Source organism: Petromyzon marinus, chromosome 3, assembly GCF_048934315.1.
Source record: "Petromyzon marinus isolate PM22_M1 ecotype Great Lakes invasive population chromosome 3, UKy_Petmar_22M1.pri1.0, whole genome shotgun sequence".
NCBI lineage: Eukaryota > Metazoa > Chordata > Hyperoartia > Petromyzontiformes > Petromyzontidae > Petromyzon > Petromyzon marinus.
The window spans coordinates 11432784-11576962 of record NC_133669.1 but is presented as its reverse complement, the minus strand read 5'-3'; the positions used below and the strand labels follow the sequence as shown (position 1 = coordinate 11576962).

The following is a 144179-nucleotide window of genomic DNA, read 5'->3' as shown; positions in this document are numbered from 1 at the left end:
CCTTTACAAAGGGGTTTACATATCAAATAGCTGAGGGATTAGCTTGTGACTGGTCACAGAAATGGCTATGTTAGAGTCAACCTACACATCCACAGAGGCAACTAGTAATTTAGCATTGAAATAGCTAAGGGATTAGCTTGTGACTGGTCACAGAAATAGATGTTAAAGTAAAGGCCTACACATCCACAGAGCTTCAATGGACGCTGTTAAGATTCGTATCGACTTTAAGCTGGTTGGAAGAAGTGAGGTACCTTGACAAAGGGGGTTTACATATCAAATAGCTGAGGGATTAGGTTGTGACTGGTCACGGAAATGGCTATGTTAAAGTCAAAACCTACACATCCACAGAGGCAACTAGTAATTTAGCATTGAAATAGCTAAGGGATTAGCTTGTGACTGGTCACAGAAATAGATGTTAAAGTAAAGGCCTACACATCCACAGAGCTTCAATGAACGCTGTTAAGTAGCGACTTTAAGCTGGTTGGGAGAAGTGAGGCCCTTGACAAAAGGGGGTTTGCATATCAAATAGCTGAGGCAGTAGCTTGTGACTGGTCACGGAAATGGCTATGTTAAAGTTAAAACCTACACATCCACAGAGGCAACTAGTAATTTAGCATTGAAATAGCTAAGGGATTAGCTTGTGACTGGTCACAGAAATAGATGTTAAAGTCAAAGCCTCTCATCCACAGAGGCACCTCGTACATGGACGCCAAAGGGGGCTGCAACAACTCAACTGTTATACAGTAAACCGATGTGAAAAATCTAATTCTAAATTACGTCAATATAATAAATGTACTCAATATATTCTTCAATAAGCTGAGCTATTAACATTAACTGGGTATACACTACACTATATAATGAATACCATATAGTAAACCAATAAAAACTAAAATATAAACTACCTCAATGTTATATCACAATGTTATATGGTGAAAAACGGGTGTATTCTTACCTTCCACTTCAGCACCACGGACAGTTACGAGCCCCGTTCAGACGGACGAGTCCATCCATGGTCGGAGCGGAGGAGGAAGGAGGGGAGAAACAGCTGCAAGGCGCTGTTATACTCCATGTTATAAACCATACCATTAACGGTGGTGTGAGAGGTATTGAGAGTCAGTGCCAGCGAAAGAGCTGCGGTCTGAAGGTCCTCGTAAAATACAATTAATTAAGAACCAAAATGGTTTAAAACATCTTTCCAATGGTTACTAAGCCAGAATCCATCTTCTCGGTTCAAATTGTCTTTGTGTTTGTATATGTGGATGGCCTCATGAACGAATCTCTCATGGTAGCCGGTTGGTTTGCAAAGAACCTGTCTTGGAGAAGTCAATGTCATGTGAGCCCACTGAATTATAACAGTGATCTGCCACGGCAGAGGAGTTCGTTCTGCCGTGTTTCAAGTCTGCTTTATGTTCGCGGATGCGGTCCGAGATGTGTCGTTTGGTTTCTCCAATGTAGCTACTACCACAGAGGCACTTTAGTTTGTAAACGCCAAGCTAATCCCTCAGCTATTTGATATGTAAACCCCTTTGTCAAGGTGCCTCACTTCTCCCAACCAGCTTAAAAGTCGCTACGATTCTTAACATCGTTCATTGAAGCTCTGTCGTCCCGACAGGTCTGTTCCTTTCACCTGAAGACGGCCGCTTGCGTTGTGGCCGAAACGTCGTGAGAATTTTATTGTGTTATTTTATTATTTTATTCTCATTCTACGTGACTTTACCGAAAGAACCAAAGAAGAGGTATGTACATATTTACATCGGGTATATTTGTTCACAGTTGCATGAGGAAGCGATGTGTTAGTCGAGGTGAGTGGTGGCGTTTTGCATTGGTAAATGACAACAAATGGTACCACTACGCTGCTCAAAGTACTCCATCCGCCATGCAATACATCTATTGTTGCAGCACAACAATAAGATGAACTATTCTGTATGTTTCTAGATTTAAAGCTTTCGTGACTGCTAGGATCCATATACTCTGGTTCTTTTGGGTAAAGTCACGTAGGTAAAAAATAAAATAACAAAAATCACGACGTTTCGGCCACAACACAAGCGGCCTTCCTTTGTCAAGGCGCTTTGTTTCTTCTCACACAGCTTAAAGGTCGTGATCTGAGCGTGGCTTTTTTCACTCCAGCGCTGTCCTCCAGACAGTCTCGTCCCTTCACCTGATGAAGGCCGCTTGTGTTGTGGCCGAAACGTCGTAATTTTTGTTATTTTATTTTTTACCCACGTGACTTTACCCAATAGAACCAAAGAGTATTCTGTATGTTTAACTTCTTTCGCATCGTACGTGGCCAACCGTGCTAATCGGAAAGGCTGATCATTTTAATGTCCCCTATTTGCAAACGACGTTAGAATTACACAACGTAAACTGATACGACTTGAACTGATCATTGATGTAAACAACTACGTATCAATGTTCTACAAGGACTATAGAGCTAAAAAAATTGGCAGCCGTGTATTGCTTGCTGGTGGAAGGGCCTGCTCGTCCGTGCTGAACAGTTTCAGTTTTCAGATTCATTTATTTGGTATAGCCCTGTGAGCCATTCGGCTCTTGAATCGGGTGCAACCGCAGCAAACAAAACCATGAACAAGAAAAACATCTTAAAGTGACTACGCGCAAACAGAAAAATCCAGGAAAAAACTGCAAAATCTTCAATAAAAAGCACCGTACACCAACGCTGTGTGCAAAAATCCCAGTGGGATGCAAGTCAAACAACAACAACAACCACAAGACAACTTAGATTAAAGCCATCAGTCTAACTCCGTACTACAACAAACAAACATGGCCAAACAAAAAAAAACGTTTTCGAAATCACCAAAATAAAGTCATAAAAGCAACGCAACAGCGATCATAGGAATTGTGACCGAAATTTAACAATAAACAACATATACCACCAAACCCTGTTGGCTGCATGAGTCGCTCCACAACAGCAGGAGCATCAGGAGGAGGCATCTTGGAAGAAGAAGAGGTGGCAATATTCCCACCCACAATGCCCAATAAAAGCTAAAAAAAAAACAGGCGAACTGCCACGTGCAGCGCCGATCTGGATGTGGATGCTGTAGTCGGAGTTCCAGCTCGCCTACTCGCCTCGCCCGTGGAGTTTGGTCTAGCAGGGAGCCGTCGCTACGCCTAAACCCGCGACCTCGACGAAGAAGCCGTTGCCGGTCCCTCGGGGGTCGGAGTCCGCTGCCACCGAGCGCAGAGCATCGGGAGGGACGAACACGGATGAGCGCCGATGAGGGGACACCGATCTATGCAGCCAGATCAGCCGAACTTGCCCTAGCGATCAATGGATGGTGAGAAGGTGTCGCTGCCAAATCGCCCGGCACATCCAGAAACTGTTAGTGCGCCCTCCGTTATATATACCACCGCGAACGCCTGTGCGGCTACGCTATGGGTAAACTACGTTTCGCGCAACTTTGTTTCCGCGTAACTATTTTGCGTGGAAAGCTAATTAAATATAACGTTTACCGACGACGTCGTGGCGTTTTTATCGCTCGGAGTCTACAACTTTCAGGCGAAATGTTGCATTTGTGAGATTCTTAAATGGCACGATAGCGTTCCGCGACGTCACCGCGCATAATGAAGGGGAGCGGCGACGTCACGAGCGACACCATTGGCTCGTTGCGAGCGCGCTCGGCGAACGTCAAGCGCGACGTCACCGCGTTGGTCAGTACCCGCACGCGCCGCCTCCGTGCGTCGTGACGTCGTAACCGCCGGCCCACGCGTCACGCACGTCGCGCGTCGCGCGCGCACGTAACCCAACCCTCCGTGCGTTTGCGTCATGACGTCATCCGCACGCTGCGGCGGGCGATGACGTCATTGTCGGGGCGCCTATTTCAATGTCCGCGGGCCGGGTCGCGGTATTTTGTTGCGCTGCCTTCACCACCACCACCAACCACCGCACTACTGCCGCGTCTGCCCCGCGCGAGCGATTCTCTCGCCACTGAACGTCTCGTGGAGAGCGCCGGCGGCCAGCCATGAACAGCCTTTGGATCGGGAACGTAAGTGCGCGGGCCCACCGCTTGGGATATGGGTGCACTGTTCACACAAGTACAACGCGTACAGTGCACGGCGTGGTCCCCTTAGCGGTGTGGCGGGTGGAAATTTTTTTTTTGGTCAGCGAGCGGCGTTGTGCGATGGGTTGAGGAGCCCTGGGTCTGCGGTCTCTCCGTGTGAGTCTTGGCCAGGATTTGCGAGTCTCGGGCGTTGATGGGTTTTTATGTGTCATGGTCCGGCTTCTGTGAGCCTCGGGCAGTTGAACACTGAAACACTTGGACATCGCAAGTCTGCCTTCTGGCGGTGTGAGCCGCGATCGTTAATAATGAAACCTTCACGATTAATAGAGGTCCCTTAGCGTGGCTCGGATGTGCCTCGGGCATTGTCTCTTAAGGCACATCGACAAGAATTTGTAATCGAAAGTAAATTGTTTAAATGAAACCGTGGATGCTGCAGTGATATTGAATGGATCATCATTGATGTGTCGAAACGAAAACATCGATGTTTTTGTTTCTTCTGCTATCCCTGCTGGAGCTCGCGATCCTGCCATGTGGCTTCAAGGTCGCGTTGCTAAGTAGCGATCCTGCATCATTTGAGGCCTGCTTGCTCGTTTCTGCAGACTAGGTGGCATTTCATAATAAAGGTTTTTGGCGTTAGATCGTGTTATTTATAAATGTGTCGTAACCCTCCACCACCCGACACGGCCAATCAGCAAAAAAGTCACGTTGACAAAAGACAAATAATTCACTACTTTAGCCCACCGGTGTGTTAAAGAGTGAATCCACAACATTTACAGTTTGAGTACGACGTTTCGCTGGTAAATACATCCAGCATCATCGGGCAATTCGCCAGAATGGTAAAGCCCTCGCTTGCTCCCGGTTTTATATAGAGCAGCAGCAGGGTGACGTCATAATTTAACTCATCAGGTGCAGTGACTACGTGTTAAACTAGGGGGCATTTGTTAACCGGTTGCAGCTGGATTGTGTGTAGCTCACCTTTGTGTAATCGTGTACCTGCACAACAGCCGCCTGTGACCATCTGGCGTGCTTCCTGCTTAGTTCAGTTGGCTGACCCAAGTTGGCGAACGTGTCTGAGAGGACGCGTCCCCTCTGGAGATGGAGCTATGCGATCCTGCGGCGTGCGAGTGCTTGATGTGCCGCACAGATGCAGCCATCATCACGGGGTCCACTCGGCTACAATAAAGAACTGCAGCTGGGCATTGGAATAATTGCGATGTTGATGTAAGGTGGTTTGAGATGCTGGGGAATTCGTGTCCAATAAATACAAATTGGAGAACCGTGAAAGATGATTTCAACCAGCAGTGGATTGATCATGGTTGTGGTTAATTAATTTTCGTACTTACTCTTGGAAATTGTTCCGCTCGCTGAAATGTGTACCTCCACTGCTGTTGATTCGCTTGTCTTTGAGAAATTCTGCATTTATGTCTCAAAGCTCAGTCCAACCTTAATACTGCACTGCAATCACTATGGACTTCCCACTGGGTGATGGAAATTCCATCATACTTTTTACGGGTCTGATTTGTATCGAGAAATCCCGAAGAGGTGCAGTGTAACCAGGTCCTGCTCTCTTTACTGACCCTGAAGTGATGATGGACTGCCTTCCATGACTGGAATGTAAAATTGTGAACTTGTAATCACGAGTACATTGCACTTCTAACCAAAATACCATTGGCCATCTTGAGCTGTGTTGCTCCCGAATATATTGATCTTGTGCAATATCCTGGTCAGGTGGCCCTGGCAGCTCGTCAACCTAAGCTTGGTCCCTGCAGCGTGTGCGAGGTGAGAGGCAGATGAAATCCAAAACTCTGCAATTGTTTCCTCCCTTGTAACAGTTGGCGCCGTACATGGATGAGTATTTTCTAATGCGTGCCTTTGCCGAAGCGGCACATCCTCTTGCTGGAGTGAAAATCATCAAGGACAAAGTGTCTAAGTAAGTTGTCGAAAAGCATGCTGCAGACACCGCTATCGAGATCAGTTTTCAGAAACTGATTCCGTAATGTGTAGCTTGCTAAAATTATATACTTGCAATAAAATCAATAGTTTCATGCATAATGAGACTGAAACTCTGGTGTGTAAATATATATTTTTCCCACGAGTGTGCATTGCAATGTTTGCATCAACTCATTGCTTCAAAGGTAGTGGTGTGCTAACTTTGGCCACTGTCACTGGTGAACTCTTATACCTATTTTCCACCACGGTTGTACTGTACGGAGCCAGTCGGATATGACTCAGGAGTCACCACTGACGTCAAACCCATTGAACAAGTGGAGACTCATGTAAATTATGCAGTACGCTGCATTTCTGTTGTACTGATGTCACATGCAGTGAAAGCTCAATTGGTCCTGCCGCTGGCCCTGCTGGACCCCAAGCTAGACTCGGATGTCTTGAGGCCAGCATGTCACAGTTAGGTTCCTGTTTGACAGTGCTAATACCCTGTAGGGAAAAAAATCACTGATGCCATGAGGCCCCCACACTGGCTCGGCTTGGTTATACCAGTGGAAAAGGTGAATTATATAAAACTAGTGGAAGGACCCAAACGACGGTTCCCCAACCCCCAGGTGCCCCCCTCTCGCACACATTTCTATAGGCCCCCCCCCAATCACACACCCCTCCCCATGTTCCCACCCCTATGGCAGGCCAGCGCTTGGTCTACAGCCAATCAAAATAATTCCAAGAGCTTGTCCACTTCATTATTATAGATAAATAATGTCCACGTAGTTTGTTGCTGTTTGTTATCCTATTTTGTCTGGATGGTAAAAGTGCAGTGGCTTTGCTCTACAATCAGGTTGAGTTAAAATCCAGCTTGGAAGTCCACACAGCCGATTTGGCTATAAGATTTAAAAAGAAAATGAGCATCGCTTATCGGGAGGTCAAAAGTGGTTATGTTTTGGTTAGATTTTTCCCTGTCATTGAAATGTGAAATTGTTCACTAAACAATTTTTCATGACACTATTTTGAAGCTTTTTTAAATTTCAACAGCCATAACAATTGTAAATTTAAAAAGCCCGTTGTCAATCCACTGCTGGTTGAAGGCCTACCCACACTTATCAGTCACAGATATTTTTTACTATAATGCACCACGCTGGTGGGATGATGGAAGTGTTGGGGTTATCCAGGACTAATAATAGGGTTTTCCCCTTTTTTCTGGCAAGAAAACTGAAACCTTTTTACAGTGGCCAAAGTTAGCACACCACTACCTTTTTACAAGGTTTCATGTCTGCATTAACCACAATACCTGCAGTCAAAATGCAAACAAAAAACATACTATGATAATATATGCATTTCAGTTTTGTTGCCAGAAAAAGGGGAAAAACCCTATTATTACATTTTGGTACTAGCAAAGGAGGTCTAATGATGTAGATGCTCACCCGAGACCCCTCATTACTTTGATAGTGCATTGTCTTTGAGCTGTACGCCTTTTGGCGTCATCTGGTCGAGCACCAATTGGGTCGAGGCTCAAAAGAAAGCCGTCCCTTGGTGTGGACCAATCAGTTTCAAAGACAATGCATATATTATCATAGTATGTTTTTTTGTTTGCATTTTGACTGCAGGTATTGTGGTTAATGCAGACATGAATCCTTGTAAAAAGGTTTCAGTTTTGTTGCCAAAAAAAAAGGGGAAAACCCTATTATTACATTTTGGGACTGGCAAAGGAGGTCTAATGATGTTATCCAGGACTAGTTCAGTTATCAGCCATGGTTAGCAATCTGTTTAAGGTTTTGTCAGGTTCCTAGTGCATTCATATCTGCACCACCGCTACCCGCAAACCTGTTATATCCATACTGTACATAATATTAAGAGACATTTTAATCCGAGCTTACGTTCTCTTTCCAGAAATCCCCTGGGGTATGGATTTGTAGAGTTCCCAAGCAAAGAAAAGGCTATGGAATGTCTGCACAAGTTAAATGGCAAACCAGTGCCCAATTCCTATCCAGTAGGTTGCACACAAATGTATTCACTTGCCGTTTTTTCGAATTATGGTACTACAGTAATTGTAACCATATGTTTAGCATACTTATATAATCGAATACTGAATAGCGGTTTTATGGCTAAGGACTGTACTTGTATTGGAAACACAGTCTTTCATAACTCTTAATTCAATTTGTGTAATAGAATCTGCACCCATTGCAATGATGTGACGCAATGTTGTCTGTGTAGTCACACTGAAGTTGAATGTCATGGTTGTATAAATGAAATAAGAATCGTGTACTTACCTTTTAGGATGTATAATAAGTTTGTTTGTAGATATGTTTATGTCTGCTTCCCTTTTTAGACATTTCGGAATATGGTTTGAAAAATGAATAAAGTAAACGTCAACTGTATTCAGCGGAGCGTGACATAAAGCAATGTATGATGGAATCAATGAGACAATTCTGCTTTATAATGCCTTCGTATATTTTCTTACCAGGTGTTGATGTTCAAATTAAATTATTCTACTTATGGAAACAGTATGAATCATAGGTATGACGTCTGCAACTGTGTTTACTTTCACCACATAGACCATGTCATTAATATTCTGATTTTCTATCTGCTTTCCAGATAAATCGCCCTTTGACATGTGCCTCTATGCTCGTTATCCACAGTGCACATGAAGACTGATGTGTTAATTCCAGGTTCCAAGTTAAATGAAAACTTGTAGTGCTTATTAACACAACGTTGTATACATTTTAAAAAGACAATTCCATGCACATGATGGACCATGTTATCCATTGTTTTGTGACTAAAAAAAAGTTCCCTTGTCATCGCAGCCATGGTTACACGCTCTTCCTGGGAGACCTCAGCCCGGAGGTGGACGACGGAATGCTCTTTGATTATTTTTCACCACGCTACCCGTCGTTTAGTGCAGCCAAGGTCTCGACAGATGCCTCTGGTCAATCCAGGCAAGTGTGGATTTCGAGTTTACACACGTGAGCGGGTATTGCGTGGTCCGTGAGCTGGCAATGGAAGGGTGCCAACAGTTAAGTGCCATTTCTAAAGTAAAACAGATACAGGAATCCCTCGATTTCCAAACGTTCGGTTTGAGAAAGTTTGCGTTCACACAATTGACAAATTATGGACACATGAACGAAATCGAATTTTGCCTAATAACGAAATTTCACACGGCACGGTGCCATGGGTTCAGACTCGTGACACCGCGTCATCGATCCATGACAATGTCACGGTATCCGTGGAATATATGCATAAACGTCTGAAAGGTTACTAACAAGGGGGGGTGGCGGCATTCGGTCCATTTAACTCGTTACGGCAGGAAACCACACAAGCTGGAGGGCAGACTGAAGCCGCTGCCAATGATTGCCCAAGCTGCGTTGTCTTCCGTGACTACCAAATTAGAGCTAATTAAATGTTTCAAATTAATTGACAAGTACGTTTTAGCTCTCTGCGTTCAACTTCATCCATTACTGGAATAAATGATGTCATTTAAAGCATGTAGAGAAAAATACACGTTCATGGACCTTTTTTACAAAAACTAACGATTTGAAGACAAATCTGGAAGTATTTTAAGACTTGCGGCCATTATTTCCTATGTTGATTAATGAGCATCAAATCATGCCCTTGCAGGCTTGTGTGTAACCACCCCTAGATTATCAACTGCATCTCTATATATAATTATGAATGTGAAAAAACTGTTTATTATATTGTAGATATGGTGACACATGCCTTTCCCAGCGCAGGCTAAAGGAGAAGCAAAGTGTTTGTTTAATCTTGCATTGGGATAAGTGCAACAATACGGGGATAAGGTATTTTCTTTACAGCAAAAGGCACAATTTGTATCATTGGCTCAGTCTTCCCATCATGCCTTGTGTGTCACATGACATCACCATACCGCATGTTTCCAGCATGTGTCGACTTTTGCATCAAATTAGTTTCTCATCATTTACAGAAAGTGTTTTAGAATTGGCTTCTTGCATTTGGATGTCTATTTAATTTCTCCCTCGTAAAAGGAGTTATACTAGTTTCAAGCTTATCTTTCCAAAGTGGGTAGCCAAGTGGGTAAATTACTTATTCTTCAATTTGTCAAATAGTAGTCATGAGGATCATTTACATGTGTGTGTGTGAGTGCAAGTGCATGCAAATTAACTGATTGTGTTGTCATAACCGTAAGTGGGCACTGAATTGTGCGCCAACTGTCTGGATGTCTTGCCAGCATTGTTATTGAAACAAGTACATGAAAGTACAACAGCAAGATTTTAACTCGATTACCTTTCCTATACGTTTCGCTCCTATCGCTTTTTGTATTGTTGTGACTTTCTAACCTGCCCCTACTGGACATCTGTGAAGAAAAAAGAGCTTCATAGCTCATCGGATTCCTCCAGTCAAAATAAAGATTCTGATTCTTAAAACATTTCCAATCTTGCCTGTGCATTCTTGTTACTACACATACCTTTCCAGGTCAAATGAAGGCTAAGTAATGATTAAACAGTGTTTGTTAAACACTTGTTTTTCTGAACGAAAAGCATTAGTAATTATACCAAACTATATAACCCTTCGGAATGCATCGGTATCTTTATTCACCCCCGTCTTTCAGTAACCCAAGGCATTCCCCTTTAACTTGTTTTACAGCCCAGTGATGAATGATGATTAAAATACAATTTGCATATTAATGCAGTGAGTTGTTAAGTAACTTGTGGTCGTGTGGTATTCCTTTGCCCACTAAAAGGGGCTTTGGCTTCCTCAAGTTTGGGGACGAGGCGGACATGACGAAAGCCTTGCAAGAGCAACAGGGAGCATGGGGACTGGGACAAAATCCGATTCGCATAAGCCTCTCCATCCCACGCAGGTAACCACTCGAGTTGGGGAGATGCTGATATCTATTGTATCATATAAGGTGCATGATAATTGTTTAATCGCTTTTGCGAAATATCTTGATTATTATTGCTCCTTTGTTTTTTTTTATATTGTATTTATTGATTTAGTTATTCCTGAAATTCCAAATGCAATTAAAATGATAACTAAATAGTTCTTATTTTTTTGTGCTTTGCTCATGTTATTCAAAGCACATGGCAGGAACACGCCAATATGACTTTTGCAACCCATTTTAATGTAGTTATTTCTTGCTTAACAGACTGCACGTGTGCGTTACGAGTATTATAAATTGTAAAGTTGTAAGGAAGATAATATTTGTGGCAGCCTTAAGTTGAGTAACCTTCAGTTGAAAGTTTAAGTAATCGTTTGCATATTGGCAGTACAGCAAAGCACAACAATCGGTACAATAAAAATGTGAATACAATTACTCGCTCAAGATAAAATGATAGTGTGATAATAATCATCTTGTGACATTTCATAATGTGTTATGAAAATAGATGTGGCAACACTCTAACAACAGCACGACTCATTGTTCACCTCGGGCTTTGCTGCAACTATGGGTCATGCTATAACAATTAGCGAATGTTTGTTGCTGTACATACAACGTACGGTATATGCAGATATGGGAATAGACAATGTGCTTCAATTTGTTAAGATGGTAATACCAATTACAGTGTACGAAGTGGTTTCTATGTAAAAAGCAGCAGAGGGCAGTGCAGCAGAATCCATTGTACAATACAACTATCCCTCTGTGTCCGCGGGGGTTACATTCTTTAAAGCTGACTGCCGTGGTTGGCAAAACCACGTTTGGCCATTCTAAAACCTTATGGGAAATAGGGGGTTAGGGCAACCACGGCCGTGGTCACACCTGTCAAAGCCTAACTAAGTTGCCCGTTGCATCACGAAACAAATTTATAAAAAAAAACAGTAAACGTTCAAGTACCATAATAAAAAACAATGAAATAATGTTATTTAGGGCAAAATTGGCAACATTTCTGCAAATAAACAATAATTAAGAGTCTAGAAACGTGGAATAATGGATCGCAACATGACAACGGTCACTATGCGAGAGAGAGCTTTGGTGGTGGCAAGAGCAGTGTTGGGAGCTGGGAGATGAGATGATGCACGGAGGGAATGCAGATGCGGTTGATTTGAAATTACACGTGCCAGTGGCCGTACTAAACCACAGATACACAACTCCATACCGCGATTAGCAAATTGGTATGCCGCAGGAAAACTGGATGCATAAATACCGCAGATGTGAAAAACGCGGTTGGTAAGGGATTGCTGTACTCTAATGAGCTCACATCTATGCTCCTCACCTTTAACCGACATTGACGAGCGTGGTGAAGTATTGTCAAATAACCCCCATGACACGAAAGGCATGTGGAGACCCTCATCAGGCCATGGATTGGCAAAAGGGCTGTTCCAGGATTATGTTTAAAGGATTGTGAACATTTTGTTCCTGATAATGCACAGACATTGAAGTTTGCACGTGGGACCCATATATTCTTGTAACGCTTCTAGAATCTTAACTAAATGTGTGTAACATATAAGGCAGTCTTTGACTTGCGAACACCCGACTTATGAAGATCCTCACTTATGAGCCAGCTTCCATGAGATATATTTAACACAGACTTGTGAACGCAAACCTGCACTTGGGTACTGAATCACGGAAACTATTTTGTTCAGCGGAGTATTCCTCTGCGAGATGTATCCCACTGGGACTGAGTGTGTGTGCGAATGCGCGTGTGTGTGCTCCCGTGTGTGTGTGGGGAGCGGTAGTGCAATGCTTAGCATGCTGCGCTACCAACCTGGCAACCCGAGTTCGGTTTTCGCTCATGACCAACACCAGTAACGATTATCAGACGTGTCCTGGGCCTCCCTTAGGTCAACTCGGCCTTAAATGAGTACCTGGTGCGGTATGTTAACATTCCCACTGGGGAGACAAAGGTGGCCGGCCGTGGTGCTGGCTACCCACCCCCTCCGTGTGCTTTTCCGGCCTTCGTAGGCACTACTTGCTAACAGCACTTGACCTAACAGTCTGTTACTGGACATCTGTCAAGAAGATCTTTATAGGTCATCGGGTTCCTCCAGTATAAATAAAGATTCTTATTCAGAAGGCTATACGGGGGATCGTTGTCATTGGTGTGTGTGTCTGTGTGCGTGCACGTGCTTGCCCCTGTGTGTGTGTGTATGTGCGCAATTGTGGGGACTCATTAATGCCCCTTCCAACAAGCAAGCCAGTATCAGGACTCAAGGTAATTGAAAATAGAAGTATTTGTTACTTTAATTTGTTTGATTACTATACAGTATTTATTATAGTATTACATGCAAATGTACAATAATTCTTACGAGTTTAACAATGCTTCCCTTTGAACCGTTAAACACATTTTATTACAAAGACTGTGCATTTAAATACAGTACATTACTGTGTTCTGACTTAGGAACTGTTTGACATGCAAACAGGTCGAGGACTGTAAGTCGAGGACTGATCGCAGTTATTTAATAATTATCAATTTCAAATGGATGCTTTGTTTTACTCTTCAATATTGTATTTGAGATGAATGTGACATGAACATAAATGCACGACAAAATAATGCAATTCTTAAAATTGAAGACATTTAGAAAATGCTAAAGGGAATTTTGGCCAAACTATTGTTGCAGAATTTGAATGTTTTGTGATTAAATGGACCAATGTTTTGTATCTCTTGTCCATCCTGAAAAGCATGGGGAAATCCCCAAGGTCTTATGCAGGTTTGGAAAGCAACAGCCAATTTCAAGTGCCCTTTGAGACAACAGATGGCCACCCGTCATCCGGAAACAACAAAATAAGCAGCAAGGGGGACCGTCCGACAAACATCAGCCAGCTGAACTACACATACACTCAATCTACATTACAGGTGCGTACCTTTTTGATTGAGCATTGTACCAAGCTGTGGGCTGTGTGAAGGATTACTTCAGTGGCATAAATAACGGCTTGCCAAACTACGGCTCCCAGGAAATTTCAATACACTATGTTTTGAAACGGGTAAATATTCTGAAGTGGGAGCAGCCCAGGGCACTTGGCCATTGCAGTTCATACCCAGACCACAAGGGTGCTGCTCCTAGATGTCTAAATTCAAAATTGCACAGCCAACCAGTGCCAGCGTGCACATGACCACGCTACAGTAGGTGCCTTGTGGCCCTCGGCCATATGAAGATTTTGGTATGGAGCTCATAGGGTCAGGAAGTTTTGACCTCTGGTATATCACGTGGAAATGTGTTATTCTTTTAAATTGGCAATTGTGAACTGCTTTTCTACACAAACATTTTGAGTACAAACACGTCTAGATAACTGTTTGTACATATCTATCATTACCACTGTCGCACAAATATTGACACGTATAGAAATATTAATGTAACTAACTGGTACATTTTTTTCCATTGTCAGGAGTATGATGCAGATGATTGTACACTTGAAGGTAAGTTTTAGTCATTTTCTGTTTAAAGCTTTACATCTTCATAATTTCAACCGCTTTGCCTGGAAGACAGGAAAATCTCTGGATTGCAAGTCCATTGCACGTGTGCATACAGTATGCGTATTTGCTGTATCTACAGCAAACGCGGAAATCTAATGTTCACGTTCGCGTGGCTTTTATCTTTCCATTATCCAGACCACAACGCAATTCTCGATGTGGAAGCAGCGAATCGAGAACTAATGGAGCACAGTGAGGAGCTGTTTGACTCCCTCATGAGCTGTCACTGGCAGCCACTGGATTTTGCTCCCAGCAAGCGAACGGCACCTGGATTGGATACTTGACCGTACATTGGCTGGGCTCAACACCAATCCAAATGCAACACAACACGGCACAGGAAAAGCAGTCTATCCTTGTACCTAACCGTACGGCGTTGTGTTATCGGTTGCAGCGGGAGTGTTTTATTTTTTTAGTAACATGATGAACGAATGTTTTTGTGATCACCCCCTCCCCTTCTGACAATGCTCATTGTTACTGAGTCTTTGTTCCAGTCTGGGTGTTGACTGACGATCAAGCGCAGGTTTTTTTTTTGCGTGTGAAAATTGTGGGTAGAACAATTCACTGCCGAAGCATTTTGTTGAATTGTAATGATTTGAGGTCGCGATTCATAAAGTTTTTTTTTTTTACGTGTTGGTGAATGGTGGTGCCTCCTTATGGCTACAGGAGCAATCTGAGCCCATTTTATATCCAACATAAGGCAGTAGCTTTAATCTATATACTGCTGAATGAAGGCCTACCCCAATAAGTGTCCTCCATTTTCGCTTCACGAAACCACAATCCATAAAGCTTTTGCACGCAAAGTGATTTAACTGCTCTTTCCCCTAGATGGTTGCATACTCGTACATGTTGCAGTCTTTGGCTGCCACACAGTCAATAGTCATGACCACCTGCCACCATCCTTTATGGCAACATGTCCTGCCTGAGCACATTTTATGGTCAATATGATGCCTCTAACTTCGATAATGTTTTCTGATCCTCATGTTCCTCTTGCTTTCTTAATGCAAGTCCAATCATTAACCTCTCCATGCATTTTTGCACTCTCTTCAGATGTTCATTTTTTTTGTCCACGTTTCTGATCATTTCAGAAGATGTATACACTATCTAAAAGCTGTCTTTTGGAAAGATTGAGATGTTGCTTTTCATTAGCATGATCTATCCACCCCTTGTGCCACACAGAATGACATCTTGCAAAATTGCGACTAAACATTCAGAACTCTGAAAGCTCATTATTACTCTTTTTGTTTTTGCCCAGGAAAGCCTCACCGAATGTCAACACTCTTCAGGAGGGTCCTGTTAAATTTTCAGAATAGGGGGTGATTATTCAAAAAGGGTAATCCCAGTGAAGTAATTTTTCATCATTGTGTTTGATCAATACCAAAGTGATTATTTTTTTTACTGAAAAGTTTTCATGGGTTTTGGGTTGCAGCTGTGATTTGCAAGTCAGTTGTAAGTGATGCAGAAAGATGACAACCTATAAAGGTTAAATTTAAATAGTTAAATGTTTAAAACAAATTTTGTTGTTTTTTTTACGTAGAGTTTTGTTTCTTAATTTTTTTCTGAAATGTATTTTCAGGATAAAAATTCCTTGCAGAAGATTTCCGGTTCGCAAATTGTGTTTGTAAATTTCACTGCCTTTTTACAAAAAAAAGCTTTAAAATTTTCAAAAAGTACTTTTTCTGTTGGTTTATTTTATAGGTGTTTATATGATTGCATACATTTTCAGTTTATTTTGATGGGGTGTTGTGTAGTAACTGGCCCTTTTTTTACTTGAAGGGAAATTAATTGTAAACATGACCTCTACTTTTCACAACACAAACCACCTCTTCGAAGCAGGTTGTGGTAGTGTTTTCAGATCATTTAATTATCATTCATGTGACGTGTAGTCAAACTGTTTAATTGAAATTGGTTTTACTTGAAGGGAAAAAGCTAGCATATTAAATTCTTTGTCTTTGATTTTCACCCTTGGGTGTGGCCAGGGGAAAGAGGACTGCACTCGTACTGACATTGTTCACCCAAATCATCGACACGGCCTTGTTTATGAAGTAAAACATTTCATTGTAAATGAATATGCATTGATAAACGCATACACTATATGCTTCGTCTGCCGATCCTCCTGCAGATATATATGTGTAGGCACTTTGACCTTCATACTTGGTATTTTTAGGTCTACCACTTTCACATTTGCAAATCAAGCAATGGTGTATATGGGAACGTGGAGTGTTATCTGGAGATTTGCCTTGTAGTAAAAAGAGCCATAGAAAGCTTTAGCCTCGCCCACATTACGCCGTAAGCGAAGCTTTCGCAGTCATGGCCGTCGAGTCATTGTCGGTGCGTATGCCACTTTGTCGGAGGTTCCTGAATCGACGTTGCTTGAACTCCATCCATACGTAAATACGCGGCCCGTAAAGCTGCTCGTGTCAAAAAAGTACCGTTCCATTATCTTTGTCCCCTTGCAAATGTGATCATGTATACGACGGGGAAACTTAGCTTTGTTACAAAATAAGAGTGCATTGTTACTCTTTCACGATGCACAGTTGAATGTGTGCGTGTTGCGGCGAGTACACGGAATTACTGCTGCCTGGTCGACTGTGCACAAGTTGGTGACAAATAAAAAAAAGATTGTAATTTTGAAGCGAGTACCGAGCCAAGAAGCTTGTAGAGAAAAGTTTAAAAATGTGAAGTGTATTCATTGGCATCGCTGTACTGTTTTGGCTTTTAACAATTTTTGCGTTTACTCCATAAATAATGGATGAAAGGTTAACTAGCATTGCGCTATTTAAAAAAAATGTATACTTCTCCATCAAAAACATGATTTACACCAACCTCATTCCTGTTTGTGGTACGAAACGATCTTTTAAAATATTCTAGCTATAATTTACTATTTTGATTGTCACTTAAGAACCATCACTTAATTGATCATGCACAACAATGAAATGACGCGCAGAGATTACTTTCCTGAGCAAAGGAATGTAAGATAACTGGTACATCAGTATTCGTATTCATGTTTTCGCAATGTTTTGGCGTGCATGCGTGAGGTTGAAAACCACACCGAATTTAAAACGGCAGGGTAAAATTGTTAATTTTGTTGCTGTCGATATGAATATGCTTTGCAACTGACAATTTTTTTTCTCGAATTAAATTATTCCATGGTTGACGAATCATAAACATGTAGCACTTTGGGGGTAAGTTTGGAGAACACAATCATCACTTGATGATTGGAAGGGGGGGGGGGGGTAGAGATGGGCAGGAGATATGAACCGGACGTTGATAAATACGCGTTCGAATCCACGTCTCGGATTACACTGCACGTCAAACCACCCAGCGGCCACATCAACCGTAACAACCGTTGGCATATTTTAATGGATTTGAACATTCACAACGTATTTTTTCTCACGATACAATCCATTTAGCTCTTGCACATTAGCTGGTATCTTCTCGGGCGAGGAGACCTCCATCCACCAGTGGCTAGATCATGGCTGATTGTGACTCCGCTCGCATTCTGATTTCTGACAGCTGGTTAAGACGATGCATCCCCGTGTCCTTCAACCGACGTCTCGTTAATTATCGGCCAGCTAAAATAAATGATCGCCATTGTCGCTTCATTGTTGGCTCGGATAAATGCACCGCCTGTTTGTCAATCCACTCCCCTTACCATGCGAGTCGTAGCAGGCATTGCATAACGTCGTTCATCACGCTGCTCTGTGGGTTGGTGGAGCTGTAGGGAGATCTTGGACGTGGTGGGGGGGGGGGCATAGCATGTACAATGCAGTGATGAATATCCTTGCACCATTCCCTGCGCAGCCGCCGAATGACCACTCGGAAGGTCGTTGGTATGTCGCCCATCCAAGCGCTATCCAGGCTCAACCTGCAGAGCCTCGGAGGTGTGACGAGATCGGGCGCATTCCGAGTGATTTGTCCACAGACTGGCTAATAATTAGGCGCCAGTAAACTTTCACGTTGTATAAACGGTATGTGCGCCGGGTTAATGTGTAACGAGCGCTCGTCGTAGGGTTTACATAAGCATTCTCTGTTGTGTCTGGAACCTCAATTCCACCCCTTTGAAGCGAGCACTTTTATAGCTGTGCAGACAAAGTCACAAATGTCGCTGTCTTATGTGCATTGCACAATCACCACCGAGATTGCGTATCATACGAATTGTGACTTTCTTAAAGGGTGTTGTTTACCCTTTTGAAAAAGTACATAGGTCTCGCATACCACTAATTGTCACTTTCCATCATAATTGTCAGGTCCACTGCTCGCTTACTAATTAGATGATTTTCAATGGACACAATTTTGGTTAAAGTCGACTGATTTCCATATCGGTTATGATAACAGGAATCGCAGTCTGGTACACTGCGGTGTGGAGGAGGTATTATCCGTCACTATAAAATAAGCAACGACAAAGTAGCCCTTTAGGCTATTGCTACGCTGCACAAAATAAACCGCACTAACCAGTTCTCGGTGTGTCTTTCTCTACTGCCGGATAAGTTTCGCTCGGCGACCCACCCAATTGTGCGATCGACTAAAATATATGCGCGCGTGTGTGCGCATTAAACGCAGAGCAGACTTCTGCTTCTAATTGCCTTCTACAGCCAGTTGAGTGCGCTGATAATCAGACGTTGCCCACCGTGCATGTATAGTATCGGCGTACCGCTGTCGCGTATTTGCGGCACGACTGTTGGCTTGTGGATTACCACCAAGGCTATCCTGTAATCTCCGCTCGTTGGGCCCACAACTTTGGCAACCGCCCCATCGCCAACCACATTCGACCGCGAGTTCCTTCGTCTCCACGCGTGCCCGCACGCCCCGCACCCCGCCTGCCACTCGCCACGTGTTTGACGATGGCAGCCGGAGCGGGGCAAGGTGCTGGCAGTGGCCAGATGTGCACGCTCTCAGCGGAGCTCCCTCTGGGAGCCGACACCATCAGGAGCCCATCGGGGATCATCATCATCCCAGAGCTGGTGAGTCTGCTCGGCTTGCTCCTCCGCGTGTAAACGGGTGCTCGCTGACACCACAGACATACGGGGTGGGTGGGGGGGGTCTTTGCGTGTACCAGCGGTAGGTAACACGGGTGGCCCAGCGGGAGTGTTGCATTGGTCAAGGAAGCGCGCTGCGAACGCGGCTCGCGGCCAACAGCGATTAAAATTTGAACCGGTCCGTCTGGGCATACCCCTAGGTTGACTCATGCTTAACTGGGTGCGGTGCGTGAACATCGCCGCTTAGGAGAGACGGGCGGGGGGTCGCGCGCGTGCGCGTTTACCAGCCAGCCATTCACGTTTGTACGTTGAACTTCTTTCGCGCCGTACGTAGCCAACCGCGCTGATCGGAGGTGCCATTCGGGCCTCATGATCGGCGCTCGCTAACGACCAAGCCGCACTTGCCCCCAAAACAACCTTTGCGGACTATAATTGGGAGGGGAGGGAGGGGGGGTCCCCATGTCCTGTGTTTAGCGGTGGCATCATGGTTCGCGCGCAGCCACACGGGTGCCCTTGCTGCGCTCGGATCGAATTCTCTGTCCGTGGCCATGGCTTGGAGCACAGCAGCATAGCACGGAGTGGAACAGCGGCCCGCCAAGCTTCAAGCCGCAGACCACGTAGGAGCCCAGCTAGATCTACTCAGCCTTGCAGTCGTTCTTTACACAAGGCGAATGCCCCGGGCTGGTGAGATCAAGGTGGCCAGGCGTGTTGATTTGCGCTGTGCGTTTTGTGCACTCGCAATTCAGCGGGTACTCGCTGACAGCAGCGATTTTGGAAATCTTAAGGGCTTGCTTGCACAGCAAATCACTTTGACACGAGCCCGCGACTCTATGGGATCTTTAAACGGCAGATCGTACGGAAGACGGTCATGAGACTCAATTGACTCTTTCCCAGGTAATGTTGTTGCAACGCGTAATCCGAATTGAGTCACCACATTCGGCGAGGCTTTCCAGGGTATGTATGTATACGTTCACAATACAGTCGAGTGAATTCCGTCATTCAGATTCATCTTCCCCGTGTGCATTTGTGGAAAGGGCGGAATTCTACAGTGCAGTCATCCATCCCTCGTGGCACGGCCAACTCAATGCCGTCCGTGGAATTTCGCTTAATGGACAACTTTTCGGCAGCTTATCTGTCCTCTACATCGAGGGACGTCCGTGTATACTTCACCTCCATGTGGTGCATTTCACACATCGCCTCCATGCCACATCGCCCGTCAGGACACTTTTTTGCACTTTGACCAGCACAAGCAAACAACCTAATTACATTTCGTCAATAAAACGTCTTTAAAGGGAGCAAAAACACACGTATATAGCAGGTGTTGTTTCGCAGAATGACACTGAGGGTGTTTTAGAGCCCATTTGTCGGGCCACTGCTGGATGAATGCGGCGTGTACTAAGTTCAGTCCGGAATTGGGGCTGTTCCAATTCTGTTTTATTTTGCCAGGCCCCATCTCTCCTCTTGGTGTCCGCACGATACCGTGGTGTCATTGTGTCCTAGGAATACAGGGTACGATAATAAAAGGTATAGTCCAATAATCGAGGATTGTTATTGATGGACATACTTTGTAGTCCAGTGCCTTCCAAGCCAGCCGAGCAGCGTTACGGAACCATCAAATTAGAAATCAAGACTTTATTTAAATGCTATATAATACTGCTCTGTTTGTTTGACCACATTTCACCAGGCTGGTCAGTGCGTGTTGGTGAATGGGGGAGGGATGACTCGCCACCGACGTGAGCCATGGTCGGAAATTGAACTCGGTGCGCTAACCACTGCGCCACTGCTCCACCGGACACTCCGTATTTAAACTAAATTTACTCGCAATTGTAAAACGCTTGCTGACAATGATTAACTGGGTGGTAAATCTAACTAAAATACTCGATTCGCCCCAATGGGAGTTGACCAAGCCTATAATAAACCCTAGGTCAATAAAATAGATGCCACTTAGTGGGAAGTGAACTGTATTCGTCCGATACATACACATCCGATTCGCCTGGTTGGCTACGTATGGTGCGACAAAACTTCAACGTACATGCGTATTCAACATAGCAATGTGGAACTTTTTTCTGTGGTCTGACATTTTCTTAAATTGGTTGATACTAAGCTCATTCCGTATTCTCGGGTCACTGTATCATCTAATTCAGCAGGTGCGGTATAACATGTATTTACAACTAATCTATGAATGTGTGTGCTAGTGCCGGGTGTTATCTATTTATCGAGACTCTACGAATCTTTAATGACCATCTTATTAACAGGTCGTTAAATATTGTCAAAGCGATGGTTTCATATATTGCAGAGAAGAGAGGTCATTCGGTGTATTAGTTGTAAACTTACAGATGCTTTAAAAGAAATTAAAACAATCTGTCTTCTCCCTGTTAGTTTTGCTCTCTGCTGGACTGAATATATCCTCGCTCACAGTACCTGCTAAGGCCATCTGTATTGTCATTGTGTGTGAAATAAATACAATTTTACACGCCGTTTACTTTTATGAGGGTTAAATGTCTGTTACGGTCTATATTATTTGTAGCTATATTAAAAGCGTACTGTTAGTGCAAATGTTTACCTTAAAAGCCATTGCAAAGACCTTAAGCCCAATGCGTTCATGAAGGTCTTACATTTAGGGAAAATGTATAAATAAAGCATTTTTTGTGATGGGAATTTAGAATCATGTTTAATTACATTACCCTAATAATAGCTGCTGATATGACGCACAGCGTCAAAATTGGTCCAGAGTTTGCTCATGCTAGATGCTGCTAAAATAATGTGCTCCCAAAATGCCGTGGGGCCAATGGGTTGTGTAAGAATGATTTTGACGTAGAATATTGTGTAGGAGACATTGCCTGCTTATCTATGTCCTTATTTACATTGGATACTTTCCAATTAATTCGACTCGAATCACTTCCTTTATTTGCCATGGAAGATGTGAGTGGCAAGACAAAAAACAAGGTCGCATGGAGAAATGGGTTATTGAAATGAAAGAAAAAAACAATAATAAAAAATGCCTCCTTGCAACACAAAAAACAGGTAATTTCTGCTAATAAAAAAAATTACTTTGTGGAGCATTGGCACAATGAATAATACTCTGTCCAATGAACCCGGCAACATGGGTTTGACACCAGTCCACTGCTAAAATAAGCAGCGAGTTATATCCGAACGAGTTCTGTGTCCACCGTCACCGACTGCACTTGTAAAATATGACCTTGGACCAAGAGGCAACCTTTGGCCTTTTCGTGTCCATATTGTGCAACCCATGTACCCCACTGTACGAAAATGGAATGTTTTATTATTTAGCAATGCATATCACTTGGAACAGATCTTGACCCATTTCCAATTGCCACGAATTTGTTTTAATGTGTTCCCCCTTTCTGTTCCAGTATAATGCCACCACATACTTCTGTCCGTGCCTCTTCATGCACTTGGAATATATTGCTCCATTGCAATTGTCACTGTTTTTGTTTGTTTCCGATTCGTATTCACTGCACGAATTACAGAGTGATTGAACTTTTACATGTTGCTTTTCATAATCAAGATGAGTTTTCCCAAAGCGCTTTATTACGCTCTCACTTACATGTTCATTTGCGTGTTTATTTCCTCACTATAATTCTAGTCTATCTTCAATAATTGTCATAAGTGAAGATACTCTGGCATGTTTTCAGTTGTTATTCCGACAAGTAGCATCTTTGGATTAGCAAAGTTTCTCCATGACTTTTAATTTGAGTTCATTTATCTTCAGGCCCAACTTTACTCCCTTCTTTGTTACATATTTCAGTAAGTTACCATAACTCATTACCATTGATTGTTCAAATGGCTGTGTCATGAGGAAATGTGAGATGGTTTATATTTCGCTCCATTCAGGGCATGCCTCTTAATTATCCCGTAAAAATGTTGTGAAAACATCGTCTAATGTGGCTGTGAATAACATCGTCTAAAGCGCCGTCTCTCTTGTGCGCCATCCCCTTGCGATGTGTATTTTGTTACTTCATGTTGTCTCAGTGTAACTGTTCCACTGATTAATCTACTTGTGAAATATGTCTCCATATCTAATAGAGGTTTTTTTGGGTTAGATCGCGTAAATATATACATGCGTCGTTAAAACCTGCCACCACCCGACACAGCCAACTCGTAAGGGTTGTGTCACGTAAACAGAACGTGGCCATTTCGTCACTAGTACAGCCACACCGGTGTGTTGGAGAGCCAAGCCACAACATTTACAATCTAAGTACGACGTTTCGCCAGTAATTACAACTAGCTTCATCAGGCGACAGCCAAATTTGTGGAGAAGTCTAACTGTTTCGTTCCTTATATAGAGGCGTAGATGTTTTGACCATCCTACTGTGCTCTTGCACAATGTGGGGGGGGGGGGGGGGTTACTGAGTCAACGTACATTACGCATGTGCATTACGCGAGCCCTTTGAACTTGTCCTTCCTGTCTATTGTGTTTATTAAAATAGCCCGACCAACGGTAATCCCCATTGAAGTACGCTGCCCTTTGTAGGCATGCATTTAAAATAATGTTTTATTTGTTGATTCGCTTCCACGCAGCACTAAGACGGTAGCTATCCGAACGGTTACAGTTATTTTTATTTCTTTAAATTACGATAGATTCTCTAAATAGTCTTGGCCAGTAATAGCTAGTTTTGCACAAAACTTCAACATTATCAAAATCAATTGGGTGTCCTTGTTGGCACGCGTGTTCTGCTACTGCTGACAGTTGCATTCGGGAGAATTTAATATTTCTCTGATGTTATTTTAGTCTCGTGCTGATCATTCGTCCTGTTTGCCCAACATAACATTTACCACGTGCAGTTAATCCTGTACACAACCCTTCCTAGTTGACAGTCTCGGGTGGTGGGCGGGTTTAACGACACATATTCACGCGATGTAACCCAAAAACCTCTTATGGATGATATTGGTCGCGAAAGCCTACGTGTTAAACTGATGTCTTCATCTATTTTTATTAAGCGAGGACACTGATTTTTCTTGGAAGCAATAACCACAGTATTCTCAGCAGGGAAGCACACGTTCTGTGGGTATCGTGTGAACGTTGGTCTCTTTGCTGGTGGCAGGTATCTGGGGCCCTCGTATGGATCCTGGTGGCCTCGACGCAACTCCGTGGCACCGAGATGCACCAGGGATGGGTGATGTTGGTCTCCGTCATGTTTTGCGTGTTGTCCATCATCCAGCTGGTGCTCTACCTCACTGGGACAGCAAAGCAGAGCAGCACTTGGATCCATCTGGTAAAAAGATATCCATTGCTATGGCTCTGAGGAACTCATTATTTGTGGGTGATCATTCTCGTGATAAACAACACAGCGTGTGTGTGTAATAGGGTTAGGGAGAGCGATAATTTATATTTTTGGTTCTTTCGGTAAAGTCACGTAGATAGAAAACTACATTTTTTTAATAAAAATAATAAATTGAGACGAATTAAAGCAAAAACCCCCTAATATTTTTTTAATAGTTACATTAAATTACAATTAAATAATTGAAGCTTTAACTTGTAAATACATTGAAAATCATTTGTACCTGGTATACACCTGGTGCTGTGTCACAGTGGGGTCTCATCTGGTTTTAACTTTACACTATAATAACAATACTGTAGGGCCCTTTTGTCTATCTATCACCCCACACTGCGTGCCTAGTGAGGCGTATTTGCCATAGTTTACCACATGCTGGTAATTGCAGTTTGGATTGGTAGTGGAAGGGTATATTACATAGGAGCATATAAAGTGCAGTATAATCATGGGTTTTTCTGCACTATCCTCCCCTGAAGGAGGTGACCATGTCCGGATCAGATATCGCTCACCACTGATGCTAGCTATAGACGGAAATCGAACTTGGTGGGCTGGGTTTATACGATATTGCGCTGACGACTTCACCTCAATAATCCATCCATTGCCAATAGTACGATCTCAACATAATGTATGTGTTTATAGCTGTGTGTAGAGCGGTGGTTGTGGTGGTCTGCACTTTCTGCCATGATCCTGGTAACCTGGGTTCGATCCCTGACCATGATGCACAACGCCAATGAAAGGTTGAATTTGATTTTAGCTTCCCCTGGGTCAACTCAACCATTAATGAGCACCTGGTGCATTGTGGCCATCGATACTGGGGGAGACGAGAGTGTGCTGCTCAAGCTCCTGTTTACTCTCAACAAATAACAAACAAAAACAGTACCTGTACCCTGTTAGGTAGTGGCCAAACAGCTCACATAGGACCTTCTTGAAAACAAGTTGTTGAGATTGATTTTATATTATACCAAACATTTACAACATCTGTAAAATGTGGCCTTCTATAACGATGTTCAATACGTAGAAGCATTGAATAGGTCAAATCACGATTGAAAAATATGACACCAATTATTAGTACAATTTACATGGGATGTTATATATGTTTTTTTTTGTTTGCTATTGGTTATGTACAAAGTATTGAACAGTTTGGGGCCTCTATATAGCTGTGATCTGTTGAATATAGCCCGTCAAGAACTCTCCACTCAAACAATGTCTGAGGTTGATGTTCTCCACGAAGCTCGTCACGGTGGTGGTACAATCCTGAGTTTGGTTCGTGCTGTGCCAGGACTTTCAAATTCGCTGCCTATGCACACCAAAAAGTTCAGGAGTGTTGCTGTCTGAACATCTTCGGGCATAGTCTTTCCAGAATGACTCTTAGTTTATAGTACAAGGATTTGTCGTTTTGTTGTTCTAGCCCTCCGTAATTCTATGTTTTTTTGTGTGCATCGTTACATTTTTAATTTGTGGTCATTTCACAATGCACTTTGAGATTTGGCTCATTTGTGGTGTAAACATGACGAATCATTATTACCACGAACCTGAGGATCTCTGAGTAAATAAAGAACCTGCATCGTTCTATTTTCAATTGCGTTAGTGCATTCTAATAATGACGGCGTTGTAATAATTTTGTGTCGCACACACATGGTCACCCCGCGCTGCTGATGCGCCATCCCCCGTTGCTTTTGCTTGCGATGGCCGCGTTGCAGGACTTGGCGCTCAACATGCTCGCGTTCACGCTCTACCTGAGTGCTTCAGTGCTGCAGGTCAACGCCACCATCGCCATGCTCAACGTGTACATCGAAGAGTGCGGTCGCGGCAATACGGACGTTCAGGGAGCAATCCTTCACTTGTATCGCGTTAATGTCGCTGCAACGGTACTGTGGGATTTCATGCCCCCTTCGCTACATGCCACTTTTGATGGAAATGCAATTAATCGCGTGTGAATGTTTTTTTTCCTTGTTTTTTTTTATATGGGGGTATGTAATTAGTTAGCATCACCCCCTGCAGCCACTAGAGGTACTGCCATTAAACGCCAAGGTAAAAATAAGAACGTTGAAAACACTCATGCCTGAACCATCAGAATTAATCATATTGCTAGAGGTCAAATGTTCCACCCACATCTTGATTTCTCAATCAATATTTTCCAGAACACTGTTCAGCTGGTTTGGAGTAGGGATTATTGGTGTAAGGTACTACCAGTAGAGTACAAGGTGTACCTATCCATAACAATCCCATATTATTGTACCTTACGTTCCTAAAATACTATGAACAGGATTTTTTTTTTTTAAACATAAGGTGACATTTCCAGAACAGCTTTCAGAACTCTTCTAGCTTAAATGTAGTCCTAGTTCCGCCCCTAAATAATTAAATGTATTATCATTCAATCAGCAGGAAATAGGATGTTCCATTGTGTACAGCAGAATGTCATTTAGACACATCCCACTGTACACACCATGCACTGTTCAATTGGATTAACTATTATTTACTTGGCAGTCTTACATAAAAAAAAATACTTTAATATGGTGCGACCTGTATTTTTTACTGTTTCCATGTTTCAGTCTTTCCAAGTGCTTCCATGTTTTCTACTTCCAGATATTGAAATGGTGGTAGAATAATTAGAATGATAAATAAGTAACATTGTTTTTCCACACATTGAGCGACAAAAAAACGTAATTAACTCGGGCTGTAACGATGCATTTGTTCATCTATTAATCGTCCATTCTTACACTTATGACACATGTATTGAATCCTACACGTGAGTATCAATATTTTTTGTAAAACACTATACAGACATTTCCCATTAAACAGATAATTCATAAGTAGAGATGTTTTCATTTCTCCTTCCACTTTTTCCTTCCCAGGTGTTTGCGTTTTTGACCACGGGCCTGTACGCGGTCAGCGCATTCATCAGCATCCAGCGGTGGAAGCTGAATTGATTCGTCTCCAAGAAGCTGCCTGCTCCAAACATTATCGTCAATTCGAAAGCAAGCCTATTCTACATACTTTGTGTGTATTCAATTGTATTGGTATAATGTTACTGTGGCTGGGCGTAGTATTGTCCACGTGCAATCCAGTACTCTAGCACTATGCAGATGGTGACATCAGCATGGTGGATCATGCTGATGTCACCATCTGCGTGGGACTCCGAGTCTGCTTGATTACACTTACCAATGAATAGTATAATAATAAAACAATGTTTATTTTCAGCCCTTTGCATACCCACAACGTATTGCCATGGGGGTTGTGTTTACTATTTTGGTACGCTAATCAAGCGTGGGTGTCGAGGTGCCATGCCCTAGCTTGTCAGGAGAAGGCAGATAGAGCAAATGGGAGCTCCACCTGCTCTATCTGTATGGGATAGAGCATTGTCCCCTCAAACACGTGGATTTCCTGCAAGTGCTCCGGTTTTCTCGCACATGTAAACATAATTAATTGGCTGAAAACTTCTTGTATCGACGGCCCCAGAGCTTGGGCAAACGTTGGCATCGCCTCACTTTGTGGCTGCCTTCCCGCTTGTCTGTGGCCCCTCGCGCCTCCGAGTCATTCTTTCTCTTAGAGAGCGAGCAAACACTGCGCCTGTTATAAGTTGAAATGTTTAGTAAAGGTGCAGTGTGGGGTGTTACCCAGATGTCAGGCACTGCTGGTGATATACCATGTGGCCGGTAACACAGTTCACTGACAACTGCGCCACCAATCCCCCAAGTAGCAAAAGAGTGACGCACACAAATAATAAACAGACATCAAGCGTAACTCGACATGTACACCGGAAACCTATGGGCTCTATATCCTGTATGTAAATGTATATTGATTATATGGAGAGGTGGACTTCCTGTCTATTCAATAGACATTACCTATGAGCCTCCACCACAGCATATAGAGAGTTTTAATGAAGGACAACAATTAGGTTGTCAGTATTGCTGCTCAAAGTGTTTTATACTTTGTACGTGTGAGATTTCTCCAAGAATCCTGGTGTCCTCCCATCTACAATTCATAACCCTCACATGCACAGGAACCCCCGAAACGTGATGGAAATGTTACGTATGATTAAATAGCTTTCACCTATATAGCATAGCAGTCGACCACAGTGAACACGACGCATGAGAGAGTTGAGGAATTCACAAAGATACCAATGGAGGACCTTACTGAAAATGCCTTGTGATTCTGCTGAGCATTTTGGCAATAAATATAATTATGTAGTATTACGATTCACACAAAGAGGTGAGATAAATATTTTAACACTGAAATGTGTATAATTGCCAGACTTTGTCTTATTACATCCTTCCAAATTTGACCCCATATTTCGACAGTGGGACTTCCAATTTCGCCCGGTTGGCATGGGCCCGGGTACAAGGAATGAAATGGGTTGCCCCACGCCTCCCCCCCCCCCCCCCCTTCATTGCCCAGAACCGGAGGCCTTTTTTTCCAGTGGACCCCAGTGCAGTTGCACTGCCTGCACACTCTGGCTCCGTGTGCTGATGTATGCAAAGGCAATACCGATGCACGTTGTGATTATGAAGCAAATTGTAGAAATCCATTTTGTAAGGGGTCATTTGTTGGTGTGTCGTGATTTGTCCCCCTCATATTCAATTAATTATCAGGAATCTGAGGTTTACATTGGATTATTTTTATCGTGATTTTTTTAATATATAAAGTGGGCTCTGGTGGATCGAATAGTTACCCGAATAAAAAATCTTCACGTGTGATTTATTGCACATATCATGAGCATAAGAATACATTTAAATTGGTTAATTGCTGTATCATTACACCTAAATCGACCAAATGTATTTTGATGCTCAACTAGGACAAATTGAGCTGGCAGCTAATTCATTTGTCAACCCCGCCCACTTTTTCATAACCACGCCCACTCCATCACTAGCACTGTCCACACTCTCAGTGGCCTCCCTCTTTCTTACATTGGCCCTGCTTACTACCCACAGGCCCTGCCCACTATAAACCCCACCCACTACTCGGGTAGCTTTCCCCCATGGCCGGTATCATTAAGCAAGCATGGAACCCAGGACATTTTAAAATAGTTTGCACACCAAGGCAGCTTTTCTGAAACGTGGCCTGTTCCGGCCAAAACCAGGACGTTTTAGTGGCCTTAATAGCGCCCCGAGTAATTTGTTTTGCGCCAATTTTTTATCAGAGAGCCTGAACCTTGGAAAGTTCCATTCCCTCCTTTGCGCGATCGATATTCGTGCCAAGCAAACTACGCAAGAACAATGGCAACATTGTTTATACAAAGTTGTAGCTAGGGGTTGAGAATGATAAGACTAGGATTATCGTTATATTTTCTTTTCGGATTATTGTTTTCTTTTCCACCTTTCACACGTGTAGAAATATCGAATGAATTTTTTTTTCCCCACGTGTGAAATAATACACATCCTTGTCGAATGACATTGTTTTGTCACGTGATATTAACTATTTGTAAATATTGTACTGGAAACTGTTATCTCCACTGTTCTATGCAAATAAAAATCTGAAATATATATACTGGACCATATTGCCTCATTTTTGTATTTGAACATTTCACTTGAAGTTTATGAAGTATCATATATGCTACAGAACGGCGTTGCATATCCAACTTGCTTGCGACTGAGGTATTGGCAAATATGCGAAAAGGCATAGAAAATGTGACACTTGCACCACACACAAAATATGTCACTGGACAAAAACGGGTGAACTTCTTGAAACCATAGACAAATACTTTACTGCTTTTGAAGTGAATGTACCCGAGTTTAAGAATACATTCCTGAGTGTGAAAAGATAAGATTTGTAAAGTCACGTAAATATAAAAAAAAAGCAAAACCCCCACGCCGTTTCGATCGCAACACAAAAGCGGTCTTCTCTCCGCCTGATGAAAAATCAAAAATAAAATAAGTAAAAACCCACGACGTTTCGATCGCAACACACAAGCGGTCTTCTCTCCGCCTGATGAAAAATCTAAAATAAAATAAGTAAAAACCCACGACGTTTCGATCGCAACACAAAAGCGGTCTCCGCCTGATGAAGACCGCTTGTGTGTTGCGATCGAAACAGCGTGGGTTTATTTAATTTTTTTGTCTTCCATTTACGTGACTTTACCGAAAGAACCAATAATATGAATTCCTGCAGTCACGAAAGTTTTAAGTCTAAATATTTGTAAACATCCATAGAAAATGACAGTCAAACTACATGCGGATATATATATATTTAGTCAGCGATGCGATGCACTGTATAGTGAAGACAATTTTGGGGAGCGGCATTGCAGTGTGGGACTAACCCAACGACCTGAGTTTGATTCCCAACTACAGCCAACATCAGTGGAGAGTGATATCTGAATCAGTGCCACTCCACTCCCCTTACCAGCCTGCAATAACCAGCGTGGTCAAGTATGGTCAAACAAATTCCAAGACTAGTAGTTGGGGAAGGCCTTCATCCAACAATGCATTTCTTTTTTTTACAAAGGGCTATACGTTTAGTTTTGGTTAATGACATTTCACTTTAAGTTCAACACTTTATTTTTTTACACGTTTAACTCGTACCACTCCTCTTCGACAGATTCTTACCCTTACTTTCTGCTGAGTTTTACTTTCACGCACGCCCATGCAATGTATTTAGTTTTTTTTTATATTTTCTTTTCATAATGTGCGCAGGTGACTTGTAAATGCTTTTAGTTAAGTGTGTGTTACTCTCGCTTAATATTTATCGACACAGCTGAGAGCCCATCAAGGGTTCATTATCTCTCTTGTGAATAAAAAAAACTGTCATTCTGCCGTATGGATGGTTGGCTTTAATAACAAACAAAAAAAGGCAGCTGGGCAGCACTGTTTAAGGCCGATCCCTTTCTTAAGTTTGTCTGTTTGGAGCCTTGTATGTGACTTGCAGTGAACCACCGTTTTTCAAAACAGTGTACTGGCTGTGTAGGGTATTCGTTATCTTAATCCCTTAAACTAATAGTATAGTGTGAGGCTATTGTGTACGGGGTTTATGGTTTAAAAAAAAAAGTCTGCTTCTTTGGCGTGTTTTCAAAGGTGTTGCTCTAGTTTGCTGAGGGGCTGTTCAGCAGAAAACAATGTTTTACAGACAATGGCTAATTTAAGTGATTCAGACATCAATTTCTGTGCAGGAAGGAAGTTGTTTTCTGTTAGCAAGAGGACAAAAGGTGAGTGTTTAATTGTTAAACCAACCACTGTGTTGATTGTGCATTGTGGCGTTTTTCATTTGGTTGGAATAGGCTGGCATTGTGGGAAGGCTGGAGGGGTGAAGGGGGGGGGGATTTAAGAATAATGACAAGTTGGAGATCTGAGAAGGGAGATCTCCATAAAAAAGGCTTTTTTGGGTTTGATCCCACTCACCACCACCCGACACAGCCAATTAGTAAGGTTTGTTAGATAAAAAAAGTGTCAATTAGTAACTACTTCAGCACGCCAGTGTGTATGAGAGTAAACCCACGACATTTACAACCAGCTTCATCAGGCGATGTTTCAGAATTGTTTGTTTAGACCCCAAGCCCCAGATCTAAACAAACCTGGTGGGACTTGGAAAGGACACTGTGGTAAGGAGCAAGGGGAATTGGTTCTAACTTTGTGTCTGATTTGAAATTGTGCTGAAGAGTTTGAACGTTGAAGCAATGAAGATACGTGGGCAGACATTGATGGAAGCCTTTACAAGGGCTTTTGAAATCCCAAAGTTATGCTAAATTGTGAGTGCAAAAAAAATAATTGTCTTTAACCTTCCCAGCAATTATACAGCTGTTAAGATGTTCAAACACCAAAACAGACACCAATGGCAAGGCACCAAGTCTGCATTAGCCACACATGCTTGTGGCTACGGTGGTGACACCGGTGAGACAAGGCCATAAAGGAGACTCTCTCTGCATGCATTATCAAGGACATATAAGAATAGGTTTTACCCTTTCTGGCAATAAAACAGCTGTGTTAAGACGTAAAAAAAACACCAAACTGAAGCCTTTTTGCAAGGAATCTTGTCTGCATTCACCCTATTTACCCTATTCACCACACTTACTTACGTGTGGTGAATAGGTTAAATAGGGTGGTGAATAGGGTAAAACCTATTAACCACACTTACGTGTGGTGAATAGGGTAAATAGGGTGGTGAATAGGGTAAAACCTATATAATTTGATACCGGCAAGAAAGGTCCCATATTATCAATCTCGTTTGTTTCCATGTTTTACCACAAGCATGTGGTTAATGCAGACCTGATGCCTTACAATAGGCGTCTCTTTGGCGTTTGAACGTTTTAACACCTCCTGCATTCTTGCCAGAGAGGGTAAAGCCTATTATATGTTCATTATTTTGATACCGGCAAAACTGGTCCTAGAGATATAAACATTGTGAGTGTAAATAAAATGACGGTTAAAGTTTATCCGTTATGACGAACATCACCGTTTAGCAGGATTTTCGAGGCCTTCAAACACTACATTTATTTCCAAAGGACAGACTGGCCCCCTTAACATATGGAATGTGGAATTGTCAATACTGCACAATGGCTCTGTGTCGCAAAGGTAATTGCTCATTCTGAGCAAGGGAAAGAATGTAAGAGCTTTGACGCGACTGCAATTACGTAAGACAAGTTCGCCCGCGCGGCGCATTTGATTCGGGCTGTGAGAGAAAGTGATTGTGGATTAATTCGTTGCACCTGCGCCATGAACAGAACGGCATGGCACATAATGAGTGCCGGACCACCTTGTGCGCGCTGTGCGTGACGTGATTCACACGAGCTCGGAACAGAAATATTGGGTGCCGAGGCTTATCGAGTAATGCAGACCGTGTCACTGTACCCCAAGCGATAGACGACGAAGATGCGGGGGGAGGAGGTGGCGGGGGGGTGGTGGCGGGGGGAGGAGGTGGCGGGGAGGATGATGGGGGGGGATGGGGGGGATGGGGGGGGATGATGATGGGGGGGGGATGATGATGGGGGGGGGATGATGATGGGGGGGGGGATGATGGGGGGGGATGATGGGGGGGATGATGGGGGGGATGATGGGGGGGATGATGGGGGGGATGATGGGGGGGGATGATGGGGGGGGATGATGGGGGGGTGATGGGGGGGGATGATGGGGGGGGGCATGATGGGGGGGGGCATGATGGGGGGGCATGATGGGGGGGGCATGATGGGGGGGGCATGATGGGGGGGGCATGATGGGGGGGGCATGATGGGGGGGGCATGATGGGGGGGCATGATGGGGGGGGGGCATGATGGGGGGGCATGATGGGGGGGGCATGATGGGGGGGCATGATGGGGGGGCATGATGGGGGGGGCATGATGGGGGGGCATGATGGGGGGGGCATGATGGGGGGGGCATGATGGGGGGGGCATGATGGGGGGGGCATGATGGGGGGGGCATGATGGGGGGGGCATGATGGGGGGGCATGATGGGGGGGGCATGATGGGGGGGGCATGATGGGGGGGGCATGATGGGGGGGGCATGATGGGGGGGGCATGATGGGGGGGGCATGATGGGGGGGGCATGATGGGGGGGGCATGATGGGGGGGGCATGATGGGGGGGGCATGATGGGGGGGGCATGATGGGGGGGGCATGATGGGGGGGGCATGATGGGGGGGGCATGATGGGGGGGCATGATGGGGGGGGCATGATGGGGGGGGCATGATGGGGGGGGCATGATGGGGGGGGCATGATGGGGGGGCATGATGGGGGGGCAGAGGGGGCATGATGGGGGGGGCATGATGGGGGGCATGATGGGGGGGGATGATGGGGGGGGGCATGATGGGGGGGGGATGATGGGCGGGGGGGGTCACATTTTCATTCCTTTTCAACGCCCCATGCGGTCACTCCGCCACTGGGTGTAGGGCATTTGCGATAGAGAATTTGCTTTTATTTGTTAATGGGTCGTTTCACGTGCGAAGAATTGCCGTTGAATGTGACACCGAACGATGCAAGGTCGTCGCCTTAATTTCTCAAGCGAAACGGTGATGTGAACATCAGCTGCTGTCGCGTTTAAAGTTCGGTTCTTTCCCAGAAGGAGGCGGAGGTCTCCTTTTGTGCGTCGACTTCACTCTGTCGACACGAATTTATGTATTTATCATCAGCCATCATCTATCCACAGCTGGATGAAGGTTCGCCACCCCCCTCCCCCCCCACAAGCCGTCGTCACCTCACGCGGTTTTTTTTTTTGCGATGGAATGAATATATGTCTGTCTTGTTGAACTTCTTTCGCACCGGACGCTCATCTTGAGCTCCTGCTGCGCACGAGTTGACGGGATCGATCAACCTCCACGGTGAATGTCCTCGCGGACACGTCCACCCCCCTCCCCTCCCCTCCCTCCCCGACTCTGGGGTCAATGATGGAGAGTATCGAGAATAACGACAGAGTGTCCACCGAGGGGAGGCCACTCGCCCGAGAGGACGTTCACCGTGGAGATCGAGCGGTAAGGTCAGCGCGTGTGCATGCAGGCTGCTGAAGGTGGGTTGCTACTTCGCATCATCGAGATGGTGATGGCTTCGGGGGGGGGCTGGGAGAGGCCGGCATCCAGCAGTGGATGGATCGTGGCTGACGATCAGATAAGATTTATTCATAATAGAGGTGTTTTGGGTTACATCGCGTGAGTGTGAATGTGTCGTAACCCTCCACCACCCGGCACAGCCAGAAAGGATTTGTCACGCAAACAAAACGTGCCGATGAGTTACTGCTTCAGCCCACCGAAATCAAATCATTCAAACATGCGTCTCTAAATGAGGCGAGGGCACACTGAGACTAGGGGCCGTCCATATATGACGTCACGCGATTTTGGACGATTTTTGACCCCCCCATGATACACGGCGTCACAAAAAGTCAGACCCCCCCCCTTAAATATGACGTCACAAATCTCTGCCCCCCCCCCCCCAAAAAAAATAATCAAAAAGATGCTTCAAATCGCTTTAAACTATTGTCATTGTAAGGCGTCTTTAATGTGGCGCTGCACTCTGATGTTGTAGGAGAAAACATTTATTAAAAAGTCTATATAATGAAGTAGAACGTGTTGTCTATATTCATTTAAAGTTGCGCATTTTGATGTGACGTCACATTCCTCAAACCCCCGCCCCTCGTCACACATCGTCACAAATGTCTGACCCTCCCCCCCCCCCCTAGGTGCGTGACGTCATTTATGGACGGCCCCCTAATCATTCGGTCGATGCGTGTTTTCAAGTGAGACCAGAGACACGATGATTCCGAAAGACTTGATGAAGAGAGTGAAATCAAAGGAATCAGAGCCAGCGTGCCAATCCACTGCTAGGCGAAGCGTCTGACCACATGTCCACCGCGCTCACCAGCGCAGCGGTCGTGATGGCGGGGGTGGGTGGGGGCGGGGGCCATAGACGCAGCGGCATAGTACAGCACAACGATGCATGTCGCTGCAGTGCCCTCTGCTGTCCACATCGGCCTATGCCGCTTGTGTATCGCGCGTGGGGGAGGGGAGGGGGTCGCCCCAAACGGGACCGAATATTTAAGCGGTCGGTAGCGATGTATTTAGATCGCCAATAAAAGTGACTCAATAGCCTTGTTTATGACCGCTGTTTCAAACGGAAACAAATAGTACATGTGCGGGAAAAGACGACGTCGCCTGTAGACACGATACGTCGCCTTTCAACTGTACAATTTCCCGCATTGGGTCTCACGGGGTTATTGACGAAGGCTGTTGAGTGGTTTTTGTTGAGTGGTTTTTGTTGAGTGGTTTTTGTTTATTATTTGTGCACCGCTGCCAACTTCATCGCCACCAAACAATTTGTCTTCATTTAACAAGTACCGCTCATCGCGCAATCCACTCTTAACAGCAGTTGACAGACACTGCTATAAGTCACACACACACATACACAAAAGACAATTGGCACCACGAGCGGTCCTGAATAGTTACTATTCCTCTGGCCAACTCGACTCAGGTTAGCCACGAGACTGCAGCAACGTGGGTTCAATGGGGGGGAGGGAGGCTGGCTGGACGTTCCTTTCTTTTTACAATGATCAAGATTGTGCGGGCGTGCTGGGAAATTGAGTCGATTTCCTCCCAGCCTACCGCCTCTCTACCCCACAAAGCGACGCGCACGCCGTTCCTTAAACGCGCACACCGCCTCCTCCTCCTCATTCATCCTCCTCAATTCCTCCTCCTCCTCATTCATCCTCCTCAATTCCTCCTCCTCCTCCTCATTCATCCTCCTCAATTCCTCCTCCTCATTCATCCTCCTCAATTCCTCCTCATTCATCCTCCTCAATTCCTCCTCCTCCTCATTCATCCTCCTCAATTCCTCCTCCTCCTCATTCATCCTCCTCAATTCCTCCTCCTCCTCATTCATCCTCCTCAATTCCTCCTCCTCCTCCTCTTTCATCCTCCTCAATTCCTCCTCCTCCTCCTCCTCAATTCCTCCTCCTCGCTAATGATGACGACGTGACGCACCCAGCTCGGGTGGAACACACACACACCGTGCTGATGAACACACACACCGTGCTGATGAACACACACGCACGCCGTGCTGATGAACACACACACCGGGCTAATGAACACATGCACACACCGGGCTGATGAACACACACACACCGGGCTGATGGACACACACATACATCGGGCTGATAGACACACACACACCGGGCTGATGGACACACACACACACCGGGCTGATGGACACACACACCGGGCTGATGGACACACACAGCGGGCTGATGAACACACACCGGGCTGATGAACACACACACACACCCGGCTGATGAACACACACACACACCGGGCTGATGAACACACACACACGCGGCTGATGAACACACACACCGGGCTGATGAACACACACACACACCGGGCTGATGGACACACACACCGGGCTGATAGACACACACACACACACACCGGGCTGATGGACACACACATCGGGCTGATGAACACACACACCGGGCTGATGGACACACACACACCGGGCTGATAGACACACACACACCGGGCTGATGAACACACACACACACCGGGCTGATGAACACACACACACACCGGGCTGATGAACACACACACACACACACCGGGATGATGAACACACACACACACCGAGCTGATGAACACACACACCGGGCTGATAAACACACACTCACACCGGGTTGATGAACACACACACCGGGCTGATGAACACACACACCGGGCTGATGAACACACACATCGGGCTGATGAACACACACACACCGGGCTGATGAACACACACACACACACACCGGGCTGATGAACACACACACCGGGCTGATGAACACACACACACCGGGCTGATGAACACTCACACACACACACCGGGCTGATGAACACACACACACCGGGCTGATGAACACACACACACCGGGCTGATGAACACACACACCGGGCTGATGGACGCACACACCGGGCTGATGAACACACACACACACCCGGCTGATGAACACACACACACACCGGGCTGATGAACACACACACCGGGCTGATGGACGCACACACCGGGCTGATGAACACACACACACTCACACACGAACCTCGGGCTGATTGAACAATAGCACACGGCACCTCCCACTTAGTGGCTGGACGCAAAAGGTGGGGGGAGGGGACGTGGGGGGGGGGGGCGATTGGTGAGGGTGGGGGCGGACGTGCGGGCTGGAGTAGGATTTAAAAGTGAGGATCTTTGGGGCTGGGCTGGGAGGAATAACCGGATCGACGGATATATCACTGGTACGACCGGCCGGGCGCAGGCTTGTTCCAAAATAGAAACACGACGTCGCGAACGGCAAGCTTAGAAAAAAACAATTGCCTTGGCTACGTCGAAAGCAATAACCTAGGCTTCACCATCTCCGCTTGTCTGGTTAAACAAAAAAAGCCCATAGTTATTTGTAGGGCTGTCTCTCAAAGTCACCTTGCCCAGTACGTTTTTGTGGGTACTGTACTTATTTTGTAACTTACTGGGCTGTTTCCGAGCACCACAATCACACACGCGCACCGCAGAATCATTTGGCCGGCCGGGTTTTGTAGGCTGCCGGTGGGGTGGGTGGTTATTGTAGTTGTACGTTCATTGTTGCTTTGCCGGCAGTCGAGAAAGGAAGGGAATGGCTGGAGGTGGGAGTTTGACTGCGGGCACGGGAGCCCTCCTGCCTCTGGGAGCTGAACTGTTCAGGACGCTGTCGGGTCTGCTTATCGTCGCGGAAATGGTGAGTTTTCTCACGTTTGTGCGTCTGGCATCTCACTTTTGTCCGTTTTGTGCCGTCTCAATCTTTCTCTCTCTCTCCTAGACGCGTGTCTCTCATTGGGGGGGAGGGAGGGAGGGGGCTCTCCCCGCGTCGCGCGAACAACTTCAAAGCCGCGTAACCGGACCGATGTCGCAGTGAAATTTTGCTTTGGTCGACGTTACGCGCGTGTCGAGAGGCTGTGGTAGTACAAGTGGTGTGTGCTGGGATTGGTGTAGGCAGGCTACAGCCGCGCGACGAACAACAACAACACCACCACCAGAGTTAGATTATGGGCCACGGCTAATTGTCAGTCGCGATCGTTGTACGCGAACCGATCTCGGGCACCTCCTCCCCGGGTGGCGAGGTTTGGCTATGGCTTTAATAGACCACGAGTGCGATGTGTGTAATAATATGGGCACTTGGAGGGATTAAAGACGATCGGGCATGGTGTTGGCTGCACGACCCCCAGAGTGCGCCGTGCCGGCCTTATTCACAGATGGTCCACTAATGGCTCTTGTCGATTATAATGAGGTGGCCAGTCAGATTACAGTACAGCAAATGGGTTGATGTTCTGTGTCGATGAGATTTGAATGACAAGATGCTACCTCCCCTGTAGGGAGAGTATTAATTTGCTAAAGCATCCCAATGTCCTTCCATAATCCGACTCTTAACCGGGGTTGTTAAACGACAAACTGCTTAACCGGTAACCGTTTTCATGAATCTTACGCGTTTTCAAAAATCGTGACCCGGTACAAATTTTCCAGTGAAACTTGTAGTAATGAGTGGTATACAGATCGGCGGGCCTGACCGCACCAAACCTCGCCGCGTGGTGCAGTTTCCCTCCGTTCTCGGTTTAAAGGTAAAGTTCTAACCCAAAACCTCCTGGATAATATTGGTCGTGAAATCCTACGTGGTTTTTTTTTAATAAGGGATACAACCTTCAATTATTTATCGCTTCGCCACTGCTGGCGGAAAATCCTCCACTGACTGAAGGGATCTATTATATACTCTTTTTGGTTCTTTCGGTAAAGTCACGTAGGTAGAGACAATTATACATCCCGACGTTTCGATCGCAATAACAACCTGAAGGCGGTCGCTTGTTGTTGCTTCACCTGAAGACGGTCGCTTGCTGTTGCGATCGAAACGTCGTGACCTATTATTTTTTTCTACCTACGTGACTTTACCGAAAGAACCAAAGATTATGGATTCCTGCAGTCACGAAAGCTTCAAATCAAGATTGGAGGGATCTACTTTTTTGGGGGTCTTTTTGCCTACTCTTCCACGTCGACCAGACACATTGGAAGAGGTGAACACGCCAACATCTTCTGGGTTCTTTCGGTAAAGTCGCGTAGAATGGAGATAAAATAATAAAAAGAACACTAACAGAATAAAATTCTCACGACGTTTCGGCCACAACATAAGTAGCCTTCCTCGGGTGAAGAAACAGGGATGTCTTGAAGACAGCGCTTGGACATCCCTGTTTCTTCACCCGAGGAAGGCTACTTGTGTTGTGGCCGAAACGTCGTGAGAATTTTATTCTGTTAATATTTTTATTATGTTATCTGCATTCTCCGTTACTTTACCGAAAGAACCCAGAAGATGGATCCCTGCAGTCACGAAAGTTTTGAATCGAAACATACCAACACTTTACCCCACTGCGCTAACAGTGGTGTACCCACTTATACTGCTGGGTTTGAACGTTCACCATTTGTTCACCTGGGATTGAACCGATTACCTCTGGATTGCAGGCCCTCCATTGCACCACTATCACCCTTGGTTTCTCGGTTTAAAAATGTTTTAAACATTCTAGATTTGAAGTTTTCGTGACTGCAATGATCCATACTCTTTGGTTCTTTCGGTAAAGTCACGTAGGTAAAAATACAAAATAAAGTTAATCAAATCACGACGTTTCGGAGGCAACACAAGCTTCCGTCATCAGGTGTAACTTGCACAGCACCTGATGACGGAAGCTTGTGTTGCCTCCGAAACGTCGTGATTTGATTAACTTATTTTTTTATTTTTACCTACGTGACTTTACCGAAAGAACCAGAGTGTTTTATACATGTTAATGCTATACATTATATACGTGGCAAACCAATTATAGGTAATGTAAAATTAATTATAACAACCCTAGTCTGAACTGTTAATATTTACAGGACATGCTTTTTTATTTTTTAAATGCCGGATGAGGCATACTATTACACTTCCTGATACTTGATGTAAATATTACTTCCTAAATTCTGCCGGGTACTGAACGCATCCCAAAGCTGACCATAGAGCGTCGACTTGGTGCAGCTCTCCAGCGCCGTTTTTAAAATAATTTACACTTTGTGGGAAATCGACTGGTCGTTTTACATGCAGACTTTGTCCCCTAACATCGGAATGTGGAATTTTCATCACGTTCATTTCCAAACGTTCATTTTGAGCATAGATGCCTAGACGTTTTGGGTCCTTAAACCGTAATTTTATTATAATCCACGTATCGAGACGATCTTGGCTGGTTGTAAGTGGTGTATATTCTAATTACATTTTTATAGTTGGGCTAGAAAGTGTAAATTTGAATAAGCGTTATGTCGGTAAATTCCAGTCTATTAATACAGTACGAGGTGGAAGGACCATAGCATGAAAGCCCCCATAATTACAGGCCAGAGGTTGATTGAATTCACGCCTAAGGTTGGGTCTGCCGAAAGTTCTAAGTTTTTAACAATTACGTTTTCCTGCACACTTTACAGCTACTGCAGTCTTCCTGTTTGTTATCCGTGAACCAAGCGATTTGCCTTCCGCGTGAACATGCCACCTTGGACTGGTTCCTTGGTTTGATTATCTGATGGCAGAAAGAAAAGGATCCAGTCACTACTGCAACTGGATGGTCCGCGTCTTTTGAAGAGATTCTAACACGTCTGCCCCCATTGTGCTTTAACAGTGCATATTTGCTCAATCTCAAAGGGTAGTAAAACGACTAGCCTACATCGTAGCCTGCAATGTAAGTGACACGGAAGGTCTTTGGACAATTTAAAGCAAATTCTAACTTGTCCCAAACATTTTTTTGTCAATGGTTAACTGGAACCAAGCCTTTAAAATTCATATAGAACCATGAACGGTTCAAATGGTTTTTCGTGCACCCATACCGCACCTGAAAACCAATCGGTAAATTTCCCTGCTCCCACGTCTATGCTGCCCTTCTTCACACTTCACCTGCACTGCCCGGCATGGTGAAGCATGGTGAAAATCCTCGACGACTTTGGGAGGCAAGCAATCCAGTACGGCAGTGGAGTGATTACGAAGGGCTCTGCATATTCAAGTGAATACATTGCAAATAATGTGCAGCACTGTGGTTGTTGCCGTGTGCCTTTTTCTTTGAATTGTTGATACGGTGTGTTCCCGGTGACCGACAACCACACGCATGAGACTGAGGAAGCCTGAAGGGGTGGATCTCTCATAGGAATCTCAGTGTCCTCCACGCACTACCCCCCCCCCCCCCCCCCCATTGATTCTATATTAATCCCACACCGTAGGAATTCGGGAAACTCGGCTGATATTGCCCAACCCCAGTGCTGCCCATGATCATGGGTGAGATGATGCAAGCGGTACAATCGCAGACTTACTTTTCCGCACTGTGGTACAATCATTAGTGTACACGTGTCAATTTCCTCACCACACCTATGTAGTTAATTGCTGGTCAAGGCAGCATAGTTTCAGGCGCATATAAGTACAGTACAATATGTTTTGCTGTGCTCCCCTTCTGCTATCCGACAAGTATCCCCACAGCCCATAACAACAACCTGTTTGTCTGGTGGTCGCACATCGGAGCGCTATACAGGCTCAACCCTGCTTAATCTTAGAGGTTTGCCGAGGTGGGCTGCATGCAGGGTCATTTGATGGGCAGTCATTGGTAGAATTAATGGAATGGGCAGGCCCAGTTCCATTAAATTGAACGAGCTCTCGTTCCAAATTTCAAAGGCACGCTTAATACTTGCGGGTGTAATTCTTTAAAGGCAATTTACTGTTGCTGTATTTTGGATACTATTTATTTATTTAGAGCTAGGTCAATGATCGACGGTGGTGTTTTATGAGCCTTCCTCGTCGTTAAAATTGGTGGACAAATTATTTCCATCTCGGTTACTGTCCTAATTGGTTGACGGACTGCAGCAAGCCCAAATAAAAATCCAGTTCATGGTTATGATGACCAACATTATTTAAAGTGTCTGAAAGTGCCTTGTGATTTTTTTTGTCCGAAAGCCCAGTCCAATGAGAGGAACCGATTGCATTTTGTATTGGAAACAAGTACAGCAGTCAAATGACGGGAGTTATTCAACTGGTACTTTGACATTGGGATGATCTGGTTGTGTTGCTATGCTTCCACGCTTGGTTTAATGCCAAACAGTGGTTGGATGCACCTTCATGTCCTTTGTTCAGTCGGTTCATGTTATTTTCTTGCAACCTGCTTGTGGTTGTTATCCTACTTCCAACTTGATCATTTCAATGGGTAGCCTCTTGCGCGCACAAACATCCCTCCCTTTTATCATCAAGGCAATGGTATACCGGCAGAGCTTTTTAGAAAAATAATTGGTGTCTCGTACGCTTTGGTTCTTTCGGTAAAGTCACGTAGGTATAAAATACATTTTATATATATAAAAAAATTGGTGTCTCGTGTTTGTTGAAAATGTCATTGCCGAAATCTGGATACGTTGTATCACAGGCGGAGGTTCTGTAACTGCCCAAATTGGTCTACTTGGTGGATCAATCATTGGTCATAAACTCACATTTGAGCAAACTCTGCTTTAATTGGATACAGTATATAGAACTCCCATCACCCCATGCCATTTGCCGTACTAAGTTTCCATAGTTGCTAATAGCAAATGCGGTGCTGGTGACAATTGCGAGTATAAGTGAGCACCCATTTAATGCTAACACTGCACACGTATGATAGTAGTAGAGGATGCATGTATATACTGTACACACGTGTAAACATGCTTGTGTGAATAAGATCTGTGCAGTACTGGATAGCTTCTGTACCATAGCAGGACGCTTATTAAATAGCTTGGCAGCTCATTGGGCCCTTCCTGTGGGAATAAATACAATATATGAATTGGCTAGTGTACTGCTCCCTAAGCTATTTCCAGGTTGCACAGTGGTGTTTTGCATAAGGGACTCCGTTTTCTCCACTCGCTGGAAAATCTTTTTTGGAAGTGACACATCGGATATCGTGCCGAACAACGCACAGCACGAAAACTCATCGGAGAACTGTATAGCAACCACTGCAAAAAAAAACCTACGTGGTTGTGGACACTTAAGTGTGATAAACTAATGAAGAGTGTGCCTGTGATCAACGCAGTGCTGTAGCGTGGCTGTGCGTGCGCACCAGTTGAGAAATGCAGCCGTTGGAAGAACGTCTCTGGTTGCTGGATCCGTTCACAGATCGCGCTTCCCGTGCAAGTTGGAGCTGCTTTCTGGCATGTGACGTCGAATGCCATGTTTGAGTGCAGAATGCAGAAAATGTGGTTTAAAAACCTGTGGTGCTTCGGTAGTGGCAGGTCCAGTTTGCACAAGTTCACACTTGTGCACAAATGCATCGGCACTTGAAAGACCTTATCGGTAAATGGAAAATCCGTACCGGTTGGTTAATGTGTTTCCCACGAAGTGTCCCAAGTTTGCTTGTGTGTTGATGTGAATGAGTTCTGCGTTGGCTGACAAAAAAACCCACGTCCGTGATTTTTTGTTTGAAAACCTGACTCGAGTCACCTGGCAAGAATAGCTGGTTCAGATATCACTCGCCACTGATGTTGGTCATAGCCGGGAATTGAACATGATTTCAAAACGCAGTGGATAAGCATGGCACAACCTCTTCCCCCCCCACCGCCCCTACCTATTGATCGACATTTGTTCAACATGTCCACTGAGCTTGTGTGGTAGAGAGCAAAAAGGTAGAATACAGCCATGGCTGATAATCGCAGTTAATTGCAATCGATGATTTTAATGTGGGATTGGAGATCTTAGTTTTCGATGTGGTGATGGAATTGTGGGCTCTGTTTGTACTGACGATAGGATCATCATACTGGTAGGAACGAAGTTGTAAACTGAGTGTACCAGCCTGCAATAGATTAATGTGTCCGTCCGTCCCCTTTCAATACTTTAACGAAGTGAAATCTCGTGCTGTTGGGGTGTAAAATTAAAATTGCGCAAAATGCCAATGTTCCTACCAGCCCACCCTGCAGGGACCTGTTTTAATTAGACTTTCTCCCAGCAGGATAAATGAGAACCACCTCCTTGTTTGTAGACGTTGGCGGTTCGATCCAGTGGCCGCCCTTGTTCGTACTGCGAGTGTGCTAACCGTTCATGAGCTTGTTGCAACCTGCTTTCACAGTGGATGTAAAAAATTCGGCTTTGTTATTCGCGACGGACGACATTCTCCTTGTGCCGGCATCCTGGCCATAATTTTAGAACATTGCCCACAATTTGCAATGCTCGATTGGAATATGCATGGCAAAATTTTGCCCCCTTCTGCGAGAACTTGGCAGAACCTTCCTGAAAGTCAGGCTCGGTGAGGCATTTCTGGTGTAAACAACCATAACAATAAAAAAACGCTCATACCTAGTTTGGGCACCGAAACTGTACATGTGGTGCCAAAATAGACCTGTAAATATCACATGACTGAAACCTTGTGCTCGTGGTGCAAGCCACACCTAGCCATACAAGTTTATAGCCAAGGATTATGCAAGCAGCAGCGCCGAGTTGTTTAATACAATACATACATGTCAAGCCACTGCTGGATGAATGCCTCCATTCCGTGTTGGTCACGAGGGTTATTCGACCATACTCCACCACCCTGGCCTCTGCGTGTTGAAGGGGGTTGAGGCCCAATGCTGGTTGAGGTGACACTTGCCAATAATGGTTAACTGTTAACAAGCCAACTTCGCGTATTTTGGTTCCTAGCGGAGTGTGCTAACCAATGGACTGCCTCTTTTACCCCCAATCAATCCAAATGTTTCGTTATTTCTTTATCCAAGAGTTTCCTGGTCTCTTGTACTATTTACTCCTGAAGGATTTTTTTTTAGTGCGGTTATTATCTGTCACTTGTCTTTGCCCTTTGGCCATGTGAGACGATGTGTCCACGTTGCATCCAGTGTGTGGTTCCACGTTGCATTCAGTGTGTGGTTCCACGTTGCATTCAGTGTGTGGTTTCGTGCCGTGTGTCCAACAGTGGACTTGTTCTTTATTTGTGGCTATTATAATTCCACGGTAATTGAGTGAATAATAAGACATTGCATTTATGTTTGGGTGGAATGGTGACACAGTTGTTATCGCACAGCATTATAAACCCAAACAATGTGACTTTGATTCCTGGCCTTTGATAACACAAGTAGCTAAGGTGATAATTGGAATCGTTCCTGCACTCCCCTATCTTTGCCAACCTGCATTTACCAGGGTGGTGAAGCATGATACCAAAAAACACCCCATGACCTTCATTCTTTGGTTGATATCAGGAATTTACTTGTTCATAAACATTTTCCAGGAATTCTGCCATGGTGTTAATGGTTATTACACTGGACTTGTAATCTAGAGGCCACCAATTTGATCTCCCAGCACAATAGTTTGAAATTGGTCCACGTTTCTTAAACCGCCCTGTCTCCGAGTAGTAATCATTGGGTTCATCACAGTTGACTAATCGGCAGACCACATCCGGTGGATTAGATGGGGAAATACCACCTCCAAGATTTTTGGCCAGCACAGAATAGGCTAAATGCCCCCTAGAGCAGATCAAAACTCAATTTAATGGGAGGCCTATCTACTTTTACTTTTAAAAAAAATGTCCTACACAGCGCATGCCTTAAATGAATGGTTCCTGAGGAGTAGCCCTTCAGTATGGTGGTGTGCCATGCACGCACTATCCAGCCTTGTTGATCAAGCAAGATCTGTTGCGTTCCAGGAGATTTTGGTCATGACTATCATTTCTTAGAGGTATGGCACACACCGAGGTGACATGGAGAAACCCCACGCGTATTGGGGGGGAGTAGCCTCAAAAGTTTATCACAAATTTGCATTCTATTGCTATACCGTTACCTGGTCAGTGTGCAGCTCAAGGCTACAATACTCTCTAGAGCGTTTTTTTTCCCAGACTGGCTTCCCATTCAAGTACTATCCAGGCTCAAACCTGCTCATGTTCTGATATCTGATGAAATCGGGGTTACACACACGATAGTCCTAGGAAGTGATGCATGTGTACATTTTGTGAAAATCTATTGTCCACTTTTGTAGCATTTAGGAGTGGCCATGGGCAGAGGGTGTGGCTGGGGATTTTATCTCGGATGAAATTTGCCTTGCGTTGTGACCCTTGAGAAAAATGCGATTTGTTTTTTTTAAGTAACTCACAGTGATTTTATTTCGCAATTATTACTATATTGTCTTGACTGGACATCCGAGTCATCTGTACTCTTCATGTCATTTGCATCATAAGCCATAATAAGTTAACTGTTGGATGAAGTGATGGATTGACAAAGGGCTGCAAGTCATTATTAGTCTACCACGTGTGGCCTGGGACTCCTCTGTAATTCTAAGTGGAATGAGCTATCAATCCTGTTTCCATATAAAGTTATTAACCTGATTTTGACATTCAATTACATCTACTTTTAAGGTTTCTTTTTGACAAAACAGCCGTACTCCTAAAAAGTAATTCTGATCACCACTTGGTTTGAAATTCAGTTTTGTTCTGGAACTGTCGATATTGTTCGCAGGTCTTTGGCGGTCTCGTGTGGATTCTGGTGGCCTCCACAAACCTAAAGGGCACCGATCTGAGCCAGGGATGGGTCATGTTCGTCTCTGTTACATTCTTTGTCTTCACCATTGTCCAGTTTGTGCTCTACATAATCTCCGTCCCCAGCCAGACATCAGGATGGGTCACTCTGGTACGTTTCGTGTGCCTGAAGGCACACAACACCCACACTATCACGAAGGCATACGGCTCCTGATTTGAATGCTATTTGAAACTGCATAATACCCATTCTTCCACTGGCAACATCCAACACCAGGGTGGTTTTCCACCTGGCTTTGTGGAGCCGGAACCCAAAAACTCTGGCCTTCTAAGACCTCTGAATCTCACTCGGGGATGGGGGTGGTTAATCTTGTTCGTCATTAATTGCTCCAGGCCCTCTAGCACTTCCTGGGCACTGCTGTACTTCCGCAGTTGTAAAACAACCCGATGCCTCCTGAGCCGCACTGGGCTGACTTTCCCACAATCCTGGTGTGGCTTTGTATCGTGGGAGAGAGGCATAAGAGGCCACATTTACACATTGTTTGAGCTGAGGAACACAATCTAAAAACCCACTTAAGTGGGGTGAAAATGGCCCAACAGTTTGGCCACTTGCATTTTTGAGTTTCCACCTGTTTGTGGTTTGTAGTCTACATTGCTTCATTGTATCACCTGGTATTTATAGTTTTTTGCTAATGACAGACATTTGCTATATTTGTGAAATAAAACAAACTTTGGGTTTGGGGAGCTTTAACACACGGCACTATTTGGCATGTTTTAATTTAACGTGTTTGCTTTAGTGCAATAGTTGACTCGCCACTACTCTATGGCTATCCAAACAATGGTAACGGAGATTGTTTTTGGTACCTGTGGTTGTTCACGCATTGACATAAACGCGAGTGGAAGTGGTCGGCGCACAAATACGGCGACCTGAGTTTTATTCTATGGCCAATATCTGAACTGCTCCTAGACCTTTAATAACTTTGAATCGACCTTCGAAGACGGACCTGGTGTGGAAACTTCACACCAGGTTGTAGTTCTGGCCATACCACCCTCGTGTGCACTGTGCCAGCCTTCTTAGGTGCTTTGCTAATAGCACTTGCCCGAACGGCTTTCAAAACCTAGACTGAAAGTCTTTGTCTTTGTGTATATTGACAAAATTGTTAACAGTCTCTGGCTGTGTGTAACCATAAAATGTGCGGTTGTGTGTACGTATGTGTGTTTTGACCATCAGAATGCCTGGTTCAACTTGGCAGCGTTCGTCCTGTACCTGAGCGCCGCTGTGCTACAGGCCAATGTCACCGCATGCACCCAACAGCAGTGCTGGCTGATGTACTCTGGGCAGTCGCCGTCCACCGTTGCCACCACCATGGCACCCAGCACAGTGCCCACGGTGAACCAGACTGTGACCCCTTCTCTGAACTCCTCGGTCACGGGCTCCTTGGTGCCCACATCGAGTTTGACGCCTGTCGCCCCGTCTTCCCCCGGCAGCCCCACAGCAAGCCACACTCCGTCAACCGTCACAACGAGCGTGCCAAGCAGTGTCTCGACTTCTACAGTTGTGACCTCTATGACAACAAACGCTAGTCACGTTCGCAAGCGCCGTGGAGTTCCTGAGCCAAGCTACTTGGTGTATCCCAATTACCAGCTGATCCGACTGCTGATAAGATCGGTGCGGGAGCAGAACGCGAGCGCCAATGGGTCCTCTACGATGGCAATGCCGACGACGAATACGAGCTCCGTCGTGACCACCACCAGTCCCACCGACAACGACACGTACCGCATAAACGTGGCGGCGACGGTAATGAACATGAATGATAACAATAACGGTAGTTTGCAGCCTTTCAGGATCCACTGCTGGGTGAAGACCTCTCTACCATTTATGGGTGACGTTTCACCCATACTTCACACCGTGTTTAGTGTGAGGATGGTGAAAGTAGTAAATTGGTTTATAATTTGCTTGTACCTTGTTTTATCCACAAAAGGTTCCGGGAGTCTTGGTACCCTTTAAGAAGTAAGGTCCTGCCAATGTTTCTTTGTAATCCCCAATTAAATAGTTTGTGCGTAATTTTTCAACACTGGGATGTTTGGCCCAAACCAGTTACATATTTTTAGCGGAAACTAGAAACGCTGGAGGGAAACCCATGCGGAACAGAGAGAAATGCAAATCTCTACACACAAAAAGCACCCGAGTTGAGAATTGGAACCCAGAACTTTCTTGCTGTGAGGCACGTGTTACGACTGCGCCACCCTGCGGCCAGTTGAAATAATTTACCACTCAACCATGGACAGGATATTTGAACACCTTTCCAACACGGCTGGTCAATGGGGGTTGGTGCAGAGGGCTGGCCCAGGGGTCTGTTCCATATCCCTCTCCACTTGGCTATGGCCTGGAATCGAACTTGGGTTGCTGGGTTCGTAACCACTGCGACACCACTCCACCTAAAAGACAAACACCGTACAGTAGAGTATTAACTGCATTTGACGTTCACATTGCTCGGCACCTGCTCATTATAACACTCGGTATAATGTCTCTTTACAACTGCATTATAATCTAGAGCTGCAACATTCATATAGACGGGCACCACGGTAATAATGTTAACTATTTTAGCCTTGTATACAGGTGATTTGTGGGTTTGGTCCCGACCCAGACGCCTTATATTTTAAGTTTGCATGTTTTTCCTGTGGGGTCGCATGGATTTTTCTCAGGGTCCTCCGGTTTTCCCCTCCACATTGAGAAGCATGCGTTTGAGAGTATTTGTTTGCGATAAATTTCCACAAGCCGCCACTTCGTTGGGCTATCATTTACAGCCAGGTTGCTTCTGAAAAAGAGTTGTATCGCTCGATAGGCCTTGTGAAATAAAAGTTGTTTTTAGTTTAGATTTTAAGTAAACCGACTTAATCAGTTATAGCCAGGGTTTCATTTCAGCTCGGCTGTCCAGGTTGGTGACCTGAAAAATGCTCTTCACTTGACACCACATCTGGTATATACCTCTCTGGCTGTGGATACTAAGTCATGTGCCTACTCCAGTCTACCTGTGGTCTGGAAAAAATATTTGAAATAAAATCCTGGTTATAGCCTAGACTTACTGAACTAAAAATGGCCATACAACGTGTTTTTTATTTTTATTTGCATAACTAAACCTCTGGCCCAGAGTGTCCAATGGTGCCGAATCCAACAGAGGTGGACTGGGATTGAAGATATCGTTTCCAGCATTTTGCAGTCCCACGGCCCTGTCTGCCATTAAAAAAATGGCGAGTTATTAATTTATAAAAAACAATATTTTTCGACATTCAATTAATCAACAATTGATAAATTCAAAACGACTTGCAATCGCATTGTGTACTGTCGTGTCAATTCGCCTGGCCAGGTGTCGCTGTAAACACATGAAGTGCATACTCTTTGGTTCTTTTGGTAAAGTCGCGTAGGTCGAAAAATAATAGATCACGTTCCAATCGAATCGATCGAAAACGTGAGTGTGGATTCCTGCAGTCACAAAAGCTTCAATTCGAGACATTAAACGCAGCCAAAAGCTGAATTTTATTGGTCCGTATGTGGCAATGGGGAATAGGGCAAACTTTGTGGGTAGCACACAAGGCAACCAAAGTTCAGATGTAACTATAACCCTGCCCGTGACCAAAGCACGTCAAAGGGGGAATGTACAGGACTTCATTCCTCCACCTGCATAACATCGCCTACATCCACCATTATTCCAGTGAAAGGGCAAAGATGGGCCAACGTTGGCACGTGGGTTGGAACCGTTGGACTAACATTGGCCCAACGTTCCATGGTTTACTGGGTTGTTGCCCCCATCCGTACCTTCATCAATGATCACATTGGCAACTACGGGTATCCCTCGCTTTATCAACATTCTGTTTATGAAATGTCCCTTAAACGTATTGAACAAAATTATGGACACTTCGATAAATAAAAAATATATAATTTCCGCGTGAACGAAATGCCACATTGCACTCGCCATGAGATCATCAAACAAGAAGCACCTGGGAGGGTTTGTCATCCATTTGCGAAAGCGTCCGTGTCCCTTCAGTGCCACAGTAACGCCTGCACGTCACCTTTCCGGTCATTCCCACATGCGCAGATCTTTAGGAATTCCCTAAAAGGGTAAAACGAACATTTATCATTCAATCGTTTTAATCTTTGTTGTTTTGCATTATGAAAGTGATAGATGTGGGGTTTTTTTTAGGTTTGGTTTGTGGAGTTGCATTTACTCACTTTTGAACCGTAACACTTTTTATGACACTGCATTTTAAATATAGTACATGATTGTGTTCCGGCTTACAAACGGATCTCAGAAACTGAACCCGTTCGTAAGTCTGTGGACTGCCCGTATTGCCAAGGGGTGAGGGCGTTTGTAGTCGCCTGTAGGGGGAACTCTGCACCCAGATTCTATAAGCAAATGTCTTTGACGGCTATGGGTGACACGTTGAATGGCAGGGGCGTGATCACCTTTTAAACCAGAGAGGCCACCATGCATCGGTGTAGCTGTTGGCTTCCCTGTCCAGAGCGCACATGGAGATTTTTGACGCAACTCGTTTCATTTTAACAAAGCCGGCATATCAATTCATCTTTGACGAGGAATTCATCTTTAGCGACTTACGGCATTCTCGGATTGCCGACTTACGGCATTCTCGGATTGCAAGACCACCTTTTGTTCCACTAATTTACAGCAGGTTCGTGTTTGTGACGAGTTGTATATCTTTATTGACTAGGCACTAAGTTTTGGGTGCGTCTTATCTAGAGTGGCAATTTCCTCAAGGTGAAATATTTCTGATGTAAACTTTATTTTAAACAATACATTGAATCCTTAACCTTGATGCTTTCATGACTGCAGGAATACATACTCCTTTGGGTCTTTACCGAAAGACCCAAAGAGTAAATTCATTGAAAGTGCTCTACAAATGTTAACGTTGGCCATTTCCACGACTTTGGACATGTGAGGCATCGTTGTTAGGACTCGATTCACTGTGGAAGAAATGTGTACACCTCTCCTAGATGAGGGAGAAGTGCTCAAAATACTGCCAGACGTTCTCTGAAGAACGTTTCATCTGCTGTGATGTATTTAGTATCAAGTTAAATTCCCAGATACGACTGATCGATGACATTCTATTATAATTGAGCAGCGAGGTAAAGTAGTCAACATCCCCTCCCATGACCAATGCGGCATGGAGAGGCCTTCATCCAGTGGTGAACTTGTAATGACTGGAATATTTATTTTTAAAATCTACTGTGCTTGCATTCAGTAGACCCCCATATGTGATTTTATGTTTCTGACAAGTTTCCTACTTTGTGGACCTGCTGAGTGTCTTGACCAAAGTAAGGTGGCACTCGTTGGCATGTCGATAACTGATCTACTTTCTCTTTCCAGGTCTTCAGTTACCTCGCAACCTTTTGCTACGCGATAAACGCCTACGTTGGAATGGGCATGTGGAAGAACCACTAGCGGATGAGAATTTTCCCAAAAGTCGTGGTGAAGAATGAAAAGCAAACCCCTTTTTTTTGTCATTGTTTAAAACATTCATTTGAATTCCACGAATGTGCATGTAAAATACAAATCAGCGTGGTTTCTTGGCAACATGACAGGCGTTACTAGTTGTAACAAACAAGGGCCCATCACAGTAACTTTTGCAATGTGCAGCATAGCAACGTTAGTGGAGTACACTTCTACCATGTTACCTTGCCATTTTAAGCAGTAATGACAACTAAAAGAGGCAGCTAGGTAGCTTGACAACAGGAACATTCTCGACTGAGGTAGATCCTATAGGTCCAACAGATAGACTTCTGCAGCACAGTCTGTGTTTTTATTTTTACAAGACCAGTAATATTAATAATATATAGTTATTTATCTTGGAAAACCGGAACGCCCTATTCTCCAGATGACAATCAACCCCCCCCCCCCCCCCCCACCCTGTATATTAAAGTAAAAGTTGGGTGTGTGACGACATTTGTGCTCTGAATAAAATTATCAGTTTTGGATGCATCTTTATGAAGGGTCTAATCTGCAGAATATGGTAATTATTAAGACATTGGCAGGGATTGTTTTACTTTTAATGTTTGGACGTTACAAAGCAGGCTGAGAGCTGATTTTATGGTCCAAATTGCAATATTCCCAGTAATTTCAAACTAAAATTGTTCCACGATGTTTGGGCTGGATAATCTGTTAAATATATCGGTATACATAACATTGTAAAGTAATGCACAGAGCAGATACTATTAATTGAAAAATATTGTTTTAAAAGTAAATGGAGTTGCGCATGAGTCAAATACATTCGAAATGTTGCTGCTTCCAGACGCAAATCTGTCCTGGAACCCTTAATCCTTTTTGTTTTGTAACCAATTGTGTAGAATACTTTGTCATGTATCTCTGCAGGGATCTCTTACTTCCAAAACAATTTGGCCGACCTTTTTGCCTAAACCTTATCTTGCACGCAGGATGAGTTGCAGCATTACCCCACCCTTATGAGTAAAAACATGACATTCCACAAATACCTTTATTTTTTAAAAAAGTTTGTACAAGGCCAAACATGTGGTTTACCTGGTGCTTTGTGAAATCATTTTTCAATTCGTCGGAGCGGTGGGTTTCAGTTCTGTCCCCCAAGAACCTTCAAATTATTAGGTGTCATATTAAATTAATCAAATCATCTGTTCAATGCTATACAAATTTGGGTGTTATACCGAACTTCTCCGGGTTACCTTTTTGTCTATATTTTAAATATTTCTGCTGCCGTGTGTACCGTTTTTCATGATTGTTTTCAAATAATAAATGGTTTGATACAGCTTCTCCCTTAACATGTGCTATTTTTGAGTAACATGTCTGCTTTGTCACACTGACCACAATGTAGTTTGGTCATCGATGTTACGGCATTCCATTACCGTGTTGTAATGTGGCGTGTATCTTCTGGAACTTTAATTGACTAAATGGATACACGTACACAAATCTAAGCAATAAAAATATGCTGCATTCCTCAACATTGCTTTTATGTCCTCTTAATTAGAGTGGGTGCAGAGGTGCTGCTGTCCAAAAGCAGACTTCATTTCCGGGGCTCCTGTTTCCAATCTCGTCTTCGTGAAATGCCGACATGAGACTGGTAGCGAGACAACCGAATACATTAGCTGTCTTTATCTTAATTTGCTCCTATTAGGATTTTAACCTGTTGCTGACATTTACACTAATTTCATTTAAATATGGGGTCCCTTGAGCCAATTTGGGGGCTCTAAGCGTTTGTCTTAAATTATTTTGTACCCTACGTAGCCAACCGTGCCAACACTCCCAGATGAATGGGTCTCATGTCATCTCTGCGCTTATGACACAACCCGCATACTTATTGGAGTTATTTTTCCGGGTGTAGTCCGTCACTGGCTTCCTCCTGGTGTCTGCAGTGAACGGTATATATTAAGTATACTGCATGGTTTTTTTTTTTAAATCCGGCAGCCTAAAGATTACCTTCACCCATAGCAGTTGCGTGGTGTTCACTTGATGGGTCCTCTTTGCTCCTTGCTACCCGGTTGCTTAACTGTACCAAATTTGCACCTTTTTGGCTGATTTTTTTTAGTTGTGGCAAATGTCTCCCTTTTATTGCTCACGCAATTTCTTGGGTTCCCAGAATTGTTCTCGTTCCCTCCTGCTAAGCTCGCATCGTAACGAAAGCCAACTCCTGTCGTACGAGTCGTCGCCTACTTTCCTTCTTGCGTCGGTTGAGATACTGTTGTCCTTTTTGCATGGTGGTGTTCATCTCGTGTTTCACAGGCTATATACTTAATTTTTTTTAAATCTCGTTTTCCCGGCTTGACCGTGCAAAGATGCAAAACGTTCAACTGTTGACGACAAGCCTCTCCTGTGTGCACCGTTTCTGTAGTTTTTGAAGAATCTGTCGCTTTGGTCACGGCTTGGTTTTGACAATTTGTGCTCTTTGCAATACACACCACCTTCTTGGAAAACATTGCCAAGCACGTTTCATTGCTTTGCGGACTCTTTGGATACCACCCTCTGTCGTTCAAGCCAAACGAGAAACTATTCCATTGCTTGTAGAACTTAACACGAGCTTTTAAGAGATGGTGGCGATTGACTTTATGCACGTAATTTAATGCGGATTCTTAGGTTTACACAACAATGACATTTAGTCTGCATCGCTTGAACAACTATTGAACGTACTAACAGAAGAGAACGTCCTTCCCAGATGTATTGTTCAGGTCTATGAATTGTCCGTGACCTGTACATAACTGCTGTTGTGCAAGTAGTCACCTGCGTTCTGAACTGCCTTTTTTAAACGGTCATGTTTAGGTTTGGTGATTGTCCCTTTTCTTGTATGTTGCCATTGAAAGCCTTATTTCAATTCCTACTTCATTGTTAAAGCGTTTCTTTGTATTGAAATGGCTTTTCACGTTTATACTTTGAATAGAGGTGTGTTTGCTTGAGCAAACAGCTGGCAATTTCGAAACGTGCTCTATACATCCCACTTTTACTAAACCATTAATTGCTCGTATCCAACCAATCAATTTAGCCGTGTAGCGTCCGATTTTCGTTGTAATTTGATATCTCCAACCTAGGATTCAATACTTAAATATTAGTAAAACTATAGCAGATGTTTTTTTTTAAAGTAGGCATTGTATAACAATGGTCGGGTTATGCGTTTTACTTGAGCAAATTGTTAATTACAATGCATCGATTTGTGGGGTTATGCAAACTAAAGTTTGCTGTGGAAGGCACACAATTCCATGGAGCACGATTGGGCATGTCTCGTTTGTATGTTAAACCTGCTTGGCGAGATTGTGTGCATACCTGAAACCCTTACATTGGTGTTTCCCAACCTGTGGTTTACAAGACCCGTGGGTAGTGGTCCGCCAAACTGTTGCAGACACAAATGTTTTCCTTCATAAAACCCCTTTGCTTTAATTATTGACTACATAGTTGCCCGCATTTTTGTTTTCATGTTGAAAGTGGCCCTTAAGGTTCGGAACCACTCCTTGTAGTAAGGCGCGAGTTTGCTGTCCTACATGTTGGTCGGCAACAGTTGTGATCAAAACTCCCTTTGCTTATTTGAGCATCCCTTACGCCTGCTGATGTTGCCTCGGTCATTCGTGCGTTTAATATTATAAAGACATTTTTTTTTAATCCATGGATAATGGCCTCTTTCTTTCCCATTGTATTATATATTTTTCTAATGGATTGAATGTACAGTATTGATGCTATTTTAACACGACAGTGGCATTCCATGAATAATAATAGTAATTAATATACGTTCATAAATTGTGATGGTGCAAGGCATAGCTGGATCATTGCTTTCAATAACTTGATGCAATAGCCATTGGGTTTGTTGCTGGATGAGGGCCTCTTCAGGCTGCGTAGGTCATGGGGGTTATTTGGTCCTCTGCACCCTTGTCAGTGCGTGTGGCTGAAGGTGGTGGAGTACAAAGGCGGGAGCATCGCAGTACAGTACAATATAACCACATTTTGCCGCACTGCCCCCTACTACCTGCCATGTAGCCACCGTCTACAACAACCTTTTGCGCGTAGCGGTGGCCCATTTCAAGCACTTATCCAGGCTTGCTCTGCATTGTGCAATGGAACCACACACCTTGAGTTAATTTATTAACCGTAGAGGTAGTCGGGGCCTTTTGAAAGTGTATTTCGTGCCTAAACAAATCCTGAACTCATTTTGGAAAGCCAATTTTGGCCTGGAAAGGAAATGGTACATGTGTAGGCCAGCAGCTCTTACCCCATTGGCCTTGCAGGGGAAGCGCCGACTGCGGCGTGGATACCGTGCGGGAGAAATGTGCGTGGGAAAACAACAGCACCGTGTCGGGGCAACAAAACGCTCAACGTGACGCATGCCTTGCTCACAACACTCAACAATGACACCGATTCCTTGTTAAACATCGCGTTGATAAGAGGCATGTGCAGCAGCTGTCGGTTGGAGCAACTCGTGCAGCCAATAATGGATGTTTGAATGCCCTGCGTGGGTGGGTAGCAGTGGTCTTGATTGTGGGGGAGCTCCATAACAAAAATGATGAACTACTCGTGTAGGTCTAAACATCGTAATTATTGATACGGGCCAATTGTTGAGACGAGCAAGAGAGTGGGTTTGTTATGCTTGTACATGCTAACGCAGCATTGTAAAACTTCCAGACTAAATGTGCAGCCTTGCAACTTCTTGCTCTTTTGCTGGCAGAAGGGCCTACAATAGCAGAAGCTATCGAGAGGACTCGTGGTATTTGGCCTACTCTTCCACAATAGCCAGACGTCTTGTAAGAGGTGGGAGCAACACACATCCCACCACACAGGACTTGCCAATCGACTGAACCGGTCAGTGGTGGAAATGGGGCCAGAACGCCATGGTGGGAGTGAAAAACTGAACCCGACTGCGTTGCGGAAAGAATCAAGGATTCATCTTTTTTTTTTAAATGTACATGACTCCCAGATGGACCCCTAGACTAACAGAGAGCCGCACACATGGAGCAAATATCCTCTTCCTCCCTTTCCTCAGATCTTGTGGGGGTGGGGGAATCGTGTGCGAGTTCCCCCAGTAATTTATTCCCACGTCCAGTCCTGCTCAACCCATTTCTACGAGGACAGATCCCCCAATTTCGAGAGAGAGATCGAATTGAACTGGCGACCTCTTGGATCGCAAGTCCAGTTGGTAACAAGTACATCGTGCAGCGTGTTTGCTGTAATGGCTAGGCACGTCTTGCTCCCTAAATGTACAACTTTTCCTAAACGTACTTTTTATTAAGTGCTGCAGTTTTCTTGGAAAGTATTTCTGCCCCCCCCCCCCGCCAAAAAAAAACCTCCACAATGTGATGGAGCAAATTAACAGTGCCTGTTAAATTGTACACGTGATACTGAATAGTGTGGTGCAACGTCGTGTGCGGCATTTGTAAAGTTGAGCACAGTTTGCATGTTACTTGTGTTTGGCAACGAAATGTTGAGGGGAAAATCGGTATGCGGGAAAGCTGTGGTTTAATTTGCAACTGGTTTCCAATTCCCAGAAACACTCCGCCCAGCAAGGAAGTCATGAAATTAACAGAACAATACACCTCGTGAACAGCGGACAATTTTAGTTTGTCCATCCGTCGACCACAGCCCCTTGTAGCGATGCGCCATGGCTAAGCCAAACTATCTATTCTTAATAGATAATATGTGATGCATCTCATTTGTGCGCTTGCTCTCTGAACCACGTGTTCATCTCCCAGCGTAATTCCCAACATGCATCTCTTTAGACATTTTTCAGTACTCGGCTTTTGTTCCATGTTCAGTACAACTGAATTTTGCTGCACTCCCCCTCCGCCGATGATGTAGCCGAACGGCACCCTACAACACCTTGATACGGCGTATGTATGATCATACACCGTGAAGGGGGAGTGTGTATGTTCAACTTGTTCTCACACCGTGCCTAGCGAACCGTGCTAATCGGAGGTGCGGTGGAATATCCCAAGCGCTACGCTTTAAACGTTCACACTGAGCCACCTCGAAAGACGTCGAGTCAACATTGGCAGACCCCGAGGGCAACGGCGCTGCACTGAACAGCGCACGGCAGAGCCGTCACTTGGCAGCTGGTGAATGCCAATAGGAGCAGCGTCTGGAGTTTCGGAGGTGGGTTGATTTTGAAGCTGGAGATGAGAGAGAGGGGTTCCTTTCGTCCCACTGACACGTGGCGAGTCTCATGGATGACGGTTTTGCGTGGGTAGCCGGTACAAGAGTGGCACATTGCAATACATTCGAATTGGTTTAACACGTAGTAGGCTTTCTCGACGAATATTATTCACAATGAAGGTTTTTGGGTTCGATCGCGTAAGCATAAATGTGTCGTAACCCTCCACCACCCGACACCGCCAATTAGTAAGGGATGTCAAGTAAACAAAACGGCAAATGGTTACTACTTCAGCCCACCGGTGTGTTGGAGAGTAAATCCACATTAACAATTTGAGTAGTGCGACGTTTTCGCTGGTAATTACATCCAGCATCATCGGTCTTAAATAGAGCAGGACGACGTCATCACTGACAACTCCCTTACTAATTGGCTGTGTCGGGTGGTGGAGGGTTACGACACATGTATGCTTACGCGATCAAACCCAAACACCTATCTTATGACATTTTGAATTGGTAACCCAGTAAATCGAAAGCTACTGTATGCAATAAGCGTGAACACACCATATTTTCCCCAATGATCGAATTTAACTGCAGTGTTTACATAACTAAACAAATAAGCAGACATAGTATATACCCTTCATATATCTGTCCCGCCACGTAAAATAAAATAAAAAATATTTACGACGCTAATGGTTATAGAGCACGCACGGGAAGCCTGGGCTCCGTGTGTGTGTATCATTTATTTCCAATCGTTGGTGCTTTTGCGTGCACTTGTTAAGCTAATTACCATGTAAGCTGCATGTACGGAACTAACATTCGCCTACATGCCGTGTGGGCAGTCGTACAGTACAAGGAAATGTGAATAAGTAATTTCCTAGACTTGGCATTAATGTGAAGAGGGTGGTTGCGGTTTGGCCAGTCTTTCTGCTAACTACCTAGTTCTGCTCCCAAGCAGATAATATTCAGAGTACCAGACAACACAATTATTGTGGACATGTTAAAGGTATATATTTTTTTTGAAAGAGATATTATAGGTGGCTTGCATTATTTGTTTGCGTCGTAATTTCCATAACAGTGTTGCTTATAAATGTATGTTAAAGACTATTCAAATTGTTACTCAAACTGAAGCGGGCTTGGGAAGGACGCGTCGTTCACATGGGCAATGGCCAATAATAATGACAGTGGCAGCCAATGAATGGAATGCGTCCGATCCTCCTTCCAACGGGGAGATGGAGCGATGTAATGACCTCGTGCCTCGGCACGAGATGGATTAATTACGTCGCAGGATCGTGAGAAATGACGATGGCTTGGGGAGACCGTCATCTAGCAGCGGATTGATCATGGTTGAGGATGATGTAGATGTTAAAACAGCTTGACAATAAATTTCGATTTAAAGCTTTGGTGACTGCAATGATTCATCTTCTTTGGTTCTTTCGGTAAAGTCACGTAGAATGAGAATAAAATAATAAATTGATAAAATAAAATAGCACAATAATATTCTCACGACGTTTCGGCCACAACACAAGCGGCCTTCATCAGGTGAAGGGACGAGACTGTCTGGTAGGACAGCGCTGGAGTGAAAGAGCCACGTTCAGATCACGGCCTTTAAGCTGTGTGAGAGGAACAAAGCGCCTTGACAAAGGAATTAGCATATAATTTAGCATTGAAATGGCTGAATGATTAGCTTGTGACTGGTCACAGAAATAGCTATGTTAAAAGTTAAAGCATACACATCCGCAGAGGCACCCCTTGATAAAGGAATTAGCATAGAATTTAGCATTGAAATAGCTAAGTTAAAGCATACACATCCGCAAAGGCACCCCTTGACAATGGAATTAGCATAGAATTTAGCATTGAAATAACTGAGTGATTAGCTAGTGACTGGTCACATAAATGACTATGTTGAAGTCAAGGCCTACACATCTGTGTTGAAGTCAAGGCCTACACATCTGTGTAGGCCTGGACTTCAACATAGTCATTTCTGTGACCAGTCACTAGCTAATCACTCAGTTATTTCAATGCTAAATTCGCCTAGTTATTTCAATGCTAAATTCTCCTGTTTGATTTGTACTAAGTGCCTCGGTGAATGTGTATGCTCTGACTTTAACGTAGCTATTTCTGTGAGCAGTTACAAGCTAATCACTCAGCTATTTCAATGCTAAATTATATGCTAATTCCATTGTCAAGGGGTGCCTTTGCGGATGTGTATGCTTTAACTTAGCTATTTCAATGCTAAATTCTATGCTAATTCCTTTATCAAGGGGTGCCTCTGCGGATGTGTATGCTTTAACTTTTAACATAGCTATTTCTGTGACCAGTCACAAGCTAATCATTCAGCCATTTCAATGCTAAATTATATGCTAATTCCTTTGTCAAGGCGCTTTGTTCCTCTCACACAGCTTAAAGGCCGTGATCTGAACGTGGCTCTTTCACTCCAGCGCTGTCCTACCAGACAGTCTCGTCCCTTCACCTGATGAAGGCCGCTTGTGTTGTGGCCGAAACGTCGTGAGAATATTATTGTGTTATTTTATTTTATCAATTTATTATTTTATTCTCATTCTACGTGACTTTACCGAAAGAACCAAAGAAGCTTGACAATAGTATACAAAAATAAGTTTGCGCTATCGTTAGAGTCCACTTAAATCCCTGCCCCTGTGCGTGAATCAATTATATCATTATCAGGTTTAAATAATCATGGTAATATATAAAATGGGAGTGACTCATGATAATTAAATAGGCATGGGAGTAAACACTATTCACACCCTAATAAAGTTGTATTGCTAAAAAAAATGGTATTTGTCAGCACTCATTGTGGTTATTATACTGTGCTGGAAAGTTAAGCTGGCATACACTTAATCTGGGAGGGGAGTAGCGTCACAGCGGTTATCCGGCAACTCTCGGTCTATTTCCGGCCAGAGATGGCATCGGTGGCAAATCATGGTATTGGAGCCAGTCCTCACTCTCCCGCCTCTCCACCAAACCAATGTGGTTTAGCATGGCATGGGGAGGCCTTCACTACAGCAGCTGATTGACATAGTCAAAAATAATGAATTATTAATTTATACTTTAACTTGCATGCCACAATGTTATTTACTGTTGAATACTTACTGGTGGGTTCACAGATCATGAAATGGTTACTAAGCTTGTCCAGGTTTGCATTTTTGATATTAGTTCCTTCCTCCGTGCTGACAGCACCATGGATGTGTACGTTGTGTGTGGCATTAGACCACAATCTTTTGCCTTCCTGTACAAAAACAGTACCGGACAAATCTCAATGTGTTGCAGAAATTATTCGACGCTGTGTTAAAATATCGCATCCTGCATGCACCTTTTAATGATCATATCCCCAAGCCTCCCCCACCCTGTATTTGTGCTGCCCGATGTTTAATCTCTAATTTGTAAATTCCCTTCGTAGCATATAGACTTTCCATTATTGTACAACTGATTTTTTTTTTGGGGGGGGAGGGCAATCGTTTCTTACCTCATTGCTGTTTTCCAGGGGAAATTGTGAATACCTGTATTGTTTTCACATTATGCAAGCAAGTACAGTCCACACATAGAAGGTCATGTGGGGAAGAGTGTGGTTTTTTTGGAACGGAAACTGTACCAATTTTTTTTTTCTGTGGCCATGGCTCCTACGTGTGGCTTTGCCCCTGTGAGTTGTCGAATCTGTTGCCATACGTTTAAATTCCACCTCCGCCCAGAAAATTGTTTTACTCGACTCCGTCAATTCTTCGTGATCCAAGATTTCTCTCTCTCTCTCTTTGCAAGTCAATCTGACATAACTTTAGCAAACCTATTTTTTGGCGTTTGACATAAATAAGTTTGCAAATATGTTGCTTCCATTTTCGATTTCCGTGTCTCCTAAGCTGCCTCTTGGCACAAATGAGTTATTCCGAAGGACTTCAGGACTGGTTATTATCCCACAACTGGTAAGCACGCACCTCAGAAGCATTATAATGTGTTGAATTGAAATCCTGTTTCTTTAAGTAAATAGGTATTGTTTTATATATTTGAGCGTTTGATACTAAAATCTAATTTTTTATACAAACAGTAAATCGTGCAGTTGTGCCTTTTATTGTCATAGAATATGTTACAATTACAAAAAATCCTCCCAATAGAATTCCAGTACATCTGCAGTATAGGTCTAATCAGTGTGCATAGCAAACGTGTTTACACCACTAATTCGTGCAAAATGTCAAGTTATATACAGCGCAGTAGTTGGTGACAATGCGATGCAGGACGGTTTCTTATTTCGAAACAAGTTGCCAAATCAACATTTGAATGTCTCACGGGGTATTGCAGTCGTGAAGGAGAACGCCACTGATCCGCAGCATTGTGGGCTGGCGGAGGTGCCTGTTATCCACGGGTTACCCGCGAATGTACTCCACTTATCGACGGGCGAAATGCCCAGCTAATTGGATGCTAGGGTCGCTGATAATAGTCGTTTCACGGTTGCAAGAGCTGCCATGGATAATAGGATTCTCGGGCAATAAGGTCGCTGGTAAGAGGTGTTCTCCTGTATTGAGTTCTTTGAAAGGACGAGTGGGACAATGGTACAGAACGGGGGAGGGCAGCTTACCGAGACGGGCACTGCAGTGACACCGATAAATCAGCGGCCAAGGGGGAAGACCTATAAAGCCCAGCTGGCAGGAGATTGCATGAGCGGTCGTTGAAGGTCAGCTGTTCGCTGCGCGACAGTTGCTGGATCTTGTAGAAGTAAGGAAGCAATGGTAGCTATGTGGCGGAGTCTATATCACTGGCCACGATAAATACGAAACCATTTTTCTTTTTATTTTACCAGGTACGGCCCACTGAGCTATATAGCTCTTTTCAGAAGCGACCTGGCCACAAATTATAGCTCCAGAAAGTGGCGTATCACGTGCAAATTTATAGCAGGCAAATACTCTAAACGCACGTTTCTAAATTTGGAGGGAAAAACTGGAGGACTCAGAGAAAGATCCACGTGAACACAGGGAGAACATGCAAACTTCAAAAATACAGTAGGCATCAGGGTCGGGATCGAACTCACGACAACCTGTATACCATGCGAGGTAGTTAACATGAGATATTTGTTATTTTGCAAGTGGCAATGAAACACATATCTTTAATCTGAAAGTGTGTGATACACGAGCTGCGACAGATCCCCTTTCTCCTTTTGTGTAATTCATTGATAATCCCAACATTCAAGAGTTTAGGGCCAATTGTAAGGACATGTTTAAACACTGATCATTAGGCTCTGCTATGTGTTCGTATAAGTATATGGCACAAAGTTACAGCACACAGAGCAATAGCTACAGCGTTTACAAAGCTGGATTATAAACCTACACTGTAAATATATAATCACTCCTATTTTATCACTGAACATTTGTAGTTTTAACACCGACCATATTTGTTTGTAACTAACCATCACAATAGGCCTTGCAGGGGCTCGCACAGGCAGTATTTGCGCAGATGAACTGATGGGCCCCACGCCAACATTCCTCCGAGTGACACCAATGACACGATGGCAAGGACGTTCGAATGATAGGCGGTAGATCGAGAGTTCAAATCCCGGTTGGGAATTCTTCTAGTGTATGCGACTTGGCCGAGCCAGGTGACGACAGTACGTCGTCTGCATTGTTCAGTGCTCTGTCCTCCATCCAGTCGAGTCATAGGGCAATCTTACTCCCTCCTCCTCCCCTTCCTCCCCCCTCCTCCACCACAATTTGTCATAATCTGGACCTGTCCGCATTCACAGCTTGGGCAGTCCTGGATTCCCCATCTGGCTTCATCAACCACGCAATGACCTTGTTCGGAATTTGCAAAGCCCATCGTTCATTTGGGTTCCACAATGTCTTGCTTTGTCACTGTCCTCTCGAAGTGTAGGAATGTGGATTATCAACCCCTTTAAATTACCATAATATTGGGCCACCAATGGTGAGGAGTGCAGTCCAATACTGCATTGAAAAATGGTGATATTTTGGCTTTTTGACAGCGCTTGCAAGAGAACATATACGCAAAGTTGTGCCTTACAAAAACAAAAAATTACAGGAATCCTAACGATCCTTGGAAATTAAATGTCATCTCCACTCGCTTAAAGGAGCTAAGATTTCATAAACACCTACAAAAACAATTATTTTGACTGATACTGTGTCTAAATGCAACCGCATCTCAAGAGGCAGAGAAGAAACTGAGTAAGAGCAGAAGAAGGTGGTAGGCGTGGCGGGTGTCAAGCCAAGGAAATCTGAGAGAGAGGTGCGAGTGCAACAATGTGGCACAACCAGAGATTGAGGAACCAAGGCTAAGCATCAATGATGATCATTCTCAGAGGTATCTGGGGCAGGATCAACGAGTCCCAGGGCATTTATGGGCGGGCCTGGGCAGCCAGGGCAGCACCAACGAACCCCAGGTGATCCACGGGTACGGGGCGGTGGGGGGGGGGCAGCCAGGGCAGCAACAATGAGAGTCCCAGAGGCATCCTAGAGCCCTTGAACGAGATCGTGGCTTGAAACAATACACAGAAAAAATGAGCGGCAGAAAGAAAAGAACTAACGCTGGTTTTCATGCAGGTGCTAGGTTTGCTGGTGTGCTTGCTCGTAGCGGGCACTGGGATCCCACACGAAGCTCGGCTTAGCCAGGGCTGGGTCATGTTCGTGTCGGTGACCGTCTTCCTGTGCTCCATGGCACAGCTCACCCTCTATCTGCTGGCCATCCCCGAGCAGACGATCGCGTGGGTTTGCCTGGTGAGCGATTCGCCTTCTCGCACTTCACTCACCCAGTTTACAGATGATGACGGTGTCAGGAGTCGCAAGATAGTCCCGACAATTTTAATTGTTGAGAGTTTTTTTTTGCGGTTACGAACGCCAATTCAACCAGACTGCGCTCCTACTGTCATGTAATTAAGTGTTTTGTGTAATTACAATTGGAAACTCAGGTTGATTGGTATTTATTGTTTGAAATAATTGTTTTTTTATTATTTCCAACTAAGTAGGAAAATGTGAATACGTTTACTGTACATGTAGTTCTCCCTACGTTTGGTATTGTGAGATATTATTTTTCCCATGACATGTCCCGGTGTTTTGTACTCCAGAGGTGGCAACCCGAGTGCGGAGGCCTTCATCCAGCAGTAGATTGACAAAAGCCCGCAGGCCTGAACATTATTTTGCAAGAGTATATATTCACAATGGTTTAAGACAAATACTCTTTTTTTTGTGGAATTAGTCGGCTGTCGAGTGATTGGCACAATACTGAATCTGACATTGTTGTCACGTGTCTCGTGCAGGAGACGGCCTATTACGGTGCAGCTTTTGCTCTGTACTTCAGTGCAGCAACTCTGCAGGCGAATTTCACTGCATCGGGGAGCTCACAAGATTTACGATTGAGGCTCAATACCGCAGCAACCGTAAGTATCTCCTTAGTACATTATCTTAGTTTAAAGGACATCAACATCTTTTGATTTAAAGCTTTCGTGACTGCAGGGATGCATATTCTTTGTTCTTTCGGTAAAGTCACGTAGAAGGGAAACAATAAAATAATAAAAATAAAAACTATGAAATTCTCACGACGTTTCGACTGCAACACAATAATCATCATCAGGTGTGAAAACCACAGCAAGAAAATTTGAAAAAAGTGGCGTTTTTTAACGTTAGCACCACGGAGAGCGATTTGACAGTTATTCAGATGGAAGAGTCCATCTATGTTCGGAAAGAGGAGGGGGGAGACGAAAATAATGGATGCGGTCTGAAAGCCATCGTAAGCGTGAACAATTAATTAAGACCCGAAATGGTTTATCACATCCTTCCAATGATTGCTCAGCCAGAATCCATCTTCTCGGTTGAAATTGTCTCTGTGTTTGTATATGTGGATAGCCTCATGAACGAATCTCTCATGGTAGCCAGATGGCTTGCAGAGAACCTCCGTCTTGGAGAAGTCAACATCAACATCGTCAGCCAAACACTTCTCTCTCTCTCTCTGCTCCTTTCCTTACACTGCTCAACTTTGTAATTCCTTCCCATTGTCTCTTTTCCAAAGTTGCTGTAGACTTGTTCCATTCAAGAAACATATTACTCTGACTCTTATCTATGACAACTGCAATAGTGCTGTTTGTTGCTGGGCGCTTAATCTTTTGAGCCATGTTGACCTGTACTTAGCAACCCTGATAACAAAAAAAAACATTGTCATGCTTATCTACGTTATAAATATCGATGACAAAAATTCAATGCAGATCGCTTTACACATTGGAAAAAAATTATGTACTGTTACCTTTTATCGGGGTGAATGTTCACGGGGTAACATTACCCACATATTATAGTCTCGCCACGGATAAATACTGCACCGAGTGTGGGTGGCAAATTTGGCCAGGGCGGATATGTAACGGTTGGGACATACGAAGTGATGTATATTTGAATGCGACATTTTTTTGTGTGTAGCGGGGAGGGGGGGTTAATGCTGTGTTCATGTTGCCGTTTTCTTTTGCACAGGTTTTTATATTTGCGGTGGTGACACTCTACGGCTTCAGTTTCCTCATCAGCCTCAAGAGGTGGAAAGACACAACGGCAGGCACTGGCGCGATTAAAGCGGCGAGTCAAGCCTCGGAGAGCCCCGACAAGCCGTGACGCTCACAAACGGCGGATAAACTCTACCTTTGGTTAATTTCCATTGACAATCTTGTAGGAAGTTCGGAAACTCTTGCCGCGTAATTAATCACAGTCTCGCCCATTAGGTGTGCCCGATCACCATCTTTCTGCTGCTGCTGTCAAGATAACTCTCTTCTACCGCGACACTTCTCAGCAGCCACCTCTCCCAAACACTCAGACTCAAGGGTGCTCTCCTCTCTGTCCTTGGCACAGGGACTGAGAAAACTCTCCACCAAGGCTCCCTCAAAGCATCGCACAGAGGTCCCTGCTAACAAATCCCACTCGACCCACTGCCTTCTGAAATTCCTGCACAGTTAGAACTGTGTTCCTTATCGGTGAATTCCGCTCGTGTTTCGGAGGGGTTTAAAAAAAAAAGTACATTCCTGCGTGAATATACTGCTGGGTGATGGTTTCTTCGTGAACTGCCAGCACGTTGATTTGTCTTGAACACACTTCACTGCATTTGGTCACTGCTGGTTGGTGTAGAGGGTGGGGGGCAGGCCCAGTTCAGATATCACCCGCTACTGATGTTGGTAGCTATGGCCAGGAATTGAGCTCGGGAGGCTGGAGTTCAGTGCAGCGTTGCGAACCAATGTGCTACTACTCTGCCCCCTTATGATGTTCAATCGCTGTAGCCGCGTGTGAAAAATGGTTAATGTGCACGAATGGCACTGACTGCCAAAATCTAAGATTTTCATGAACTTTTTAATAATTAGTCGCTTTTAAAGGCAGCTGATGTCAAACCCCTCAGTACCTTAACACATGTCGCACGGAAATATATATTTAACAATCATTTTTTTCCAATTACATAATTGCTATATGCATTGGTTTCCAGCAAATTCTCCTTCCTCTGATATTGGGCTTGCATAACACTGCCATTCATCTAAACAAACCTTTGCACTTGGGTACTATGTCCTGGCATGCACGTTAAGCCCTTGGTTCCCTGTTGGTTAAGCATAGAGAGGGAGTGGTCATGCAATGATTCGTGCACCGAGTGCTCTAAACCCGGCGACCTGAGTTTTTACCGCTTTCACTTAATCATGCGTTTAGAGTATTTGCCTGCTATACATTTCCACGTGATAAGCCACTTTGTTGAGCTCTAATTTATGGTCGGGTCGCTTATGAAAAAGAGCTAGATAGCTCAGTGGGCCTTACCTTGTAAAAAAATATAATAGTTTATCATTTCGCTTTACAGGCTAAGTTGAATTACCTATGTCAGAGTTCGGGCTGAGCAGATATTCCTCTTTTGACTTTTTATACTCAACATTAAATATTAAATTTTGTCAACAAGGTGGTCTTGACCTTCTACTCGCAATAATTTATGGGAAAGCCTTACTTATTTCTGGGGAAAGACCTGCCCAGCTCCCGTATTGGAAAATCATGGTAACACCACTTTTTTTTTACCAAATGAGATTGTCCTTTCAGTTCAGGTAAACTCGAGTTGACTCAAAATGGTTGTCCTTGGAGACGAGGTACAGTATTTGATTCCGGTCCACTGCTGACATTGGTGGCAGGTGATAATCTGAACCAGGCCTGGGTATCCTTCCTTCACCATCCCATGCAGATAACGGTGTTAAAATATGGTCAAAGAAGCCAATAGCGTGGGGAGGCCTTCATCCAGCAGTGGACTGACAAAGGGTTATATTTGCTATTATTTAACACAGTGATGGTGTTTGCTTGCGAAAGTAATTTACAAAAGTAATTTACACAGTCTATAAAGTCATACTTTGGTATGACATTATTATAGAAACATAAATGCTACTTTCTAATTTGCATTTATTATACAACACCATAAAATCTGCGTAATCCAATTATAATCTGACAAGAATGGGTGCTTTGACCTCATCATGGTAAAATATTTTTAAACAGCCAACACCGCATACCACACATTGCGATATCAAAGTGAAACATCGTTTACTGCACGATAAGTTCTGATTTTGTATTTTTAAGTGACCTTTTCTTTTCAGATATAACCCAAAATCCTGGGACTTTGTAGCTCTATCGGCGTTGAGGTGTTATGAAGACCAATGTCCTTGCACATGTGAATTGCACCATTCTTCTGGTTGTTTTCATATTTTCTACCGTGACGTTGAGGGCGGTCGAAGTCAGGTGGGTTTTTGTGATCTTTGTTGGCCAAGAGCCATCTTCTATAAAGAGCCATATATACATATTACCAGGTGCCTTCGGCATGCTGAGCTCAGTAGGCAGCTTTGTATAGGTCCTATAGAAACAGTCGGGCTGGAATTTAATGGTGCCTAAAAGGTTTAAGGAAGAATGGTTTGTGTGCACGTTTCCATGCATTCGTGTGCGGTGTATTTAGCGGCGTACTTCGTATGACACGCTGAAAAGCAACAGCGGCGTGCCCTTGTGCGCATGTTTGCACGGCTATATTGGCACAACTCGCTAATAAGTAGGGCTGTAACGATTCGCCTGCCTCGCAATGTTCCATGCGACTCAAGATTAGAATTGGGTTTTATTACACTGCGGTGATTGAAGCGGTCTCTCGTGGCTGGAGGATACACGTGAACCTATTACAAACAAAATATATCCGGATGGAAAAAACATTCACTCTTACAGACACGATTTGATGCGTGTATTGTGAACTTAAGAATCATTATTCATCCATTAATCAATGCGTCATTGCACCTTAAGGAATATTTCACTTGATGGATCTCTCCAAACGATGTTTGGTGGTGGATTTTAAAGCGTATACGACGTTACTCAATGTTTTTTTTCGGTAAAGTCACGTATGTGGAAATTTTAGGATATTTCCACATACGTGACTTTACCGAAAAAACCACTGAGTAATTCATGCAGTCACGAAAGCTTTAATTCTTTATGGTATACGACGTTGTTTGAAGTCAAAGTGGACAAGTTGCCTTTCCGTGCATAATTATCTGGCCATGTCCACAGGACAGTGGACCCACGACTGGCTCAGGAGCACCAATGGAGATGAACACCGGCGGAGTGCTCGCTTGAGCAAGCAGCATCCACTGTGATCCATGCATAGTCCTCTGTGTAGTGGGCCTTACTGTGCGTGCATTGTTTCACGTGAACACACCTGGCCTGCCATTTTCCATGTGCATCATATTGGCAAGGCGGATTGGCCCTAGCGTGCTCTCGCACGAAGGTTTTGTTTTAGCCTTTTCGTGCTTGTGGGTGGCAGTACACTCACTGGCGTGTCAACCATGCACGCGCGCACACATACGTACGTACACACATACGTGCATTCATACCTAACGCGCACACCTTTAACGGTATGTGTGTGTTTATATTCAGTGCTAAATTTATCAAACAAATATTTTCCGCATCACCAATGGACTAGCGAGTGGCACACAACTAGTAATCGCAGCCATGACATGATGCATACTGGATGTGATGTGCTGTGTCCCGAAATATTTTCCGGGTCCTTGGCCCAAACAGACCTGGCTGAAATGAAGCCCTGTTTATTTTATCCATCTGCTTGGGTGGCATTGTGGCAGGATGTTCAACTCGCAATTGTGAGAAGGTTGTGAGTACAAAACCTGGCTTGGGGGGGGGGGGGGGGTTACTCTGAGGTTAATAAAATAGGTACCACTTTGTGGGAAGTCAGCAGTGGTTGTTGTGTGGAGAGACTTGACCATTCTATAGAAACGTGGAGTTGTCACAATTGGCTCAGGGCCACCATTGGGGATGAGATTGGGTTGCCACCTTTGAGGTACAAAAACAAGTGGGCAATTCACGGGAAGAATAATATCTCAGAATAACAGAAGGGCGGAGAACTGCACGTTAATGCATTTTTTGAGTGGACGCCGGCACCATGAATGTCCCGAGAAGACTTATAATTTTCCCACGACAAGCTATCGCCTCAAGAAAGAGGACAATTTTGGGAAAAGCAGGATAGATTTCAACCCCAGGATGGGCAACGCCCCAGTGAGTGCACCGTGTGTAAAAATATATAAATGTGGCCTTGGTATATATAAAAAAATAGATTACGTCTGTTGGTATTGCTTTATTTGGAATGTACTGCTGGGTTGCCAAACTGGGTTTGTACAGTGCCAGAATTAGCCACGGCTTACAGCAGGGGTGGGGAACGTTGTTCTTACTGCATAGGACTTTCAAATACCTTTTGGCAGACCCTACATTAACACGCTTTTTCTGTCTCTGTTGTTATACAATAATAATGCATTTACCGCAGTAAACACAATAACACCATGCCCGCTCACGATTTGCTCTCGGGGAAAACGTTGATGTCTGGTCACAGTCTCCAAGTAGACACAAAGTGCATCCCACAAATGAACCACAATACCTCGCTGACCTCGTCAAGGAACATAAACCATGACGCGAACTCCGCTCATCCTCGCTTTTGGCTCGCCATAGAACAAAGACGGTCACTGCATCGCGCTTTTGTGTGCGCTTCTGCGGCCGTCTGGAATGCTCTTTCCTCCGATGTTAGGAAGCCACTGGAGCTGTGCACTTTTAAATCATCTAGATTGAAAACGAATTTCTTCAGAACTGCTTTTTGTGTTTAGTTTGCTGTCCTTCCCCAGCAACTCCGATTAGCACGGTTGGCTACGTACGGTGCGAAAGAAGTTAAACATACATACGTACAGACTGAGTAGTTGTTTTTTTGTTGTTGCTTTAGGGCCGTTTTTAAAGTGGTAGGCGTCGTGTGGCTGCCTACCATAGGAAATGAAGTCGCACGGGCGGCTATGACTCGAGGGCCACAGGTAGGGTTACCACCTGTCCGTGTCAAACCCACACAGGTGGCAAACTGAGACTGAGAAATATGTCTGGATTTGATCTGTGGAAAAGGTGGCAACCCAAGCCGTAAGTTCCCCATCCCGTTGTACAGGAATGGTGAATTATTGCATCACAATCGTCATTGTGCAAATGAGTTTTTTTGCATGCCTGCTGCGCAGGACGTGCTTTGCAATGCATCTTGTGTGATCAGTTGGTCTGGTGATGTGACATCAGTTTCAACCACTGATACAGAGAGCTTAGCACAAGTACAGTAGTCGAATAATAGATTGTCTAAGGCAGGCAGTAACTATCAAGCACTGCTCTGCACTATGCTTTGCACTATGCTTTTTGGCCAAGGAAGGATTGTTCTTCTGAAAACTTGTATTTACAATAATTCCATTAAGCTTATTGTGAAATGTTGCTGTTACAGCCCATTTGTCAATCCTCTGCTGAAGGCCTCCCCACACTCTGTTAGTCACAAGGGTTGTTTGACCGTACTTCACCGCCCTTGGTTAATGTTTGGTTGGTGATGCTATAGCCATGGTTGGAAATCATGCTCAGATTGCTGAGCTCATAGCGCAGTGCCTGAATAATGACTGTGCCACTGCACGACCTTGGCAATGTTATTGGTTCTTTCGGTAAAGTCACCACGTAGAAGGGAAACAATAAAATAATAAAACAATAAAAATTCTCACGACGTTTCGACTGCAACACAAGCAATCATCATCAGGTGTGAAAACCACAGCAAGAAAATTTGTGGTTTTCACACCTGATGATGATTGCTTGTGTTGCAGTCGAAACGTCGTGATAATTTTTTATTGTTTCATATTTTTATTATTTTATTGTTTCCCTTCTACGTGACTTTACCGAAATAACCAAGAATATGAATACCTGCAGTCACGAAAGCTTTAAATCAAAATCTTATTGTAATTAAAAAGTTTTTCTTTTTACCAGAAAAATTCTGTATCTATTGGTCCATAAAGATCTGAACTGGCCTATCGTGTTGCATTAAAAGCAGTGAGCTGGCTCAATAAACGAAAGATACCTCTCGATTAACTGTGCTATTTTTGCCTATCACACATGCTCTGATGAAACATTATGTATTTGTTTTTTGAGTCTGTGGGTTGGTGGCCACATGGGCACAGACGTTCCGGCAAGTAAACATTTGAATTAACAATAATAATAATAGATCACACATCTTCTATCTTCACCCGCATTCTACAGAGCGACACAATACATATGGTTTTACAGCCGACCTTAAATACATATGTGAGAATTTTATTGTTTTATATTTCTATTATTTTATTGTTTCCCTTCTACGTGACTTTACCGAAAGAACCAACAATATGGATCCCTGCAGTCACGAAAGCTTTTAAATCAACATTTGTTTCCAGTTTAAATAAGTGCTTTCGGAGTCATTTATATGAGAGAGGAACATGCTATGCTGTGACCAAATATATTCTTGCCAATAGCAAAATAACACAGCAACAGCATTATACATTTGTTAAAGCATGCAGTACACCGACATAAGAGAACACATGCATGTGTGTATGCATTTGCTGTGCTTTTGTTTTATCCAGGCTGTTTCCCCTGCCATTACCCCAGATCAGGGGTTCCACAACCGAAATAACAAGACGAGACGTTGTTTGTTTAATAATTCAGTAAAAACAAACGAAACCCCCCCTCCCCCCCAATATTTCAAGAGCCGTGATGCGCGTGAATAACGTCACGAAAGCCGCAAGTCGGGTCCGGAGCCACAGCTTGCCGAGTCCTGCCCCCAGATAATCGAGAAATCACCTCCAGTCGGGTTTCACCGATGCCGGCCCCCAGGCATTCTAATCTTGCGCCACAAATCAATTTTTTTCCGTCACCATCAACCATACACATTTACACGGTTTAAACAAAAAAAAAACCCGCGATTGTGACCATAAACGTAACGCGGACCGACGTCGCGTTCCATTTGTCGACCCCTGCGACTCTTTGAACAGTTTCGAAATGCCTCGCATACTTAAATCTATTCATAATAAAGGTTTTTGGGTTAGATCGCGTTTATTTATAAATGTGTCGTAACCCTCCACCACCCGACACGGCCAATCAGCAAAAAAAGTGTCACGTTGACAAAAGACAAATAATTCACTACTTCAGCCCACCGGTGTGTTGAAGAGTTAATCCACATTTACAGTTTGAGTACGACGTTTCGCTGGTAAATACTTCCAGCATCATCGGGCAATTCGCCAGAATCTGGCGAATTGCCCGATGATGCTGGAAGTATTTACCAGCGAAACGTCGTACTCAAACTGTAAATGTGGATTAACTCTTCAACACACCGGTGGGCTGAAGTAGTGAATTATTTGTCTTTTGTCAACGTGACACTTTTTTTGCTGATTGGCCGTGTCGGGTGGTGGAGGGTTACGACACATTTATAAATAAACGCGATCTAACCCAAAAACCTTTATTATGAATAATATTGGTCGCGAAAGCCTACGTGTTAAACATACTTAAATCTATAAAATAAACCGCGGTATGTAGTGGATGCTGTTGTTCCGCATTGTTCATGCATGTCAAATAATTTTCTATGGTTGTTTGGATACATTTTTTTTTTTTAAATCCGGTTTGACTCCATCTAGGCATGTATTTATATGTGAATTTATGTTGTACTGTGTAATTTTTTTTTAAATAAAAAGTTTTATTCCACGTCTTCCCTCACATCATACATTGCAACATGCTGACGTTCCAGACGGAATTACTGGGGCATTGGCGGTATCAGGCACAGGGGACTCGTCAGAGAAAGTGGTGGGGGGCAGAATTGACTGTGCATTTAAACAAATCCATTTTGCCAGGGATCAGGATACGTTTCCTCAATGAGGACTTTCGAACATATTTGGGAGGCCACATATTGACACATACACACCTTAGTGTGAGTTAAAAACGCAAAAAAAACACGTGGGCTCGTCTTTAACACACGAACGTATTGTCTACAGTATGTGCGTGTGTGTGTGTGTATATATGTAATTGCAGGGAATAAGATTATTACCGAACTGAGTGTAGATGTCAAATATGGGGCACAATACTGCAAAAGTAGTGCCCGTGACCATTGGATCAGTCCTGGCATGATGCCTTGCATGGCAGGTGACATCGCCATACCGCGTGAATTTTGCAAATAGCGTGAATTTAGACGACCAACTAAAAAAAATAACCAAAATGTCGCCATATTATTTCATAGAGCAGCAGGGCAATGAGACAACTGTACACTGGTTTCATCCTTGTTAGACATCATCAGTACACGACAGTATAGCCATCGTTGCCTTGGGGCTCAGGGGCTTAATGCAGCCAAGCCCTGCCTGATTACTACGGGAACAGTTTTGGCAAACTTTTTCATCAAGCGAATTTGTCAAGATTTACATAAAGTGTCAGAATTGGTTTACCCACTTCTTATCACAAACGCCACTGGTTACGTGGATTAATGGGTTTTACACTTTACAAATGTGTGCCTTTACATGTCTTCCTCATTCATGCAAAGTCAGGTAGAGCAGTGGCACATTATGAACCTGGCTACCTGAGTTCGATCCTGGGAAACCGCCACATCATCAACCCACAATGAGCAGCACGCTAAAGTGGGATTCTGTGGGAACAGGATGCCGTATAAAATGAAAGTATTTAGTGTTAATAAAAACGTTAATGATTTACTCACCTCAGCCCCAGAGGTCTCTTGGAGCTGAGTTTCAAGCCATTTATCAAGCAGCTTAATTGAAAATGAAATACATGGATGCTTTGTGTAGACTATGGATCAATTGTTTGCGTTGGATAATAATTGCTTACAAAGTTAGAAGGTTCAGATGGAGCCCCTCCCTCTCGAGCAGCAGTCCCCAAGCTGGTTTCACGGACCGGGGGGGGGGGGGTCATCATTGGGTCTTTCCCCCTATTCAAAGAAGCTCTCCAGCGACGTTTATTATTATTATTTAAACGCTTTTTATTAACTCACTCTGTCTGTTGTATCCTCAAATCTTGTAACTCAATTTTAACCCACTTCCCAATGGGGCATCGACTACAAACTTGGTATACTTATGTCATACTGATAACAATACTATATTCTATCATAATTTTTTATATATATTTTTAAACATTCTTTTTTATATCTTATGTTTCGGCTTGGGTCTAATTGTCCACGCTCAACTGACGTTGGCTGTAAATCACCACGGTCCCCTTACGTTATGGCAAGCTTCGGGGCCACTTCCTGGAGTCGTGGAGTTCTGCCATTACGAGTTAGTTCATAGTTCCATTTATTTGGTATAGCCCTGTGAGCCATTCGGCTCTTGAATCGGGTGCAACCGCAACAAACAAAAAAACAAAAACACGAACAAGAAAACATCTTAAAGTGCCTATGTGACTGTACGGTGCATTTCATGAAAGCGTGTTTTTTAAAAAGTTTTTTTTAAACATTACTTATTTTTTTACTCATTTTGGCTCGGGTTAGCTTGTGGGCTTATCACAACTGTGACTGAGACGAGTGCGCAGTGCGGGAAAGAGGCGCGGGTGAATAATAAAATAATGGGGGCTGGTTCCACGTGCGGACTCACCGCTCTCACCTCCTGCTGCTGCTGCTGTTGTGCGGCCCGGCTCCTAACAGGCCACGGACCGGTTACCGGTCCGCGGGTTGGGGACCCCTGGTCTTGAGCACCCGAGTAGGGTATTTGGTCTACTCTTCCACGCTCGCTGATGTTTTGTAAGAGGTAGTAGTACCCACCATATATCCCACCACATGTGACCTGCCGACTGTACCCATTTATAGTGCTGGGTAGAGAGAGGTGTGTGGGGGGGGGGGGGTTAATAATCTATCCCATCATTGTTTCACGCTTCAATATAAATTATGTGGCTATACATCGACTCTGCTGTCCATTCTTATTGTTAAAAGCTGGTGTCACCAGAATAATCGTAATCTGTGCCCCACACCCAAACCTCTAGGAATATAGACCCCCCCCCCCCGCTTCCCGTATAAGATAAAACACAAAGATCCCCCGTATAGCCTTAACAAACTGGAGGGGCAAGTGCTGTTAGCGAGCACCTATGAAGGCCGGAACGGTACACGAGGGGGTGGGTGGCCAGCACCACGCCCGGCCGCCTTTGTCTCCCCAGTTGCAATGTTTACACTCCGCAGCAGGTACTCATTTGAGGCTGAATCGACCTAGGGGAGGCCCAGGACCGGTTCAGATAATCGTCACTGGTGCTGGCCGTGAGCGCAGCGCGCTAACCACTACACTACCGCTCCCCACCCATATAAGATCACCCCCCCCCCCCCAGCTACCTCACCTCTACCCCCCTTCTCACCCCCATCCCCTTCCCCCACCCCCCTCCAAACGAGTGCACGAAACATAAAACCATCCCTGTGGGTTCCCATCAATCGACTCTTGAGACCAACGAAACAATGATGTGAATTGTTAGCAAAGGTACCATGTTTTTTTGACAACGGAAACAAATAAAAATTTAAAACAACCAAAAAGCTGGCGTTTGTCACGTTGGCTTTGTATTAGACACTGAAACAATCGTCGCACCAGTGGTTACAAAGTACTGCGTTCGAGCGTGATGTGTCAGTGCTGAATTATTAAACACTATCATTTGATACCACAAACATGGGTCCCTCCACAACTGCTTTGCCAGTGGAATAATTACATTGGCGTAATGTTCACCTTATGACATTATATTCCTGTGAAGCCATGACCTTAATGTTTGTAGTACGAAAAAGTATATTTGTTTAAATACACTGTGTATGGCATATTTGTACCAATATTTCAAGAATAAAATAGTTATAATTTACAGTCCTTTTGTCAATCCACTGTTGGATGAATGCCTTGCCACACCGTATTGGTGAATGGGGGATGTTTGACCATACTTCAGTAAGCTGGCCAGTGTCGGTTGGTGAAGGTGGTTGACCCCTGGACTGGTTCAGATATCATTTGCCAATGTTGTTAGCCCTGGCCAGGATTCTTATTAAAAAAAGTTTTAAATTAAAATAAAATTAAACTTTTACTTTACCAGGGAAGGCCCACTGAACTATACAGTCGTTTTGCAGAAGCAACCTGGCCACAAATGAGAGCCCATCGAAGTGGCTTATCATGTGGAAATGTATAGCAACCAACTACTCTTCAGCAAATGTCCCTAAATGTGGAGGGAAAAACCGGAGGACCCGGAGAAAACCACGCGACCACGGAGAGAACATGGAAACTCCATATATACAGGCGCCAGGGTCGGGATCGAACCCACGCCCTGCAGCATACCTGGCAAGGAGGTTAACATCTCGCCACCGTAGCACCAAACTGAGGTCATCGGGTTCCTCGCACGGCCCACTATGTGTGTATGCCGAACTTCTTTCACACCATACGCAGCCAACCCATGCAAATCGGAGGTGCATTAACCAGTGCGCCACCGTTCCACCCACAATTTTCATTTGTCACTTCGTGATTTGTAGATCGTATCCCTGAGTAGTTGTACATGTCTGTAGGATGTTGCATAACTCACTGGCTTTCAAAAAATTGGCAGGTTACATTGAGGTTTCCAAACAGCCTCAGTTATTTTGAAGAATGACACACACAAAATGCAAACGTCCATTATGCCTTATTTACAGCTTTGACGGACCACATTGTGCAATATTTGTGGGAGAATGTTTGCTTTGCAAGGTAGTTTAAAAGTCACTCCTTCCAGCGAATCACAGCAGCTACTTGTTTAAAGCGCATGCGTTAAAAGTGAGCGTGGGGAATACTTAACGGCTTGGTATACGCCCATACTTTTAAGCCTGGTATATGCCAATACTTTTAAGCCTAGTATACGCCCTTTTAAACTCTTATGCTGAAATCACATTAACTTTTTTTAATCTCTCGAACAATAAACAGAGCGCTCAATAGTGTGTGGTTGAAATCTAAAATGAATTTGCATGGCATGTGACATTGAGTTACGACACTTTCTATCAATGCTACCTCACCAAAATGTGCAAACGATAAGTTAAATATTAACTAATGGTAACATTCACCTTTATTTTGAAGATATCTTTCCCTCCTTCAAGGCCTGATGGCAATAATGCGGGACAGCATTTTTGAGGAATTTCCCAATGCTTTAAGTGAACTAACAACACCAGTCAAATAACGACAATATATCTTATTTCCCTACAACTGCAAAACACAACACAAATAACACACACTATGTTTTTGTTCTGTCTAGGAGAGGAGCAACGAAGCCACAGTATGTTGCGAACATTCTTGAATATGGAGCTCTAATTATAAATGTAAGCGGTACAAAAACTCATAGAAGATGAGATGTCAGCAACCATTAGCAATGTATGTATTTTGAACTTCTTTGACACCGTACACAGCCAATTGTGATAATTGGGGCTGCATGAAGCAGCTACTTATAGTACACGTTGATGATACTCAAACTCTCAGGGCAAAATATTATTGGTTGATTTGTCCCTTAAGAGTATTTATACTTCGTCTATTGCAAGGTGCAGTGGTGACACAGGAGTTATAGTGCTATGCTGCTATGTATGTATGTTGAACTTCTTTCGCACCGTACTTAATCAACCGCGTTAATCTGAGGTGCTGGGGAAGAACCCAATGGCCTGCGTTCGAAGCCTGGCCATGGCTAACATCAGCGGAAAGTGATATCTGAACCGGTCATGTCACCCACTTCACCAACCCACACTGACCAGAGAGTTGAATTATGGTGAAACAACCCCGATGATGAAAACAGCATGGGGGAGGCCTTCAACCAGCAGTGGTTTAACATGGCGGATCTTCAAAAACAGAAAATCAAGCAACATGCTGTCTTTGCATATTTTACACTTTAGAATACCGAACCAAAGGATTGTTTGAATGCCGTTTGAAAGTGTATGAGGTCAATGAACCACTGCGCGAAATAGAATGTATGCTGCAGAATTTCGTCGGAGCAGAAAGGCTCTTGAAGATGAGCCCAGGTCAGGAAAGCCTGCGACTGTGATGAGTGAGACAATCATACTGGCTGTGGGAGACATGGTTTTGAAAGACAGCAGTGATACCTGAGGCATTAGTGTGGGGTCCGTATATATAATTCTGCACGATCATTTGGAAATGTACACGTTGCGTGCACAGATTGCCAGCGTGATAACTTCTCACGACGATATTGACCTGATGAAGGCGGCTGGGGACAAGTTTAAGCGGCGATTAATTCCCAGGAATGTGACCCAGATTTTACTATTCCGGCTCCGAGTCCAACCACAGTGCAGCAGTGGAAACATCAGACTTCTCAAATAACCAAATAAACTCAAGTCAGAGTGATCTGCGGGCAATATCATGTGCACAATTGTTTGGCAGTTTATTGACTTTTCACGCCTCATAGGGAGACAACCACAGGTCAATATTATGGAGACTTAATGCACCGACTGCTCTAGTGAATAAAAAAAAAGCCCCCTTCGAAAGATGAAGGGCACACCCCTTGCTTCTGCATAACAATGCCCCAGCACACGGAGAGATAGTCTCGGATTCCGATTCCGGTAAGGAATGCCACTTCGAGAAACTTCCGCATATACGGCCTCTCCTCCAGACCGGGCACACAACGGCCTCCACGTGTTTTCCAAACGGCAGGGAGGACCTTTGTAGAGAGAGCGTTGTGAGAATTGGCGAAGAGCCGAAGGAGACTGTAACAGGGGAACCTGAATGGTTCTTGAAAAATAATACTGTTATTGTTCTTCTTGGTTCTTTCGGTAAAGTCACGTAGAAGGTTACTTTCGATGTGAGTTACTTTCGATATGAGTCGTTGTACCACGTGCAAGCGGCAGGGTGTGGCAGTGGTAACAATCGTGTTTCATCGCAAGAAGCGCCTGGGTTCGATTCCCGACTTGGGCACCCTTAGTGCGGAGTTTGTATGTTCTCCCCCTCTTTGCATGAGTTTTCTCCGGTATCCTCCCATAGCTAAAAAAATAACCTACAATTGGTATTGGCCAAAACATCCCAATGCTGAACGACCACCTTCAAATTGCTCAAATGATGTAGATGCTCACCCCGAGCCCTCATTACGTTGATAGTGGCATTGTCTTTGAGCTGTACACCTTTTGGCGTCATCTGGTCGAGCACCAATTGGGTCGAGGCTCAAAAGAAAGCCGTCCCTTGGTGTGTACCAATCAGTTTCAAGGACAATGCCACATATATTATCATAGTATGTTTTTGTTTGCATTTTGACTGCAGGTATTGTGGTTAATGCAGACATGAATCCTTGTAAAAAAAGGTTTCAGTTTTATTGCCAGAAAAAAAAGGGGAAAACCCTATTATTGCTCAAATGAGGTTACAGGCGGCGGCAGCAGCAGCAGCAACATCCCTCCACTCGCAACCACTGCAACAAATTAAAAAAAAAACTTGGCAGGACCATCCTAAAAAACAGCCGAGAGACTCATTTAGGCTTCCCTTGGCAAACAAGAGTCGTGGAAGCATTCAGGAATGACTGTGGGCGGACCTGCCGATGTTGCCCCTGGCAGCTGAGAGGAGGAGGTGGTGGGATTGGAGGCGTGTGCTTGCTTAGGCATTGTGCAACGGCACTTTTGCAAGGGCGACCACACAGGTGGAACAGGTCGGACAACGTGAGCACACCCAGCTTATAAGAGAGAGAGGGGGGGTGGAGCGCTTGGCTCAGCATTCGTAGAGGGCTTGGCTCAGGATTCGGAGAGGGCTCTCTTCCTTGCAAGTCACACGGTAAAGTCGGCGGTCCTCTCCACCCGCTTCCGAGCGGCTTCTTGGATCGGCAAAGTGCCCTACCGCACACGGAGGCCCTCTCGCTCCTCTCGCTCGCTCGCAGCTCAATAATCACCTGAAGCAGTTGCGATTCGCAGGGCTCGTGAAGAGGAAGAAGAATAAGTCGGCCATGGATGCACCTCCACCTGTCACCACCACTGGCCCCTCAGCTGGGGATATCTATGGCCAGGCCTCCATCTCGCCCAACTTACCGCTCGGTGGGGATCTCTGTCGGAGGCTGTCGGGGATTCTCATCATGCCAGAGCTGGTGGGTAAAGGAGCCGAGGGATTGTGTTTGCGTTTGGACGGGGGGGGGGGAGGGGTGCGTGAACGATTCAGCTGTATGGGTGTTGTGCCTTCTACCTGCCCATGTGTTTAATAGCAACGGGCGGGGATTGTGATTCGTGTGTTCGCTGCTTTTTGGTTATTGCAATCTGTACGTAAAGAGAAGCCTTCATCCGTCTCCCTCCCTCGGTTTAATGTATTGTACACGGATGTAACGTATGCAATTTAAGAACAAACACTCCCCTTGAGCACTTGGTTTTCAGAACGAGGTTCATTCAGAATATCAAATATGCTCGTAACTTATGAAGGGAGTCGTACAAGGAATGACATTGAGAATATTGCACTGGAAATGAACACGCTGGGGGCAATACCTCGTCCGGAAATTGTCATTCACACCGCCAGCCGTTACCTTATCGCATTGAGTGACCACGAACAATGGAAATGTGTTTTTTTTGTGTTCTTTACACGGCCACGTTTAATGTTAATATAAAACTTTACCAAACTAAAAAAAAATAACCCCTGGTCATTTTTATTCAGTTATTTTTTTAAAACCAAGCATGGAAGTTGCAGCGCCCCCCTCCACCCCCCCCGATCTCGTTTACTGTCGTTGAGCATTCAGTCACCACACACCACACCCAAGCCTCGTCGTTTAATTTGGAAATTATGCAATGGGTGAAAACGATGTTAACATGACTGATGCTCTGGGAGGCTAAGGTGTGGTTTCTTTGTTCGCCTTTTGCTTTCATTTAAAGGGGTACCTTTTCCCATGTATTTGGCCTACTCTTCCATGCTGACCAGGTGGTGGTTGCCCACGCTTAGCCTACATATTGCAACTATTACAAAGCATGTGGACAATGCATATATTATATTCTTGGTTCTTTCGGTAAAGTCACATAGAAGGGAAACAATAAAATAAAAAATATATTTTTTGTATTATTTTAATGATAAAAATATTTTATTATTATTTTAATAATATTATTTTAATAATAATAAAAACATTTTATTATTTTATTGTTTCCCTTCTACGTGACTTTACCGAAAGAACCAAGAATATGAATCCCTGCAGTCACGAAAGCTTTAAATACAAATTTAATGCATATATTATCAGTTTTTTTTTGTATTCTGACCACAAGCATTGTGGTGAATGCAGACATGATTCCTTGTAAAAGGTTTCAGTTTGGTGTTGTAACACTATAACACCTGTTTTGTTGCAAGAAAAAGGGGAAAACCCTATTATCATGCGCTTTTTGTTGACAATTTGAGTGTCCTCGTGTTTTGGGTCAACCTTTCAAAATATTGCACACCATAAACAAGGCTATGCATATGGAAATGCATCGCTGATTGCTGGAGAAAACTATTTTCTCTAGGATTGTCATAAAAGCTGGACTTATACTAAGGATTTCAATTTAGCCAATAAAGCACAGAAACCTTTGAGTTTTCTTGTTGTGTTTGGTAACACTCAGGGCTACATTTAAATCCCTGCCTATTGCTGTATAGGTGGACAACCTTGGCATAGGTGATGTCTGTAAGGGCATCATTGGTGAAATTGACTGTTGTCTGTAATGTTGAATGGTGATCATTTGCCAGATAGGCAATGTCCAGCTATGGTAGTGTTGTGGTGTGCCACAGCATAGGTACATTTTGCAACTTGAAATTATACTGTATATCATTACATCAGTGGTGACTTAATGTTATAAGCCTACGTGAACCATATGCTTAGTGTGGTGGAAAGGGACATACCTGCCCGGGTGTTCCTGTGATTAGATGGTGCTTAACTTGCAATCGTCTGATTTGCGGGTTAAATTCCTGGTTGGGTGTGGACTTGGATCATTATCTATGACCATTAAACAATTGCCAGATAAGTCAGTGGTTGTTGTCACTGTCTTATGGAGAAACACTGGCACTTGTCACGATTATGTGGAATTTCCTCCGCTGGCTCAAACGCCACCAAAGGTGATGGTATCGTATCGTCCGATTGCTCGTCAAAGACGCACTTGGGTTAAAAAAAAGTTTGTATACTCGGAAATACTTTTAATTCCTTTTATTAGCCTTGGCCGAAGGAGAGCTTAGTTCAGTTGCAGAAAAAGAGCACTGGTGATCATTTGTTTAATGTTCTTACAAAAAGTCATGCCATTTCACGGCTCGCAGTAGAATCGCTTTTTGGTGCATTTTTAGAGAGGAAGAACACTCTGGCACTGTTTGTTTAGACAAACGTATAAAAACAACTGAGCTATAGAGGGGGAGAAAAAAACACCTTTTAGGGTGGCGTGCATTTATCTGGAGTGCAAGGTTCACTTTTAGGAATCCCACTCTAACCCCTACTGTACACTATAGACTTTGGCAACAAGCTGTCTATCAGTAGACTTTGTAAGGCAAATCACCTCGACCATTAACAATATACAATGGTTTCCAACTTTACCACCTGCCTGAGGAATTGTATGTTCTCCCCTTGTTCGGCACGAGTTGTCTCCAGGTTTGCAAAGTTTTTGACCAAAAAAAAACCCTACAATGTAAGTGATATTTTATTTTCCAAACGTCCCAATGCTGAACAATTGCCAACATATAACTCAATTGGGATTACATGTGACAACATCGCACCCTTACTGCAAATAAATGGCAGAACCATACTTAAAATTATATCTTGAGACTCGGTGGGGATTTCCTTGAGCAAGAACCACACAAGCGTAGATGCTAAATACCACAAAATGCTCATAAGTGGTTTTTCATGACCCTTGCCAGATACTCCATTGGACAGCCACTGACTTCGTGCACTCATTGTATTGACCCCAAAGATGATGGCCTGAACCGACCTCAAATGAGATGACCATTGTATAGGGTTGCCGCCTGTTCTGGTGTTCCCAGAATCATTATCTTTTATTTAAGGCCGCTTTGCTGATGAATCTGTAAGTCTTCCCATGGACGATAACAATCTCAGTTATTGTCAATTGCATAAGAATACACCACTCAGGATAATGCATTTTACACGACATGTAATTATCCCCTCTTCTGGTATTGTGAGATATTATTCTGCCCATGATATGTCCCGATTTTTGGTACCCCAAAGGTAGCAAAACTTGCGCCCTACCACATTGCCACTGGGCTTGACTACAGAAAGATAAATGCCTCTCGCATAAAATACAGGAAATTGAATTGAGCAAGTAAGCATGCATTTTAAATCAAAATAAAGCAATTATTTTCAAGCATAAACACATCCATCCACGAGGTATGACAAAAAATAATACATAATATATTAATATAATTTCCTGCCAAACTTGGACCCCATATCGGGAGGAAAGGGTCGTTACCTGTAAGATGGGCAGTTCATCAGCATCGAATTTGGCATGCCGGAGTGTTGATGAGATACCGATGTCAAACCCGGTCCAGCGTTTGGTGCTCCTGAAACAAAGCTACCGAAATGATGCACTCCCGGAAGGCCATGTGGCTGATGGGTTTTGTAATAAATACTCATATTATGTTTTTATGTCGAGAGATGGATATGTTAATTAGGTATGAGGCTTGTGAGAACAGCCTCAGGATGCTTTTAAAATAGAATGAAATTCTCTATAAACAGGTGTTAGGGGAGTGCCGCTGGTCACCCTCCTAATTGTTTTAACATTTCTCAATTGCAGTAAAGAGCAGGTTGAATGTCAAGCCCCGGCGAAATACACGTACATAAATATATAAATATATTCTCCTTAAATGCCAGTATAAGACGCAATTGTGAAATGAGCACAATCAACTTGAGTTATTTTGCCAATAGATTTCCTGCAAAGATGAAAGGAAAGCTTCCTTTTAAAGAGAAGCCTGTTTTTGATGTTTATTGCATGCTGAAGTACAGTGTGCACGGACGGCTGTGCTGTACCTGTCTGACTGGATGCACATTACATTTTCTCTTGTCAATATGGGCTGCATTCCCATCGGTTGTCAATTATCTTTACTCCTCGACAGTTTCTTTCCACCCTGATCCTTAAGCATACATCTGTCTGGGGGTTACAACTACTGTACATCTGTTCAGAAATTGCATTGTACTGAGCAGGTACAAATCTAAAGTGCAATTATATTAGATTGTAATATAAATTATAATTAATGGGTTTACCATTTCAGCTCTCTGCATGGAAATTCATAATCAGTTGCATTTCTCATCATCATCGGCCTTGATCTTGCTCATGCTGGATGAAGGCTACCCCAAGCCCTCAGCTTTTTGATGACCTTGTGATGCAATAAGCCATGTCCAGTAGTTCCCGCACGAGAGTTAATGTCACCGCTCCTCCGTCAGTGGTGAAACATCCTCTCGGCCGCATATCCTCAATTAGCTGCCTGTTAGTTTCAACTAACAGCCATCATCCCTTCTCGCATGTGTCCTACTACTATTACTACGACTAATGCTATTTGTTATTTTACCAGGTAAGGCCCACTGAGCTACATAACTATTTTTTCAGAATCGCCCTGGCCACACATGATGGCTTAAGGCAGTGGCTTATGTGGCAATGTATAGCAGCCAAAAACTCTCAACGCATGTTTCTAAAATGTAGAGGGAAAACAACCAGTGGACCCGGATACAAATCAACGCGACCAATGGGAGTACACGCAAACTCCAAATATCCAGGCGTCAGGGTCGGGATCGAACCCACCGCCTCCTGTATACCAGGCGAGGAAGTAATCGTCTTGCCACCGTGACGCCACTTAGAGGCAACAATATAGCAATGCAATTATTTCCTCATTGCTGATGGAAGGACCCCCACTGGAGCCAGCTCTCGAGAGAGCCCTTCTTCACAGCGTATTTTGGCCTCCACTTCCAAGCCGGCCAACTGCTTTGCAAGAGGCACGAGTGCCCGCACTTTGCCCCACCAGACATGACCTGCCAATCAACTGTGGTGTGCCCATTTTATTAGTGCAGGGCGGACAGAGTTGCAGCGATTTAAGAAATTTCGCCTAGTCCAGTGCTACCCATTTCGCCATGGCAAGGTCGTTGTTTTAAAATCTTGCTGCAAACTCCAAATATACAGGCGTCAGGGTCGGGATCGAACCAATGACCTCCTATATACCAGGCGACAGAGTTAATATCTTGTCACTGCCGTGCCCCTGCCCAACAACCCCGCCCCCCTCCCATTTTTTTATTTATTTTAAGCTTTCAATACGATGTATAATTTGTATATGTTGTCTGAACGATGTTCTCTTTGTCTTTGTGTAATTCAAAGCATGCACCTCTCCATGCCTCTTTGCATACTGTTCATGCGTTGGTTCTGTTTTCTCTGTCTCATGTTTGTGATGCATATCTGGAGGTACAAACTCCGTGGTTTATTTTAAGATGTATTGGATTTGAATTGACATTCTCAATGGCTTTGTTGTCATTTTTTCTGCCTCTCAATTTTCATAACAACACTGAGTGGTAACATACGGTCCAACAACCCTCATGACTTACATGGTGTGGCAAGGCCTTCATGGGTAGAAAACACTGTAAAAAAATGTTTTAACTACAATTGTGCTAACCGTATCATTTAATGAGATAAATAAGTTCATTCGGAACTGTCACACCCCCAAGCTGTTGATTGGAGAATAAGAATTTGCATTTACAGATGAGGGTACATAAATGTCCCGGTTACGCAAAGAGCCTTTAATCACATCTCAACCATTCCATTGCCCTGCTGCAGTCTACCCAAGGTGACCAACAGTGGCAGCTGTCCCTGTGGTAGACGGCATGCACAGCACCGGCCTACAAATGGGCATCGGTCTGCCAGTAGGGGGCGATTTTTCTTTGGGTTTTCTTTGTCCCCCCCCCCCCAAATCAACTTAGTTGGCAAGTTATCTGTAACATTTGGTCCATGGCTTTTTTCTTTTTTGAGTAACGTCACAGGATATTTTAACGTCCACCGTGAAGCAGACGGCACATTTTTTTTGTTATGGCTAATACTCCTGAATTATTAACCAGAGCGACAGCCGAACTCAACCTTCCAACATCGGCAAACGAGAAAAATGGGCTGCTGCCCCACAGGTTCCTTTTAAGTGTGCCCTTATCTGCAATTGGGATTCTACGCGTCCCCACGTAACCTGCTTATATGTTGGTCATATGGTAGTCAAACATAATTGTTTCATTCTCAGAGCTGTAATTTTTAAAAACATTTTAGTGCGAAACTCATGTGCAGTCATTGTCACCACGTGGATATATGTGGCATCGCAGGAATGCAGGAATGCGTGGGGTGGCAACAACTTGGAGACCTTTATCCAGGAGTGCAAAGAGCAAGTCTAATGATCACGATGTGGTTTATTGGGTTAAGACCATCAACTCGTCACGTATGATAACCCAGTTTATTCACGGGTGGCTGAAACCACAGATGCAAATGCAGGAGCCTCAGTAGCACTTGCACGAAGACACCTCATCAAGTCACATTTTTAAAATGGCATTAGCTTAATTTTTCACTAAAATGGAATAGAACGACGGACATTTAAGTACAATAAATATAAAAAAATGATGAATGTGCAGGACTTGAGGCGGTTGTGATGCTACTAACTTGGCATTAATTGTTTTCTCACCCTAGATATTCGGAGCTCTGGTGTGGATCATGATTGCGGCCACCAACATGGTGTATCTCACGCAGCTGGCCCACGGATGGATCTTGTTCGTGTCGGTGACCCTGTGTTTTATTTCACTCGCTCAGTTCATCATCTACCTTCTGTCCATCCCCCAGCAGACCTATGCCTGGGTGGCACTGGTGAGTAATGGATTTGGTTCACTTCGTCGTGATTGAGGATCAATGCAATTGGTTTTGCCTGCAGTTTTGGTGACGGGTGGCTCTTATTTACATTGTATCATCGTTTAGTATTGTTCATACTGCACCTCCCATGCAGTACATCAGAACAATGGGGTGTTTGAGATGCATTAGAGACCAAATACAATGTTCAAAAACAATATCGTATTGGTGATATACACATTAATGAGAATAAATAAAATTGAGAGCTAAACCATGCTTCACAATATAGGAATATCATTTATGATATTTAATGTCTTATTGTTTCAAAGTGTAAGTGATGTATTACAACGTACCAAGCACCTTCTATCATTAGAATTAATAATGTAAAATAATAATTGCCTTTAGCAGTAAAATAAACATAGCTATAACGCCGATTAATAGCTATGCACTTTAATGCACCGTATAATGGCGGTGAATCTATTGCCGCACTGTAACTTAAAGTGGGCGACCTCGAATTTGATTTCCGTCCACAGCTTAGATCGGTGATGAGTGATGTCTGAACTGGTCCTGGGTGTCACCTTGACCGATCCGCTCTGGCCAGTGTGATGAGGCCCCTCCCCAAGCCATAGGAGTCGTGGGGAGTTTGTAAACCAACCTTCGCCACACTGGTCTGAGTTTTCCGCAGTGCCCACTGACAACCTCAGCCTGCATAACCCTGCAACATCTTGTTAAGGCTGATTGCCCATCCGAGCACTATTCAGACTCAACCCTGCATTTTCTTGTTCTTCTGTTGGGGAATGACTGTTTCCTTTACTGAAATCCCCTTGCAGTGATGTTTCTACTTCTCCCTGTCCGTCGTTGAGCGTTTCAATTGAGACGGCTTCCATCTGGTCCAAGGTTTGATGTCCAGCCAGATCGTCGTCTCTTTCCCAAACACCTTCAAGTGTTCCCTCCATCACCATCAATTGCAGCCAGTCGCCATTAATTCTGGTAACGTGTCTGAAATATTGCAGTTTTCTATATTTGATCTCATTGATTCTTTGAAATCTTGATTCTTTGTCTGATAATTTATATTTTTCAGGGGACTTCATTTTACTGTTGCAGGCTCTTTATAATTAATTTAAGATATTCTCCCTAAGGCTTCCATTTAGAAGGCGGCAATTCCCTTCACAAACCCTGTGTTTTTTAGTGCCCGGGATCTGTTGAAACGAAGCACATTCTGGGTGATTTGGTCATGTCGTTTATGAATTGTATACAGAAATGCATGCATACAAGGGCACCTGCCAATCGCGCCTGTCTGTATTTAAAATGGCGAAATTGTTTTTAATATGGGTTCGACTGTCACCCTTTTCACATCTACCCCGCACCTCCGATGAGCATGGTTGGCTAAGTACGGTGCGAACGGAGTTCAACATACATACACACATAACCTTGAAAAAGAAATGTACAGCTCAATAGGTTATTTATTCGGAAAATAAACTTCTGCTTCTGAAAATTCTCTATACCATCCATAACTGTCAGAATGCATGGCTATAAAAATGTATGCGTTTATATACAAAATGATTATGCTTTATACATTTGAAAATGTATGGTGATCTATCTTTTGTGACAAAAAATCCTACATTTTTATTTAACAATATGGGCTTTTAGATTTTAAAAGGCCCAATATTTTCATTTAAATATCTTTGTGCCATTTTCTTTACGTATTTTAACATTGAAATCACGCGATAAAAATCCCTGATTACAGAAACAACTGAGCAATAGGTAAAAGTGAAAAGGTTGCGATAAGTGAATATCTGAAGAAAATTAGTTGCTCCACCCACGCACAAATAGATTACTGGTTACTGGACAAGAAGTGCACATTTTGACAACTTTACAGCACAGCACTTTACAAGCAAGCGAAGGTACACAATATTAAGAATACATTACGAGTATAACTGCAACGCTGCTCCTAATAACGTTTTTTGTGGGTTTGATCGCGTTAGTATGAACGTGTCGTTAACCCACCAATGTTCGTCACGTAAATAAAACGCGCCAATTAGTGACTACCTCAGCCCACCGATGTGTTGGAGAGTAAATCCACAACATTTAGAATTTGAGTAGTGCGACGCTTTGCTGGTAATTACATCCAGCATCATCGGGCGATTGCTGCCACAACTCTGGCAACACTGGGTGGTGGGCTGAAGTAGTAAAGAATTCACACTTTTTTTTAATTCTCCCTACTTGCCCACTCCCCTCCACATTAAGCAGCAAGCACACTCCCTGTCTAGTTTCCGCTCATCCCTCAAGACCCACCTCGTCTCCCTGGCTCATCATCATCATTCCCTCTATCCCTAGGTACACCCGTAATTCCCATGCCCACCAACCTCCCTTCCCCATACCCCATCCTAATTGGCCATATCGCTTTCAGCTACCCTCATTGTACCACTCGTAACCCTTGTAAAAAGCGCCTTGGATAAAGGTGCTTCATAATATACTAGCGGGAAGTACCCGGCGTTGCCCAGGCGAAAAATATATATATATCAAATCTTCTCTTAAAAACCTTACATATACACAGATACTAAGGTATTGTGAAAGCCCGGTGGGCCGTTTGTCCATTTCTCCACCAACAAAATTAGAAGAGGCTTGCACAAGTCCAAAAAGTTATAGAAAGTGGGGGGTAAATAGTTGACCTAAAAGGTTTCCGAAAATTGTGGACCCTCCCCCCTAAAAAAATATTTTTACCCCCACGTAGGTATATATACCTACACACCCGACATACAACAGAGTAAGTAGTATCTATTGACTCTGTAGTTTTATCTACTGATTGTACAGTAGTATCTAGTGAGCCAATAGTTGTTAGTGTTTAGTAGTATGTACTGATTGTAGCAGTAACGACTGACCGTAGTAGTAGTAGTATTTACTGGCCCTACAGTAGTATCTACCGACTCGATAGTAGTAACGACTAACTGTTTAGTAGTATCTGCTGACTATAGTAGTATCCACTGACTATAGTGGTAACTACTAACTGTATGGCAGTATCTACTCACTCTATAGTAGTGTCTACTCACTTTATAGTCGTGTCTACTGACTCAAGTAGCTACCGACCGTAGTAGTATCTACTGACTGTGTAGTAGTATCTACTCACTGTATCAGTATTGACTGACTGTAGTGGTATATACTGTTTAGTACTACTAATTCTATATAGCAGTATGTACTATCAGTACAGCAGTGTTAAGTTGCAATTATGGCTTCATTTTTTGGTGATTTCGAAAAGTTTTTTGGTTTAGACATGTTTGTTTTGTTGTAGTACGGAGTTAGACTGATGGCCTTAATCTAAGTTTTCTTGTGGTTGTTGTTGTTGTTTGACTTGCATCCCACTGGGATTTTTTGCACACAGCGTTGGTGTATGGTGCTTTTTTCAGGAATATTTTGATGTTTTTTTCATGGATTTTCTGTTTGCACAGTCACATAGTCACTTTAAGATGTTTTTCTTGTTAGTGTTTTTGTTTTTTTGTTTGTTGTGGTTGCACCCGATTCAAGAGCCGAATGGCTCACAGGGCTATACCAAAATAAATAAAAATAAACTGAAACTGAAACAGTGCATACCGACGCTGGTGGTACCTGGTATCACTACAGCAGTGCATACCGACTTTGGTGGTACCTGCTTTCACTACAGCAATGCATACTGTGGTGGTACCTCCTATGATTACAGCAGAACATACTGACTGTGGTACCCGCTATGACTACAGTAGTGGATACTCACTGTGGTGGCACCTGCTATGATTAGAGCAGTGCATGCTGAATGTGGTGGGAGCTGCTATGATTACAGCAGTGCTTACTGTGTTGGTATCTGGTTTCATTACACTTGCTCATGATTATTAGTGAGGGGGGCGGGGGGAGTACTCCATATTGAGTGACGTCACCCGCTCATGATTATTAATGAGGAAGGGTGGGTGGGGTGTCCATTTGGAGGATGTCACCTGCTCATGAATATTAATTAGGGGGCTGGTCGATGTGGAGTGACGTCACGAGCGTTAAGGACGGACATTCCTGGGTGATTATTTCCAATGTCAAAGACAAGAAATGGCACACTGCTTTAAGCATGGGGGGAAATGCTATACGTCCTGCTCTGTACATTAGAAGTAAGCAAACATATGGCGGGGAATTTAGAATAGAGGAAAACTGCTCCTATCTGCGGTAATATGGTGTACCAATGTAACGGTTAATTTTAACCCGTGGGGTTATCCGTGATTTTATTCTTCTTATCTGTGGGGGGTAAGAATTTGCAGGTAACCCATGGATAGTAGGTTCGGGTAGTGAAACAAAAATTTCAGCTAATAGGAGTTTTTTGCAGATCCTATAGCTGCCGTGGTTGATATTGGTTACAGATAATAAGGCTGTGGATAAGAATTCTCCTCTACTGTATGTGAAAAGGTCGGATTTGTGGACATCTTTTGCAAATTACGATTACACCATGCTCTCACTGCATTGGGGGGGAGGATGAGGGGGGGCTCATTGACCAGAGCATATAAAAGTTATGTATGCCTCAATTTTTTTTTCTCTTTTACAGGATGCTGCCTACAATTGCATGGCATTTCTGCTGTACTTCAGCGCAGCTGTGCTTCAAGTTTATTTAACGGCAAGCATGGGTCAAACCCCGATATCTTTATCGCCGATTTTCAATGTGTATCAGCTAAACATCGCCGCAACAGTGAGTAATGTATTTACCTGTGTTTTATTACAATGAGATGGTTGAAGTGTAAATGGTGAGAATGTGAAAAACAAATAATCGTTGAACGATGTCACGAGACACATTGACTCGTTTCAATCAAAAACAAATTAAATTCCTACCACCTTAGTGCGGTGCTCTGCATACACCAAAGTGCTGTTTTAATGCACTGCTGGCTACTCGTGGTGCGAAATAAGTTCAACATACATACAGGATATATTACCATCTGCGAGTTGCTCCTTATTTTTTATTTACTTCGCACTCAAGTGAAAACTACATCCACCGTGTTATGAAATGCTTAATGGAAAATGAAATGATACATTGTTAATGTAAATAACAATCAAGTTGCATTGCACGGCAAATAGCTAGGTCACATCTAAATTAGCAACTCGTTATGAAGCTTACCTTTTTTAAACATGCCATTTTTGGCCCAATGTTCCATGTTTACTGGGATACTGTATAGAGCTTACGCTCAATTTAAAACTTAAGTACCGTATTAAGCAAACTAATGAGGTGATTTAACACGGTTGTTGACATTTTTTTAGGGAGGTTAATGACTTATAGCCATATACATTTGTAGTCGTGGAAAATAATTGTCTAAATTATTGGAAGTGCTGTCCAGGTGATTTCAATTATCGTGTTCTGTGTTTACAACTAGTTGTGACATACAATACAATAGGGAATCTGTGGCAAAGTGCTGAGGGTACTGCGTTCAACAACCCAAGTTCGATTGATGAGATGTTCACTAATTGGCCTGGCATGCAGGAGGTCGTGGATTCGATCCAGACCCTGATGCCTGTATATTTAGAGTTTGCAGTTTTTCTCCATGTGGTTGTGTGGATTTTTCTCCGGGTCCTCCGGGTTTTCCCTTCACATTTTTATAAACATGCGTTTAGATTATTTGGCTGCTACAAATTTCAACATAAGCCACTTCATTTAGCTATCATTTGTGCCCCTGGTAAAATAAAATTAATCGTGTAAAAGTTTAACATTCGTGGTGAGGGTTATCTGAACTTATTCTGCCCCCCACGCCTCTCCCCCATTTCATCAACCCACACTGACCAAGTATGGTGAAGGTATGGTCCAAATAAGCCTTGTTACTGACAGCTTTGGAAGGGATTTATCCATTCATCATTGTTTTATCAGAGGACTGTACATTATTATTGTAATCTTTTTTTTTATTTGCACATACGCATTGTTGTAAGCTGGCATTGTACAGCCAGAGTGCCATTTTTATAGTCGTACCAGTTGACCTAAGTGATCTCCACATTTGTCTGCTCCAGGTGTTCATCTTCATTGTGACCTCCCTTTATGGAGCCAGTTCCTTCATCAGCCTCAAACGGTGGAAGAATCGTCAGCCATAAACGGGACAACGTGTGCTCGAGAAGGATTTGTGGGCCATCGTCTGCTTCAAAACTGGATGTGCTTTTGTCTTTTTTAAAATACATTTTTTTAATTGTTGTATACATAACTACAGTTTAAAATTGTTAAAAAAAATTTTACTGGTAAAACATGTGTAACTTTTTTTTCCTCCATTGCCTGTCAATTTGTGCCTTTCTATCACGTTTTATGATTAAAATTTTAAGGGGTTTTTATTTCATCCAAATTTTCTGCTGTCTTTTGCCACAATAGTAAGCTGGCTTGAATCTGTAATGCACAGAGGCTTGCTGAAATCGGTGGTATATTTCATATCTACACGTTTATATAAGGAGAAGTAAATGGCATGCTGTGTAATTGTGGCATTTTTGGTTGTTCAGCAACAGATAGAGGTTGTCAAGCCAGCATAAATAACTTGTGTCCTAGGTGCCCTTGATGATCAGTGGGTTTAATAACGCACATTTTTTGACACCGGTAACTCTTCGGAGAGACCTACCTTCCTGCGTAATGGACTTTACTCTCCTTGCCATCTCCAATGCACTGCATACTCAAGTCCTTCCCGAAATCTTTATTGAGTGGGATATTTTACCCAAAGTAATCTGGTAAAGTTTTTACAGGGTAGACGGCCCCAATTTTGAAGTAACGTGTGATTGATGAAATATATATATATTTTTTACGATGGTCATGTCCGTTAATAAACCTAGTGGATTAATTTCATTTCACTGTATTTAATTTGTTTACTCTGCTTGAGTTCAGCTTTACCAAATGCTCGAAATGAACATTTTCCCATTCTAAAACGTCTTCATTCTACAGCTCATTTTTTCCCCTCTTCAGAAACATCGTAGTACCATATAGGAGTTTGAAGAGTTCTAAACAGTGCCGCTATACACGTTTGGTGTACTACGAAGTGCCTGTATTGCAAACTATTTTGACTACCGGTTTTACCATTATTGCAAGTGACACTTGCATTTGAAAATGAGATTCATCTGCTCTGGATTTGAAAAAAAAATGTATTTACAATGCCAGGGTAGTGCAACTTAGTGCAGTACTTGAATGGGAGACTGCTTGTCACCAGGTGGTGTAAAGTTGAGCCTAGCTGCTGGGTGGCCAGGTGGTACAGCAATTTCTTTATTGAGTCTCTCTATGCGGAGCTCTGAGTGTCCCCCCCCCCCCTCCTGTACTTGATGGGGTTTCTCCGGGTTCTGGGTTTGTCCCACAAGAAGCTAAACACTCATTATAGGAATTGGCCAAAGATGTCGTAAGACCCTCCCTGAAACTTTTTGTTTTTTAATTCAATGAATCCGAATCTAAATCTTTACTTTAAACCGGAGGAATCTGATGAGCTATGAAGCTGTTTCTAATTGTATGTCAATCTGTTGAACACGGAAGCTTTCGTGACCAATTTCATCCATAATAGAGATTCTGGGGTTAGATCGCATAAATATATGAATGTGTCATTAAAACCCGCCATCACCCGACACGGCCAACTAGTGAGGGTTGTCACGTAAACAGAACATGACAATTCGTCACTAGTACAGCCCACTGGTGTGTTGGAGAGCTAAGCCACAACATTTTGTAAATATTTGTCAATCTGTTAATGGTTTGCGGGCCACCTAGTGCTCTTCACCACGCTGGTGTGTGTTGGTGAAAAGCTTATTTTATCTCCCTCGCACTGGACATGTGATGAATCGCAAATGCATTTACTACATGCGATTCTTTACTTCTATCAGGTCAATTTGTTCTTGGCAAATTTGTACCCGTACCATTTTATACACCTGCATATCGATCGTATTTACACTGGTCATACACTGACACAACAGGAAATGTCTTGTTCAGATGGAATATTTTGTGTCTCTTGTCCCCAAATCTTAGTTTTACACAGGATCTGAGTGAATGAATGTGTGTTCGTGGTAACAATTGGTACCATACAATACTGTTAATATTGTATACGTACTGTATAATGGAATGACACCACAATTCTCAAGTTCAGTTTATAAAATGATATCACGTTTTTATCAACATGGGCCTGCAGTTCATGCTCTATTGATAGCAATTGTTGAGTGCCCTTATTCTAAAATATTTAGATTATTGTTTGTCTTGCATAGCATTTTCTTAATTTAAAATGGTAAACAATGTTATTGTGAGACTTAAACATTAATCTGCTGTTGGATGCTTGAAGCAATGCTGACGATCAAGCCGTTTGTTCCATATCACAGCTATGCTCTGCTAAAATCGGTAAACTCTAACCAGTATAATGGTTAAAGTCTCTTTAAGAAAGTTATAACTTGCCAAGGAATATTGGTTGACGTTCAAACACCTCCACAAATGCCGGGTCCATAAGTGACGACGCAAAAAGCCCGCATTGTTTGGCAATTGCCTACCCTGGACACCCTGGCAAGTGGGATGTTCTAGCTCTCCAAATATGTTTTGGGTAAAATAGTTTAGGACATGAAAAACAAAACCATGGTCTCGAGTATCATTGTGGGACAACATTCCTTCACTGTTCTGTATAAAATGGTGGCTACTTTGTCACATAAGCTCTGGCAGTAAAGTCATCATATTGTGCTATGTCCTTTATTTTGCAGTACTTCATAAAAAAAAACACTATCAGCCTTCAATTGTTGTGAAATGTTGTATCCATTCGGCAGTGCATTGGTAAAGGACTGTACGTGAATGTTATTGTTTGGTTTAATAGGTGTGCACATGTTGTTGATAGGTGGCGCTGCAGCCTTGCGTATTTTACAGTCGAGGCAAATGCATTCACATGTTACAAGCAAGTGATCTGTAGCCGTGCAGGTAATTCAACAAACCGCAGTGTGAAGCAACAAACAGCATTGAACAACATTCATAGGTGTACATTTATATTTCTCAAATGAACGGTGAAATTGTGTTTATGTATAACTGATGCTATCAAATGAAAATCACCATTACAAAACCACAAGTGTGGGTTGGGATCACTGTAAACAGGATAATTCGTGATAGTTGTGTGCTCTGGTCATTATATATATAGCAACAATAAACAGTTTTTGAAACTGTATAAATGTTTTGTGCTATTCGCGCCATACATTTACATGACTTGCCATGTCTGGCCTGCTGAGTAAAAGGGCAGTATTGCCAACTTGGTGACTTTTGGTACCAGGACCCGATGCAGCTTTCAGAGTTGCGATTCCAGGTTGCCGGCATCCTCTTCCGTGGACCGTTCTCAATTAGAGTTGCAAAAATTGCACTGCAAGAGATCCAAATGGATACTTCACCTTATTGCATAAACAACATAGTTATTTTTGTATTTACTTGCTATTTTTTGTACGAGTTCACTGAAGCGGTCACTTGGAAACTCTTATACGAGGGAGTACACATGGTTTCTTTGCCTAATGGGGGGGGGGGGGGCACTTTAGAACATACAGTATTCTCCACCTTATTTTTGGTACCACATGTGGCTGGCACTTGTGGAAACGCTCAGATACAGTGAATTGCTGTCGTTTGACAATTTTTTTTCAGACGTGGCTAATGTTCTTAAGATGGTTATGGGTATTTTGAGGACATGTGGCAAAGCACTACAAACTTGGCTATGACACAAGATCAAGACATTTTTCTTTCATAGTTTTAAAGGATGCAATTCAAGGATTCAAAATGTGGAATTTGAACGCACTCGTGCTGTTAAAATAACAATGAGATCAAACGGCTCTGAAAGCGTGGTTTAACTTGAGGTAGCTGCCTGTGATTAAAATGGATTCTGAAGCGGAGTGGGTTGATGGTCTCGGCCTGGTGACAAATACTTGCACACATTTCTATAATTAGTTATGATTTTGCATTTAATTTGGTTAACTTCCATGTGAGAATTAAAATGTATTTTTGATTCATGGGATGAACGTATATTGGCAGAGTCGGTGGGAAATTGATTATTTCTACTGTGTAAATTAGGTAACTTGAAGGAATAGTTGAGGTACCTCTATCTGCTTCCGTGGGACATTCTCGCGTGAAGAGTGGCACTTTTAATGCGAGATATCCGAATGCATGTTTAATCTCATGACATCACACCGGCAGCACGATGTGGATAAAATATACCCAAGATATCTGATATTGAAATTATAAAAGTGTTCTGCTCTGAAAAGTGCATTTTAATGATTTCTAACATCACTTGCAAGATCAGCCCATTTGACCCATAAATTACCCAGTGTTTTTTTTTTACCTTATTTTAAACCCAACACACGGACAGACTTTTTTTAAAATAAGCCCTTTCCCTTTGAAGAAAGCTGAAGTCAAAGGAAAGGTGTATCTCCATACATAAATGAGCATTTGGTCGTTCGTATCTCTGTTGGTGGTCTCGAACCAGTGATGGGAATTCCAGCGATTAAATTGCAGAATTCAATCTTTGTTGTCCCATCGAGAGCAATGGCTATTGGCTAGGAATGTCCTGTTTCGCCACTTATCAGAAGTGAAGGAAGGACGTCACTGGAAATGGTATGCACTGCAGTGACTTTGTGAAACATATGTTTGAAATGAAATAAGTGTTCCCACCCTTTTTTTGTTTGAAATTTAATACAAAGTAAATACACACAAGCCATGAGTTTAAATAAAAGCAGACTTCCTGTACCCCTTTCCTTTGCACAGTCGCCCAGGTTTATAAAATGATTCGTTCCAAACTCTGACGTGTGCCACAGTGTGTCCAGCCGAACGTTTTCCCTTTGTACCCAATTATTTTTGGTCAACCAATGCACGTGGAAATAATTTGGAAGTGAACATTTTCTGGAACGTTTTAAGAGTAAACAAAATGCGGAATGTTTCATTTCCTCTTCTGAAATCCTGTTTTTATTTTGTTTTCTAGATTTTTTTTAAATAATACGATTTGGCCTGAAACTTGATAACCGTAAGATATGTTATGAGAACGTGATAATTTACACGTCGTTTTTTAGTTTTTTTTTTATCCCGAAGTCAAAACTTTTCTGTAATCGGATGTTATTAAAAAAAACCCATAAAATAATAATGTATGGTACATTAACAGTTATACGTTAGCCACATTACTTATTTTCATGAAGTTGTTAAAAAAATATAAACACGTGCAGTATACGCAACGTAAAAATGCTCAATGAAGTTTAAATTTTTAATATATGGCTCGAGGCCATATAGTTTTTAACTCGCAAAGCAATGTTTTGAATGGTTTTATGAGCTTTTTTTGGACATTACCAATATATATTTGCTTGTTATTTCATATTTCTATTACCATGTTACTTGCAATGTGGCGGAACTTGTCCGGATAGTGCCTGCATGGGTGGCCACCATGCACAAACAACAGGTTGCCATCGGTGGCAGCAGGGCCATACTACATCATGGGTAGCAGAAAGCAGTGCAGAAAATGCCATTGTTGGTCTGTACGTCGATGCTGCTGGACATGTGCTCCCTCTGCATTCACCCAACTCGCACCGACCAGCATGGGAAAGTATGGTCAACTAACCCCCATAACCCACACAGTGTGGGTAGTACCTTAACCAGTAGTGGCTCAACCAAATGGCTGTACACATACACGTGCAAATCAGAGTTGTGTTCTCAAACCCCCTCCACATCATGGAACGACATTCCACCGTACATTTCTGGAAAAAAAACCTCCAGAACCTTGCTTTTGATCATAACAAATGCATCGCATTGTGGCCTCTGACCCTGTATACTTTGAACTTGGGCAATGAAAATCCCCCTGGGTTTTACAGTGGGTTTCTTATTTGGGATTCATTTCAGGTTCTCATACATAGTAAGGAAGCAATTATAAATTCTTTTTTTTTCAGTGGCAAGCAACTTTACAATTTGCTCACATTTTGTTTGCCATGTGTTCTTAAGAATGTTTATAACATAGAAGCTGTACTTAAAACCAAAAACAGACTGCTTAATTGCACACCCAGAAAAAAACACTTCCATTTCTAATTCAAGGAATCCAATTAAATGCGATTGAGCCTTGCCATAGGAAATCACGTTTCTTTTTAATATTTGTGAAAACCACGCTGTAACAACATGAAATATCAAATGTTTTTTTGGCCCGATGGTTTTGGCCCCACGTGCTGGTTGCTTCGTTAGGAACCTACTGGAGAGCTTCTTCATATCTCGCCACACATAAAAAAGTATATGTTGTCCATCAGTGATTTCCTCATTGAAGGAAATGCTGGAGTATTATATTGATATGCAAAACCAATGGGCGTATTGTTTATAAAACCTTTCACCTTGATATGGTGAGTCAAATAAGAGTACACTGCCCATCAGAAACGCGTGTGTTTTTATCCAATAAAGTAGAGTTGGTTTTACTCTACTTGAAAACTGGTCAAAGAAATATCTCCATGAGTACTTGTCCTTTTGTTGTGGTTGTGTGCAGTGACATTATCTTCACATCTTTGTAAAACGTGCCTGGAGGTACACTTTAATTCTATAATTATATTACGAAAGGCAGAAATGCTGTATTTTAAGAGAATGTGGCCCATTTTTGGCATAGACAGCAAAATTGAAAGGCAATATTACAAATGTCCCATCCCAGTTTAATCCATCAGTCCCCTGATATCTTTGAGTATATCATACATTCTGAGCGTTTATGTTGCAGCATCCACAACACTTTCTCCTGACAAGTATTGAACGATACTGTGGGTTGAGCCTTATTAGATGTTGGATGGGAAACTGCCTGGGAATACCAGGCATTACAGGCTTGGGTTTCAAGGTGGCCAGGAGATACTAGTCCATCAATTGATTATTGATTCAATCGAGTAGATATTTGATTGCTTCCTGGTACTCGCACATTTCAAACACTCAATGGAATTGATATTGGACCCTTCTGAAATGTTTTAAAGCCATAGTTAGACGTTTGTGGTTAAATAAAGAATAAATGGAATTCTTGATAGTAGTACTCTCCATAACGCAGTTGAAACATTAATAACATTCTTCCACAAAAATGTATATTACAAAAAAATAAGCTGCATTACAACATCGTGAAAATACATTTTATTACCGAGGAAAAGCTTTAGTTAGGTCTCAGAAGAAAAATACAGTTGTCTGACTTTGGAAATGTTTGGCAATTTCTTAACGAGTGTTTTCGTAAGTGGGAGGAAACTGGAGTACCCAGAGAAAACCCAAACGTGTGATGAGATTGTGGCAATTAAGATGTCACAGTGTGAAATGTAAACGCTGTATAATGGCTAATGCATTGTTTCATAAACTGTTGAAGTCCCTTTAACAAATATTCATCACAAAATGTTGCCACCATCAATGCAGTACCGAATCGGATCATTTGTGGATGACAATTTTGTTTAAAAAAAATAATGTTCGAAAGCAGACAATTTATTTTAATTATTTAATTGCAAGCGACAGCTGTTCGTGTTAAATAAATAACTGGCTGAATAACAGCACACATGCATCCATGAATAAACAAACACGCGAGTTGTGTACATTTCACACCGTATAGAGGCGTGCCTGTTTTAAGTCCTATGTGATGTGATACGAAGTCGGCCCACTAATGTTTTGCAACATTTTACATTTCTCCTGGAGCATTCACGACCGCTTTGAGAAGGGTCTTTGACGGTCACAACGGCACTTCCAGGAATGCCAGTCATTGCAGCTCGTTCCAACACACAGGAGGGGGGTCTATCGGTGGCAATAGCAGCCCCTACCCAAACTCCAGCGAGGGTGCATTGGGGTGGGTAGTAAGTGCGCCATACGAATTTCCTTTTAAAGGTAATTGATATTGCTTATCCTTGATTCCGTGCGTGACAGAGGGGGAGTGTGTGGGGTTTTTTTTTTGCTGCACAGGGCGCGGAGAGCTGCCTGCGTGTTTAAAAATAAAAGCGTCGCATAAAAGGTATCCAGCCATTTATTGAATAATTTTGTAAAATTCGAAGAATGCTAATTTGTTTGGAGGTAATTTGTTACGTTAGTGACTGTAAATTTGGAGCTGTTTGGACAAGTTTAAACATTCGGTCTGAATAACATAGTACAAGCTAAACTTTAAAAAAAATCTAAGGCGCAAATGCGTGCGTGAGACAGATTGATAACATTACAAGCCATTGTTTAGGTTAATCGCACGGTTGGAATGTTGTTTTAAAAATATATTTTGGACAAAAATTAAAGCGGAAATAATTGACTCAAACACTCGGAGGTTACGTCCTTACACACTCCTCCACTCCTAAGAACAAATCAACATTTACACAACACAGCTTACGTTACTGCCTTAACTACAATGTAGTTATTTATTTTCACTCATTTACATATTTCGGTTCAAATCAAGAAATATTTGTTTTGTGAGGAAAGCCAAGGAGGGATGACTCTTTACAATAATAATAATAGTTGAGAGCCCGGTGCCAACCCACTGCTGGATGGAGGGAGGCCTTGCCACGCGTGAAGGCCGGTCACGTGAGATGTTGCGCATTGTACACCACGCTGGTCAGTGCTCATCGGGAAAGGAGCAGGACCAGGATCAGTTCAGATATCACCCAGCCACGGATGATACCCGCAGTCGAGTTATCCAGCCTAATAATAACAATGCATTCCACGTTAGCAAATAAATAGCTATCAAAGGTATCACTATATTGATGACATTTGGGGGAGGGATTCCACGTAACCTTGAGATCCTTCAACAAACTCCGGGATAAGAAGGCTCAGCAAATCGAGTCTCTCACCTTTCTAAAGAGATGCCGCGACTCTAAGGTAATACCAACCGCATTTACACTAACCTCTGCTGCTGTAACTTCTTCTAATGCAAAACGAATTCTATCTAGAACTAGCTTAGCTCTTATCTCAGAAAAAATCAGACTTACGCGCACCGAACTAGATCAGTTAGACAAGACACTCTACAAATCACACTTATCATTGACGGCAACAATTTCCACATCGGATTGGGAACACGTAGACAATATGACTGCCTCTTCAGCTGCCACTATGTCGACCAAATGTAAGGACAACTTGATTTCCAAATTCAACCGCCTCTCCAACAAGAAATCGGACCCACACACCGAAAAGCTTGACGTTAACAAAGTCGTAATTAATCGCAGTAATAGTGATGGTCTGAAATCCGTTTTAGCTAAAGGGCTAAACTTTGCAGTCACATTTAGACACCAGTTAATCATATCATTGCCCATGTCGACGTAGCTCTCAAGGGCCTGGGTCACATCGCTGCAGACATAGCAAGATCTGAAATCGCTGCAACCCTAAAAAACGCTAAGACGCCAGCGAGCAACATCAGCAAAGATGAGCGTTTTGAATGATCTCAATTAAAAAAGAGGGATGACATTGACATCCTCTCAGCCGACAAGGGCAATGCCACTGTCATCATGGAAAAAATAGAATATAACAACAAAATTCAGGAACTACTCAACGATGGCAGCTATATAAAAATAAGAAGTGACCCCACCAACAGCCTCGTCACTAAAACCAGCAAAATCATTTCTGATTCAACCGCATTAATTGATCAAACCAAACAGTTCTCGTTGAAACCTTCTGCGGCCAGGCCACCAATATTATATGGCCTTCCGAAGATAAATAAAGAAGATACACCCCTTCGTCCCATTGTGTCTACTATCAACTCCCCCACCTAAAAACTGGCTCGTTTTTTGTCTGAAATCCTGCGGCCTTTTACTGGAAAAACCACCTCTGCGGTACTAAACTCTACTCACCTGGTATCGACAATCAAGGGTATTTCCCTGTCCCCAGACGACCTGCTTGTCAGTTTTGATGTGGTTTCCTTATTCACCAAAGTTCCTGTACCTGACACCATCGCAATCATTGAAGACTTGTTCATCAAGGACTGTATACTGATGTACCCCCCCTGGTGAGACACTGCTTAACCAACACATACTTCACCTGGAATAGAACTTTCTACAAACTGAGGGCACCCCAATGGGCTCCCCCCTATCTCCGGTTGTAGCCAACATTTTCATGGAGAAATTTGAGACTGACGCCATCCAGACTGCCACTCTACGCCCGACCTTATGGAAGAGGTACGTGGATGACACTTTTGTCATCTGGCCACATGGCCGGCCTGCTCTAGACCAATTCCTCGATCACATCAATTCCATACACCCAGCCATCAGAATAACCATGGAAGTCGAAAAAGATGGCAAGCTACCCTTTTTGGATGTCCTAATTAAAAGGAGACCTGATGGTTCAATGAGCCACTCTGTCTACAGGAAAGCTACCCATACGGATGCTTACTTAGAACCGGATTCCCACCACCATCCATCCCAGAAGAATTCCCTCATCAAGAATCTATACCATAGAGCCCAATGCATCTCCGACCAGGAACACATTGCCAGTGAACTCAAGCACGTACACCAAGCTCTCAAAGCTAATGGTTACTCCGACTACACAATCCGCAAAGCCATCACTCCAACAATGAAGAAGGATCCTTTTGAGGAGCCATTCAAAACCATCACCTTGCCCTACATTGCGGGGGTCACAAAAAAGATCTCCAAAATCCTGAATAAACACAATGTCCAGGTCCGATTCAACACAGTACATAAAATCCATGATCTGGTCCCGTTTGTAAATGATGTGGTTCCAGACATACAGTACCCAGGCGTCTACAAACTAAGTTGCCTCTGTGGTAGCAGTTACATTGGAGAAACCAAACGACATATCTCGGACCTTATCCGTGAACATGAAGCAGACTTGAAACACGGTAGGACGAACACCTCAGCCGTGGCAGATCACTGTTATAATTCAGTGGGGTCACATGACATTGACTTCTCCAAGACGGAGGTTCTCTGTAAGCCATCCGGCTACCATGAGAGATTCGTTCATAAGGCCATCCACATATACAAACACAGACAATTTCAACCGAGAAGATGGATTCTGGCTTAGTAATAATTGGAAAGACGTGATAAACCATTTAGGTTCTTGATTGATTGTATTTTACGGTGACTTTCAGACGGCAGTCTATTCACTGGCACTGCCTCTTAGTACCTTTCACACGACGGTCAATGGTATGGTTTATAGCATATTGTATAATAATAAATAGCATAACATTGTAATGCTTAACATAATTCATAAGGCAATATATAGTATCGTAATTGTATAGTGAATATACAGCAGTGTGGTATACAGTAGGGTTGGTAGAATAATACGTAGTGTAATATTACAAGTCTAATATTTTTATAGTCTAAAGTATAGGGTAATGTATAGTAACGCATTTTATAATTCAATGGTGGGATTTGTCTATGGCAGTGTATAGTCGTGTAATGTAGAACAAAGTTTAGTTGGAGGCATATCAATATAATGCATAATGTTAGAGCTTACATTGGGCTATGTATACGATATTATACAATGTAGTTTAGATTGGAAGGTTTAATATTGTAATGTATAGTAGTCTAGTTTATAACATAGTTGTAACGCAACACAGGACAGAGCAGCGCATCGTGGCTGTTTCTCTCTCTCCCCCTCCTCTGTTCCGAGCATAGATGGACTCGTCCGTCTGAACAAAGCTCGTTGCTTTCCGTGGTGCTTACGTTGAGGGGAAAAAAAGAAACCGCCACTTTTTTCGACATAGAATTGTAATGTATAATGACTTATTGTTAGTAGCTCAGCTGATTGGAGAGTATATTGAGTTTATCGATAATATTGATGTAGTTTATATTTAGTTCTTTCACATCGGTTTATTGTATGATAGTTGGGTAGTTGCAGTTCTTTAGCATCAATATACTAAATGCCTCTGTTGATATGTAAACTCTGACTTTAACATAGCTACTTCCGTGACCAGTTACATGCTAATCCCTCACACTAACATCATGCTAATCTCCCTGTTACATGCTAATTTCTAACTTTAACATCCTGCTAATCTCTCATATTAACACAGCTACTTCAATGCTAAATTCTTCTATTGATACGTAAACTCCTTTGTCAAGGCGCTCTGCTCCTCCCACCCAGCTTAAAAGACGCTGCCAAGCTTAGCAGTGTTCATTGGAGCGCTGTCTTTCTGACAGTTCTGTTTCTTCACCTGAGGAAGGCTACTTGTGTTGTGGCCGAAAATGTTGTGAGAATTTTATTTTATTATGTTTTATTTTTATTATTTTGTTATTTAACTTCGACGTGACTTTACCGAAAGAACCAAGAAGATGTGTTTCAAGTAACTTTATTGTACAGCACTGTTGTGTTGTATGCAGCGTTTGGGTGCTTTCTGTAGGTACGTGAAATTTGGTGTGGGTGGACATTTACATGGGGACTAACATGCCTGGTGGCCTCAGAGGGTCGTGAATCACAAAGCTAAAATAACGGCGAGCTCCTGATACACACAACATGATGTCAGTGGTGGTTTAGTCTGGCCATTGAGACTTGGAGCCAGCCTTTTTTTCTTCTATTAATCTGCTGGAAACGAGTCCTTGGGCTGAAATTCATAAGCAGAATAAAACACAATACTACATTAAAATTATCTCGAAAAAAAAAACAATTGACGTCTGTGCATATTTAAGCACCAATTCCAGACATTTCACAGTGATAGAAAAAACTACGTTTAAATCCATAATATACAGCACAATAGCACTCAAGGTTTACGGTGGTGTGAACTTATAATGAATAAAAAAAAGGTCGCGCAATACATGTCGGGGTGCCTCTTTATAGCGACATCTAGTGGTTATATCTGGCGATTACACGCATCGCCGTTGAAAAAACACCAAGAAAACCAACGAAGGCACCCTGCTTACGTGGATGATATTGCGGCTCATGTCTGTGTTCCATTACGGTGCCAGCAGGTGATCAGTTGATGTTTCTGCTGAACAATAACATTGTTATTCCTTGAAGCCAGTTGAACGCGTAGGAGACTTTCAGGACCAATGTTATCCATATAAACTTTTTTTCGGGCTGGGGGTGGGGGATCGCGTAGGTATGGGTGTGTCGTTGAACCCGCCACCACCCAACACAGCCAATTGGTCAGGGATTTGCCACGTGGACGGAACGTGCCAATTCGTTGCTACTTCAGCACACCGGTGTGTTGGAGACTAAACCCACAACATTTACAATTCGATTGCGACACAGCATTGGTGTACGGTGCTTTTTCAGGAATATTCTGCTGTTTTTTTTCCTGGATTTTCTGTTTGCACAGTCACATAGTCACTTTAAGATGTTTTTCTTGTTCATGTTTTTTTGTTTGTTGCGGTTGCGCCCGATTCAAGAGCCGAATGGCTCACAGGGCTATACCAAAATAAATGAAACTGAAAAAACTATGCTGCCTAAAATATTCAAGTGTGTGTTGTTTCCGCACTCTCATCCACCTCAGCAACAACGTCAAACGCAAGTGCTGCTGCTCATTGCGCTGGCCATTCGCTATTGTAATATTCTGGCATGTGTACTAATGCAGTGCAATGGAAGATCATCAACCATTGCCTATCCACTGCTAGATGAAGACCTACCCACACTGTTGCGATCCATCATGGTCAAGTGCTGCTACCATCCATGTCACAGACGTACAAGTTCTCCCCTTTGGCAGCTATCCCATTACAATTTTCGTCCATTGGCCATCATCCTGGCGAACGATATATCCTGCTCAAGCAGTTTTATTTTATTTACAGGCATTACAGTAAACCCTCTCGATGCGCGAGGGTTACGTTCTTGAAAAGCATTCACGGATGCAAAATGCGCGAAAACAGAAACCTTGTTCCAATGGGAAAAACGAGGTTACGTTCCTTACGAGTTAACATAGGGAGGGGGGGGGGTGTATGGTAAATGTTTAATAACAATATCAGGTAATATACATTGTTTAAGAACTTGTAGCAATAGACTGCTACAATACAAATTAAGTAATGTTCCAATGGGATGAAACGCATCTTAAAACTCACCCATTTATGTTACATGTAGTTCCAGTCGACATGCGCATTATTTAAACCAATACATGTAATAGATGAAAAATATAATTTCCAACATAATTATATATATAAAAGTACTGTATGTGTGACCCACAGGCCTAATTCATGGCAGGTGAGTTCATCCAGCAGTGGATTGACGAATGGAAACACACGTAGCCCAATGTGTGTCGCGTGTGGGATTTAACGGTTCTCAGTGTTGTTCGGCACGATGTCCGACGTTTTGCTCCACGTGCTGGGAGTTTCTTCCGGGGCAAAAACGTCAGATGTCACGCTGAAAGGCATGCCGCGGTACAACACAGAAGTACACCGTAGATCACGACCGTGAACAAAAAAAAAATCTACTCGGGTTTCGCAGCCTTAACAGCGTGACAGTACGACTTCATGAAATATTTGGCAGGATTATCTGAGCGGAAAATATGTGCCACAGTAAACGTTCCGAAAATGCTGGAACGTCAACACACGTTGGTAGGAATGTAGCCAATAGTCATGATTTCCTTTATGCATAATTTCATCCAGTCTCACAAGCTCTACATATCAATGTATTATTGTAGAGGATCGCAGTTCTCCCTAGCAAGAGATTTGTTCTCTCAATGGACCCTTGCCTCGATATAAAGGAAGGAAATCTGTCTGCAATGTATGTCTCTTTAGAGTTAAAACATCTAGAATTTCCCTTTGACCAAATCACCCTGATTGGGCCCAATGTTATCATATCTTGGAACCGAAGCAGATGGGAATTGGGTTATGAGAAGACCAGGAGATGACAGTACAGCCATATCTTTCAGGAATTTGTGTGAGGCTTTGGGTGTCACTCTGCCTAATGTGTTGGGTTATCTTTGGATACTCCGGTTTCCAAATGCTGATGCATGGAATTGGCCAAACATCCCAATGCAGGACCGTCCTGAAACAGTGTTGAGACTGTGTGATCCTTCTTGGATCAACATATCAGCGCAAGGAACACACCATTGACAGTACAATAACAAACTGTTTTAAAACAATTGCACGGAAATATATTGAATAATCCACAGTGTGTGACAATCTCAGACTGCTTTATTTATTGACATGAACGGCATGGATGGCAAAGGTGCAGTTCTCGCCACCGTGGGCACCACCTTTGCGTTTAAGTTGCGCCACTGGTGCCACGTGTTGTTAACTACCTCGCCCGGTATGCGGGAGGTCGCGTGGAATTTTCTCCGGGGCCTCCGGTTTTTTCCCTCGAATTTTAGAAACACGTGTTTAGAGTATTTGGCCGCTATGAATTGCCACGTGATAAGCCACTTCATTGATCGATAATGTGGCCAGGTCGCTTCTTTAAAAAAATATATATATAGCTCAGTGGGCTTTACATAGTAAAATTAAAAAAAATGTTTACAGTAACAAAAAAATGTTTTGAGTTTACAAGAACGTAACATTTTTGGTTTACTGGTACGAAATGAGGGTGTGAGTATCCTACACAAGTATTATGGAGTATGACATGGTTTCGAGAACAGATTTATCGATGCCGTCTCATACACCACCAATCTTGTCTTGTTGGTCACTGAACTGTCGGATCTGACAAGACTCACCATGATTTTATTTCATATGTCGAATGTACATGTAATGGCCCTTTTGTCAATCCGCTACTGGATAAGGGCCTCTCCACGCCAAACGGGTCATGGGGTTATTTGACCCAACTTGACGAGGCTGTTCAGCGTGGGTTGGCGACGACAGACAGCAGAGACGGAGCATGGTACAGTACAACAATGGAATATGGTGCATTGCCCTCGACTGCCCACACATGTCCAATATTGTCAGATTTTTTTTCCATGAAGGAGCTGAGTATCAGCAGAGCGCTATATTTTCGTTTAGTTCGGTCGCAAGTCCCTCTCGTGCTCCGTTTATATCAGTGCTGCACGTTGTGAAGAAAGAAAAACATGAAATACACCACATTCTTAAGCTGTCTTAGCCACAAAGCCTCCCCCTTGGCGCACACTTTAATTGCATAAAGCTTCGTAATGTTCTCCCACGCCAATACCATCTGCAAGAATGTACCGTTAATATTGTGGCTAAACCATGCACCACCGTGAACTCCCTTCTCCACCACACCTCGCTAAGTGGTTTTACGAATTCATTGGCAAAATCTTGCAATGAAATATTTAAACATCCCACGTTTCCACGGCGAGGTGAATACATGTTTATAGACTCGAGGCCGTGTCACACTGGTGCAATTTGTAGACAACAACGTATTCACGGAAATCTATTCAGCGGCCCAATGTAAGCCACGCGGCAGTCCGGTGCAACTGACGCGGGCAATGCGAGTTGAATGAGTTGACGTTAACAGGAAAGAAAATCCATAATAAAGGTTTTTTTGGGTTAGATCGCGTTATTTATAAATGTGTCGTAACCCTCCACCACCCGACATGGCCAATCAGCAAAATAAAGTGTCACGTTGACTAAAGACAATTTGTTCACTACTTTAGCCCACATGTGTGGGCAGTCGAGGGCAATGCACCATATTCCGGTGGGCTAAAGTAGTGAACAACTTGTCTTTTGTCAACGTGACACTTTATTTTGCTGATTGGCCGTGTCGGGTGGTGGAGGGTTACGACACATTTATAAATAACGCGATCTAACAAAAAAAACCCCTTTATTATGAATAATATTGGTCGCGAAAGCCTACGTGTTAAACTGAGGAAAGAAAATGCCTAAAATTGACACTCGTTACATGCAAATCTGGGGGATCCGTTCGGGCTGTTAGCCTGCATGGCATGTGCAGTTGCTGTGTTTTTGTGTGAAGAATAATGCAGTAGTTGGTTCCATGAAGCAATCTTGTCAAGTCGGGGAGCATGCTTGGGATTCGTAGAGACTCAGCGCTTGTTCTGTAGTGTCCCCCAGACCCCCATCGACACCATGTGAAATGTTCACCTCTGGCTCAGGGTCAGCAATGGACATGAGCACTAACCAATGCTAATTTCAGCAGAAGGCCAATAAAACGGTTGTGTAAAATACTATATACGTATTGTAGAGGGTGTTCCAGATGTCTTGTGACCCCCACGTCATTGACCCGCAACATGTTTCACATTTGCATATTCATTTCTGTTTAAATAATCCTTAATTAAAAAAAAACAAAATGTTGAGAATTAAATGGGGGTCACAAGACAGCTGGACCACGCTGTATGTGTGTATGTACGATGATTATTTTCGCATCGTATGTAGCCAACCATGCAAATCGACGGTTCGGGAAGGTGCGCATTCTGAGAGAACCACACGGATTAGAGAACTTATGCAAGCGAAAGCCATTGTATTACATTCTTGGAGAAGCAAGAGGGCTTGGCCACAGTGCGTCACGAGGACGGATGACAGAGTGGCAGCCAGCAGGGAACATGCCGAGTAGTCATCCATCACGGACACGGAGCGGCGAAATAAGATATTTTGTAGGAGATGGATGGATCGTTACATCGCGGGACCACGAGGGATGGTGACGGCTTGGTGCTACCTTCATCCAGCAGTGGATTCATCATGCATGCATGGCTGATGATGATGATAATGATGATTTTGTATTCGATTATGCATTCTTGCGCATGGCAATATGTTCAGCAGCTAAATGCCAATGTCGAGGTGTTCTCAGTATGGCATACATGCTGGTTGTAATATGTATACATTAAACAGGACGTATATAGGTAAGATCTCATCCCAGACAGCTCAGTCGATGTTGACGACCGAGAGCAGCGGTGGCCAACTGGCCATCTCCCGAGTCGTTTGCGGCTCTTTAATCCACCACCTGCGGCTCTGTCGATGGGGCATCACGTAGAACACACGATCACAGTAGCAAAACATAATGAATGTCTACCGCTATGTGCCGAAAACTGTCAATATCAATTGACTTTTCTATATACACACTTGGCTCTTTGCTGAACTCGTGTGAGTACGTTTTGGCTCTTGGTTTGTCACAGGTTGGCCACCCCTGACCCGGAGCAATGTGCCATTGTCAGCGCTAGGGGGACAAAAGTGAGTGGGAGTACAGCGCTGTACGTGGTGAACACATTCCTGCGGAGGGAGCTGGTAGGAACGTTGGGTTGCTCGGTCAATGGCCAGGGTCAACGGCAGCACCACGTGGTGTATTCCGCAAATATGCCCGACTGTGAGGGCGGGCACAAGCCGGCGTGAGTAGGTTAAACGTTGAGTTTTATAAGGGCACCACGGGGTGACCAGTCCCTCCCCTCCCACCCCCCACCCAGCCCCACCCTCCCCACCCTCCCCACCCAGCCCCTCCCCACCCAGCCCCTCCCCACCCACTCTCCCCTCCCCACCCTGCCCCTCCCCACCCAGCTGCTCCCTCCCCACCCAGCCCCTCCCCACCCTTCCCTCTCCACCCAGCCCCACCCCTCCCATTTTTGGATGCACGACGGACGGACGGACACAACAATCCCTTGTGGGCTGGTGTAACCAGGAAGTTCCTACCAGTATAACCACCCCTTTGTCTGTACTCGAGCATCCTCAATGGGGGCCTCGCTGAGAGCACGTGTGCCAACCGCCCGAGCAGACTAATTGGGCGCCTATTAGTCTCTGGAATCTGTGCACGCGAATTTGCCGCAGCATGCTGTTGGCATCGAGCCCATTTTAACGATGCGTGTGGTGGCGCATGCCTGCCGCCCGTGAACTCAAAAGTGGTGGATGACACAAGGGATTGAGATAAGTTGTGTGTGAGACAACCACCTGTAGGACAACGGGGAGCCAGTGAAGTATAAATCCTGCAGGTTCTGATCTGCTTTTGAGTGTTATCACCTTGCACGTGATGGTTTCGTCTGGGCACCTCGGTTTCTGAATGAGGAATTCCTTATTCAGAAGATACTGAATGTACTAACACGATTGCGCCATAAATATGACAACAAAGTGTAAAAAATACATGGACTGTTTTGGACAGGCAATTTAATCTGACATGGAAGTGGGAAGAAAAAAACCCCACACATCATTGCGTTTAGTCTCACCGGCTCGAAGGCATTTTCAGGTTCATGAAGACAATTGCCGGGGGCCACTTGTCCCGGGGACTCTCCACGACCGCCAGCTACTCCCGTCCCTCTCTCACGCACACCCTTGTCAACACCTGCCATGTGCCGTAGCTACGCAGAGGCTTGCAATAAAGCGGTTGGGGTTGGACTTTCTAAAATGTACCCAGGAAACAGGGGCCTAATAAATAAGCCAAACACAGCCGTTATTGTTGAATTTCAGCCACGGCTCTCGCGCGCCCATCTGGAATTTCAGACTCCCATTGTCTACGGTATTAATGGACGTCTAGCGAACGGAGTTGTTTGTAGCATGGAAACTTGGACTACGCGCCACCCCACGCCAACACGCCAGGTTTCACATTAGCCCGTGATAAGTTGATTTATCGCACGTATGGAATTTCGACTGAAGTCAGGTTGCAGTCCTTGAGGCCCTTTCCTGCAGAACGTATTCGCTCTGACAATCACTTCAGAGGAATGGCATTCCAACCATGTTCTCCCCGTTTAATCGCTAACCACTGCAGCTCTCGGGGAGAGAAAAAAAGCCATAAGCGTATCAACCTTTTCCAAATCGAATGCCAGGCATCCAGACGCACGTGTAGAAGAAATTCAAAGCATTGCCGTATTCCCTACAAATGTGCAAAGCCCATAAGCTTCAGTGCTCTGTGGAGTCCTATAAAATTTGTATGTAATCTTTGAATGTTATTATAGTGTTTCAAAATATAATTTAAAAAATGTTCTGGTTGAGTTATATTTAATAGAGTATACTACTGAAACATATTGTGTAGGGGTTACCATATTTTAGTAATTTTCTTTTTACTTTGATCTAATTATTTAATCAGCGATGCCATTAAAATGCCTCTCTCTCTTTAAACAAGCTTTATCATGTTATGAACAGATAATTGTTTCCCAAGTTCAAAGGATTTGATGCAATTATCTTCAGTGGGTGGAATATTTAACGACCACTAATCACGGTATTTTTTTACATCTTCATGGTTCTGAGATTTAAGGCACCTGCACGCATAACTAACATCACGTTTTGCATTTCTAAAATAGAAATGTGTTGGCACAACAATCTTGGTGCTTGCGCGCAATCACACGCGACATCACTCGGACTCTCCACAGTGCACGAACGTTGTGGGACATCAACGAGTTGAAAGACCACCTGACATCATTCCCATGGAAGAGTTCACCTTAAAGCAGAAGGTGACTTCGCCAGCGCAAGTCCTCACACTCCGAAGTCAATCGATCTCTCAGGGCGGATTTACGCGACACGTGAGAAGGATCCGTCTTCATCGCCAGGGGGTCACGCAGGTCAATGCAGGGTTTTAAATGCTTGCCAATGAAGCCAATTCCCTCCACATGTGAAACGGATGGAGTATTACTCCGCTGCAAGACATCCGATGCCCTCTTTATCGTGACGCTTTAACAAAGCTGGCTGCAGTGAGATCCATTTCGCCCGATCTATCGAGCCTAAATTTCATCTGCATATTGAAATCACACAGGACATTACACACATTTGCTATGTATGCGATGATCCATCTCAAGACTTCCAAGTGACAAAATATAGTAATAAAATATGCATATATATAGTACAGGTTTAAATGTCGGTGGCCCAAGCGTCCCTCCGGAGCCACGCGATTGGTCGGCAGGGAGGGATAGTAGGAGATCACCTTCGTGCCTGCAGGGGGAACGACGGCAGGGCCATAGGGGAGGGCGGCGCCGTAACTTTATCCTGCACGGCACCACGCGGCAGCCTCTCTCGGCCTTTATTACCAAATGGGCATATACTGATAATCCGTCAATTTTAGCAGCCTTGCTCTCCCCACTTGAGGAATCGCCAGCCCTCTCACTGGTGCGCGCGCACGCTGGAGTGCAATGTGCGTGCGTGAATTGTGCTCACGGTTCGCAAGCTGTCCCGGAGGATAGCCTCTTGTTGGCAGAGGAGATACAAATGATTGACTCCAGCCAACAAAAATGCAATGCCATTACACTGCAAGACAATTCGGATTCACCATGTTTTCCGTATGACACAGTTTGCTTATCGCCTGCGTTTGAGAGCAAACGTCGGGGTTTTGGTCTTATAATAATTTAGGTGGGTGTGCGCACATCCGTGTGACCATATTTGTTGAATTTTATCGACACCTTCTTTGGTTCTTCACCTGATGAAGGCCGCTTGTGTTGTGGCCGAAACGTCGTGAGAATTTTATTGTGTTATTTTATCAATTTATTATTTTATTCTCATTCTACGTGACTTTACCGAAAGAACCAAAGAAGATGAATCCTTGCAGTCACGAAAGCTTTAAATCGAAATTTTTATCGACACCGTCTTACAATCTGAAGTGTCTCATAACCCAGAGAATATGTTACTTAGCATCTAAATACGAAGCTATGCAGAAACATGGGGCATATTTACTTTATATGTCATTCAGTTTTTTTGCTAATTATTTCAGTCAAGTATGCCCTTGTTTTCTCAGACGGCAGGAATTCCCAGACAGAGGGATAGAGCTGGAGACTGTTTACATGGACTGTCTATCGCACCGGGGTTTGGACACATTCATCTGTTAGTTTACGTGGGTGGGGTGGGGGGGTGAGCTAGCACTCACCAATCTGATGACTTCACTTTCATCGGGTGGAAAACTGGCACCATATTTATGTTGTAAACATCTGGGAAGTGTGAGCTCATCCGAAATAAATATCATTCGCGACGGTGTTATTTGTCTCAAGGCAACATCAATCTCTGGAGAAGTGCGCTCATTCCTCTTTTCAATTGTATACATTGGCGTCAGCCATAGTCAATCAACTGCTGGATGAAGGCATCCCCCTCCCTCCCAAGTTACGGCCACCCCTCTTGATCCCGGGATGGAACAATGATGTCATTGCTCGATCTCCTTGGTGGACGTCCTGCCGAACGTGTTGCATTCCTTGTTTGCGTCTCCAGTCTTAATCTTGTCCAAGCCGACTTACTTTTCTTAATAGTTTGGATGAAGTCTTTAACTATAAAATTACGTCACTGTGTTGTACGTTAAGTTATCTTGCGGTATGCATATTCTGTTTGTAATGGCACATTGGCCTTAACATCGCAAATTTGCTAGGTGTATTCCTGGTCAGAGTGGTTAATTCATTGTAAAAAAAAAAAACGATATTTGCAATGCAGTGGACAGTTGGCTCACATATCGTAATTTTAAAATGTGGGTAACCATGGCCAATGCACACGAGGAAGCTAAAATAACTTAACCAACTGGCAACTCTAATGTATATAGTTGTGTAGTCACAATGTGCAAAGCATACCTTTACCATTTACGCAATTCAGTTTGTATATTTACACGCACTTTACACGCACACGCAGTTTTAAAACATCGGTTTGATCTTTGTTTTGAATCATAGGGGGCTTGGCAATTCTCAATATTTCTCGAAGGGTACAGACAAGCTTCCTAAAAACATTAATCTGATTACAATTTCAAGGGTCCCATTGATTCAGGGTGACTAAAGAAAACGCTGCAAATATTTCCCAAACCATGCAGAGGCTGCCAAAGGAACTCACAGAATTCCGCCCGTTTAGAAACCGTTAGTAACCGGAGCCTTGGAACACCTCCGCTAACAAACCCGTCTGAAAAACAAATGCCCCTTTAGCCAAGTGCCAATAGTAACTGCAGCACAAACGTATGATATGTAGAATTACCTCATGTATAGAGAATTATTTTATATATTTTTGCCAAGGCGAGTCAACTTGAGTTTGTCATTTTGATGACCTTCGTGTTCGTTTTCTTTGTCATTCAGTTTTTTTTTAATTTCCATTTTGCTCAATATTTTTACATTCTTGTTTTTAACTTTGTGCTGTAGTTAGTTATTGCGTGTATGCTAATTATTATCTCATCAGCGTTATATACCCCAGGTCCCTGAGCAAAAGAGACTGTTTGCAAAGATCCTTCATCGGCTAAAGTTAAATGTATTCAATACATTTTTCTTCGAACTGCAGATACAAATTACACAGGCTGGAGTGACCATAGGTGTCGTCTATCCTGCAAACGGGGGCGAGACTGTGGGGTTACGCAGCATCATGCAACGCATAGGGGCTCAGTCGGGCACAAGGAGGCCCCGAATCAACATATAAACAAGTACAACATGTAAAGATATATATATTCTTGGTTCTTTCGGTAAAGTCACGTAGAAGGGAAACAATAAAATGATAAAAATATAAAACAATAAAATTCTCACGACGTTTCGACTGCAACATAAAGCAACACAAGCAATCATCATCAGGTGTGATGATTGCTTGTGTTGCAGTCGAAACGTCGTGAGAATTATATTTTTTTATTATTATTTTATTGTTTCCCTTCTACGTGACTTTACCGAAAGAACCAAGAATATGAATCCCTGCAGTCACGAAAGCTTTAAATCAAAATGTAAAGATATGTTTACATATCAAAATAAAATCATTAAAAACTACCTGAGGCCTACCGTGGACCAAGACCGATTAACGCATCTGGCTATCATATCAATAGAGCGTAAGGTGGCACGATCCATCCCCTTGGAGGAGATCCTAGACCGGTGGACCGGCGTCAAAGCAAGACGCAATGATAACTTAATTGTGAGTATTGTACCTTTGCATCTTTGATTCGTACTCTCGCTGCGAGACAGTCTTCCTCTAAATCCAGCACAGGGTGCAACTAAAATAATATATAGTTGTAGGCTACATATTGTTGTATACGTGTTAAAAAAAAAACATCCCTAGATATTTCGGTAAAAGTGAATCGGGAGAAAGGAGGGGGAGCCCAGAGTCGTATCTTGCACCCCCCCCCCCCCCCCTTGAAATAGGTAGTTGGGCCCGTGCCTGCAAATATAACAGTAAAGTGGTTCGGGAATTTCATCACCAGTTTACCATAATTGTGCATTTTGACTCCTTATTGCTTTTGAATGTGCGTGTCAAAATCCCTGCGTCTGGCTTTCTGGCTGGGCGTTCTGAAATGCCCCTTTAATTTAAACACAAAAACACGCATTCACGATTGAGTTCACCCGGAGTCACCAGACTCTCTAGGTCCGGAAGCTATTTGAGATGACGCACGGGGAAATGTAACAACATGCATCTCTGCCGTGTAGGCTGGTGGTGGTGATTGGAGCATTAAGCCACTCTCACTTTGAGATTGACCTCGCCCGATTTATGCAGTGAACTCTGAAATATGACATACACCGTGTCACGCAAACTGCCATACTATGACTGCGCGTGTATGTGTGGGAGCAGTGGGGAGTGGTAGCGTAGCGGTTAGAGCACGCTGCGCCAAGAACCTGGCCAACCGAGTTCGATTCCCGCTCACGGCCAACACCAGTGACGATTTGCTGAAGGGTTCCTGGCCCTCCCCGAGGTCGACTCAGCCTCAAATGAGTACCTGGTGCGGTGTGTAAACATTGTCACTGGGGAGACAAAGGCGGCCGTGCATGGTGCTGGCCACCCACCACTTCGTGTGCCATGCCGGGCTTCATAGGTGCTCGCTCACTGCACTCGCTGCTACGGCCTTTTCAGGCTAAAACGGGGGAACTTGGCATGCTGTACTATGAACCCAGCAACCTCGGCTTGATCCTCAGCCATGACTAATATCAGTGGCGAGCCGTATAGAAACTTATTCTGGGCCTCATCTAGGCCCACTCAGCCTTAAATAGGTATCCGGAGCAGTGTGTCAGCATCGACAAAGGTGCTGAATATAGGTGCTCTCTAACAGCAGAATAAAACTTTATATGAAGGGTGTCTGTCTGTGATTGTGGGTGCACGTGTATGTTCAACCTATACGTGGGGTCTTTGTCTTGCACATGTATACAATTTACACCATGAGCATTTTAATGTAGGTTCTGAACAAGGCAACCCAGTGTAATCAAACTTACCGCATGTATGTATGAAGTGGCATAGGTGACTTCACAGTATTGAGCTGAATGTAGTCTTAACATTATTACATTAAAAACGAATCACTATACACATCATGTTGTGTTCTCTTATGGCGGTGTACTGCATGCTTTAACAAATGTATAATGCTGTTGCTGTGTTATTTTGCTATTGGCAAGAATATATTTGGTCACAGCATAGCATGTTCCTCTCTCATATAAATGACTCCGAAAGCACTTATTTAAACTGGAAATAAATGCTTTAGACTTTGCCAAACAGCCGCTGTTAAATATATCATGGCAGGTTTGGACTGCGAGTTTCGGTGTGCTTTAATTTTTGTTGTAAACTTTGCATATTAAGGTTTCCTCAGTAGACTGGCCTACGAAGTGTGTTTACACATTCCGATGTCATTTTGTGAAATTTGTTCCACATGTCGTGCTGTGAAGACTCGGTTGGTCTGTGCCAGCTCTTGGGTCATACTAAGGGTATGCCTGAAGGCATCTGTGGAAAACCAATTAACTATTATAATTGCGCTATTGTGCGTCATATGAAACAATTGTAAAAGGGGGGTGGGGGGTACATTTGTAATTGTGAAAATTAAAAATGGTAATTCCAAAAAGATAGGACAGCCCCGTTGTCAATCCGCTGCTGGATGAGAAACCTCTCCATGTGGGTTGGCCATGCTGGTCCAGGGCGATGGAGGCAGGGATACTTGCTGTGAAAGAATACAACACCGACAATGGATACATTATATATATATACGTGTGTATTCAATTGGTAACGCGGCAAAGTTTAACATTGTCCTTTTATTGTTTCTCTTAGATTTATATCAAACATTGCTCTAAAAGGAAATTATTATTTTAAAACAACTATTAAATAAAATCCACGGTAAGCAGCTACAATATTATGGGCAAGTAGACATTTTCAATGAAGGAATTAATAAAAAAAAACCGGAATCGCGTCCAGGCCACAGTTTTGTTTGGAAGTCTGTGTGGAGGAAACAGACCGGTGTGTAAGCGAAGGTCAGTTCCCTTCCTGAGTAACAACTTCCCCCCTCACCTTCCCCCCTCTCGCCACCTAAAAGGTTCCGTTTCGGTGACTGAATCCCCTGTCTTTGGCAGCACGCTAGACATCCACTATCCCATGCCTCTCACCGCGACGCTCGTTAAGTTTAAAAAAAAACACTCTACTCTTTGGTTCTATCGGTAAAGTCACGTAGTTAGAAATAAAATAGAATTTCTAACTACGTGACTTTACCGAAAGAACCAAAGAGTATGGATTGCGGCAGTCACGAATGCTTCAAATCAAGGGTAAAAAAACAGTCAAAAAACGTGTAAAAAAATCACTCAGCCTTGTGTATTATGCAGAAAAACACCAACTGTTCCTGAAGAACGACATTGTGGTCCGGTTTTTCTTAGGTCGCCATCAAATACACCGATCTGCAGTTGTCTCTCTTACTCACTGCCGCCTTGTCAGTCGGTCACATTTGCACCCTGGGCCGGATTAAAAATTGTGTAGGCCCCTGGACTACAGGTGACTGTGAGGCCCCCAGTAATGTTTTCAAAAGGAAAACAAAGTTAAGGAAAACAAAAATGTATTTTTTACAAGGCTAACTACAAATTAAATTCAGCGTTCACAAATGAAGTAACTTTTCACTTCATCTCTGGAGGCCCCCCAGCTGGTGGAGGCCCCAGGGCTACAGCCCCTAAAGCCCCCCGTGCCTAAATCCGGCCCTGTTTGCACCCCGTGCATTTACTGCCGTAGAATAGTGTTTTTCGAACAGTTATAATCCAACTTGACACATCATTTTTGTAGCATGGGCCTACTGGAGCAAGCCAACCCAGTATCATTTGTTAACATGGGCAAAAACATGGTCTAGTTTCAACTTTACTGCGTCTAATCAGCACGGTGCTGTCCGCTAAACTAATGCCACTTGCTCATAATAAAGGTTTTTGGGTTAGATCGCGTTTATTTATAAATGTGTCGTAACCCTCCACCACCCGACACGGCCAATCAGCAAGAAAAGTGTCACGTTGACAAAATACAAATAATTCACTACTTTAGCCCACCGGTGTGTTGAAGAGTGAATCCACATTTACAGTTTGACACACCGGTGGGCTAAAGTAGTGAATTATTTGTCTTTTGTCAACGTGACACTTTTTTTGCTGATTGGCCGTGTCGGGTGGTGGAGGGTTACGACACATTTATAAATAAACGCGATCTAACCCAAAAACCTTTATTATGAATAATATTGGTCGCGAAAGCATACATGTTAAACTAATGCCACTTGGTTTTGGTTGCGCCGTTAAATGAACAGAGCCGCTATGAATGACATGAGATGCGAAATTAGAATTGTAATAAAGTGCAGCACAATACTCAAAAGTATGTCTGTGCTGCGCTGGCTAGCAAACGCTTTTCAAAACGTCGACATATGTGCATTTGTTAACACAATTAAACGGTGTAATACGTAATAATAATTCCCAGCCCTTTGTCAATCCACCGCTGGATGAAGGCCTACCCATGCTGTGTCGATTACAATGATTATTTGACCACACTTCACCACACTTGTCAGTGCAGGTTGGTGAAGAGGGCCAGAACTGGTTCAGTTATCGCTGATGTTAGTCATGACCATGAATCGAACTCAGGTCGCCGGGTTCGCGGTGCTGTGAACAAACCACAGCGTACACTGAGAAATCACACGGAATGAATAACGTGACAAACGTCAATCACATATTCCGTATGTTTTTGCAAATTTAACACGTCTATGACCAATGGCCCCCACAGATATCTCGAGCGGATGTGAATTTGTCATCAGTCTGAATGGGGTGGAAGTGGGTTTAGTTACCCAGTTATTATTTTGGTGGAGAACCTGTCTGTGTGAAGTTAAAAACAAACAATCATACAACCATCGTTTTGTAGTGCCTGCACATTACATGAGGCCACTTGCAAAACACCACACATGAACCATGCGCACACACAAACATGCTGTGTCACTGCAATGAAAACTATACTTACTGATTTGGCTAAGCCACAACTCACTCTAACAGCCTGGCTTGTCTACTCGACAGTTATTAACGGCCAGTTTCCTAACACTGTACGTGGGATTTTCTTATAAGTTTAGAGTGGAAGAATAAATTGCCCTGGGTTTATGAAAAAAATATTCTTCAAATCATGAGGTCTGGCCTCTGTCAATTTGGAGATTGGAATCCCTCCTCCTGAAGTTGTATGAACAAAGTATGCAGTACAGTGCACGTGTATCTCTGTAGCCACGCGGTATACCGTATTTATATATAGGGGGAGCGGCGTTGCAGTGTCTTGTACTTGCGCTTTGAAACTGGAAATCTGAGTTTTATTACCGGCCATGGCTAACATCAGTGGTGAATGATTATAATTTACACCGGTTGAAAGTGTCCCCTTCACCAACCTGCGCTGCTCACCACGGTGAAGTATGGTCAAGTAATCGCCGATCAATTACTGATGCAGCATGGGGAGGCCTTCACCCAGCAGTGGATTGACAGATGGCTGTGATTTCGGAAACTATTCAATATCATAGACCAGGCTTGTGATAGTTCATGCTTTTATAAAAAAAAAGGTTCTGCGTGCTTGACAGTCCAAGACCTGATTAGCCTCTCCCCTCCCAATACCCCCTTGACCTGCCCCCACTTGCCTGCTCCCCTCGCCCCCCACCACCCGGACTTTGTGGGAAGTGAGTAATTGGCGAACAAATGGAGAAACTGGGCCCTGCCATAGGCATACAATGTTCAATAGTAATGTCATTTATTTATCTAGGAAAACCTCACTGAGCCTCAGTACTCCTTTAGGAGGGAGGGCCGGCCCTCCACTGCTAAGTTTTTTGCCAATTGCATTTTTTTCTGAGATTTTTGTAAGTTGGATGAACCTTGAGTGCCCAGAGGTTTTTGGAATTTCGCAAATCCACGTTGAACTACCCAACCCTATGCCTCCAGCGAGATGGATTACTGGCATGCGCCACCACCGCCCATTGCTCGCTCAGAAGTTCCCAGTGGGATTAGCAACACCCAGTTTGAGCAGGGAGGTCACTTTTTTTAGCAATACAAGATGATGTATTTTTAACATTGAAATATTCAACAACAATTTAGTTTTAATATGTATAAATAGCCATAAGGGTAATGCAAACAATGATGTTGCCATGGTGAAATGGTTAACACAATGGATTGGGGAGGTTTCAAAATTCCCTGCAACTCTGTCCACCCTGAGCACACCATAGTTGATGGACAGGTCACGTGTGGGTGGTAAAGTGTGGCTATTCACACCTATTCTAAAACTTTGGCCAGGAGTGAAAGTGTAGGGCAACATACATGGTGAAGAAGGGCTCTTTATAGATCGTTACAGCGAGGGCCCTTCCATCAGCAATGATGTTGAGCAAACAATTTCATTGTTGTACCTTTGCGTTTAAGTTGCGCCACGGTGGCAAGATGTTAACTACCTCGCTAGATATACCGGAGGCCATGGGTTCGATCCCGACCCTGGCGCCCGTATATTTGGAGTTTGCATGTTCTCCCCGTAGTCGTTTTTTTTTTTCCTCCACATTTAGAAACATGCATTTCGAGTACAGTATTTGGCTGCTACACATTTCCACATGATAAGCCAAATCGTCGAGCTATCATTTGTGGCCAGGTCGCTTCTGAAAAAGATATCTATAGAACTCCGTTGAAGTATAAACGTGCTGTCTGAGTTGGATTCCCGGCCGTAGCCAACACCATTAGTAAGGGGATATGTTAACCAGTTCTGGATCCCCACCCCTTCATAAACCCTCACTTGCTAGTGCGGTGAAGCATATCAAACAACCTCCATGGCTGGTCTAGGGCATTGAGATGTCTTTATCATGTACTTAAACGATATTGAAACATGAATTACTTTTTTAAAGACATTTGAAAATAAACTGCAATACCCGGAATGTGCATAAAAAATAACAATGTAATAAAAACAACTATATAAAAATATAACATTCAAAATAGAACATTAATCATGGAAAAATGCTTTGCTGGCCTTCAGGTCGCCTCGCTATGCTGCCATCGGCTAAAAGTGCCCCATTCTTTCCACTCCGCATCTGAAATGCAAGCTCGTATTTTTAAATTGAAAACGTCACCCGCATTAATTTATAGCTGCACTCCTAACAATAGCTACGGGTATTCTACTTATTCGGAGAGGACTGTGCAGTGCGAGAGGACTTTGGGAAAGTCTTTGCTGAACACTCAAAGCCGATGGAACAATGCCCAGCATTTTAAATTACAACGCGTGTCCATACATGTGCTTCCTCCGGCCGGAGTATATATAAATATACGTGTCGCGTAGCAACGAAATATTCTTATAAACTCATTCATCACAAGAGTTAAGTTTATTTTATAATTGCCCCTTGTGTATTTGTACAACCTCGTGTCATTCCGGTGCTCCTTAAAGGTCTCCCCACACCATTGGGGGTTGGTTGACCATACTTCATCATGCCGGTCGGTGTGGGTTAGTGAAGACGGGGAGCATAGATGTGCGGAGCACAGTACAGAACAGCGTATACTGCTGCACGAACGTCTGCTGACAACGCAGCAGGGTAGAACGCCTGTTGCATGCATTGTGGTTGCCCATCCAAGCACTATCCAGGCTCACCCTGCTAAGCTTTCAACAGCTGATGAGATCGGGTGCAAACAGTGTCCTCGTTGTGTCACTCATTCCCCATTCATTCAATCAATCAATCCATTCATCATCATTTACTGTCACCAATTCCACTTTCACCAAATTCACGCATCACAGATTTGGCCATTGCTTCCTCTCATCTATCTCATTCACCTCATCGCCATCATTACAATCACATATAGCGTAGTTAATTAGTTGTAAAGCGCCTTGGTTAAGGCACTATATAAGATATCGGGTAATTTGGACATAGCGCCAAAACTACTTCAGATGTCACTCACCGCTGATGTTGGTGGTGGTGGTTCAAAATCAAACTCAGGTCGCCGGGTTTATTAGCCCGGTGCAACGGACCACTCACCACGCTACCGTCCCACTTGATTCATGCTGCATCTGGTGCAAATGTTTTGTTTAATTGGGGCACATGTCTGCAAAGTGTTACGGAAGACATTCGTTTTGTTTTTCTAAGTTCATGCAAGAATCCCTGTTTGATTTTCAATTTGTACCGTTGCGGCTCTGCCACGGTGTTTCCTCGGCATCTGATATGGCGCATGGCGTATGGCGTGCCATCTGTTAGTATTTACCTCCGTGGGTCTGTTCCGTAATGTCCATGTAAGCTTCACCGCGTACTACGTGTGCAGTTCAGGATGGACTGCGTTGCGTGCTGTCAAGCGAGACGTGCGTGTGTTTTCGCATGATGAGTGCGGTGCCTCGGGGCCAGAGGAGAAAAAAAACAACAAGAGAGTCGAACAAATCAATCCAGGACCACCCTCTCAACAAATTTGCTCAGGGCCCATAATTGGCACCGAGCGAGGTGCTCGCTTTGAGCTAATTTCGGCAATTGACGTCCGGCAGGAGAGCACGGGGGGATTGTGTCGTCTGTGTTTTGGTGGTGGTGGTGGTGGGGGGGTCGCCCATATTTTTTGCTCTCTGGCCTCGAATATGAATCGTGCCTCAGTCTTTTTTTTTGTCAGAGTACAGATGCAATAATTGGGTGGAAAATTCTCGAAAACCAAACAAGTCTTTCACTCGCAAAATGGGAGCAGAACAGAGAAAAAAAATTGTTCCCCGCTGACATGCGGCCCGATGGCTCCATTGTGTCAGTGGCTCTCACTGGCGAGCCTCAAGTCGCGACGCTTGCTGTTGGCAAATCGCTGCAGTGTTATTGTTTTTCTCTTAAATTATCGACCAAAAACTACCAAATAACCCATCCCCGCGACTTCTCTCTGCTCCATTAGCCGTGGCTTCCCCCCCCCCCCCCTCTTAAAATCATTAGGCAACTCTCCGCTTCATGGGATATTGTTTATCCTCTGCTTTTGGACTTGTCTGGATCTCAATTTCCCCCCAGACTACAATCAGATTACAATGTTTCTCTTCTCCTCTGCCGATCACTGTCTCCTATAGCATAAATACGTAAAATCAAAACCTCGTAACTTATCATGCACAACTCTTTGCTAATCCACTGCTGGATGAAGGCCTCAATCACTCCGTGTTGGTCATGGGGGTTATTTGACCATACTTCACCACATATTTCAGTGCAGGTTGGTGGTTCAGGACCAGGCCAGATATCACTCGCCATTGGTGTGTTAGCCTTAGCCAAGATTTGAACTCGGGTAATTGGGGTCTTAGCACAATGTACAAAAAAGACAAAGATTAAGATCCCCCGTATAGCCTGTAGGGGCAAGTGCTGTTAGCGAGCACCTATGAAGGCCGGCACGGCACACGAGGGGGTGGGTGGCCAACACCACGCCCGTCCGCCTTTGTCTCCCCAGTGGCGATGTTTACACATCACACCAGGTACTCATTTGAGGCTGAGTCGACATAGGGGAGGCCCAGGACCGGTTCAGATAATCGTCACTGGTGTTGGCCGTGAGCGGGAATCGAACTCGGCTCGCCAGGTTTGTAGCGAAGCGCGCTAACCGCTACACTACCGCTCCCCACAACGTACAAGCCACTCTGCCACCATATCCCACTATAGTATAAATGTATGTCCTTATTGTTTGGTGATTTTTTTTTTCCCATGACGTGCGTGCCCTACTTTATCTTGAGATGTTTCTGCATTTATATATATATTAAAAAAAACTACATGTATCCAAATTGTATTGCATTACTAAGAAAACACTCCGCAGAGGAAGACCACCGCAGATAATTGAGAAATGAGATCAGCTCATGGCGCAGGAATGAGATGGATTCTCGCGTCGCGGGACTGACTGCCGAATGGAAACAGCGTGGAGAAGCCCTATAATACAGCAGATAGACCATGGCTGAGGATGGTGTTAGTTCACAATTATGTCCTCAAAAAAGAAAACATTTACAACCACGGCTGCGCAAGTTTAACTCGACAATTCAGCGCACTTGTACAATGCTGCCTATTTGCAGCGTTGGGCTACGCGCCAGTGTCCCTCCCGATAGGTGCGTGAACATTTCTGAAAAGATAGAAATGCACGATTTCCGAAGCTTTGACAACAGAATAAGTATTGCGCATTGAGAACGTTGGCTTCCTCCCTTGCTTCGCTCCACTGAGCTGCCCTGGCACGTTTGCGAGCGACGGCGTTGGGTGGACAGGAGCACGGGGAAAAGTGAAACCACCTGACTGAGATTAGCTCCAGCAACACGTTTCATTCCCCTGGGGGCGAGAGGAGAGGTGGGGGGGCGGCGAGGATGGGAGTGTGTATGGGTGGGAGGAGATTAGGAGTAGAGTGCCTGTGGTTTCTAACGATCTGACAGGACCCCCTTGTCCACCGCACTGGAGTGCGTGACTGAAAGCCATTAAACCATCTCTCACATGAATCAGCCTCGAACTCCGGACTTTGACGAAGGGCGAAGAATGCGCACATCACGCACCGCCCCCACCCCACCGCACCGTTTTTTGATGCTGGGCCACTGAAACGCCACCTAAACCTGCGTCACAGCAAATCAGAGCAAATGTCACCGTGTCGCTCAGGGGGGCTGGGCACTGCGAAGTTTGTGGGCGGTTTACGAACCGCTAGGGGGTGCGTTTCGTCTCTTAAAGCACTGCTCCACTGCCAGGGCTTGTTGGTAAGTAAATACTGTGGATTATACAACAGGTAGCTTTGTGTGCGGCCAATTGATCCCCTTAAATTAATTTATTTCGCAAACATGAATTACCTTTGCCACCTAAAATGTTATAACAATTCCGTTCCTCTTTTCACACAAGGAAGCGTCAAATAAATCTGACTACTTTTTTTTCCAAGAGAGTAGTACCATTTGGAGTATTACAGTTTTGTAAAGTACTGTTTGTTGCAAGGGAGACCTGCAATACTCTAGAACCATGCACCATGAAACATAGCTCATTAGGCTGGATGAAGCTCTATATTAAAACAAATCATAATTTATCTTCTTTGGTTCTTTCGGTAAAGTCACGTAGAATGAGAATAAAATAATAAATTTATAAAATAAAATAACACAATAATATTCTCACGACGTTTCGGCCACAACACAAGCGGCCTTCATCAGGTGAAGGGGGCGAGACTGTCTGGTAGGACAGCGCTGGAGTGGTGTCCTACCAGACAGTCTCGCCCCCTTCACCTGATGAAGGCCGCTTGTGTTGTGGCCGAAACGTCGTGAGAATATTATTGTGTTATTTTATTTTATAAATTTATTATTTTATTCTCATTCTACGTGACTTTACCGAAAGAACCAAAGAAGATGAATCATTGCAGTCACGAAAGCTTTAAATCGAAATCATAATTTATCCATCATAGAGTTGTTATTGGGGGGGGGGGGGGTTAGATTCTATTCTATTCAGCATGTATATCGCGCCCTTTCCAGGGAGGCGTTTCGTCAGTAATTACAACCAGCCGCATCAAGCGACAGGCAATTCTGGCCAGTGTGCTGAAGTAATCACTTATTGGCAAGTTTTGTTGACGTGACAAACCTTACTAATTGGCTGTCCAGTGGTAGCGGGTTTAACGACACGTTATATTTACGTGTTAAGCTAATCATAATTTAATAACTATTAGCGACCCCCTTGTTAATTAATGTATGATGACGTACACGAGATGAGACTGCGCCAATTTCCCCCACCCCCCCCCCCCCCCACGGGTAATCCTACAATTTGAGAATTAGAGAATTCACCCTCGAATCACAGTATTAAAGGCCCTCTCACCAGATCTCAGCAGCTAAGCAGAGTTGAGCCTGGATAGTGCTTGGATGGGTGACCATCATGCGTACAACTGGTGTCATAGGCTGCTGCAGGGCGACGTTGTGGGCAGCTGAGGGCAGTGCAACAAAATGCATTGCTATGCTGTGCTACTCCCACGTATATGCTTCACACCTTCACCACTGACCAGAGTGGTGAAGTATGGCCAAATAAGCCCAACAACTCACACTGTGTGGGCAGGTCTTCATCCAGCAGTAGATTAACAAAAGGGCATCTAATCTTTCAATCCCACACCATTTTGTGTAATACAAAGGTCACAAAGGTGTTTCCCTGCTTAATAAATCATGGGGCAGTACTCATCTATGTTGGCAGTCCTGAGCCACAGCTGCAGCAACTCCTCACTCCTATGATGGGACCGGTTCCTCCGTGGAATACCACAACCTCTGTCTCACTGCCTACAAAGTGGTGCTCATTTTATTCACCTCAGAGAAATATTGGCTGGGCAACAGATCATGTAAAACTTGTGGCAGATCAGTGCATGTGAATGCACAATATAAGGCTTTCATTTGTCAATATACCTGTACGTATACATTAAGTTTCTTCGAAAAGGTCAAGTAAGCCGCATGGCTTAATGACTTAACTGTGCTTGCTCTGCACAAGCTAGATAGATAGTCATAATGAGAGATGAGAATAGAGGTGAGGATATCATAACCTGGCTGGGACATTAAAAGCGAGGGACGCAAGCAATGCTGAGATGGAGACATAAAATGCACGGAGTTTTTTGGTTTTTAAACCGAGGGGAGAGGAAGGAGAGGAAGCTGAAGACCGAAGATCAGATGGTGGCATCACAGCAAGAATGACAGTGGCTGGGGTGTCACGGATTTCGCCAGGATAAATATCTACGTGACTTGACCGAATAAAACCAAAGAGTATGAATCCTTGCAGTCACGAAATCTTCAAATCTAGAAAGGATAAATAAAGATTCTGATTAACTTCGGGAGATGCCTTCGATTGGCAAAAGTGGAGGAGGGATAACCCCGATGGCCAACCCCATAACAATGTGGGCCAACGGCAACAAGTAGAAGACTCGATCTAAATAGGTGTGATCTTTTGCACACACGTGAAATTGTTAATGTTTGCGTGACCAAGAAAAATTCCACCACAAATCCCAAATTCCTTGTACCCAATTAAACGTAAAACCACAATTGCAAATGACTGTTGCATCTTGTTAGAATTAAGACACGGATATTTATATTAATGGCATACTGGCAAGCATATGTATGTCTTAGGGACGTTGTACTTAATTGTGTTGTTCTATGACACAGATTTGCTTTGAATGTCGTATCTCTAAAAGAACTGAAACACATGTGAGCTAGTTCATCCGAAGAATGTACACGGGGATGGTTTGTCAATCGCTGTATCTCACGAGAGACACAAGCAGAACAGCCAAGGTGACATTGGACACCCAAACTGTTGCAACAATTCAGCCAATGTTGGCACGAACCCAGACATTCACCTGGGACCCTCCCAGCAAACTGAGCTAAGAAAGAACAAGCTAAGACATTCTATAAATCCTAAAATTACGTAAAAACGACAGCATCTGTTTTTTTCACCTAACAGCCTGCAGTCATGATTTCATCAAATTCCATTTTGCCAACAAGGTAAAGATCTCATTTCGGATTCTTTGTGTATATTGAAATAAAGACATAAGGTAAAAATGCATATTTGTTCCACTCAATCTGGCTCACAATAATTGCAATAAATTACAAGGGGCAGTGCAAACTGTTGAAGATAAGTCACGTTGAAACGACTTGAATTTTCATTTCACGATAGGTGTAACTATTCACCATCTGTTGTTGCAAATTTAGTGGTGTGACTCAATGTAAGAATTAAATCTTGTTTTTAACATCGTGGCGAGTGTAGCGACTACGAGCGGTAACGGTGGATCACAAGAGTCTATTCCGCACAAATGATACCAATGAATAAACAATGATTCGTGCACGAGCGATTCGATGCACGTATCGTATGGTAAGCTTGAGAATTTCTCGATACCACCTCGACGTTATTTATTTGATTCATCGTTACGCACCTGCCTAACATCATCGCACTGGTTGCATTCATTAAGAGGCTTAAGATAAAGGCGGAGCCCTGCAGTTGCTTCCCCACGCCGCTGCTCGTGGAAGGGCTTCCACCAGAGGGAGTCAGACGTCTTGAAAGCAGCGTGAGTACCCACACGTCACCACACCACGTGCGTTTTGTTGACAGGTCGTGGTGTACCCATTTATACGGCTTGGTGGGCAGAGGCAGGGGGGGGGGGCCTTCGGGAAACTCGCACCATCGTTTCAACGTTGCACGCAAAAAAGGTGGAATCGAACAGGTGGACCTCTGCCATGCGAGTGCAGCGTGCTCGCCATTACTCCTCGGCAGCAGCATGAATATTAAAATGTTGTCTGGAATTCAGTCAGCATAATGTACATTTATTTAGTGTCTCGGTCTCAACACGTTTTTGACCGCCTCTCATGCACGAAGATATCGCTTGCGTAACAGGAGATGTTCACCAAAACACATACCCAGACACGCATGCACGCCCCCCAGCCTCCCACAAAAAAAATGTGTTCTGCCACCTTTACGCTATCTCACTCCGATGTTTTGTCAACCAGGACATGCACGCAAGATTTCCTGATAAAAGTGAAAACTGAACATGGTGGAGTCTTTTGCAACGTAAAGCACACTGCATTTCTTATCTGTTTTCTCTCTCACTCACTCACTCTCGCACACTTTAGGTCGTTTCAGAGCGGTAAACAAACACAGTTTTGTCCGGAGAAGAAAATGGTCAAACATTTCAACACATTAACCTTTTGCAGGTTGCAAGGATAGCTTACAATCGCCATAATTAGCCAAGCAGAGCATGAAATAACATACTGTACCCGCAGGCGATGGAATGCCTGAAAACGCATGGTAGAAAAAAGCCAGCGGACTAAATCATCTAGAGTTTCAGCCGTTATGCATGACATTCTTGCTATTTCCCAAATACAGGTTTGCCAAGTAGCAGTGACTTGCAGTGAATTAAATAGGGCTCTTTTTTTAATCAATGTAGCCCCTTCTTTTACTTTTTACCATTGGTTGTAAAACAGCAATTGCAGATTTCGAAAATCATCTTAATTGGTACTCGTTCGCAGTGGTATAACATTGTTTATCTTATCAGATTTCGGATATTTATTTGGTATGCTTTTAGAGATATATTTTGTGCGACAAATGCTCGTGCCGTTTAGCGTTACCTTTTCTGCATTACAAATGTCACCATTGTGGGTTCACATACATGCCCCTTGCACAAGGCATATTTGGAAATGTGTCACGTTCATTAAATGTGGGTGTGCATTTACGTTTTATGGGAAACACCAAGTTAACTTTTTTTGAAGTTTTATTACATTTCTGGAGATTTAGAAAGTACCCATTACACATTTAGTGCAGCCCCTAGGACGGAATATATTTATATGTCGCTCAATAAGCCAAATAAAGTTCGTTGAAGGTAGTAAAAGTGAAGTGAAATGACTTACGCCACACTGCCGGCAGAAGGGCTTCGACTCGAGAGGGTATTGTTGTTTATTCTTCCAGGCTAGCCAGATCTCTTTGGAGGGATGGAAGTAGCCACACTACCGGACCACACGTGATCTGCCTCCCGACTGACTAATATGCCCATGTATATACTCATGGGTGGACAGAGGCGGGGCAGATTTAAGATACTTGCAGCATTGTTTCAACTGCCGCGCAGGAAGATCGAACCGGACCATGACTGGATTGCAAGTCCAGTGTGCTGACCATTCACCACAGCAGCGTAAAATATTCTGATGAAATAACGAGCCTAAATTGCTCACCTCGTTTGAGGAGAGGCACAGCACATCACTGCCAACACCGTGAGTGAAAGCAAATGGCTTAATAATAGCCTTGCTAGAATGGCGGTGAATATACTTGATATGTCAATTTTGACTTAAAACTTTCATGACTGCAGGAATTCATGCTCTTGGTTCTTTCGTTAAAGTCGCGTAGATAGAAAATAAAAAATAAGATAAAAACATTTAAAATAAAAGCAAAAAAACCACGACGTGTCGATCGCGACACGAGTGGTCTTCATCAGGCGAAAGAACCAAGAATATACTTGATATGTAGGTGAGGATATTTAGTAAATAAATTACTCTCAGATCATCATATGCGCAGGACACCCCTTGGCTGTACTATGAAGGGGAATGTGGAATGCAGTATTGAATCAGTTGTAAATAGTGTTTAGTGCTGTCTCCTCGCATGTGTGAATATTCTCCAAGCACGTGCAAAAATATTCAATGAAATAAATTACGAAAAGCTCCGTACAGCTCCTTCCTGCGCAAAGAGAGACTTGGTACCAGGGCTAAATTTCAGCTGGGTCTCTCCGGCTAGGAAATCCACATCCAGTATTTATCTTGCTATGGCTGTGGCTATTAGTCACGTTGCCTACGCCAGTTTAACAGCGACATATAAACTATTCATCGAGAAATTCAGCCCTGCTTGTGTCTCATTTTCGGAGGCTTTCCTTGGTAAGGTAAACAAACATTAATTCTAAACTTGCGCATAGAAATAAGTTCAGGAGCTTAGTGTCAATGTCGAGGTCTGTTAGCCAAGAGAGGGCTTTAGAAGGAGCGTTCGTGTAGTTGTTCTGTTCTTCTTCCTTTGAAGGAGCACAGAGTGCAGTGGTTTGCTATGTGGACCATAGTTTGGGTTTCTTGACCGCAATCGCACTATAGCTTGTAAGAATCATGATTAAAATTATTAAACGCGTGAGAACGCAAGAGTGAAAGGGTGGCGTGACCAGGCTGGGCTGCGTCTAGACTCGGTCACTCGGTTTGCAAATCATCCTCGTGAAGTTTGGTCAATGTCAATATTTTGTCCGTGCAGAGTCGGACCGTGACTCCATCAGCGGCTGGGGCCAGGACCGCATTCCGGGTTTCACATTGCAAGTAAACGAAATAACTGTCCGTCAATTGGCACAGCACGCTGACACAAGCTGAACGTCCCCAGTTAACAACACCGTGTGTGATCATCCCATGTGTCATCATTTACTGCCCCTTGCATCCTCGCACTGCGTCAGTCGTGGCAGTTGTGTTGCTGGTCAGTGCGGGTTGGTGAAGGGGGACAGCCCAGAATTCGTTCAGATATCACTCACCACTGATGTTAGCTATGGTCGGAACTCGAACTCAGGTTGCCAGGTTAATAGTGCCGTGCGTTAACTATTGCGCCATCGTTCCACCCATGTAAGTGTGAAGCGTCAAAAAACAACATGCGTGTGTCCACATGCCCAAATGAGCATCGGGCAGTGGTTTTATATTTTGACTTAAAGCTTTCGTGACTGCAAGGAATTCATATTATTTGGGTCTTTCGGTAAAAGTCACGTAGAAAGGTTCAAATTACTAAAAATAAAATAAACAAAAAAACTACGGCGTTTCGATCACAACACAAGCGATCGTAATCAGCGGGAAAACAGAGGGGGGAAGCTGCTTAAAGCAGACTGTTTAAAAACAAAACAGCTGCTAAAAGCAGACTGTTTTAAAACAGTCTGCTTTCACCAGCTTTCCCCCTCTGTTTTCCTGCTGATGACGATCGCTTGTGTTGTGATCGAAACGTCGTAGTTTTTTTGTTTGTTTTATCTTTAGTAATTTGAAACTTTCGACGTGACTTTAACGAAAGTCCCAAAGAATATGGTGTTATATTGTCAAGTCATAACTCACAGTCACATTTCTCCGTGTGCAATAAAATATTTGGCAGAGCTAATAACAATTGCTCACTATGACGAGCCATTCGCGGAAATTCCACATTACCACGGCAGAGGGAATTCTCTCCATGAGGCCAGCCACTTTTCGACTTCCCACAAAAGTGGCAGTTATTTTAGCCAAACCTGCAGTGATGATGGCCCAGGATTTCCACTCTACACCTGCGAGTGGAGCGTTCAGCATCCTACCACCACCACCAACACCCAGGCAGTTAAATATAACTCTGAGACGGGGGGGGGGGGGGGGAAACACACGCGCACGCACACGGTCGCACAAGCCGTTTTGTGTTTACCACCACGGCATTCGCGGAGGCGATGTGCTTCACGTGCCGTGCGTGCACGCGTGAGCAATTGCCCACGTGCAGCAGAGCGGCCGCATGGTTTGCGATGCTCAACGAGAGGTTTTTTTTTGCGGAATGCAAAAGTGCAGCACTAGGGAGGGCCACGTGGCAGCCTTCTCCAGGACGCTACGAGGCTTTGCAGGTGTATTTTTGTTTGGGTATTTACATCTTGACATATGGGCTTGGGAGCCAAAATGTTGTTTCACCTGGTCAGGTTAGAGTGAATTTTCCTATTTTCTTTGGGAATGCCTGGGCAAATTCCCACTGACCTACAGCCTGCGAGTGGCATTGCAGATATATTTTTAGCCTCTCACCATATGTGCGCTTTCCATTCCACCCCCCCCCCCCCCCCAAACCGACGCCATACCCCACTACTCCACGTGTTTATGCTGACAAAATGTAAAGAGGGCGATTTGACACGATAAACATGTCACTGGCCACCTTGCTCCTTGTGGCAAATGTTTACACAAATGTAAATAATCAATGTGCCCTGAATAGCACCGAGTATTTAGAATTTGTTTATTTCATTTTATGTATTCCACAGGATGGACTGCAGAGTTGCAATTCCAGCACACGTGCGTTCTAGTCACAACAAAGGAACAAGCGCTGCCGTTTTTTTTTATGAAGCCTCATATGCGCTCTGCATTAATGCGCCATACATCAGAGCTATTCCTGGTGGTGTGTACTTAGGTGCAAGGCGTCTCCTTTACAATTAGCGTCTGTTCTCCCCTCTCAGATGGTCGGGCATCCAATATTCTATGGTATCCTCTGCTTGGATAATTTAGAGTGGAAATGTTTTCGATCTACTCCACCGCATCCAGGCTGGTTTTTTGTTTCGTATTTAATTGCTTCGTGTTATTTTTTTGTCCCTCACCTCCATTAGATGTCTCGATGTGCTTTTTAACTAGAGGGTTTATTTATGATGCACATGGTTATTTTTGTTGTAAAACTCAAAATATTTTGGAGAAATTACTGGCAATTGACAGAGGCTGCATGAAAGATGTGGCCTACACGCAAATTGTGGACTGCCATTCAGATTACTTTTCTATGCCCGTCAACTGGCTGAATTATTTTGTAACACACATCTCCCTTGATAAAAAAAATACTTGTAGTCTCAATAAACCATCACCTGTATGAAAATAAAGACAATGAATTAATTGATTGAATATTTGATTTGTTGGTTCACAAATTAATGCAATCAATAGCCAAAATTTGCGTATATAATAAGAATACAGTATCTACGTCACAAACAACAACCAGAAATTGGAGTTAACTGCTTGTTTTCATGAATTATAGTTAAAAAAACAAACATAAATAAAATGTGTTGATCTGGAAAAAAGAAAATCCCAAATTCGGTTACCAGTTTTAACCGATTCAACAATTGACAATGTAGCGGCTTGTAGCTGCCCTGTTGAAGGTGAATATTGTCACTACCACCTTTGAGTGTTCCCTCCATCGCCGTCGTTTGCACCCGGTTCATAGTTACAGATGCAGTCATTAAAAAACTGCCAATTCCTGTTTTGGTTTACCATGCAATATTTATCTGGAATTGTTACGTAACGATAGATTATTAAAACATGCCTTTACATTTAGAGTAATTGCTCTGGGAAAAAAATGAAAAACTTATGATAGGAATGTAAATATTTTTTAACGCACAAAGCTTCCATTGTTTTTTCCATTTCTGCATGGCATTATTTCCACGTGGACTCCGAGGTTAATCCCCCAGCGTACCTTCATCTGTTACTTTTGAGGTTGTTATATAAACCTCCTCAAACTTGGCTCCCATTGAGTAGCGCTGTGTGAGTTAATGAAAATATCTTGCAAACGACTATTGAGGATGGAAAAAACGCACCGTGTTAAAGCAATTATTTAGTGGGAATGTGTTCAGAACTCCATGTTGGAAATATTATATTAATATGTTGTTGCCAATATATTTTTCAAACGTATTCTTACCATAAAACCATCTACTGCGGTGTAATGTTTATCTGGAGGTGAAGACGTAAATTCGAAGTATGCCATAGCAATATAACATTTATTCTGAAACAGAAACATACTTGTAAAATGCTGGGTGTGGTTGTAGGTTATTTATATATATGGCATTGTGAAAAGTGGAGGAAAATAATAATACAAATGACAGTATTACTTTACTAAGTGGAGGTGTGAGCAATTTCGCAGTGGTTAGCACACTGGGCTATGAACTTGGTAAACCCCGAGTTTTATTCCTGGCCACGGGTAATATTAGTGGCGAGTGATATCTCAACTGGTCCAGACCAGTGTGGTGAAGTACGGACATACCAACCCCCATGATCGACGTAATATTCGGAGGCCTTAATCTAGCAGTGGATTTCAATAAAATTGTACATTAAATTTTACTCTACAATGTGCACATTAATAATAATAATACATCTTTTTATAGCCACAAAACCTGAGCCTCAAGAATTTGTTAGTTGGGCCCGGCAATGGAATGTTTGGGAGAACCATCAATGCGTGTTTAGAATGTAAGGAGAAACCATAGTAGCCAGAAAAAAATCCACTCGTACCAGTGGATAGTGCTCAAAGTCCACGCGGACACTTCAGTCGCTGCACTGCCACCGTCTTGCTCTACCAAGCAGCATGGGAGTCTTACACAGCACATGATGGTCTCTGCTTGATCCAACAATCCCAGACGATGGATTGCAGGTACGCCCCACAGCGCCAAGGTTTATTGGCTTGTGCCATTTTAAACTGCTTAATGATGAGAGAAGATGGAGTAAAATGTCACTTTAGAATCTGCATCTTGTGGCCGCTGGGTGCCTCAGAGGTCAGATCATTGAACTGGCACTGCTGAGATCCTAGGTTCGAATCCAGGCAGACAGCCACTTATGATCAAATGGAGTTATCAGGTGCAGTGAATTGATGGTCTCAGCTCAGTCACCAATGACTGCACCAAAAACAATATGACATTAAATTTGGTTCCTATTTAATTTGTCAAAATTCCAGCTCCGAGAATAAAACAAAATTTGGTTTGGGTGGCAGGGTATGTGGTGAAAGTGATCTTTGTTAACCAGTGGCCCCTTGAAGGGATCTCAGAGGTATCCATTTTCCAACACGAAGGATTGCACTTTTTCTGCGAGAGATCTGAATGGATACTTGGTTTCGTGACATGACACTGCTAGCACATTTGGGATAAATATTGGTGGGGAACAAAAAATGCAACTTATTTTATCCATGCATTGTGGCTGGGGCGAAGAAAGGGCCCCTTCAATTAGCAAGTTGCGTTCATGCGACCTCGGGTAAGACGACCCATAAATATGGCCTAATATTTCCATTAAAGTCGAATATCCATCATGCCGCCAACGGAGACAAACCCACGACTGTCCCACGGCGAGAGCAAAGCCACCAATGTAATTGAGCCTCCGGCACGAGAACGTGCATGTGCGTAACAAGGGGCGTTAATTCATCTACAAAGTGCGAAGTGGATTAGGCGACGCTCCAAAAATAGGCACCAGCAGACGGGGTCCCATGACAACTCTAACAGAGTCTCATTATATGCGCTAAGTAATTGAGCGGAGTAATTGAGAGCTTCCACAGTCTCCCGACTCAGACCTAAGCGCTTGGCAAACACGCACGTGACGGCGTGCCGAGGCAGACATGCCTGTCGGCAGGGCCATGCCAACGCGAGCAGACGCCCGCCATCCGTGCGCGGGCACACAAGGGCTGCCGCTGCTCAAATACGCGGGCACATGCTATTCACGCACGCGCGCATTTTTTTTCCAGGGGTTTCCCGGGCTTCCTCCGTAAAAAAATGTAAGGGTGCTTATTTGCTTTTCCTTTCAGTTATGCAAGACTGTTTAACCAGGCGGGAACATTTGGCACCGCATTGTCAGGTGGTCCCGACGGCATTTTATAAAAATAACGCTTCTAAATACAAATGTCATTTTGTGATGCTGAAATTTAACTTAAATGTGGTCTCGCGCCTATAAAGTGTTTTGTAATTTTTTTAAATATATATTTCATAGCCATTAATATATAAAGATCAAAAGTCAAAGTTTCTCCTTGTTCAGACAAGCATTTGGAAAAGCAAATTTTCATGACCATTCAGGACCCGTGGTGGAAAGTACAAAGTTGTGAGAGGTGCCAATTTATTTATAGGACAGTCACTATTGGTTTAAAATAATTAAAATGAGCAGAATCAATTATAATTGTAACCTTCCAGTTGTAATTGAGGTTCTATGCCACAGTGCCACCGAGTCTGATATATGAAGAAATGTTAACAATGTACTCTCTTGTACATATTCACTGCATTTTTTACACAAGTTTAGTATAAAATGAGTAAGCTGCAATGTGTGGCTAGTTCCCAAGCTTCTTTTGATCCGTCAAAAACTGTAACGCCTATGCCTGTCATGTGGTTGCCATTTCGCCACCCATGTCAACAGATGCAATGCTGGATGTCCGATTTGTTTTGCACAAAACCACCCATTTATTCCCAGCGTGTGAATCACAGAGGGGAGTCCCAAAGAGGGCCCAAAGTGACCGCCACCCATTTCCACAACTGACCAGAAATCCTACTCGATACAGCCTTGGTGTTTATTTGTGCATCTCTATCAGTCATCTGTGCCCTTCCACATTTTGCATGCTCCATTTCCTCCACGTGCCACGAGCTGCTTTTAGCAACGAGGTAGGTAGCACATGTCAATGAAGCATCAGGTACACAGGGAACATTGAGTTTCTTCCAAAAATATACAGAGCCTTTTCAAAGGGATGCATTTTTCCAAGTTGTTATGAAACTAGCAAGTCCTTAAAACACAACTCATGTTGAAATATCTTTACGTCGATCCTTAAAGTGTATTGTCCCGTTATGGCTGTTATTGCAATTAAAGCAATACAATTAAAATATGTAGAAATTACGTGCTCCAAGTTTTACATTTTGATTAGAAACGACTTCTAAGAGCAAAATTAAATGAAATCGTGGCTTCACATTGGTGACAAGACGTACATTAAAATTCTAGTTCTCTTTTGTCCAGCCAAAATTTCTCAACAGCTTGTTGACGCAATGCACAGGCATTGGTCACAGCACAATTATTAACAACCCATATAAACCCGGCACGTCACATTTATCCAGAAAACCACGTCCCCGTGTTGCCTGCCAGGGCCTGATTCGATGTTGATGAAGAGCTGGAGTGATAATCCAAGGTGCAGGTTCCCTCTCTTGGCGTCATTGGGATTGGGTGGTCAGCAAGCGATGGAATTCATCAAGGCCACCTCTTAACTTCAGCCAGGATGAGCTGTGCGATGCCACCACAAGGGTGGCCTTTGTGTGTGTTTTTTTTCTTTCTCCGCTGTGTGTTTTGCGCCACAAGCCACAACACGCACCTGGCTTGGAAGTGCATCGCCCGGAGATCTTTCTGTGATGTCATTGCTTTGATGCGGCATTCTTTGTAAATGAGGGAACGTCACAACAATTTCCATCGTGGATTACTTAGAAGCATTTCCTGATGTTTATTCTGATACGGCCGCTATTTATTAGTCGAGCGTGCTGCACCTCCAGCATGCTGTGGGAGCTATCGCACATGGGGTTAAAGTGCCCAAATACCCATCTGTCAGTGAGACCTCAAAGGCGCTCATATTAAATTTTTTTAAATATGGCTAAACGCATTCATACTTATATCGCAATGTGGAGCGCAAATACCCGATATCGTAATTTCAATTAAATTTTACCTTGTGACTTTATGAGTAATGCTGAAGAGCATGGATTAGATACAAAATTGGCAAACACATAAATGAAATGAATAATAATAAAGTTAAAGCGTCGGCATGCTCCAATGAGCATTGGGTCAGTGCTCACGTGCAATGCTGACCCTAATCTAGTGGTGGCAATTCTATATTCATATGACGGGAGCCAGTCTACCCATAGAACATCCACTCTTCATTATTATGATGATTATTATCTTATAAAAAAATACAATGGAAATAAGTTCTGAGGTAAAAGATAACGGAGCAGTCGTTGGCGCAACACACTATAAACCCGTCGACCTTATTTTTATTCCCATGCAGGGCTGACATCAGCGGTGAGTGACATCAAAACTGAGCCTGGGAACCCCCGACTCAACCCCCTTTACCAACCTGCACTGACCAGCATGGTGAAGTATGGTCAAACAACCCCCGTGATTAGGCACACCACGAGGAGGCTTTCATCCAGCAATATATTGCCATAAGGCCTGTAAATATGTTATTCTTTTATCTTTTTACATTTCTGATCAATCGCCACAAAAATGGTCACAATCGTAAATCAGCGTGCCAGCAGCAGTACGCATTCCACTTGCGTTGGCTCTGGGCTCTGCCCACAGCGCATCATGAATTCCCGTACCCGGGCCGAAACCACGAAAATTGAGAGAAGCCACCCACCTGGTCCTAATTTGCCTTAAACTACGACACACGCGAGTGCCACGTAAAGATTCGAACAGATCTTCCCAACATTTTTGTGAAATCACATCATTGTCATAGTGTCCACCGCACGGTGTGTCACCAGTCTCATAGCGATTAGTCAAGCTTTTAACGAATGTAAAATGAGTGTGGCATCCTTTCAGATGTTCCGCTTTGCTTATAACCGTGGTGGCATTTGGAATGGAGTGATTAAGCATACTCTTGAAATCGATGGCCGCGATTCGATTCAAACTTCGATTATTATTTTAAAGACTGTGGTGAATATAGCTGCGTCCAGTGGCCGGATGAATCATGTGACCCCATTCCACCAACGAGGTCCCTGAGATCTTCAGATCGCCTTCTTCCAAGTAATCCGAGGTCAAGGCTCATTTTCTGGGGTGATCGGCCTTTTGCCATTGCAGTTCCGAAGCTTTAGAACCATTAGCTATATTTCAGTCTGTTTTGAAAACGCACCTCTTTGAACTGACCTTTACACCATAGTTCTGACTGTTTACCCTGGTTCTGTTTATTTCCTGATTTACATACATGGTGCACTGAGATCTACGGATTAAATTCGCCTCACAAATGTTCATTATTACTACATTCAACATATATATCGTTCATCATCACCAATAGCTATCATCTATCCACTCCTGGATTAAGGCCTCCCCAGGCTTTCAACATCCCTCCTTCATTATCGTGATCATCATCAACATCATCATTTATTATTTATACCGTGCCTCCCATGCAGTGCATCTTGAGATGCTTGAACAAATGGGTATTTGATATAATTACAACGTAAGGAAAGTATTGCATTGTTCAATGCAGGTTAGACAATATATACACCAATCGAGAACAAACGAAATTTAAGAGCTAAACTCCGCTTGAGACTCCCTTATTGTCCACTTCATTTGAGTTGTTCATTTGTAATCTGGAAATAATACATCTAACGTAGTTTTACATTGATTGCCTGTGGAAACATGAGCAATATTTGCGGGGCAAGCTGTTCCACAACTTTAGTGCATTAACACCAAATGCCTCTTCATGAATTCTTAGTTTAATTAACTCTTCTTGTAAATAAATAAATAAAAACAACAGTGTCATTTACTGTTTGGAAAAATAATTGTGCAATAATTCTACTTCAAATATCGAGGCCCTGAGTTGTGTCACAGCAGCCTAAAAAGTTAATAACCGTTATTTTGACAACACATCTTTTTCACTGGAATCCTGTTCACATAGTCGGGGAGTGACATGATCGCTTTTATTTTTTTTACATTTTTGAGATAAGTCTTTGCTGCAGAATTTCGGAACACATCGTAGCCGTTTCAGTTGCTTCTTTGGAATTCCAGCAGACAAGGCGTTACAAATCGTCCTGATATTATCAAACACCAGACCAGGCTCTGAAGAAAGGGAGGTGTACGCATCTGTGAGACCTGAGCCATTCTATGCAGGTGAAAGAATGTCGACCTCATTAGTCTACTCCGTGCGTGTCTCAAATGTAAAATTGGAGTTAAACCGTACTCCACAAGTTTTCAAAGGCTTGGCAAATAGTAAAAACGTGGTGAGCAATCTCCCACGTCAAATGTAAACCTGCAAACCTCATTACTTGTTCATAATAAAGGTTTTTGGGTTAGATCGCGTTTATTTATAAATGTGTCGAAAGCCTACGTGTTAAACTCATTACTTGTGGTGCCGGAGAGAGTCTGGACCTGCGGTTCCCAACCGAAATCTTTTCACCGAGTATTACGACTCTTATTCTTAGGAGGGCCCTGCATTCGAATGTTTGGTCATTGACATTTATTAACACCGGTGAATAGCATGGTTGGCGATGTACGGTGCAAATGACGTTCAACATATATGCATCAGTGGCATGTCTTGAGTACCTCGAGAGAACTCCACGTATACGATGGAGTTAACGCTC

General features: G+C 43.6%; 5 protein-coding genes across 10 annotated transcripts; all 5 read left to right on the top strand.

Moving 5' to 3' along the window:
• The first annotated feature begins 3780 nt into the window (after nt 1–3780).
• LOC116953741 (tRNA selenocysteine 1-associated protein 1-like) lies at nt 3781–16970 on the top strand. 4 transcript variants are annotated; one of them, XM_032974070.2, is made up of 10 exons: nt 3783–4001; nt 5849–5946; nt 7851–7950; nt 8425–8477; nt 8765–8896; nt 10675–10794; nt 13064–13081; nt 13549–13723; nt 14254–14284; nt 14477–16970. In XM_032974070.2, the coding sequence occupies exons 1-10, from the start codon at nt 3978–3980 to the stop codon at nt 14620–14622; spliced, it is 897 nt and encodes a 298-aa protein (XP_032829961.1). In that variant the 5' UTR covers nt 3783–3977; the 3' UTR covers nt 14623–16970. The 4 variants fall into 4 exon arrangements, with proteins under 4 accessions (XP_032829962.1, XP_032829965.1, XP_032829961.1 ...); XM_032974072.2 differs by lacking the exon at nt 3783–4001 and adding an exon at nt 4041–4172; XM_032974071.2 differs by lacking the exon at nt 13064–13081 and having other exon boundaries at nt 3781–4001.
• Nucleotides 16971–17120: 150 nt separating this feature from the next.
• LOC116953797 (myelin and lymphocyte protein-like) lies at nt 17121–30094 on the top strand. Its single transcript, XM_032974075.2, has 4 exons — nt 17121–19299; nt 24381–24551; nt 26312–26479; nt 27467–30094. The coding sequence occupies exons 1-4, from the start codon at nt 19180–19182 to the stop codon at nt 27539–27541; spliced, it is 534 nt and encodes a 177-aa protein (XP_032829966.2). The 5' UTR covers nt 17121–19179; the 3' UTR covers nt 27542–30094.
• An 8101-nt stretch (nt 30095–38195) lies between these two features.
• Nucleotides 38196–54308, top strand: LOC116953705 (uncharacterized). Of its 3 annotated transcripts, none has more exons than XM_032974069.2 (5): nt 38196–38275; nt 38631–38748; nt 47499–47669; nt 48747–49313; nt 52900–54308. In XM_032974069.2, the coding sequence occupies exons 2-5, from the start codon at nt 38647–38649 to the stop codon at nt 52972–52974; spliced, it is 915 nt and encodes a 304-aa protein (XP_032829960.2). In that variant the 5' UTR covers nt 38196–38275; nt 38631–38646; the 3' UTR covers nt 52975–54308. The 3 variants fall into 3 exon arrangements, with proteins under 3 accessions (XP_032829960.2, XP_032829959.2, XP_032829958.2); XM_032974068.2 differs by having other exon boundaries at nt 38231–38464; XM_032974067.2 differs by having other exon boundaries at nt 38231–38748.
• A 6971-nt stretch (nt 54309–61279) lies between these two features.
• Nucleotides 61280–75058, top strand: LOC116953689 (protein MAL2-like). Its single transcript, XM_032974065.2, has 4 exons — nt 61280–63050; nt 65670–65843; nt 66383–66502; nt 67581–75058. Exons 1-4 carry the CDS (start codon nt 62952–62954, stop codon nt 67713–67715), a joined length of 528 nt encoding a protein of 175 aa, XP_032829956.1. The 5' UTR covers nt 61280–62951; the 3' UTR covers nt 67716–75058.
• Nucleotides 75059–82099: 7041 nt separating this feature from the next.
• Nucleotides 82100–95983, top strand: LOC116953673 (myelin and lymphocyte protein-like). Its single transcript, XM_032974064.2, has 4 exons — nt 82100–82472; nt 89026–89199; nt 93731–93871; nt 95173–95983. Exons 1-4 carry the CDS (start codon nt 82335–82337, stop codon nt 95251–95253), a joined length of 534 nt encoding a protein of 177 aa, XP_032829955.1. The 5' UTR covers nt 82100–82334; the 3' UTR covers nt 95254–95983.
• Nucleotides 95984–144179: the final 48196 nt, after the last annotated feature.

What these genes read in the sequence shown, in the direction of transcription:
- LOC116953689 (XM_032974065.2), top strand. Translation starts at nt 62,952, where the DNA reads ATGTTGCTTCCATTTTCGATTTCCGTGTCTCCTAAGCTGCCTCTTGGC. An exon ending in TGGTTATTATCCCACAACTG is followed by an intron (nt 63,051 to 65,669) that starts GTAAGCACGCAC and finishes GTTTTCATGCAG; the next exon opens with GTGCTAGGTTTGCTGGTGTG. An exon ending in GGCTCAATACCGCAGCAACC is followed by an intron (nt 66,503 to 67,580) that starts GTAAGTATCTCC and finishes TCTTTTGCACAG; the next exon opens with GTTTTTATATTTGCGGTGGT.
- LOC116953741 (XM_032974070.2), top strand. Translation starts at nt 3,978, where the DNA reads ATGAACAGCCTTTGGATCGGGAAC. An exon ending in ATCAAGGACAAAGTGTCTAA is followed by an intron (nt 5,947 to 7,850) that starts GTAAGTTGTCGA and finishes TTCTCTTTCCAG; the next exon opens with AAATCCCCTGGGGTATGGAT. An exon ending in ACACTCAATCTACATTACAG is followed by an intron (nt 13,724 to 14,253) that starts GTGCGTACCTTT and finishes TTCCATTGTCAG; the next exon opens with GAGTATGATGCAGATGATTG.
- LOC116953797 (XM_032974075.2), top strand. Translation starts at nt 19,180, where the DNA reads ATGGCAGCCGGAGCGGGGCAAGGTGCTGGCAGTGGCCAGATGTGCACG. An exon ending in GCAGCACTTGGATCCATCTG is followed by an intron (nt 24,552 to 26,311) that starts GTAAAAAGATAT and finishes GCCGCGTTGCAG; the next exon opens with GACTTGGCGCTCAACATGCT. An exon ending in GCGTTAATGTCGCTGCAACG is followed by an intron (nt 26,480 to 27,466) that starts GTACTGTGGGAT and finishes TTTCCTTCCCAG; the next exon opens with GTGTTTGCGTTTTTGACCAC.
- LOC116953705 (XM_032974069.2), top strand. Translation starts at nt 38,647, where the DNA reads ATGGCTGGAGGTGGGAGTTTGACTGCGGGCACGGGAGCCCTCCTGCCT. An exon ending in TGCTTATCGTCGCGGAAATG is followed by an intron (nt 38,749 to 47,498) that starts GTGAGTTTTCTC and finishes TATTGTTCGCAG; the next exon opens with GTCTTTGGCGGTCTCGTGTG. An exon ending in GCATAAACGTGGCGGCGACG is followed by an intron (nt 49,314 to 52,899) that starts GTAATGAACATG and finishes TTCTCTTTCCAG; the next exon opens with GTCTTCAGTTACCTCGCAAC.
- LOC116953673 (XM_032974064.2), top strand. Translation starts at nt 82,335, where the DNA reads ATGGATGCACCTCCACCTGTCACCACCACTGGCCCCTCAGCTGGGGAT. An exon ending in TTCTCATCATGCCAGAGCTG is followed by an intron (nt 82,473 to 89,025) that starts GTGGGTAAAGGA and finishes TTCTCACCCTAG; the next exon opens with ATATTCGGAGCTCTGGTGTG. An exon ending in CCTATGCCTGGGTGGCACTG is followed by an intron (nt 89,200 to 93,730) that starts GTGAGTAATGGA and finishes TCTCTTTTACAG; the next exon opens with GATGCTGCCTACAATTGCAT.